Below are 144,179 nucleotides of genomic sequence, written 5' to 3' on the forward strand. Positions count from 1 at the left end.
AAATATAGAGATGAACAGTTTGTCAGCACCACTCCTCTTAAACTGTTTTACATAGTTTCGTCAACCTATGCTGATATTTAGAACATATTCCATTATTTTATCCCAAAGAGTTTTGACTATTATTCAAGAAAATTTCTCACCCCCCCCCCCCCACTTCAAATTAATGTGTGGATTTGTATATTGTCAAGAAATTTTGATTCCATTATTTATCTAGAAACTTCATTCCACATTTAAATGTCCTCATATGCAAGACATTTTGATGAGAAGATTTTTTGCAATTATTGCCCTTTTTGATCTATACTATGTATTTAAAGTGCACTGTGCCTTTCATTATGTGTTTCACCGTCAAGTTATGGGGGAGCATGGGGTATGTGAGCTAGCTCACTTTTTCTTTCATTTCCATATATTTATGCCCCTTTCGAAGAAGGGAGGGCAGATTGCTTTGCTGCGGTCTCTCTGTCGGTCGGTCTGTCGGTCCATTTAGTTTCCGTTCATTTACTTCATTGCACGTACTGAAACAATCTAATTAAAATTAGATCTTTGATCCGCTCCAGTTTGATCGCTACACAAAGCGATCAAACTGGAGCGGATCAAAGATCTAATTTTAATTAGATTGGTACTGAAATGAATTTTGGTAAGGGTATAATCAGATAAATATCTAGGTCAAGTTCTGTTCTGGGTACGATCGCCCCATTTTTGACAGAGTTTTGCCCCTTGGATTTAGAAAAATTCCAATTATTTGCAGTTTCCGTTCATTTTCTTTGGAGAGGTTGCACATATTAAAATGGAATTTAATATACAGATTAGTCAGATAAATATCAAGGTCAAACTCTGTTTTGGGTACGATCGCACCAAAATTGACATAGTTATGCCCCTTGGACGTAGAAAAATTCCAATTATTTGCAGTTTCCGCTTATTTTCTTTGGAGAGGTTGCACATATTGAAATGGAATTTAGTATGCAGATTAGTCAGATGAATATCTAGGTAAAGTTCTGTTTTGGGTACGATCACACCATAATTGACAGAGTTATGCCCCTTGAACTTAGAAATATTCCAATTATTTGCAGTTTCCGTTCATTTTCTTTGGAGAGGTTGCACATATTGAAATGGAATTTAGTATACAGATTAGTCAGATAAATATCTAGGTTAAAATTATGTTTTGGGTATGATCACACCACTTTTGAGTTATGCCCTTTTGGACGTAGAAAAATTCCAATTTGTGGGGGAGGGGCATAAGTGTTTTACAAACATTTTTTGTTTATGTATAAGCCATGCATTAAATGGTGGGAGGACATATCATGTCATATCATCTGTCATTGTATTGGTATTCAGAATAATGTAGTTAGCTCCCTATTCAAAATTGGTGGTTTGTACAAAAGCAGTAGGCGACAGTGGAAGCCGAAAGATTTTATGCGTTAGGTCAAAGAAAGCTCATCATATTGCTGCCGAAATATCGTTATTGAATAAAATTACAAATTTATAACAAAACAAAAAAAAAAAATCATTCGAGAATGTTCTTTCAATTTATTTTGTGCACACTACGCATGATAGTTCACTTTGGTCATGATAAGGTGGACATTCCAGAGACCCGCCACATTTTGCTCTGACAGCCGAGATTATCCTGCCATCCATCGACCCTCCTTGGCCACCAAAGAGAGTATCAGGATGTTCGTTTACGCAGATAAATTGCTTTGCTGAAGCCTGACCTTCATTACCTGCTGCAAGGTAGCCATGATACTGTCTAGTCCAACCAGGGTACTTCGGCCTGGAATCATCATGCTACTTACTTCCGTTCTGCTGCGACAGACGACACAGGGGCGTCTTCACCGTGATCTAGTCCCGCTTGATGGTTATCACATTGGCGTCGGAAGCAAATTGAAAGTGGGGGGGAGCTAAGTGTAAAAATTTTTTTTGGTACCTTCAAAAATACCTGACAAGCAAAAAAAAAAAAAAAGGAAATGTCCATTTACCAAATACGAAAATCCTATTTCGTGCGGGGGGGGGGGGGGGTAGGTTCGAACTTCTGTACCAAAATTTTTTTTCCAAACACCACTACTTTCCTAATTTTTAACCTATACTAAGACGTATCTGTGGAAAGTGGGGGGGCTAAACCTACGAAAATATGTTCAATGTCTATACTAAGTATATATTTCGAAAAAAAGTGGGGGCTAAGCCCCCCCCCCCCCCCTAGCCCCCCGGTTCCGACGCCTATGTATCATACTCTCCACCACGCATGTAATGATATTTTGTTGAACTGACAGATACGAAAGCAGGGTCCGGAGGAAGGCAGACATACTCCGCTGCCCCACCAGACGAATGATAATTGGATCCACCGATAAACCCTTAATAATCAAAATTAAAAAAAAAAATCTTCAATACAGTTTAGATCAAAGTTTAATTTCTCGCAAGATTAATTATATCGACGACATATTGTCGATTAGCAATAATAACTTCCATTCATACATGTATTTCAACTCGATATGTACTAGTTATAGCTTGAGATAAGGATACCACAGAGGTGACAAATTTGTTTCATATTTCGAGATTTTATTGGTAACATAACAGCAAAGCTTTATGATAAACGTGATGACTGCAACTATTTAATCGTCAAGTCCCCATACTTATGCAGCAATATAAATTTATATTACCACCGGTATATGGGTTTATGTCTCTCAGTTGATCCGATACGCAAAAACATGCTCTATGTACGAACGCTCTCTAAAACGAGGCAAGCCATTGACAAACAAGTTGATAAAACAAGGATAACAACGGTTTCGTTTGAAGTCACCGTTTCTCAAGTTTTTTGGTCAATACAATGACTTTGTCAGTATAAGAAACATATCATTCAGTCAAATGCTGAATACCATTTTCATACTAAGTGTAGCTACAGGCATGCTTAAGAGTGCCAAGCTGACAGTTAGCAGAAAACCATCTTCTGTAAGTGAATGCTATAAATCTGGGAAACCACTGACTCCCAGTAATGACTGGATGGAGACTGGGGAAGACCGGTGACACTGGAGAGACAGATGACTGCCAGGAATAGTCTGGATATGGGTACCAAGGGGCAGCTTCCCTTTGTACAGCTCCTGTTAGGGGTCACCGAAATTGGCTACGACGGAACAAAATGATAAACACCACCAGAGCCTCCCGAGAAGGGAGAGGGTGAGAGACTTGAACAGACAAATCAAACAGTTACGACGAGGAACAACCCATGGATTGTGAGAAGGATGATGCAACTAATATTAGATGGAGGAAAGGCTGAACCCAGATGTACATGTGGTTAAGTCTGCAAGAACATCCGAAGACTTAAGATACTACTATACAAAGCAAGAGGTCGATGTGTTTGTATAACAACCCAGACACAGTACACAGAATTAACTGGTGAGACGCAGGAGGATCCTGGCCAGAACACAACCCACAGAGCCAGGAACCTCTCCGTGTCTGAGTTGTCCCAGGACAGCAGCGGCGACCTGAAGGAAGAACTCGGTCTACAAAAATAGCCAGGGCCAGCAGACACAAAGAAACGGCAAGGAAAGAGGCCAAGGATATCATGGCCTAGAGGAGATAATGAGGCGGTGTGAAGTGACTTCGATGAAAATGTCAGCATGGTCCTTGATTCAAAAATGCTAGGAAATGTAGAGAGGAAGTGATTCTTCACTGTTCAAAGGAAGAATTGGAGGAGTATTTAAATGAGACACACTCTGACCCACGGAGAAGAGAACCACTGGGTCAGTGCCCTAGTGAGGTGATAATGGATCAACCAGAGGTTGAGATGGATGTTAAGGAGCTAGTTTCAGATCTGTAGCGTTAAGGTTTTATATATTTGTCTTTGACCATAACGCTTTCACTCATTAATTCTAGACACATTCTGTTGCCAGTATGTATATTTTATCCACCTCCCAACCATTTACATGATTTATAGTTGTCTCTACAGGTAATAAACTCGCTTGAAGTGAATTTTCAGAAATCAAACAAATTATTTTAATCAAGCGAGTTTATCACTTGTAGAGATGAGTATAAAGGGTTTGGAGATGGATGAAATATACAGACTAGTTAAATAATTTGCCTAGAATTAGGGAGTGAAAGGTAATTAATTGACCGATGCTGAAAAGTGGAGAAATTGTACCCAAAAGTGCGCAAAAAAAAATTGCACCGTAAATTGCACCTCTTTTGAATTACGGGATCCTTAGCGTTATGGTCAAAGACAAATACCAGGTATATAAAACCATAACGCTACAGATCTGCAGCTATTAAGGAGCCTATGGAAAAAATTGAAAGAGGTGGTCTAGAAAGCATGATCAGGCTCAGCGCCCGAACCAAATAACATATCATAATAGTGTATAAGAGGTGCCCAAAGTTACTGAGAATACTGTGACAACTGTTTGAGTAATTTGGAGGAAAAGGTCGATACCAGTATGCTGGAAAGAGGCAGAGGGATAGTTTGTATCAAAAGAGAAGAACTCGAGGACAAATCAACCAGTTAAGGACAATATCTTTGCTAAATGAGGAGGTGAAAATGTTCATATTAGTGCTAACAAAGCGAATATCAGGGTACATGGTGGAGAACAGATACTAGTACATGGATCCATCAATTCAGAAGACAGGCACATCTGGGTACTCCTGATGCGTAGAAAACACAAATGTCATAGGTCAACTCATTAAGGAGGCCAAAGACGACAAGACAAAATTTTGCAGCAGTGTGGTTAGACCTAGCCATCTAGTATTGATCTGTGTACCACAAGCTGACTGAGTTGGCGATGGAGCGGTACCATATACCAGAGAAGGTTCAAGGGATTGTAAAGAGCTACTTCAGGGGAATGTAGATCTAGTTCACTGTCGATGACTACACTACATCCTGGCAAAAGAGTAAAGAAAGGGATAGTCACAGGATGTACAATCTCTCCTATCCTGTTCGTAATGGATATGGGGATGGTTACAAGGACTGCAGAAAAAGAAACAAGAGGGCCAAGGATGGACTCGGGGATTTATTATCCACCAATCAGAGGCTTTATGGATGATCTCACTGTGACAACTATACGACCCATATACAAACAAAATGGGTTCAATCAGCATTGGAAGATAGGGTTTCCCGGGCAAGCATGCAGGCTGCGCAGAACTGTGGGAGAAGGACCAGTTTAGATCACATTCTTGCTGAGATCATGTATGACACACTCCTTTCTCCTGTAAACTTACAACAGTTGGGGCTAAGCGAAGACTAACTGCAAGCTGTGTGGAAAGGGAGGAACAATGACGCATATTCTATCAGGATGCAAAGTTGCACTGACCCAGGGAAGATATAGATGACGACATGACAAAGTCCTACGGGAGTTGGCTGATGTGCTGGAGGTGGGGAGAAGGAAACGACCAGCAGACAAGAAACAGAGATAGATACAGTTTGTGAGACAGGGTGAAGCATTAAGGGCTGACACAAGAGCAGCAAGACGGACATCAGTGCTGGATAGAGGACATTGACTAGGAGCTCATAGTCGATCTATAGATGGGAAGTTAGTTTTCCCTAACATCGTGGAAACCAACCTAAGACCAGACGCGGTTTTAGTGTCTCAGCAGTCAAAGACGAAGCTGACTGTACCATGAGAAGAAAATTGTGAGGAGGCATATGAGAGGAATAGCCTACAGTATAAAGACCTCATGGCAGACTGCAGGGATAGAGGCTGGATCGAGTGTCTGGCTGATTCCAATTGAGATCATCTGTGGAGGTTTCCTGGCGTAATCAGTGTGGAAACTGCTCACACGATTAGGTGTATCAGGAAGAGCGTGTGCAAGGCAGAAGCAAGAAATTTGGGCAAGCAGCAGAAGAGTCATCCTGCTCGATATGGCATGCACCGCTGAGATGATGTGCAGGAAGTCGGGATCCATCGAATACTGTATTGAATTAGCCACCACTGCTGACACACCAACTGAAGGAGATCATGATTTAGGGTCGAAACATTCGGGGAAGGTTGGAGACCCTCTGACGATCGGAACCGACAGGCGAGCACCAGGGGGCGGACGTTGCAGATAGCTACAGGCATGTTTAAGAGTGCGCAGCTGTCAGTCAGCAGAAAACAGTCTTCTGTAATTGAATACTACGTTAGGACATTGCTTACAAACTGAATTATCTACGGGTTAATCTGGCTTTTTTTCGATCATTACAACGAGCACACAACAGGTGTGACCGGTCAGTAGGGGATACTCACTTCTCCACTGCACCTGATCCCATATCTAAAAATAAATTGAGTACCATATATGCTTTGCTCCAAATTTTTACTCTTTCTTGGACTTTCGAGATTAAATACTGTTCGTTACCTTCATATTTCATTAGAAAAAGTTTTTTCTGCATATTTTTGATTTAAAAATTGTATGCATGCTTATGATAGACAAAGAACGATCTTTCTGCATTATAACGATTATTTATTTGAAATTATACATTAAAACATGAATACTTGGATCGAATTTTCAGTTCATTGCTAAAAAGGCTAAAAAAGATTATATTAAAGTAACAAATAAATTAGCAAATATGAAAATGTAGGCACCTGAATATATCTGCTCCGTGCCATTTGATGGACACACCTTCTTGCCCCATCGGACAAAAATGGCTCCACCTGTTAACAAAACGAAATAGTATGACAAATTAATATTATTTTCAATGTGCATCTGATATTTACTTGAACAATACTACAGAGTACAAAGTATTAACATCTGATTTACACCATTTCTCGAATACAGTGTACGAGTATATTGTTGCAAAGTATTCTTGAAGTTTCTCCTTCACTACGGTTAATATCTCATTGAGAGGTAAAGAAAGAGGCTTGGTTGAACATTTATACTGGGACCTGCTATGTAATTTATGAAGTTTCGAAATATAGATATGCCAATTTAAATTTAATTTGATTGTTTGGAATATTAAAAAATATTCCAAACTGATATATGATTTTGAAGAATTTCTTGACAAGAAAGGGACACATGAGTATAAGTTGTATCACCACTTGTAGAATTAAACCCAAGTTCTTCTCAAATGCAATTTATATAAAGAGCCTTAGAAACATGTGAGAATGTAATTACCTGCTTTGTCAGCAAGGACCAGTACGAAATGATCATGTAATCTATATACATTGTAGTTCATTTTTTTCACTTCTGGATAGATGGTTTTCATATTTCTCCTCAATCTTTTAATGCACGATTTTAACATGTGAAAGTGAAAGATAAACAGATTTAAGAGATGAATATGTACTACCTTTAACTGACCGCAATTTAGTACCAAGGTCATTGTTTGAGACCAGGAGACTCTGGTACTTGGATTTCAGGTCATTCAAGGTCGCCTGTTGTGCAATGTGCTTTGATCGCAGATCATTCAAGGCCGCCTCTTGCGCAGTGTACTTCAACATGAGATCCGTAAATCTAACCTCCAATTCATGAAGCTGCGACTGTATCAACGAAGGATCACTTAGAAGTAGCCTCTTTTCACCATTTACAAAGAAACAAAGAAGATTCATTAACAAAAACCAAGTCATATTTCCAACTCTGCACCAGGAAATGGGGTTTTAGATTATATTCTTATCAGTTTGACAGACAAATGTCATACACGTAAAATAAGATTGAAGACAAAGAGATCGAATTATTTCTGCAAGGAGGGAGATAGAGCTGCTGACCACAGATCGCATCATTATACATCCATACAGTATGAAACAGCACAGACATCTGTGAGTGTACCTTATTATTGTGCAGAAAACATGGCATGAGGATTTACATTTGATATACATGTAATAATACCTATTTTTCTCATCATTTTCACGAACATTTTTGTAAACGTATATCACGATTAACGAAAGTGCTACCTTTTCAAAATCTTGATCATATACCATTTTTTAAAAAATAAAATAAAATATGTCAGAAAGGACAATAATTTCTTAAACGAGTCTGCAAATAAATACTAAGTCGAATGTGGATTGACATTTTTTTATACAAAGTTAGGCCATTATTTTTACACTGAATTGCCCACGATTTTTTCCGTTTCCGGTCCGATCATGACCGTGGTTGTGACAGGAACGAAAAGACTTTTATTCAATTAAACCCTTAAACAAGTCAAGGGTTTTTGGTCCGAAGATTGAAGCAGACAGAAAACCCCTGGGGTGCGAAGATGGGATATTCCACGTAAACAGATTAATTTTCTTATATGCAATATTCAAGGTTATTTCTTCATTATCAGGAAAGGACACAACAATTAATATAAGTACATGTACAGGTATATTGATTAATGGACTTTTGAGCTTGAATACTGTGCGTTATTCCCACATATTTTATGTATAAGCCATGCATTAAATGGTGGGATGACATATCAATCCTCTGTCATTGGTCTTCAGAATAATGTAGTTAGCTCCCTATTCAAAATTGATGGTTTGTACAAAAGCAGTAGGCGACAGTGGAAGCCGAAGGATTCTATGCGTTAGGTCAAAGAAAGCTAATCATATTGCGGCCGAAATATCATTATTGAAAAAAAAAAACAAATTTATAGCAACAAAAAATTTATTCGAGAATGTTCTCTCAATTTATTTTGTGCACACTACGCATGATAGTTCACTTTGGTCATGATAGGGTGGACATTCCAAAGAGCCGCCACATTTTGCTCTGACAGCCGAGATTATCCTGCCATCCTTTGACGCTCGCTGGCCACCAACGAGAGTATCAGGGTGTTCGTTGATGCAGATAAATTGTGTTGCCGATGGCTGATTTTCATGACCTGCTGCAAGGTAGCCATGATACTATCTAGTCCAACCAGGGTAACAGGTACTTTTCCCTGGAATCATCATAGTACTTACTTCCGTTCTACTGCGGCAGACGACACAAGGGGCGTCTTCACCGTGATCTAGTCCCGCTTGGGGGTTATCATACTCTCCACCATGCATGTAATGAAAGTGTGTTGAACTGACAGATACGTAAGCAGGATCTGGAGGAAGACACACATACTCCGCTGCTCCACCAGACGACTGAAAACTGGATCCACCGATAAACCCTTCATAAAAAAATTCAATACAGTTAGAATCAAAATTTAATTTCTCGCAAGTTACTGAGTAAATTACATCGTCGAAGTATTATCGATTAGCATTGATTACTTCCATTCATATGTCGACTCGATATATCATAGTGAGTTTGATATAAAGATACCATAGAGTCTGCACATTTGTTTCATTTTTCGAGATTGTAGTAGAAAAATACGTTAATGGTAACCTAACAACAAAGCTTTAAGATAAACGTGATGACTTCATCTTTTTTCAATCGCTAAGTACCCTTACATAAAGGAGCATTATAAAATTATCACCTCTATATGGGGTTTATGTCTCTCAGTTGATCTGATACGCAAAAGCATGATATATGTATGAACGATTTCTAAAACGAGACAAGCTATTGACAAAGAAGTTAATAAAACACGGATAACTCCGGTTTTATTTGAAGTCTCATTTCTCAAGTTTTACGATCAATACAATGACCTTGTCAGTACATGTATATGAATCATATCATTGAGTCTAATGCTTAATGACATTTTTCATACTAATAATAGATACAGGCATGCTTAAAAGGGTCAAGCTGACAGTTAGCAGAAAACCATCTTCTGTAATTGATTACTATTAATCTAACCATGACTGCCAGGAAAGACTTGATGGAGACTGAGGAAGACGGTGAAACTGGAGAGACTGGTGACTGCTAGGAATAGTCTAGTTAGGGTACCAAGGGGCAGCTTCCCTTTGTACAGTCCCTGTGAGGGGACACTGAAATTAGCTACGAAGGAACAAACTGATCAACACCCCCAGAGCCTCCCAAGAGGGAGGGGGAGGATGAGAGTCTCGAACAGACAGATCAAACGGTTACGACAAGGAACAACCCACGACTGTTAGAAGGATGGTGCAACTATCATTAGATGGAGGAAAGGCTGAAGTCAGATGCACAAGTGGTCTGCAAGTCTGCAAGAACATCCGTAGACTGAAGATACACCAATGAAGAAGTCGATGTGGTATTGTGACAACCTAGACACAACGCACAAAACTGACTGGTGAGACGTAGGAAGATCCCGGCCAGGACACAACCCACAGAGCCAGGAACCCCTCCGTGTCTGAGTCGTCCCAGGACAGCAGCGGCGACCTGATGGAAGAACTCGGTCTACGAAAATAGCCAGGGCCAGCAGACACAAAAAAACGGCAAGGAAAAGAGGCCAAGGATATCGTGCCCGAGAAGAGATGATGACGCGGTGTTGAGTGGCTTTGATGATGATGTCAGCTTGATCATTGAGTCAACAATGCAAGGGAATGTAGAGAGGAAGATAGAGGTACTTACCAACATGGTGTATAGCATTGAGAAAGACCGGTTTGGGACGGTGGAAGGGAAGGCAAGAAACGAGAATAAAAAGCAGACCATAAATAGGCGAGGGCGAAGGATTAGAGAATGTCGAGCTGAACAAACAGTTTAGAAGAGCGAAGAAATGGGAAAAAGCAGGAATGGCACAGATGACGAATGACATCAAGTCAGAGCTATCAAATCTACGGAGAGTGGTAGAGGAAGAAGAATAGAGAGAAGAGCAGGGCAAGGCCTAGGAGAACCCACTTAAGTTTACAAAGGAGCTTCTAGGTGAAGAAAGATCAGGGACTCTATACTGTTCAAAAGAAGAAGTTGAAAAGTGTTTAAATGAGAAACACTCTGACCCACGGAGTGAAGTGGTGAAAGTGGATCCACGCGGGTATGTTAAAGAAGCATATCAGGCATTTCTCTGGAAATTTAGACTTTTTGAAGAAAATTAACTTTGAAAAATTACCATAACCGCTGATAAACGAAAAGTGTTATTAACTATTGCATACAAATGAAAGAATGTCTAACGCAAAGACGTGCACCACTGCCACGGCATCACATGACCTCTATTAATAGCGAAATTTTCCTTAATAAAAAAGCGAACAGAACAACAATACCCCGGAGTTTGATAATGTCTTTGAGTAAATAATGTAGTTGAAAAACATCTATTTTGCCGAAAAAGTGCTGCTAGAATCCCACTGTCCTGTCAGTAAAATAATTATTCCATACATTCGCACGAAACCTTACCCTAAGTTTAGAATTTTTGATATGTGAACCGAGATTTTTCGTAAAACCATGCTTAACTCGGGATTCTAGCAGCACTTTCCACGTTTGTCAGAAGGCAAACTTTCCATCTTACAAATCTTTTTGAAATATCTAGCTTATTGTTGTTCTCTTGCATTATTTTTGTCACGAATGACAGAGGAAAGGGCTACCGACAGACGTATAAATCTGACTGTTTTCGAAAGAGAATATAATCGATGAAAATAAATTAGCATACCTGTTTAATTAACTGAACTCCATATGAATCTCAAATAATATTCACGATATTTGCTTTTAAACTCCATTTTACGTATCTTAGTACATGCCGTCTTAGCCAAATTCTTTTTACAGACATGATCAATTCCCAAGTTACTTGATGTACACATATGACGTCATAGGTGGTAGATTTTAATCAAAATGACAGACACAGCATAACAAAAAAAATTTTATTTTTGTTAAAGTTTACACGTTTCTATTCATTTTCTAGAGTTAAATTACATCTCTAAATAACAATATTATTAAAACTTGTGTTCTAAAATTGACGTCATCTCGCCTACTATGACGTCATAATGTAGCACTGGTTTAGTTCAAGGTAGAATATTTTGTATGCTTCCTTATTACCGCTGCGCACTAGAGGTTGAGATGAATATTAAGGAGCCTACATGGAAGGAATTAAAAGAGGTGGTCAAGAGAGCATGATCAGACTCAGCTCCCGAACCAAATAACATGCCATACATAGTGTATAAGAGGTGCCCAAAGCTACTGAGAAGACTGTGACAACTGTTTCGAGTATTTTCGAGGTAAGAATCGATACCAGTAAGCTGGAAAGAGGCAGAAGGATGTATTGTACCAAAAAGAGAAGAACTCGAGGACAATCAACCGGTTTAGGACAATATCTTTACTAAATGTGGAAGTGAAAATGTTCATGTCAGTGCTAGCAAGCGAATATCAGGGTATAGTGAAGAACACATACATAGATCCATCTATTCAGAAGGCGTGCAGGCATACCTTTGTACTCCGGATGCGTAAAACACACAAGTTTCATTCGTCAACTTATCAAGGAGGCTATATAAAGACGGCAAGCAAAATATTGCAGCACTGTGGTTAGGCCTAGCCTATGGATCTGTGCCCCACAAGCTGATTGAGTCGGCGATGGAGCGGTACCATATACCAGAGAAGGTTCAAGGGATTGTCAAGAGCTACTTCAGGGGAATACAGATCCGGTTCACTGTCGATGACTACACCACATCCTGGCAAAGATTAGAGAAAGGGATAGTTATAGGATGTACAATGTCTCCTATCCAGTTCGTAATACGTATGAGGATGGTGACCAGGACTGCAGAAAGAGAAACAAGAGGGCAATGGATGAACTCGGTGATTTATCAGCCACCAATCAGAGGCTTTATTCATCATGTCACTGTGACAACAACGACCCACAAAAGTATACAGGCAAGATGGGTTCTATCAGCATTAGATTATAGCGCTTCCTGTTCCTGGGCATGCATCCAGTTCAAGCCAAAGAAATCCAGATGTCTCGTTTTGAAGAAGGGGCATATCAACAGGCAAGTCAAGATGCAAATTCAAGGAGAGGAGATCCCATCAATAGTAGGAAACCGGATTAAATGCTTGGGGAAGTGGTTTAATGAATCCTTCACAGATAAAGATAGCATTGAGGACACAAAGAAGAAGCTCTTTACTTCGTTTAAAAGGGTCGATGGAAGCGGAGTTCATGGAAAATATTAGGCAAGAGTCTACCAGCATGTGATCCTACCAAGACTCATATGGCTGCTCCTGATATATGAAATTGCAACTTCTATAGTCGAAGCCATGGAGAGAGAAATTAGTGGGTATCTGACATCGATTGGACTCTACAGCAACTCAACCCAGTTATACATACCAGTATCCTCTGTGGTCGAGGAATTCAAGGTAGCAAAATGCCGCTTGATGATGACGTTGCGTACCTCAGCAGACGACAGGGTCGCCGATGCAGGGATCAAGACAAGGACAGGACGAAAAAGGTCAGCAAAAAACTAGTGGATCAAGCAGAGAGTATGCTATATTTACGAGACATTATTGAAAACACAAGCACTGGGCGACAGGGCATGTCACAGTTCCAGCAGTGGTCAAAAGCATCAGCATCAGAGAGGCGCACCATGGTCCAAACTGAAGTACGCTGAAGTGCACAGAGAAAGATTGACGGAGAGCAAAATCAACAGAAATTGGAAACAGAAGGTCTGGATGAAGTGGGACTTACCGGTGCGGGAATAAACCTGGTCAGAACTGTAGAGGATGGACCAATTTTAGAATCTCACTGTTGCTGAGGTCAGTGTATGACACACTCTCATCTTCTGCAGACTTACATCAGTGGGGGCTAAGCTAAGACCATAGCTGCAAGCTGTGTGGAAAGAAAGGGACAATAGCGGATATTCTATCAGGATGCCAAGTTGCGCTTATCCAGGGAAGATATAGATGGCGACATGACAAGTCCTGTGAGAGTTGGCTGATGTGCTGGAGGTGGAAAGAAGAAGGAAGCGACCAGTAGACAAGAAACAGATGCAGTTTGTGAGACAGGGTGAAGCAAGGGCTGACACAAGAGCGGCAAGGCGGACATCAGTGTTGGATAAAGGACAAGACTAAGGGCTCAGAGTCGATCTAGACAGGAATTTAATTTTCCCTATCATCGTGGAAACCATCCTAAGACCAGACGCAGTTTTTGTAACTCAGCAATCGAAGACGAAGCTGTCTATACCTTGGGAAGAAAATTGTGAGGAGGCACATGAGAGGAAATGCCTAAAGTCTGAAGACCTCGTGGCAGACTGCAGGGATAGAGGCTAGATCGAGTGTCTGGCTGTTTCAACAGAAGTCAGCTGTGGAGGTTTCCTGGCGTAATCCGTGTGGAAACTGCTCACACGATTAGATGTATCAGGAAGAGCGTTCAAGACATAAGCAAGAAATTTGGGCAAGCAGCAGAAGAACCATCCTGCTTGATATGGCACCGCCGCGATGATCTATGCTGGAAGTCGGGATCCATCTAATACTGTAGTGGATTAGCCACCACTGCTGACCCACCAACTAAAGGATGTCATGGTTAAGGGTCGAAACATCTCGGGAAGGTTGGAGACCATCTGACGATCGGAACTGACAGGCGAACACCAGGGGCGGACGTTGCAGATAGTTACAAGCATCTTCAAGAGTGCGAAGCTGTTAGTTAGCAGAAAACAATCTTCTGTAATTGAATACAACGTTAGGACATTACTTACAAACTGAATTGTCTACGGATTAATCTGGCTTTTTTTTTTCGATCATTACAACGAGCACACAACAGGTGTGACCGGTCAGTAGGGGATACTCACTTCTACATGGCACCTGATCACATATCTAAAAATAAAATGAATACCATGTTTGCTCTGCTCCAAATTTGTACCGTTTCTGGGACTTTCGAGATTAAATACTGTTCGTTACCTTCATATTTCATTAGAAAAAGGTTTTTTTCTGCATATTTTTGATTTAAAAATTGTATGCATGCTTGTGATAAACAAAGAACAATCCTTCTGCGTTATAACGATTATTTATTTGAAATAATACATTAAGTGTAGATTTTTTAAAACATGAACACTTGGATCGAATTTTCAGTTCATTGTTAAAAATGCTAAAAAAGATTATCTTAAAGTAACAAATGAATTAGCAAATATGAAAATATAGGCACCTGAATATATCTGCTCCGTGCCATTGATGGACACACCTTCTTGCCCCATCGGACAAAAATAGCTCCACCTGTTAACAAAATGAAATAGTATGACAAATTAATATTATTATCAATGTGCGTCTGATACTTAATTGAACAATACTACAGAGTACAAAGTAAAATTCACATGTGTCTTTCCTTATATAACAATGTTAATAAAATTGAAATTCAATTTTCAATGACATGTAGTTGGTCACATGATCAGCCTTTCTTGCATATGGAAAGCAAACTGCACGAGCAATTTGGAAAGTTTCGACTGTGACGTCACATGACGTCGTAATTACGTTACGCTGCATTTCAAAATCAAAGTCTAAATAATGCCATATTTCTTTGTAACATGACTTAAAACGTAAAATATAAATATAAGAAATAAAATATCATTTTTTTTAGAGTTTCATAGGGATTTGACATGAAGTCGGTACGTGATCAAACATACTTTAACGCCCTTATAGCATTTGATCACGTGACCGACTTCATGTCATATAGGCCTACCAATGAAACTCTAAAAATGATATCTTATTTCTTAATTAACATCTGATTTACACCATTTCTCGAATACAGTGTATGTTGTTGTAAAGTATTCTTGAAGTTTCTCCTTCACTACGGTTAATATCTCATTAAGAAGTAAAGAAAGAGGCTTGGTTGAACATTTATACTGGGACCTTCTATGTAATTTATGAAGTTTCGAAATGGAATATAGATATTTTTTTAAATAATATTTTTTAATATTCCAAACTGATATATGATTTTGAAGAATTTCTTGACAAGAAAGGGACACATGAGTATAAGTTGTATCACCACTTGTAGAATTAAATCCAAGTTCTTCTCAAATGCAATTTATATAAAAAAGAGCCTTACAAACAAAGAGAATGTAATTACCTGCTTTGTCAGCAAGGACCAGTACGAAATGATCATGTAATCTATATAGTTCATTTTTTTCACTTCTGGATAGATGGTTTTCATATTTCTCCTCAATCTTTTAATGCGCGATTTTAACATGTTAAAGTGAAAGATAAACAGATTTAAAGTATATGTACTACCTTTAACTGACTGCAATTTAGTACCAAGGTCGTTGTTTGAGACCAGGAGACTTTGGTACTTGGATTTCAGGTCATTTAAGGTCGTCTGTTGCGCACTGTGCTCAGATCGCAGGTCATTCAAGGCCGCCTGTTGCTCACTGTACTTCGACATGAGGTCCTTAAATTTGACCTCCAGTTCATGAAGCTGCGACTGTAGCAACGAAGGATCACCAAGAAGCAGCCTCTTTTCTCCATTTACAAAGAAAGAAAGAAGATTCATTAACAAAAACCAAGTCATGTTTCCAACTCTGCACCAGGAAATGGGGTTGTAGATTATATTCTTATCAGTTTGACAGACAAATGTCATACACGTTACATAAGATTGAAGACAAAGAGATCGAAATATTTCTGCAAAGAGGGAGATGGTTAAAAATGACGTTTGTTTTGTTAGCTCAGCGATGGCAAGCTGAGGAAGAGTTTTGTCCTTTGTTGGGCAATTTGTTATGCCACACGATAAGATCGCGAAATTACAGCTAGGAAAAAAAGTTGTATGTCTTAACAATGAAATCATTATCAAATCCCTATAAAACACTGTATGTTTACTTTAGACATTAATCATATTAAATATGATAAAAAAAAAAGGCCCCAATACTATATATATCCATATCGGATACAATTGTAAACGGCGTTACTGAGACAGGATACTTGGATTGTGATGGTCACCATGTTCTTTCTGGGGAAGGATATCCTTATCCAACCATCTTATTTCTGATATTTGGTCATGTCTGACAAATGGACTGTTCTTATTATAAAGAAATTCTTGCATGGTAAGAAAGACAAGACTCGGGAAAACAGTTTAGCGTCTATGAACAGAATGCTTCAGAGCATGTCATAACACCAAACATTTTCTGTAGTAAAAACACAATAAAAATTTGGGACTCTCTTCTTTCTCTATCTTTTTACCAAATCCAAGGAGTGGGGGGTGCAACCCTGTAACACCCCCACCCCTTGGATCTGCCACTTTGCATGCTGTGAGACATATTGGATTCTTTAATATTTTATTCAAAGTGAGAAAAATATTTCTTTTTTAGCTTGTTTAAGTTACATTTGGCAAATTGTACTTAAACTTTTACAAAAATTTATGAGCATTTTTATTTCTTTTTTTTTTTTACGATCCGCCCATTTATTTCCTGTCAACGACCTTTACCTAGCCAAACGCTATGTAGGCCAAGGTTCTATTTTTACACATTTTTTCAATAACACGCAATCTATTTTTGGGTGTGTATTATTCAAATATTTGGTTAGTGAATTATGGTCAGGTGATCTCGAATTTTATGGCGACCTAGAAGAAACGTGATTCTCGAATGGGCAGAACAGTGACAAATATGAATTAAAGTCAGAGATGGCTCTTTTAATTAAAAAATATTGAAGACTTAAACCTCATTTCATTTGTTTTATGTAAGTTATTCAATTTGTTCGCGAACTTTTTGACCCCCCCCCCCCTTGTACATGCTTCAATTGAACTTAAGGATGTTTAGTACAATTAACAAAACATTTCCTTCCCAGAAAACTAAGTAAGCTAAAGATCAAGATATAAAGCTGATAATTATACAATGGTAACAATGTGGTCGAAATGAATATATAAATTTCATATCAAAGTCGCAACGAAAACACACGTGGAATAAGTACTATTGTAAAATCACATATTTTGGGGTTAAATTCCGAGGTTTGAGGAAAAACTAAGGGTTAGTGGCAATTTGATTTCGTGGATGAAGGATTGTTCAGTTGTGATGTATATGATATTTTAAATTTCGTGGTGGACATGAATTTGTGGATCTCTTTATACCTCGAAAACAACGGAAATTAAATACCAATTAAAATTATTAATTTCACAGTATCTTAAAAAAATTTAGTTTGCCTAAAAAATGCGGTCGATCGAGGGAAGGAGATGACTACACAGATAATTTGAAAGTATCAGTATCAATGTTTCTTATGTGCAGTACCGGTCACTGCAGCCTAATGGTAGAGTGTTTGCTTCCTGAAAGGGATGTCATCAGAGTACTTAGAGTAAGTTATAATGGTTGGAAAACAGGAGAAAAATAAAACAAATACTAACAATTTCTTCTTCAAACTTTAATACTTTCATGTATATATAGGAACCTCAGTTTATTATAATGATAACAATTATATATGCATGATATTCTAATCATTAGATTAAACACTGAAAGCAAAATTATAAATACATGGATACGTAAACAATTTTCAGGTGAATGTTAAAAAAAATTATTGACATTAATATTAATTACTTTTATAAATATATACAACTTTATCTCCATATGTTCCATTCATCTGTAAAAACATGAAAACATTTTTAAAGACAAAATGCATTTTAAGGATGTACAACACACCTACCCCAAAAAATTCCTGTCGTTTAATTTTCGTTATTTTTGTATATTTAATACATGACTATATCTACTGCATGTATGCACATTTCGGCCAAAATCGTTCGAGCGGTTTTTGGACAGGAACTTCCAAAAGTTACCCCCTTTAGTTGTTTACAAGGAGAGAAAATTTTTAATCAATGAACTACTTAAACCTCGATTTTCAAAAAAGCCAGCTTAGATATAAATGTCAAATTTCATTGACTTATTCCTTTAGCCATTTAACACAAACACATATAGTCATCTTTTTGATATACATATCATCAAAACAATTTTTAAAGACCTTAAACTGAAAAATTATGAATTATCTGAGCCTTGAAAATTGTGTATTTTTCAAATTCAATTTTTTTTGTGTGAAAAAACCTGTCGTTTAATTTTGGTAAAAAACTTTCTTTAGGAAGCTGGTAGTAAAAATAATCTTCATAATTTTTTGTATAATTTTTGTACGACCAGTTTTGATTTAATAGCGGAAAATTACCCCCTCCCCCCTTCTCAATAAATCACGTTCCCGCGCGTGTTTCAGACGGGGGTCGATCACTTTGTTATATGAATCTACAAATGCACATTAAAAAAATTGAATTAGAATATTGCTTTTGCTTCAAAAATATAGTAACTTACAAATTTAAAAGTTCTCATATGTAAAGCGTATTTAAATGTAGATTTTTTGGGCAATTTTTGAATACCCTTATCACCCCCACCCATTCCTTTTTCGCGTCGCAGACCATTAGCGTTTGACGAAACGTCGTTTACAGTGCAAATATACTGGTATTTCGTCATTTGAATCCCGGAGGTATGCTTTAGTTTTTAAATTCATGAATGCAGAATAAATATTGACTACTCTTTTTATATGTATCATGAAAAAATTACTGAAGGATTTTAGTGTTTAGTCCATATATGTTTTACGGGAACGTTTAGTTGAAAGTCTGGGTTCAACAATAAGAGGAAAGCTCACGGTTGAACCAGAATTAGTATTGACGAACTAAACGTTCCCGTAAAACTTGGTGCGAGAATCCTAAGGGTAAGGACACCCGGGACTGCTACATATACTTTGTAGAAGTCAGATCCTGGACCTCTACAAGAGCTACACAGCGAGTTTTCCCCAGATTTTGACAGATGAAGCTGACGTTTTAGGACCAGCAATGGATTATTCTTTCCGACCGCAGTGGAGACAGAGAAAGTTCAACTTTCCTTCATGTCAGCATCCAATGTGCGGAAGGTGCGGAAACGTGCATCCTAACGTTTTATGTTTTGCGTTAAGCCAGAAGTGTTACCAATGCCACAGAATTGGACATTATTCGAGGATGTGTTTTACACAGATGAAGAAAGCAGCGCCAAAACCCGAACATAAAGAACCAGTAATTCCAAGCAAAAGGAAAGCGCGAGACATGAAACGACTGAGCAAGTATCTCGAAAACAAACGAATTCTGCGAGAATTACCATTCAGTTCTCTTCGAGACAATCATTTTCGTTCAATATGTGATATATCGTGTACTCTACGAACTGAACTGAAAAATGTTAAAATCCAACTATGCATGTCAAATAAAGAGAAGAAGAATATGACGGTCAAATTATCAAAAGCGCAATGTGAAATCGAAAAACTTGGAAATCAAAATATGTTTATGAAAAAGAAGATGCAAGAACAATCAAACAATGCTAATGATAACATATTTCGTGAGAAAATTCGAAAACTGGAAGAAGACGCCCATGGTGATAAAGTGATTATGAACTTAATGCAGAGGAAATTAAACGAGATCGGAAAAGAACATAACCAGTATGTAATGAAAATTCTGGCTGAAGGTGAGAAAACGACCAAAGAGTTAAGGAACCAAAACAACGCCCTGCTGCAGACCATCGAAACATTGCAGGATGAAAGAGATCACATAGAATCGGTCCTTTTAGAAAATCAACGCCGTTGTCAATCCCGGAGATGTCAAGGATCCGAAAGACCAAGAAGAGGCCGGTTTTATTGAGAGAAAAAAAAAAATCAAAACACGAGGACGTGTTTTACGCGAAGGCGGAGCATGTGTTACGGTGTAAAATACAACATTTTTGGACTTATTTTAAATTACAGTGTAAATTAACTTTCGGACTTTGTGTAAATTGTTGTCAAAACTTTTCTTATATTTCGGCAAATGTGATAAGTTATATAAATTCCGCACAGCCTTAATCCCACCTGAGGCATCGTCAGGGATTGGACAGTTAATTCTTTAATTGACATCTGTTTATATTTATTGACACTTAACCTTTCATCTTGAATTCTATTATATAAATATTGCTAAAATGTCACCATTCGCTCAATAATTGTTTGATACTTGATTTCTATATACCTTTTGTTAATCCTTTTATTTTACTCTGACTTTGTTCAGTATTTATGTTTTTGTTGTGAAAAATTATAGTCAGTTGGAATCAGACCTTCGGTGCTGATAGTTCCCAAACTCATGTAAAAGTATATTCCTTGCCGATTCTATATAAAAGTACAAAATTAGTAACTCGTGTTTGTGTCTTGAGGTTTTAAAGAATCTGGGTTCAACAATAAGAGGAAAGCTCACGGTTGACCCAGAATCAGTAATAGACGGACGAAATCATCCCGTAAAATATGTATGCGTTATGCATTCCATATCACATGAAACCTGGATACGAATTCAAGTTTTGTTGAACTTGAATATGTTGATTTTTAATTTTATTTCTTTAATTTTATCTATTAAAAAATGGTGTATGTTCAACTCTCCTGTGATATGAATGGAATAATTGTAGTTTCTTTCATGTCATTATTTCAAACGAGACAGTATGTGGCCGTGGGGATACATCGACATTTGCATAGATTTACACCCCTCATGATATTGTACGCATTCTTTCAATGTCGTCGCTTCTAAAGTTAGAATGAAAATTCCGTATTCGTCCACATTAACTTCAAATATCAAACATTAAACTCTTCTTCTATTTCAATTCATATCAAATCGCACATTGATATTTTTAAAAATCTTATAGGCTACGTTTTGTTTTGATTCGAGGAAATGCGAACCGACATTGTTGACGCTGCAATAGGATATTCATAAATGCAGATAATTTCAGTACAAGTGAACAATTCTTTTCAATTCTATACTTACATTGTGTATATGAGGTCTACAGTATATTATTCAATTCTCGGATTTATCAGGTCTTGCTGTAAATGTATCTGATTTGGAAAACCGTGAATAAAGGGAGGAAAATAAACATCTCCTACATGTTGTTCCTCTTTGATCAGTAAGGGTCTGAGAACAACATCGATTTTACATTGTAAAAAGTTTTTTGTTTATTTATTGTTGTTTTATTTAATTAAAGAAAAAAAAAACAATATTTATATCGTAAATGCATAAATTGTATAATGAAGACCATCGGAATGTTATAGTACATAATGAGAATTTCGGCAATGTAAAATAAAATTTTCAGAATAAAAAAAAATGCTGCGCTTTGATCAAAAATACAATTCATTGTATATGAAATGAAATAAACATTAAGGGATGGTATTTTATGTCTTGCTTTTTACGGAGTTTAATCGAGTTAATTAAAAAAAATACTTATTGATCAGGGGCGTAGCCAGGGTACTTTTGATGTGGACGCCTAAATAGTAGGGGGGGGGCAATAGATCCAGGGCATTCCTCGTACAAAATGAGGATAGTCACTCAAAAGTGAGAAAGGATATGTCCTAGAGCGTTGTTTAACGAACCTACTATAAATTTTAGACATTTTTTGCTCAACAAAATACGTATGGTTAACATACGGCAGTTGGTTAGAGTGATTGACTGGTTTATACAGACCGCGTAATTGACTGATAGTCACTCAGGCTAACATAACCATTGATATTAAAATATACACCTCTAAAGATTTAAAATATTAAAGAAGAATTCTTTTCAACTAATTTTCTGGCACATTACATATGTAATGTATACATTTTCACAAATATTCACAAATCTGGCTCTCAAGACAATTACCTGAGAACAAACTTAAGTCCAAATTTGAATTTTTTAATATCTTGAAATTTATTTTGTATTTGCTCATTGATTTGCAATTTTACGTAACATGTCAATTCAAAGAAATGGTGAAAATTTTGTTTCAATATCAAATTTATATCAAAAGTTTTAATAGTTTGAAATTTTGACTTTTAAGTCTCTTTTCAGTTTATGGTCTTTGGGCCTGGTATCTTAAACTTTTTGCAACAATTATAAAAACATATCAATAAAATATACTATTGGTTTAAAGTAGTGTAGCGGATGTCAATACTTGAACATGTCTTTTAAGGTTAAATTGAGTTTTACCAATTTTTTATCGTTAATTCTACATTTTTTTTATTCTTAAAATTTTTTACTAATATTTTGCAAAAATGTTTAGTACGTTTTACAATATTATGTCCGTCTCTCTCTCTCTCTCTTCTCTCCTTCTTTCTTTTCTTTTTTCCTTTTTTTTCTTTTTCAGTTTTTTTTTTTTTGAAAATGATGTGGACGTTTGTGCGTACAAACGTACGCCTGGCTACGCGCCTGTTGATTGAGTATGGTACGCACAACCACAGCCCCATATCCCAATTTTCTTTCATGCTTGATATATATCGGGATCGTTTTACTCGTCGTTTTGACGCTTTATTTTTGACGTTAAATTATTTGCGTAAAAAAGCCGTCGATCGAGGGAAAGAGATGACTGCACAGATATTTTTAACGTATCAGCAGTCATGTTTCTTATGTGTAGTGTCGTTTACCGATTTTTTTTTTTAAATTGAAATAAGTACACAACTATATATAGATGTGTATTTATTTTAATTTTCAAATAAAAATCAATAAACGACAGTAGTACCGATCACGGTAGGATAATGGTAGAGCGTTTGCTTCGTGAAAGGGAGGTCCATATCTTCATTTCAAAAGTAGTTCAAATGGTCGGGAAAAAAGAGAGAATAAAGGAAAAAAACAGAAAAATGTTCGGAGTTTCTTCTTTAAACTTTATTACTTTCATGTGTAGGAACCTGACAGTTTTTGATAATGATAACAATCATATGCAAGACATTCTAATCATTAGACTTAACACTGAAAGCAAAATCATAAATACATAGATACGTTAACAATTTTCAGTTGATTGTTAAAAATAAAAAAAAAATGTTGAAATTAATACTATTACTTTTATGAATATATACAACTTTTCAAAATTTTAAATGGATATTTGGAAAAAATTTTTATTCAAAAATTAAAATCGACTTATCAAATCAATTCGTTTTACTAATATAACAACTAATCTGTTATTTCATAATTTATGAAGCAAACTTGTTAGTAGCATCTGTTTTTAGGGGGAAAAAGATGTAAAGGAGGACTACAGTGTACTTTGTAAGATCTGCTAACCACAGATTGCTACATTATATGTCCATACACCTAGTACATATGGCACAGCAATTTGTGGGCCTTCGTAGTTACTCTGCTGACGACTTGGTATCACGTCCCATATAATGAACTGTCAGTAATAGCAATCTTTCTCATCAGTTGTCACGAACATTTTTGCAAATGTATCATATTTAACGAAATTGTTACCTTGTCAAAATCTTAATTATATAGTCCATGCCTACCATTTTCTTCTCTTTCAGAGTATGGTAGGATTTTTATGTACAGGTTACGTATATTTTACATCTAGATGCCTCATAAAATCGCACTTTCGCAAAGGCAACATTTCTGTTCCTTCGAATATAAAAAAGGATATTTTTTCAATAATTGTGCTTTTTGGAGTTGCAGGTTTTGATTTTATAAGTACACAAAAGTGCGGTTAAAGTTTCATAATCATGTAATAAAGTAATGATCAGAGATAGCACCTCGTCATTTTCAGCTTGCTACCGTACATGACAGTGTATTTTGTCGTTACGTTGTAATTCATCCTTTTTGTACATATTTTGAAGCATGGCATCGCACTCAAAGCAAGCTCTTGAGTAGCAAATAAGTATAAAATTTTAGAGTTTGTTGCAGAATATTAAGTTTTTAAAAAACATTAAATTCAAATACATTTTATGTCGACCGTCTTGCGAAGCTGCACCATTATATACCTTTGGACCATATACCTATGTAGAGAATCCTTATGTAAACGTTAATTGTGGTTTGGACCCCAGGTTTTGAAAAGTGGGAGTGGTTAAAGTTTCATAATCATTGAAAAGTGGGAGGGTAGATAGCAACTCGTCATTGTCAGTTCGCTACCGTACATGACAGCTAGTGTATTCCGTCTGTTACGCTTTTGTAATTCATCCTTTTTGTCCGCAACTCCTCTCATACCACTGAATGGAATTTGATGAAACTTTCACAGAATCTTTATTACATATTGCCATTGTGCTCCTCCTATTTTACTTTTTGATCCGACACATATTTTTGATTTTCCAGAGCAAAAAATCATGCACACTGCCATTATATTCATATGGGATAATATATCATTTAGTGAGCTCATTGCTCACAGTACGTTTTATTATTTTTAAGTCAATTGGAACATAGCTGGCATTAAGGGATATTTTTATCAGTGTATATTTCGTTATTTTTCATACTTTGTTTTATATTTGGGCCCATTGAATTTCCTTACATGACCATATCAGCGAATTCGAACCATCATTATATCAATTGTTGTCTGGCGTTATTCAAACTTGTTGCTAAAGACAAACGCGACGTAGTTTGAACTTGACTGGCTTCCTCCCTGGAGTTGAAGAGTTCTACTAAGTGAAAGGCCCGTGTGCAATACTTTTAATGTATATATATGGTATTGCACACCTCTACTAAAACAAATTTGGATGAAAAGAAAATATGATTTAATGTTTAGTAATTTTTGTATATTTTTCTTTGAATGATGAAAAAATTCTTCATTTGATATCTATTCAAAACCCTTAGTAACGCATTCTGATGTTTTGGTCAAGATAATGTAGGGGTAATATAATTTGAAAATTATGAATATGTTGAAAATTTATCAGTAGGGTAAGGTAAGTTGCATATGTCCTACGCCATTATGTACACGTGTACACGTGGGAATGTCTACACGTTTATCGGTTTACCCGACTATTAACTGCTAGTGATCTCCATGTTTCATATTGATTTAAATACACGTAATGTATATCTGAATAAATAGCAGTATAGTTCTGCTAGATTCGTTCACAGTATTTCAGCCGGAGTTGAAACTACATGCATTCTACAAATCGTTGAAGCATATTTTGTGTAAAAACATGAACCAGCCCGGCATTTCTGGAAATCATTCCGATTCTTTTCAGGATAATGGTACCATCTTAACTTTGACCGTACAGATACTGCCTGATTATAGGATCATTCCTTTTGGAATGATTATGATGGTTGAGAATGCCGTTTCAATCGGTTTGCTGTATGTCAGTAAACGCATATGCTTCCAAATTCGAATCATGTCTCTCAATTTAGCCTTATCTGATCTTTTTGACGGGATTTTTCCTTTGCATACCATACAACTGGGTTAACGAGCGGTATCATTGTGCTATTAAGAAGTATCCAAGTATTCTCTGTTACACCGTTTCACTGTTCGTCATCACCATGATGAATGTCGACCGTTGCTGTGTCTTCGTTTTGGCAATGCGATATTACTCTTTTATAACGAAAAAAATGATCATAAAAATGTCCGTTGCATTATGGGTAATAGCAATATTCATAACTTATGGCATATTGTTCAATTGGGATGAAAAATATGGCCTCTCTTGCTTAATAGTAAGCAACATTCATTCTACATAGCTTAGCTATGTTGAAGAGAAATGCGGTGACATATACTTGCAGATGTCTACTTTCAATTCTTCTGGTTTTTAATCTCATTATGTTTCTATATCTGGTGTACCAGTTTCAAAGGTTGGTGCATTCCCACAGAAAACTTTCAGTCCATTCTACAATAGTTGGGCGGACAGAAGGACGGATCTTCAGAAAAATATCCACCATCATTGGTGTGTTCTTGATGACAACTTTCCCTTTATTGATCTTAATAACTTTTCAGTTCGATTTCGACTTAGAAAGTTTCAAACAAACATTCAATATAGTTTCAATTATTGTGTTTTCTAACAGCGTTTGTAATCCTGTTTTCTACGTTTGGAGATTCAGCGAGCCACGTTTTCATTTAAAGAGAATGTTGTGTTTCTGTAGACGGAAACAAAGGCGGGAAATGAAACAAAAGTATAATCGTAAAAATGCATCTTACTTCATGGAACTCAAGAAAAATCGAAATGAATTTTCCTATGATTCGAGCATTTCATTGAAAGTACATTCTTTATCCACAGAGCATGCCCAGTAAAACCACAAATTAACGATGATATTTAATGACATTTGGACCAGTTGACTATATAGACATACATGTAAAGGTTTGTATTACTATGTGTTTATCATTTCTAAACCTTGACATTGGGTAACAAAAACAAAGGCATGTGGACGCTAAATAAAGAACAAAGTTGAAATTGTCTTATATGAAATCATTGAAACATTAAGGGAATTCCAGTTTCCTTTTTTGAGTACCCGTAGAAAGAGGTGCATAGGGATCCGGGTCAGCGGGGTTATTTCGATCTGATGTGCATGGAATGTTTTAATGTCTAATCCGACTTGCATTATAAATTTTGTGTCGGAATAGACATGGTGTCGGATTGCGCAGTTTAAAAACATGAAAAACAGTGAAATGGGAAAGAAATTTAACGTCGGAATTCATAGTTTGACGGATTTCATAGGTGTGGGATTAGACAATACACAATTATAGACAATTATACCATCTCTCCCAACACAAAATAATCAAAGAAATGCCCTCTTCATAAAATATATGATAAAATATAACAGAATGGATATTTTGAATTTATGTACAGATGAAGTTATTTATGTGATTTAGAGGAATGATCTGTATTATAACCGAGACAGTGCAGCATTTCTGTAAATGTCATGTACGTAAAGGATTTTTAAAGGACGTTAAACAAAGAACAGACTTGAAATGGCCTTACATGGAGTCATTGAATCCTTGCATCCCTTTTGTTGAGGACCCCGTGAAAAAGAATCATCGGGTAAAGGATCAAAGAGATCCGCAGGGCTTACCTCGATGTAATGTGAATGGAATGTTTATTACATCGAAAATTATATTATAAACCCCTCTCCAACACAAGCACAAAACGCCCCCAAACAAATGCTCCCTCCATAAACTAATAATAAAAAAATTATAGAATGGATATTTTGAATTCATGTGCATCTGACGTCATATATGTAATGTTGTATCTTTAATCTTGATTTTAGAGCATTTCTATAAGTGTTTGGTACCTAAAGGATTTTTCATACCATTTTTAAAAATTACCATATATTTTTTTCTACTGAAAGTTATATATATGATGAACTTCCTTATAGCTCTTTGTACAATAATATTTTAACCTATAAGCTAATTAATGGATGATTTTTTTCGACCAAAAGAATGCAGAAATATGGAGTTAACGAACCTTATTCAAGCTCCAAAGTCTATATTGAAATTCTAAAGTCTGTTTAAATACAAATAGGGAGCACACCGAAATAAACCATCAGATGTGGGCTCAGGTGTCATGTAGGAGAGAAATCAGGTGTCATGGAGGAGTGGGATCTGGTGTCATGTAGGAGTGGGATCAGGTGTCATGTAGGAGAGGAATCAGGTGTCATAGAGGAGTGGGATCAGGTGTCATGGAGGAGTGGGATCAGGTGGCATGGAGGAGTAGGATCAGGTGTCATGTAGGAGTGGGATCAGGTGTCATGTAGGAGAGGAATCAGGTGTCATGGAGGAGTGGGATCTGGTGTCATGGAGGAGTGGAATCAGGTGTCATGGAGGAGTGGAATCAGTGTCATAGAGGAGTAGGATCAGGTGTTATGTAGGAGTGGAATTAGGTATCATGTAGGAGTGTGATCAATTGTCATGGAGGAGTGAGATTAGGTGTCATGAAGGAGTGAGATCAGGTGTCATGGAGGAGTAGGATCAGGTATCATGGAGGAGTGGGATCAGGTGTCATGGAGGAGTGAGATCAGGTGTCATGGAGGAGTGAGATCAGGTGTCATGGAGGAGTGAGATCAGGTGTCATGTAGGAGTAGGCTCAGATGTCATGTATGAGTGGAATCAGGTATCATGGAGGAGTGAGATCAGGTGTCATGGAGGAGTGAGATCAGGTGTCATGTAGGAATGGGATCAGGTGTCATGTAGGAGTGGAATCAGGTTTCATGTAGGAGTGGGATCAGGTGTCATGTAGGAGTGAGATCAGGTGTCATGTAGGAGTGAGATCAGGTGTCATGTAGGAGTGGGATCAGGTGTCATGTAGGAGTAGAATAAAGTGTCTTGGAGGAGTGGGATCAGGTGGCATGAAGGAGTGAAATAAGGTGTCATGGAGGAGTGAGATCAGGTGTCATGTAGGAGTGAGATCAGGTGTCATGGAGGAGTAGGATCAGGTGTCATGTAGGTGAGATCAGGTGTCATGTAGGAATGAGATCAGGTGTCATGTAGAAGTGGGATCAGGTGTCATAGAGGAGTGGGATCAGGTGTCATGTAGGTGATATTCAGGTGTCATGGAGGAGTGAGATTAGGTGTCTTGTAGGACAGAGATCAGGTGTCATGTAGGAGTGAGATTAGGAGTTATGTAGGAGTGGGATCAGGTGTCATCGAGAGATCAGGTGTCATGTAGGAGTAGGATCAGGTATCATGGAGGGTTCTCCTATGAACTTCAAATTTTTGACCATTTCCTCTCAAGCTATATGTGCAGGTTTCCTGTTGACTTTTGTTCAGTTTATATGATGGAATTTTTTGTGAACATGTACTTTACTCGCTTAGGGGTCATTTTTTTATTCTAATGTCAAATCGAGTAATTTTGACACAAGATTTACCTACCGTCATTCATATGCGAATTGAGTGAGAAAATTTTATGTTTTCATAGTAACAATTCTGTTTTCTTTTTATAGATGTAGTTGTTGTTTATATGAAATGAAAATGTTAATAAATCTTTCTATCGAGCGCGCTTAAATTGTATTGGTGTCATTCAATTGGACAGTGAAACCTCTCAGCAACATGTAAGCCTGTGTTGTGCAAAGAATTTGCATAATGATGCTGTTTAATAAAGATGTAAAGTATGTTATAAATCTGTATTATATTCATAGATGTTTTAAAAATTATAATTAAAATATAAAAAAAAAAGTAATGCACACTTTTATATAAACTAAACAATTTATATAAACAATTTAAGAGTCATTCTCTGTAAGTATCAAAGAATTCAGAAATATGTTGGAAATGGCACATTGCAGATTTGGCTGAAATTTTGCATGCAATGTAGAAACACCATGTATGGAGCATTTTGGGGGTCATTATTTTAGCTTGAGTTCCGGTTGCCATGGCAGCCAAAACCACCATTTTGAGGCCAAAAATACAGAGCAACCTACTGAAAGTATACCATCTTCATCATAAATTTCTATTTTCTACATATTCTTTACAGATTTAATTGTTGCCTACTCTGATAGACTATTTGTTGGAGTAACTACCACAACTGATGATATTATTCATTAGTACATGTAGGTTATGAAACAGTTGTCTTTCAGTGAAAAGTGTGAATTTTTAAAATTTTAACAAATGTGAAAAAATGCCAATTTTTGGCATTTTCTAAGCAAAGTAGCAAGAAAACGCGGGCAATCCATAACAAACAACTACCATCACTGTAAAGTTCATTCCTTACTTAACAAAATATAAAATTTCTAGAGAGGTCTTATTTCTTAAAATAAAATAAAATTAAAACGAAAATGGTTGCTATGGAGAAATTGGATTTATTTGTAGAATTCAACATTTATCTCCTTTTTGTACATTATGCTCTTAAGAAATCAAAAGTAAAACAAATCACATAAATAAACCTCGTCAATTTAATATATTATGATAAAAAATGTAAGTTCATTAATTAATTAAAAATAATGTGTTACTATAGAAACCAAAGAGGCAGGGAAAATCACTATAATTATTGACATCATCATTAGTGGCCTCAGTGCATGATTTATTTTCTTCAGTTTAATAGAATCAACAAGTACCTATATAAAACCATGACCGATCTTTTTGAAGCAACTTGCTTTATTAATTGATATATATACAAATGTTTTAAGATGCACATGCACTTCTTAGTTTAAGTAAGACAAGCACATAGTCAAGAGTGCACCCCCTCCTCCATTCAACTTGTTTTTGCTGTTGTTGAAATGATCTTTTGCTGTTCCTTTGTAGTACGGAATTATCATACCACCGCTACGAAGGAGAGGGGGGGGGGTTATAGTGATTTACCTTTGTGTGCCTGTCCGTCCGTCTGTCTATCTGTCTGTGTGTCTCTATGTAACGAATTTTTGGTCGCAGTTTTCTCAGGAACTATTCATTGATGATGCTTGAAATTTTAGCAGTCTTTGCTAAAGCATGCCATATGGTGGGTAAATTTGACTGTAAATTTGATGTCAACTTCCTGTTTATTTGTGTGTCTGTCCGTACCATACATAACAAATTTTAGTTGCAGTTTTCCCAGAACTACTCATGGCAGATGCTTGAAATTTTAGCACACTCTTTGCTGACGCATGCCATTTGGTAGGATCCATTTTTGTTCAAATCCGATGTTGACTTCCTCTTTATCCGTATGTCTGTCTGTAAGTGAACTTGTGTATATCAACATGATAGTCTATATTCACATCAGAGCGGGGATATTTTATTACTAGTGAGCATTGACTCACAGACTTGTTGTTTATTAAATGGTTGGTTGCAGGCCTTTTGATTAAGAAAACCTTTTTGTTGCAATAGCATATGTATAGTGTAAAACCCTGTCATGCAGATGTATTTTTAAAAATTCTTTTTGAAAAGATGAATTTTGACATCTCTTCCATATTATACTTTCAACCTGAAAGAATATAGTATGTCTCTCAAATTTTGCCAAAACAATATGCTAGGGGAATACGTTATTTTTCATGTGGCTCATTCTTCCATCATTTTACATTTTAGCTCAAGTACTAAGAAACTGTTGAAGAGATAATTGTCAATCATACACATTAAAACTGACAATAGAAATTCAATTTGCAATGTTTTGTGATTTTGATTTTCCTTATTTAGGCCCAGAAGTTAAACTAAGTATAAGGGGAAGTGCAATTAGGTGGAAAGCATATAATGCAGACCACCGCCACTCTTATCTGGTCCAAAACCCTATCCGTAGGGGCTATGCCCCTGGGAGTGAACACCCTATAAGCTTTTGAAATTTAGTTAGCAGACAACCTCATTTTGAGTAAAAGTGAGTGTAATATTACCTTAAGGTAGGATTCTTCTCATATTTCTTGTGTTTAAAAATTAATGAAATTTTCACAGAATCAAGAAGACAATATCAGTAAATGATAGTATCAGTGAGATCAAATTTGAGGCATATTAGAGGCAAGGTCAGGTCAAGGTCATTATCTTTTTTCCTTGACATTAAGAATAAAAAAATACTGTTGCCAATCATGTGATGCCTACTTCTATTTCAAAAGTTTAGAGATTGTTCTTTTTGCATGAAAAGATATTACTATATCGGGTCTATAGCATGATTACCAAATTTACATAAATGATTTAACTAAACTGGATATTGACTAATTTTCTCTGTTTTTCTTAATTTTTTAGCATATATTAGTTATTTTTATATGCTTCCTATATTTAAACTTTTTCTTATTTTCACATAAAATAAAGAAGTCTTATAAATGCACAAAATGATGCAAAAACAAAAAGTTTTGATCGTTTACTAAGAGAGAAAAAATACTTTTTATGGATTTTTGGCTCAAATCTGCATTTTGATAGGAAGCGTTTTAAAGTTAACATAGTTCTAGTTTGTTTGAAAATCATATTTATTTGATATATTTTGAAAGTTTAAGTCCCTTATTATTAATTTAATTTACATTTGAAAATTTCTCCGAGTCTTCGATTGTGTAAAAATTATAACTAAATTCATTGTTCTATTATAATATTGAGAGGCAGAAAAGAAGATATTTTCATACGTCACCATTCCGCCAAAAATATAGTCCCTGCTAGTTTTCAAACGCACTTTACCATTTCTGTTTAAAGTTGTACAATTGTGATGAGGAAAGAAAAATATGGTCTTTTAAATCTCTTACACCTAAATATATAATACATATAAGCAAATATTCTTTGAATGTTTCGTCTAGTCAGAAACCAGAAAAGAATCCTACATTAAGTATAGATACATACACTTATACGTATATATGTATAAGCCAACTTTTTTCAATGCAAACTTACTGTAGTACCATTTTTTTAACCTACAATATTACATTTTACATATATCACATAGTAAGATTTATTCCTTGCAAGAACTGAGATAAATTTTCTGAAAAATAGAGAAAAGAGATCGAGACAGAAAAAAGACAAAAAATGTATTTTAATTTGTTTAGGAGGTTACACTCTTTATCAAGCAAGTTCATTTTGCAAGAAATAAAAACAAGTTCATATTTCGTATATTCTATAACAAACGCCGATAATTATTCTACAAAGTTGGTGCACAAAAGTGGTTACTCAAATTCTACAGAAAAATCTTTTTTTTTTTTGTTTTGTTTTTGTTTGTTTTTTTTTTTTTACATCCATAAAAAATTAAGAATCGTTGTGGTGATTAACTGACAAACGTTATATAGGCTTACTTCAAGTAAATTAACTAAAACATTTGAAGTCCATCTGTTATATTTAAGACAACAGAAATCCGGAAGAATATTTTCTTACCCAGACTCTACTTTTACAGTGCTTTAAGCATTTCCAGTATATTAAATTCATGAATTTATTTTGATGAGTTCATAAAGAAAATTCATTCCATGCATGTAAAAGGTAATATTCTGGCAAGTAACACAGGCACCGGAATTTTTATCAATCAGTCGCTCAATATGCCAAATATCTAAAAATTCTACCTCTCTCTATAGTAGTTAGAATAATCTGTGTCTCGGGACAAGCCCTCACCACACCGGGTCCGTAGGACATTTATCATTTTAACGATAGAACGATCTATCTATTTCTATAATAAATATACCTTGTGTATATACATATATATAGAGGGGGTAGAATTTTTCGATATTTGGCATATTGAGCGATTGATTGATAAAAATACAGGTGCCTGTACAAGTACTGTATATTCTTAATAAATAACGGAAATGCATCTTGAAGTCTTAGATCATGTTATAACTAGTACTTTGTTCTTTTGATACAATGATTTAATTTGGAGCAAAGTTAACTAAAAATAATTTATCCGATGACAATTGTAGTCATTTTGAACCTAAAGAATTTTTTTTCAAACATTGAATCTGCCAGGACTTTTTCAGTTGATAAAGTACATATCGATTCTTTACCTTTCCTCCCCAGATAATGTCAAAAATCCTAAAGAAACTAAGTTATCTGGACTTCCCGGAGAACTCTCGACAAGCCCTGCAGTACGTAGCTTCATGTTATTCAGACGGCTCAACACACCATCATGGACTCTCTATACCTGGTCTGGAGTCAGCCTCGGAAAACTGGGCTTATGAAGTCTGTCACGAATACATCTACTTTAATTCATCTTCTCGGCGAGGAACACAGGTAAAACTGACTGTTCATTCAATTTTACTGTTTTACTTTGCATTTGCTCATGCACGTGCATTCTTTGAGTATGACTTTGACCAAAGGCATTTTGTTTTTAAAGAAGATATGGAAAATATTTTGGATATCCCTTACGACCACTGTAAAAATATTTCAATGGTATGCCTTATAAATTTAAGCAGTGCAGCTGTGAAGTTGTGCACATAAAAAACAGTATAAATCTGTGCTTCTTGCAAAAATGAAAATAGCCCACAACATGCACAAATTAAGAGGACCTTGTATAAAATAAAACACTCATATACTTTTGCTCAATTATAAAAATAAAGGAAATATTTTGTAATTTGCAATAATGGATATTTAGCATGTTTAGTTGAATTTTGGTTTTTTCGAACACCAATATCTTGAGCCACATGGAGATCTCAATTAAAATCCTTACAACTAATTCTTGAAGTACATGTATTTTACCTGGATATCTTGAATCCTTTGATATCTCAAAGTTTTTCCTTAGTCCCACGGATTTCGAGATGATGAGGTTTCACTAAAGTTTATTTTTATAATTCACTTGATGTGTTTCCTTATGAGCACATATAAGGCCATCTTTAAAAAAATGTTTGGTTGCCCACTCCCAACCCACTAACTAAACAAGGCCCAACTCAAAACTTTTTTAGGCCATCTTTAAAAAATTGTTTGATTGCCCTCTCCCAACGGACTGACTAAAAAAGACCTGACTCAAAACTTTTTTTAACATTCCAGGACCTATTATCCCGTCAACATACTTGTTGAAATTTTCTGGAAAACAAATTTCCCACCTACCTACCGACCCAGTAATTTTACCCTGAGTCTGGAGAGGGCAAGCAGACATTATTTAAAGATAACCTAACATTATTTTTTTTTGGGACAGAAATTGAACGCAGTGCAGGAGCTTCAGCTTCTAGAAATGTTGAGCAGTTGTCTAAGTGAGGCCAATGAGGGATCGAGATACAGTATATTTAATGCCATTTTTGGAGGTTCCCCTGAGGCGTACAAAATTATTCTACTGACCAAACTGGTGTCCATGGCCTTATCAGTCAGTGTGAGTTCTGTGTTGGATTGCGCTGCTTTGTGGATGCAGGTAATACATGTACAAGTGTTGAAACATCATCAGACACAACATTTTCATTAAGACAACTTGAAATTATTGGAACTACTTCATTGATTTGTTATTGAGGTATGCAATTTTTCAACGTTGTGTAAAATTTCTGAGACACTACAGGAAATGGAAAACCACTGGAACCAATGGAAAGTAAAATATCCCTATTCAGAAAGTTTTATTCTATCTAGTGCTGTCAGCCTGGGCTTTGCAGCATGAGTAAACAAAGTGTTTATATTGATGACACTCAAATCAAGAACTGACAAAATTTAATATATTTGTGTCTAATATTTAATTTTACTAAATGTATTGAAAAATGAGTTAGATTTAAGGCTTATATCCTAATATTTTCATCATTATGAATCATTAAACTATTAAGTTATTTTTTGTATAATGTTAAAAAAATAATTTTCTTAACAAAAAGGGAAAAAAAGGGTTAATTTTCTATAAGAAGTTTCTTTCACTGGACCTGGATGCATTAAGCCCTGATACTTGTAGCCATAAACTGATTACAGTAAACCAACTTTTATGTGAGAAATATCTGCGAGTTTCGCAACCTATTCTAACTCACAAATATTTGTCGCTACAAACCATTTATTTTGGCTTGTATTTGTAGTTGATATTGCGTAAATAAATTTTCACAGAGTGATTTCAAACTGAAGATTCGGGAATACAAGATGACATGAATAATAGTTGGTTTACAGTATGTTATTCAGATTTTGTTTAACAATGTAAAATTCTGACTTTTAGGAGCATGGATGCCACAGTAAGGCTGCCTGTGACCTTTCCCACAGCCTGGTGGAGGACTACTGCATTCTGTTCCCTGAGGTCAGCAAGACGTTCCAAAACCTCCCTAAAATCTCCCCCCTCTTCACCTGTAACTTCATCACAGCTGTGGCCACCATCTACCCGTTTGACGGGAACGGTAAGATAATGTCACTACAGGTCTGAGTTTTTCTCAGTTAATGTTTTCTGTTGTATTGCAGCAAAATATTTAAATTATGAGTGTAATTAATTAATAATTAAACTTTAATTGTTGTAGCTTTCCAGAAGCCTCCCCCCTTGTCGCTACTCCGGTACATCACTGAGTGGGTCTCCTCTGATCCCTGCCTGTGTTCAGAGTCCGTCCGTTTGTCACGTATACAGGCGAACTTCTCCTGCCCCTTTATGGGCCTCGTTCAGTGGTGCATTCTGGGACACTTATACACACAATGTCAGGTGACCAATGAATCAGAAAAGACTGAAGTTCTGGGACTGCTCTCTAAGCTCCATTTTGGAATTCTTCAGAGTCTGTTAGCTTATAAAAGCCTGGAACTGAACCAGGCTCTCTTCTATATGCCCCATATTGTGTCCCTGTCCCAGGCTTTAATGCAGCTCAATAAAGGATGCAGGAATGAAGAAACTCTGCATCTGTTGATTGAAAAGATTGGACAAGTTATTCAGGTTGCCATGGTGACAGGAAGTCTGAAAGAAGAAAAAGGTACTTAACTGATTATTGTTGATAAGAGATAGAATAACTTTCTTCAAACTTCTTATGCATTGTTATAAAGGTTTTTTTAGCATTGTCAGAAAAACCTCTTTATAAAAGGATTTTTCCTGCATAATTTATATCAACTACATGTATATGCAAACATATTTGACATTTGTTTTGTTTTCCAGGCTTTTTTGGTCTTAAACAAATTTGCAGCATATTACCACAGAATAGGTAAGCTAACAAAATAAACTTACATGTGTGTTATTTCACAGGGTCTGTTCATATTCGTATCTGGTACATCTAGGTCTTTAGTTTGTTTTTGAAAATACATGGACAATTAACATTTCAAAGAAGGTTTAAAGAAGTTTTAATTTTACTTTTTCATTTCAGCACTTCATAAATATCATTCGTAAAGCCAATATATGACAGAGCTCATGGAGGCTATACCATTTAAAAACAAAAATTGATATGTCTCACCTATTTTCAGATTACTGGAAATAATTCAAAGGCATCATCTTCCCCAGAGCATGGAGACATCTTAGTGAGGACAGACGTCGTATCTTTGTGGGGAAAGACAACATGTCATGTCAGGAACAGTCAGCATGGAAGTGAGGAAAGACAACATAACATAGTGAGGAAAGACAACTTAACATAGTGAGGACAGACAAATTAACCTAGTGACGACTGACAAATAACATAGTTAGGACAGACAACATAACATTGTGATGAATATAGCAAGAAATATTGGTGCATAAAAAATGAAGTCTTACAATTGTCAACTGTTGAGCAGGGAAAATTGTTTAATAGTACGAAAAAGGAATGTACATCTTGTTACTTTAATTTAGTGATCTGTTACAGAACTATAAATTGTATATACAAACATATATGTTCTGAGGATGTGTTTTGTCTTAACTGTTGAATGCTAAGCAATTCGTATTAAAAGTCTTTTCTTCAGTTATGTTGTAAAGTTATTCAAATATGTGAATGAGGAAAAACATTACTGATACATGCATTACATTACTGAGAATAAAACTTCAAATCATCATTGCTAATTTTACCTTTGTTGAATATTATACACTTTTCATGTACCAATAGTTTAGTTGAAGTAAAATGAAAAATGAATTCTAGACTACAACAATTGTTATAAGTTGATACATGTACACAAGGTCAAATTAATGTATTAGGTTTCGTCAAACCCTTCTCCAATCAGTTTGAATGAATCGCAAAGCATGACATTCTACTACATGTGTACATTTTTGTTGTTTTTAGTCACAATATTTTGTCACCAGAAAACCTATACACTTCTTTATTAGTTATAAGGCTGAAATTGAAAGATTATATCCCAAAGACACTGTTCCATGCTCACATTTGATATTGAAGTTGTTTTAGATTATTTATAGTTGCTTCAAATACCGAAAAAATTATTCATCAATTAACACTGGTTTTTTTCCTTCATTTGTCAACTTTACATAACCCATGTCCAGTGAATTTGAAATAAAAAATAGCACGGAGTCTGCCATATAGAAGCATGTTATTCTCTGATAAGTTTATGTTACAGTGATTTTAATAACCTAATTTAATGTCAGCGTGTTGTAGATTCTATGGTTAATTGTAATAATGACCTTGTTTTAAATATAACCTACTTTGGGTCTATTTTTGCTGACTTCTTTCATCGTAAATCAGCCCTTTCTTGACTACTCAATGTGTTACCGGTCTTGTAGAGTAGGCTTTCTCCCCTAAAATCTTTCCCCCCGGAAAACTGGCTCTAGAGTAGAATTTCCCTCCGGAAAACTGGCTATAGAGTAAGATTTCCCCCCCCCCCCAGGAAAACTGGCTCTAGAGTAGGATTTCCCCTACGGAAATCCCACACCAGAGTCAATTTTCCGAGGGGAAATCCTACTCTGTATAGTAGTTATAGAGTGTGATTTCCCCCAGAGTCAAATTTCCCCAATGAAATATAATTTAAGGAGAGATGATACAAACAAACCTTGAAAATTACTATTTAAGTCCTATTTAAATAAGTAAAATGAAAGTTAAACTTTTCATTAAAAGTTTCACAAAAGTGGGATTTGAGGAGATTTGATATTGTTTAGATTTATATGGATGGTTACAGAAAGGTGGAAATTTGAACATCATAGTAAGTTTACAATTTTTTAATATTTTAGAAAGTTTCTTATTGTAATCATTTACAACCAAAATATGTCCAAAAATATATACCAATCTAGACATCCATTTTTGTTTTGTTTCATTATATTTTGAGAATATTTACATTTCATTTGAAAGCTAAATATTTTGGTTGAGATTCTATGATTTGCCTTACAAGTTACAACATAAGTAAAAAAAAAACCCACTCATTTACCTTTTAAAAATCAGTTTGTTGTTTTTTTTTTTACAAAAAATATTGCGGCTGTGGTTTACATTGACTCTATAACGAGGGGGGAAATCCTACTCTGAGAAAGAAAGAGGGAGAAATTTAACTCTGGTGTGAGATTTCCCCTCGGGGGAACATCCTACTCTAGAGTACGATTTCCGGGGGAGAGCTGGATATGGGGGAAATCCTACTCTACAACACCGGTAACTTATAGGGTTCACGGCGGGTGTGACGGTCAACAGGGGAAGCTCACTCCTCCTAGGCATCTGATCCATCCTCTGACTTTCAGAAGGTCCATGTTTTAAACCCTTTTCACGGATATATAATGTTTGTACGCTAGATGTTTTGAGATCGATGACTGTTCCTTATCCCCATCTTTTACATCAGTGATAGCATCTATTCTAATAGGCGATATCACATCTTCACTTGAAAAGGTTATATTACCTTTTTGAATAAGCGATATTACCAAATAAAAAGTTGAATGGGTGAAATCATCTACATGTATTCGAATAGGTGATATCATTATTAAATGCATGACGTCACCTATATTGTACTTGAATATAGAGATATAGCCTACATTCGTTTAATATACAGCTCAACGCACTTTTTAAGCTCACATGGTTTTCCGCACAAATTAACGTCACACTGTTGTACTAAAAATTACCATTTTCGAACTGCAGTACAATGACATGACCCTACGTTATATTACATATATAATGTCAAGCATAAATATCTTTTAAAATTATTATTTTAAGTTTCCAAAGTGGATGTTTTAAAGGGGAATTTATAAATAAATGGTACGATGTTTCGACTATACGATTCTACCATTATACAATTATAGCCTTTCGATGAGGTCAATCCCTCGATATATAGACCTTAGAGAAAGCATATCGACCGAGCACGAAGTACGAGGTTGATATGCTTTCTCTAAGGTCTATATATCGAGGGATTGTACCGAATCAAAAGGCTACAATTGTTTTATTATTTTTTATCAGTTAATAAGAAATGTCTTAAAATTCTTCTTTCTAATACTCAGTACCTTCTCATACAAGGCATTGCTATGTCATTTGCATTATGACGTCACAGTAATGAAAACCAGCTGCAGTATCTGTTTTTAGAAACATCCAGTTTATAAAGACTATTGTGGCGTCAGCACTATTGTTGCTTCACGGAAGAACGTTTGCAATTTTAGAAACAGCAGGTTTATAAATTTTTAAGATAGAAACATCCAGTCTGTAACACTTTTTATACTTGTTCATGTGGTCCAGTTTGAGCCAATCAGATAGCTGGAACAATAAAGAAAAATAATAAAGGTTTTTACAAATTGTATAAAACGAGCTTTCCTTGACACCATGTAGTTGAAAATTTTTAATTTTCTTCTTAAAGATGAGTATTTTAAAAAATTCTTTGCTCATTCACCATATTCCACTTGGATTTGTCGAAATGTAGCGCCAAAAAGGGATTACATTGCAGAAGAAAACCACACTAAAGGGTAGGATAATGAAGTATTGTTTATGTTTTTGGAATAGTGAATTCCTTCTATGAAAAGGAAAATTCTCCAACATTTGCGGTTTGAAACGTTAAAATTTTGCAGTGGGATGAATCTCTCATGATTCTAGATTTTAGAAGTACATAAAATATATGTTACAGTAGCTAAACTGTGCCCATGTCTACGTTTCTGCCAAGAGGTATTGCTTTCAAAAGAACGGATAAAAAGGCAGCTGCAATTGGCAAGAAACCACAAAAATTCAAATGAGAATAGTTATGTTTCAGCCATGAATATATCAAAGTTCTACTACCAATTGATATGTGTGAATTTTTACTAGAATTAGTACTTTTAAAATGTATTTTGTTGTCTCGATACACAATATTACATCATAACAATGTGACCTTAATTTGTGCGAAAAACCATGTGAGCTTAAAAAGTGCGTTGAGCTGTATTTTTCTTAAAAAAGAAATTCACAAAACCATATTTGAAAATAATACACATGAACAAGCCACAAGTTTTTTCCCGACGTATTTTATCACAGACTAAGATAAAAAAAATAAGTTGTTTATCCTAATTGTATTTTAAGTTGTTTATCCTAATTGTATTTCCTTTTTACTGATAGAGTAATATAGGGAATGTAATTTCAAAGACTACATTTGTTTTATAATAATATTTATGAAAAAATAACTTTTTTCCTTATATATTCAAACATAAAGAAGATTCTTATTCAAGGCATTGTTACATACAAGCAATTATAAATACAGAACATCAATATTATAAAAAGGAATTGAATTATTTGATTTTCCAGAAACACAAAGTTATTTTAGCTAGTCAGCACTTTTGTTATGAAAAAAAGGGAAAACTAGGGAAAATTATTATACCTCTACTGATTTTTTCCTATATAAAAGTAAGGCAGTAAAATGTGAATAATTCCCTAGAAATCTCAGTGAATGGACTCATTCCCCGTGCGTTAGTTCAATGAGCTAATCCCTCCTTCGGAAGCTAATTTGCCGGTTATCCGTAATCCTCTAGATTTTACTTTTGTGTCGGTCTAATATGTTAATGGACTAATTCCCCGTGCGTTAGTCTTTAAGCTAATTCCCCGCCATTCGTAATCCTCTATTTGTATCGGTATAATAAAACAGTTAAAAAGTATATCATTGAGGGAGTTAGCAAGATTCCAGTTCCCCTCGACCAGGACTATTTCCTCGGCGCGCTGCGCCTCGGGAAACAGTCCTGGTCTTGGGGAACTGGAATCTTGCTAACTCCCTCAATGATATACTTTAATGTATTTTATTTCCTTTTTTTTGAACCTCAAGTCCATATGATTTTCAGAATCTATAAATAGTAACACAAGTTTATATGCTGTTATATACTTGATCATGTGATCAAGCTTGAGCCAATCAGAGAGCTTAGAATAATAGAGAAAATTAATATTAGGTGATATCTATGGTACCCCTATTTCACAAAAATAAGTGAAACATTAGTTTTATCAGTTGATAAACTAGGTTTATCGACTGTAAACTATAGTTTACGAACCGTGAACTTTTAGATAACGATTCGTTAACTATAGTTTCATCTGTAAAATATATTTAACGGTTGTAAACTATATTTTACGAATGCTATTCTAAGTTTATTTGTCTGTAAATTATACTTTACATTCGTGAACTATATTTAGGAGTTGTCAATCATAGTCTTACAAATCTTGAAACTATATCAAATAAACTATATTTTGCCATCTCAAATAATTGTTTTCAGTGTCAATTATAGTTTACGCTTGTAAAACATAGATTATCGCGTAAACTATAGTCTACAGATGTGAAAAATAGATTATCATCATTAACTGTAGTTTACGGACCGTAAACTATAGTTTACAGTCGATAAACCTAATGCATTGTAGTTTATCAATTGTGAAACTATGATAAGCTCATTTTTGTGACTTTGGCGTGCCGTACATGTCACTTTATGGCAGTAAATACCAAAACAGCCCCTCGTATATATATATAGTTACTTGACAATATAAAAATTATAACGCTCAGATGATGTATGTGCAACAGTCAACATTCTTCTGGTGTCGGTTAATCAAGCAATTGCAGGTTTATAAAAAAAATCGAAATCAAAAAATTATTAGTCCACAAAATCTAATTTACGAACACGAAGAATTACAGACAGAAAACACCTTTAATTCAAAGGGTGTGCCTTGTTTTACTTGATTGAAAAAAAAACAACTTATCTTTAAACTAAACATTACGAGTATGTCATCTTTCGCATGTTACGACGTCCTATTTATTTTTTTCTTATCTAGAAAGCTACCGTGCTTTTTTTTTTGCACGGATGATATATATACCGGTGTGCATCCCGCCGCTGTACGTAGTTTATGTATGTATATATTTTCATAAGATGAACATTTCTTGAATATATATTGACCAATTGTGATACTGAAACTTACTCTACATGTAAAAATGTAAAGATTACATTGTATATTTGTTTAGTTTAAAAGCAAAGTGTCCATATCATTTTTTTGTAACACAAATACGCATTAAGTTCTAGATTTTGCCCTTCCGACTGAGTTTATATATATATATAGGTAACTATGAAATCAAGAATTTTCAATAGTCAGCATAAGAATAATTAGATATAGATTACGAATTTAATCCTCAAGTTTGTATCCGCTTTATGAAATGACGAGGTAAATTGTCATTCGTGAATATATAATTTTTTTTCGTAATTATTTAGTCTGTCTGGAGCGTACATGTACGAGGGGCGTTCAATAAATAATGTCATTAGCTCGATGACATACAACATAGTAGTCATATGACATAAAGCTTGACTTTCTCTCATTATTGAATCTTTAATGAATTTATAACAGTTTATGTGACCACTTTTCATCACATAGTTTTATCGTGAGAAGCTGGGAAACAAGGGCTAATCGAGACACTGCATTATAAATGAATGGTAAAGAATCAGTAAACTAGAGTGAAAATAAAAGCTACATTAAAGCTGCTGTAAAACTTGTTAAAAATCCCAAAGAAATATTCACTGAAACATGTGACATTTACAGCAACCGATGCCTGTTTTATAGACAAATTAGCAGGTGTATTTCAAAGATAAAAAATTATATAATGGGCATCAAAAATGGGTACCCTCCTTGCCAACAAAAATTATAACAACTTGTGTACTGTTTGCCAAATTTCAACAAATAATATTTGATGTTGTATGATTTACTTTAAGACACATAGCAAATTTGATAGACATCATATCGGGAGTAGTTTACACTGTTTTTAAGAAACGTTTGACAGTAATTAAGCTTGGTACTCTAAGGTCACCCTGTATATTGAAAAATAAGTGAAAACGACAGCGTGTACAAAAGTCTTAACAATTATTCTAAAATATCAGCAATTGTAGTAATTCACGTTTGTTTTATATACAAACAGATATTGGAACATGAATCTATTGCTTAAAACCATTAAAACAAAATTTACCATAAGATGTATATAGGTCTCTCAAGAGCAAAGGTATGCAAGAGCACAAAAACATATTTATATGCAATTTTCTTAAATACTAGTGGTATTATTGTTCAAATTCGTATTCGGGGAGACAGTTTAATATCTGGAGGTGTCTAGAAAGCAGTTTTTTTTGCAAAGAAATCGAAAGGTTTATCAGAGAAAGGACCCAGAATCAGGAATCCACTACATTGAATTTCTTCATGACAGCGTTTAAACCCGCATGCCCTAAAGAGTAAAGGGGTTTACGGGATAAACAGAAAGTTAATGTTTTTTCACATTAACAATATTTGCCAGATCTTTGACCTTTTGACTTGTTTCTATTTCCAAACTTGAATAAAACACCTTTCATAAGGAAAAAACAAGTCCAGGAAATCATTGGATCTGCCATTTTCAGTATACTAAGGGTCATACCCAAAAATTAGATATAAAAACAATCTGAAATTGGATAAAAAATGTTTGGACATGTGTTTGAATAAAATAGATTAATAAGTAAAATTAAGACTAAATCATTGAATATATCGTTTTTTTGAGCCCCAATGACATTATTTATTGAACACCCCTCGTATAATAAAGATCCTTGATGCATAACGTTAATATTTGGTAAACATGTACAAAATGTACAAAGGATGTATTGATTCTTTCCTATTGTAAATATGTTTAGATTTTTAAAATTTGCATTTGAAATTTAAAATTTTGACATTTACATTGTGTACAATTAAAAGTAGAGAAAAAATTATAAACATTTCGAGATAACAATCGCCACCTTCTTTGACAACATGCTCCGTTGTTAGTGATTCTAAAAAGTTCCTATCTTTACATACTGAATTGGATGGCGCCTCGACTTATACCGAAGCTATCCTTTAAATTCTGTTCCCAACTTGTTTCGTTTGGAAGCTTATATTTCCGGATTGTTTCTTTTCAGATTATCGAGGGTCAACTGAATGTTTCAATATTCTAATCACGGTTTATATTTCAGAGTTTTTTCTCCAAGCAATGAAGCCCCTGTTGAACGAGAAAGGCGAACCGTACTCAGAGGTTCTGGAGTATGATGGGTATTACTTCCCAAACCAGTTAGGACAACAAAGGAATGTCAATGTCCCAGACTTCTTGGCCGGTCTTAATGAACTCACTTTTAAAGGTGACGAAGTGTGCATCGTTTCCTATCCAAAGTCAGGTAAGTAATATCTTCCATTTATTTTCTTTTTATATATAGAAGTTCGGCATAAGCTCAGAGTGAACACTTATATTTGAAAAAAAATAATGTTTCAGAGGACACGATGCAAGTGAACAACATTCATTCCAGTATAGCATATCAAAGGCTTTTTGCTCATTGCTGTCACATATACAGTGATGAGATCCCCTCATTGAAACTTTTTGAAATTGAATTCAATTAAAGTTTTAAAGTATAAATAAGGCCAAAATAAAATTATATGGAACATTGATTTGCCTCCTCCTGTGACCAAAAGTGAAGATTTATTTTTATTTAATTAATTTTTTTGCCCATCATCATTGCACCATACAAAACACCGAAATATAAACCTTTTAAAAAAATTAAACCTTTTTTCAAAAAATGTATTTATTAATTTTTAGTGTGTTAAAGCAATTCCAAACAAACAATTTTTTAATGATGGCCTAACTTAATGTCTTTTTCTTTCTAATAGGAACACACTGGACTTATGAGATCTGTAATATGCTTAAGAGTGGGCGCTCAGAGTTCCTAGATACCATGATAATAATCTTTGATTACAGTTCAAGGGAAGCACTGGAACTCATGCAGAGCAACACTGGTGTCTATACGTCACATTTCTATCCAAGACACCTACCAAAACAGTTTATACAGACAAGTTGCAAAATTATCCACGTATACCGGAATCCAAAAGATGTTGCTGTGTCATATTATAACTTTATTAAAAGTCTAAAGCTAAATACTCAGGACATGGGATTCTCTGAATTTCTAAGACATTTTATCAATGGAAACAGTAACAGTATTTCTGAAATTCAATTAAAACAAAATTTGTACATCAAGATGTTCTCAAATATTTTCATGTAGTCCTGTTCACAGTTCTGTTTAAAGATCTGTTATTGTTGCTTTTATTAAATACAGGTATATCAAATAATATTTAATATGCACCTTAAATTGTTTATGTTGAGACATGGTAATGTAAGTTCTAAATATATCCATGTGTTTTAAAGAAGCGGTAATGTTTTATTGGATGTTTATTGCAGTTCCTTGCGGAGGCTGGGTGAATTGGATAGAAGAATGGACGACATTTAGAAAAGAAAATCCCGACTATCCGCTTCTAGAGATATCATATGAAGATATGAAAGCAGTAAAAATAATTTATTGCAAAGTCTCTCATAATTTAATAACTTTATACCTGTACACATTGTACAACCGTTATTTATGTTTGTCTGGCAGTTTCCATGAAATCTTTGCAGTATCGAAAGACTTTAAAGAAATAAAAAATGTTTCTTTATTCAAATGAAAAAAACAACAACAACAAATATTATACATTTCCAGTAAATTTCCCAAATGATTCTTTACCCCAAAAAATGCAGTTCATTTTCTCATGAACTACATTACGGGTGTATCACGAATAAGCATGAATATCTCCATTGTTACGTCATAATACCGCTCTTGAAGTCAAAAAATATAGTACACACTGTTTTGCTTTAAAAATGACAGTTGAATGGCGTAAATTTATGGGAAGTCATCAGAAAAATAATGTAAATATAAGAAATGAATTTAATTTTTTGAAGATTCATGAGGTATATGAACTACGACTCTTCACGCCGGCATATTTATCATGAAGTGCTAACGCGCTTCATGAAATATGCCGGCGTGAAGCGTCGTAGTTCATAACCTCATGAATCTTCAAAAATTAAATTCATTTCTTAAATAAACGACAAAGAGCATATATTACAACATTTATAATAGACTATGAATAAAAATATTATGAAAACAACCTGTATGTTCATTAAAAGAACTCATTTCTCACAAAAGATATTCCTAACTTGAAAATATCGTTGATATATATAAAAAGTGTCAGTGCAAGATTCACAATTTTAGAAGTTCATAATCAAGAAATGCATATCCATAAATGTAAAAGCATAAGAATGTGATCAAAAGCAATGACTAGATGCCACCGTGAAAAGGTAACATTATCACTGCAAAGCGAAAAAAAAAAATCCTAGGCAGGTTTGTACCTGTGTAACCAATACTGAACTATATTTCTAATATAAATTACAGAATCTGAAGGAAAGTGTGGGGAGAATTTCGGATTTTCTTGGTCTTGATTCCTCACCTGATTTAATTGAGGGCATAGCAAGATAATGCGATTTCAATGTCATGTCGGCATATAAAAATGCGCATGTTCCAGACAGGGTGAAAGATATATCAGTCTTGGAAAATAAGCATATTTTCTACAGAAAAGGTAAGGTATATTTCTTTAAATGTGTTTTCCTTTTAGAAAAGTTATAATTTTTTTTTAATTTTTGACATAAGAGGAATAAGAAACACTCCTGGGGCCCATTTTACAGAAGGATTAAGAAGAAAACCTTCTCTAATTTCCCTTGATTGTAAATTTTGTCAAAATTATTAAGAATTGCTCGCATTAAAATATTTCTCATTTTTTTTCTTTTCTTTACTCTTAAATTAAGGTAGGTTTCTTCTCAGATTTCTTGTATTTAAAAATTAATGAAATTTTCACAGAATCAAGAGGACAATATCAGTAAGTGATGGTATCAGTGAGATTAAATTTGACCGTTTAATATTAGAGGCAAGGTCAGTTCAAGGTCATTACCTTTTTCCTGGACATTAAGAATAAAAAATTACTGTTTCCAATCATGCGATCCCTACTTGTAATTCAAAAGATTGAATGTTTTTCTTTTTGCATAAAAAGATACTACCATATAGGGCCTATAAGATGATATTACCAAACTGACATGGATAATTTAAATAAAATGGATATTTGTTAATTCGAATTTCCTCTACTTTTCTTAAATTTTTAGGATTTATTAGTTATTTTCATATGCTTCCTATAGTTAACTTTTTCTAATTTTCACATATAGTAAAGTTGTCACATTAAGGTTTATGATGATACAAAAACTAAAAGTTTTGATCGTTTACTTACTAGGGAGGAATAACACTTTTAACGGATTTTTGGCTCAAATCTGTACTTAGATTTGAAGCATTTAAAAGCCAACATAGTTCTAGTATGTGTGAAAAATCTTATTCATTTGATATATTTTGAAACATTAGACCCTTATTATTAATTTAACTTACATTTGAAAATTTCGTCTGGTGTTTGATTGCGTAAAAATTATAGCTGAATTCAATGTTCTATAACAATTTTGAGAGACAGAAAAGAAGATATTTTCATACGCCACCATTCCGCCAAAAATATAGTCCCTGCTAGTTTTCAAACGCAGTTTACCATTTCTATTTAAAGTTGTATAATTGTGATGAGGAAAGAAAAATATGGTCTTTTAAATCTCTTGCATCTAAATATATAAGACATATCAACAAATATACTTTGAATATTCCATCTAGTCAGAAACCAGAGAAGAATTCTACCTTAATACTATTTTAAAATTTTTCCGGAAAAGAAAGAAAGTCCAAAATTACAGTTTGGATTAAGGCATGAATTCTTTTGTAAGACGGGAGCCCAATGCAATCAGAATTTCGAGAATAACGGATTTCATAAATGCATTGATTCTCGATTGGTGGATATACCGAATGCTTTTTCTTTGATTAGGGATGGTAGGGGACTGGAAGAACCATTTCACAGTAGCTGAAAACGAGGCTTTTGATAAGTCGATGGAAGCCATACTTCCTAAACTAGGATTGAAAATGCCCAACAAACTGTGAATAAACGTACACTGAAAGCAAATATTATACGCTCTGAGTATTTGTCAGAGAATAATTTAAATGGTGCCATTTGTATAGTAAAAAGGGAAAACAGTACAAAATTTTTATATACTAGTATTGTATATGTCTTTTTCTGAAATACATGTACCAAAGTTAGCATTAAATGCTTGAAGTATGAAGAATGTATGTTGTAGATTATGCAACAAACCCTTGAACGTTTATTTGTATTAAATATTTATTCTCCAAAGATGATCTTTTGAAATGATTTATCGTATGAGAAATTTAAAGCATTATCAATCAGAATGTTCATCCATTGCGCCTTCATTAATAAATAAATTTTATGAAGATATCAAATGCAACAAAAGTAGATATGGAATATTTATATTACTGTATAAAAACTGAAATAATTACTTGATTTCTTTTATGAAAAGGATGAAGATTACAAACAGTGATCGCTCTCGAAATCTATAAACAATATAATTCTGTCAAGAAGAAAAAAGTGAAGATTATGAACAGTGATCGATCTCAATAATATAAAAACAATTCAAATCTGTAAAGAGGGAAAAATCCACGAATCTCTAGAAACTCCAGAGGTGGGATCAGATGCCAAGGAGGAGTAAGCATCCCCTGATATCCGTTCACACCCGCTGGAGGCCTGCATGTATGTAATGACCGAGTAGATGGAACAATCTGCAGTAAAATTTTGTACAAAAAGACAGGCCTAACAATGCGAATGAAACACGTCAACCAAAGAACGACCAAGTGATAGATTATATTTGCTGCTGAGGTCGTTATAATGGTCACGGAATTTTCTATGTATTTTTATTTTGCCGGATAGTTGGATGGGGAATCTGAAAGCAACTTGCATGTAATTAAAGCTGATTGAGCAGTGGACTTTTGCGAAGACAAAAGCTTTTACAGTTGACGGCTTACTTGGACATTTTAACCTGCGTCATGTACGGAGGTACGGAATTGAAAATATTATCCTCTTATTTTTTTTTTTAAAAATGTAATAAATGAAATAAAGGAAGAAGACAGATTTCGGTAGGAAAATTCGGCAGGAGTTACTGTATAGCAGGTTAAAATCGCGGTCGGAAAAGATCGCGATTTGTTCAATTTTCAGAAAGTCGCCGTCGGTTGAAATCGCGGAAAGGAAAAATCGTACATTTTTTAAAAGTACTTAATTGCAAGCATTTTCCTTTAGCTATATATGGTGTAGACTGATATTTCCCGTCTCTAACTTACGAAAGTCTGTACTTGTAAATCGCGCATATTACACAAGAAAGTCAAGTCTTTATGATTATATTGTGTCGATTTTGAGCCCGATTGAATAATTACGAATTACGGACTGATCCCGAATTGAAGTCAAAACAATGTTACGCATTCAGAATTTTTTCATTTCCGAGTCCAAATCAGAAAAAAATTGTATCGTAGTCAAAATGTTTTTTTTCCTTTTTTTTTTTTTTTTTTTTTACACTTTTAATTGTATAACTGAAATTAATTTAATTGCTTTTACCCTGATTACTACGTAAGTGTCTCGATTAAAGGTAAGGACTGAGTGATACGCACGGGTGAAATTATTGAATAATTACATTGCACGTCTAATAAATGGCAAAATTATTTGTCAGCTATAGAAATTAATTTAAAAATTAATAAATTTTAAAAACATCAACAACTAGTCTACGTGTTTGTAATTGATCCATACCCCCCGCGTAATTATAAAGACGGTCTACATCTCAATTTGAATTAGACTTAAAGAATCTATAATCACAGATAAAGATTAAAATTAAAATTTATCCTTATAAATTTTTTAAAGAATTATTCACTGTATCTTGAATTCGCGGAATTTCTTTTTTCCGCGAATATAGCGAATATTAACTCCGCGAGTTAATTTCCCGCTGTACAGTAGTCAAGACTGGAATGAAGGGTTCTGAGGGTAGTAATTTTTCCGTTTCCTTCATAGACAAAGCAATATGGTCTTTGAAATTGTCCGTTATTATCGTTTATCAATATTTTTTCACAAAAGAGCTCCCGTATATTTTCCTGGTGTAAAGGTAAGCCGTCAACTGTAAAAGTCAGTGTCTTCTCAAAAGTCCAGTGAGAGATCTTTTTCGTGCCAGAGACTGTTGTGATTTCATCAGAAGGACCGGTCTCCACGTCCCACAGTGGATACGAACCCGCGACGCAAGAATCAGCACTTTACTCCACGATTTTAGAGCAGACGTTATAACCGCTAGAATACATGGATTGTTATATTCAAATAATGAATGACAAATTGAATTTTAATTTTCTTTTTTAATTCTTAAGGTTCCTCCACACCATGGGCGACTTCGATTCGTACCCGAGTACGTACTCGAGTTACTTGAGTTTCAATCGAACGACCATAGTTACTAACCAAAATACGTCATATGACCTTATGAACTCAAGCTAACCCAGCCATACAGTAGGATTTCTAGAGTTTCGATATGGCGACGTCGAAAGAAAAACCCGAACGTAGGAATTATTTTTTACTAAATATTATGTTTAGCATCGCTTATCCTTAAAAGCAAACTTCGAAACGCACTTTCTACATGAACGCTTTATAATTTATATGAATATATTATTAATTGATTAGATTTTTCAGGCTTACTGCCCGATAACAGCAGAGACATAAATTCAAATTCGAAACCAAAAAAGTTCAGAGCTGAAAAAGAAAAACATTTCAACAGCAGCAAAAGCTATAGAAAAAATTAACTCAACAGATGATGTCAAAATGGACCTATTCGACCGCCTTTTAAAACTCATAGAGGAAATTTATTTTATTTTTTTCAAATATGAGTTCTTGAAAACCACATGTTTGAGTAAACATCCGGTCATGTGACGTCAACCAAGAGTTAATACTCGAGTATGAATCGAAGTCGCCCCATGTGACTTGTGACGTATATAGAAAAAAAAAACTTTTACTTCCGGTTTTATGTAGTTTGAGCACTGACGAATCGCCTGGCACCGCTTGTAAACAACGGTGCCGGTATGACGAGAACTTTTAGGTTTTTTATGCTTTCAGGCTAATCAACCCACTGCCACATGATCGTCAACACTCAACAGAGTCTGTGTTGAAAGTTGATATTTTTGCACACTAATTTCAATAATACAATGTGTGTTTATAAATATTAATAAAATATTATGCGTTTCTAGTTTTCCTTTATTATATCTGTCCAGTTCAGTGGCTAATAATTAGTAACTTTTGTATGGTGACGTACGCGGAGACTTGCGAAAGGTTTTGGGTCCCGGGTAACAGAAAAAATAACTCCAAAAAGGAACTCTGATACCAAAGATTTTGAAAATATTTTTTCGACATCACTCAGAGCATTTAATTAAATTCAATTTTTTGGTGTAATCTAATTCATTGACGTTTCATCTACTAGTATACAAAAGGTGTCTTCCTTGATTTTTCTCTAAATGTATTGTAGAGAAAAAGAGTTATATATATTTTCTATAAATTAGATAAATTTCTCTAAAAAATATGTCGATCTATGAAATTAAATTTTATGGATATTCTGTGAGCTTAAAAAAATATATGATAGGGTAAGACAAATTTTTCGTGCTACATGTGAAAACGCCGTGGGAAAAATATCTTGAAACTTGTGAAATTATTATTTTTAAAAAATCCGTATAGATAACCGTTTAATCCCTGACCAGTTTTTAAAGGTTGATATACTTGTTAAAAGTAATGCACAATTAAGAAATAAATTTAATTTTTGAAGATTCATGAGGTTATGAACCAGTTTTCATGAAAGGTTGATATACCTCATGAATCTTCAAAAATTAAATTCATTTCTTATATTTACATTATTTTCCTGATGACTTGCCATAAATTTACGTCATTCAACTGTCATTTTTAAAGCAAAACAGCTTGCACTATATTTTTTGACGTCAAGTGCGTTTTATTTTGTAAAGAATCATAGGGGAAATTTATTGGAAATTTTTTTAAATGTATAAATATTAATATGAGAACATAAGCTGTGTGAGTGTGGAGAACCCTTAATTAATATTGTCTATTTTCTTTTCTGGTTTTATAACCACGAAGCGGTTTACAGTATTTACCACATATTGTTGTCTTTATCTGAAAATTCCAAATTCCAAATATAAAAAGATAATTGATTATTTAATAGGGAAGAAGAGTGTGGAGAATTGATTAGTTTACAGAACAACATATGAAATGAATACGATATTCATATAAGCGTGAAACATCGGCAGGCATGTTCCCATGATAAAAAACAAATTATGATAAATACCCTCTCTTGCAGAAGTGTGTTATCTATTAAAAACTAGGATTTTATTTTTATAGATAACGTTGTGTTATTTGTAGTAGCATTGACAGGTTGTGAACTTCTTGTATGTGCTAGGTAAGTGTGCTGTTTAACTACTAATTAAAATCTCTTTTAAGTCTTAAATTTAATGTTATAAAATTTATGAAATAGTGGATATACACGCGTTTTTTGTGTTTATTTTGTATTGGTCAACGCCATTAAGTCTTACCAGTCTTGTTTAGTGTACATCATAGACATTTAAGAGAATTATATACATCAGAGACATATAAGAAAATTATATATGTCTCTGTATACAAATAGAAACGAAAAAACTTTAGGTAAATAACTTATTATCATTCATTTAAATTTACATATTATTGGAAGGGGGATTTCAAATCTCCGAAGTCGGTAAATACAAGTTCTGATTCTTGACCTCTTCACTGTACAAAAGCCCAGAAGGGTCATTTGATATCAAGATTTAAAATTCAAACTTTCGAATAAGCTAAATCAACCAACCACTAGGCGGTTTGAAGACTCGATTCCTCTCCGTTGTGCCAATGTAAAGAACCTCTCTATTCTCCGAGGAGTTAAGTTTTTTTGACTTTGAGAAAATTGATTAACGTAAAGTATATATTAAACATGTCATCTATTTATCTCGTAAAAAATGCTCTTTTTTTCTTACTAAGGTTAGGCAAATACATGCAAATTAAGTTTGTGTATTCTTTGATCAACTTGACCCAACTTGATATACATGTATATAACATTCTTTCTTCCATTGTAACCTATTTGTTGAAAATATATAATGTATTTTTTAACTTAGCAAAGGGGAAGAATGGAATAAAAAAAATCGACGTCTTGGTTGATTTAGATCTTGAATCTTTAAAATCTAAATTTTGATCTCGTGTACCTCGAACATTGTAACTCAGATGAGTCTTCTGGGCTTTCGTAACACTATGTTCTAATAATTATCATCTTATTGAATAAGATGAAAAATCTTTTCATGAAATATTACTAATTTAATGTCTGTCCATCTCAGTGTCTGTAATATTTTCTTGATTAGAAATGACGAATTTATTGAATGATAAAGGAGAATCGTTCGCAAAAGTTCTGGACTATGAGGGGTATTATTTTCCCAACCATCTTGGTGCCCAACCGGACGTTGATGTTACCGAATACCTCTCTGGCTTAAATGAGCTCACTTTTGAAGATGGTGAAATATGTATAGTTTCGTATCTTAAATCAGGTTGGTTGATTCTTAAAAGACCTATATGAAAAAAAATTAGAATCTGAGCTAAATTGATGTATCCAATTATCGTTTCCAAATTCCTATATTTTTTTGTGTTATAAAAAATATTTCAGGTACACACTGGATGTATGAGATATGTAACATGCTAAAAAATGGAAATTCGGAATATATGGACAGATTGGTTCCCATCTTCGATTACACGCCGAGGAAGGACTTGGAAGCCGCCCGCAAAATGAACGGTGTCCATACTTCACATATGTATCCGCGACACCTGCCGAAACATTTCTTAGAGAAACGTTGCAAGATCATCCACATATATCGGAACCCAAAAGATGTTGCAGTGTCATACTTTAACTTCAGCAAAAAAGTAAAGTTTTACAACACAGAAGATATGTGTTTTCCAGAATTTTTGAGACATTTCGTCAGTGGAGAAGGTATTAATCTAATATTTTTTTCAAGTTGAATGGTAGATTGAATAAAATAGGCAAAAAAGAAGCAAAAACTCTGAAGGTAGTCCGATCATAAGGTTCTGAAAATGAGGCATTTTGACTAACTGAAAATGCTCACAAAAATGTCTCTCCATGAATTCTCATTTAGAAATGTGTTTTTACCAACAATAATTCTTCAAATTTCATATTTAAAGTTTATCATTTTATAGAGAGAATTTGTAAATCTTTTTTTAAGGAATAAAAAAAACCTTCTATGCACTTTACAATTCAACTTTGATCATCAAAAACATTTTAGAAATCAAAATCATAGGTATCTAGGCTTTTGAAAAAGTATACAGTATTTATAAAGTTTTGTGAGTTTCTTCTTATGATAGTAAAATTTGAATACAGGTATAAAAACAATTTTAATGATATACATGTAAATATCAAATCTATTTTTTTTAACAGTTAATGAAATTTTTGTTTAAAACTTTACATATTTTAAAACAAATATTTAAGTCCGTCGGACGGTACGTTAAATGGTGCCCCGTGTCAAGGATAACAACCCCTCGGCACGTAAAAGATCGTTTCTCTGGAGTTCGAAAAAGGGTAGGCTCATTGGGGGCCGCCAGAGAAATAAAAAACTTCCAAAAACCGATTTAAACTAATGGTCCGCCGAAACATGGCTGAAAAATTCCCGACTCGGCGTTAAACAATAATCAATCAATCTATCTATTTACTTCGATTAATGTACAAAGCATAGTGTATAAAGGTCTTCCTATCATTGTAAAACACCAAAAATCATCTCTAATTTTATTTCATGCTCATAAACATTGGTATCTCTAGCTATTAAAAGAACCTTAATTTCTTTAAATATGTAACTTTGAAATACTTTAATGAGGTAAAAATTTCGACTTTTTAAAATACGTTTCTAATATCTTCAAAGAACCTTGAAGCACATTGAGAGATATAAAATGAAAATTGAAAAGATTCATTTTGAATTAAATTATAAATTAAAGAGTAATCCTTCTTGACTGAGGATCGGATATCCTTAAAACATTTTTTTTATTAATATAAAAACTGCTTTTTCATCATAAAAGTAGTTTTAGTTCAAGTAACAATAGACAAGAAATCTTTATTTCTAGTTCCATGTAGTGGTTGGGTCAACTGGATAAAAGAATGGAAGACATTTCAGAAAGAAAACCCTGATTATCCATTTTTTGAAATATCGTACGAAGACATGAAAAGGGTAATAATTAGTTGTTTTATATAGCATTTGAACATAAAAGAGAAACAATTATCTTAGAACAATGCTTTTTTGGACTCTAACCTCTTTTAGAATATTCTAAATGCTTTGTAATTTAGTGCTATATCAAATATCGATATCAGGTTTATTAAGTATAGATATCCTAACATTCATTCGAAAGAGATAAAAAAAAGTTCTGTCTGTTTCTAGCATGATTTCGAATTATATAATTAAATATAGAGATAAATAGCAGGATTCAAGCTCAAATATATCCATTGATAAATACAAATCACAAATTTATTTTTTCAAAAGGTTTTTTTATTTTTCAAAAATCTGAAGAAGACTGTTTTATCTATTTTATTCATCTTTCAGAATCTGAAGAAGGCTGTTCAAGAGATATCAGATTTTCTTGATCTTGGGTCTTCTCCCGAATTGATTGAAGAAATAGCCAGGAAATGCGATTTTGATAACATGTCTACTCATAAAAACTCAAATATACCCAAAAGCATGCCAAATATAACAAGGAAGGAAAATTCACATATTTTTTACAGAAAAGGTTCAAGTTTTCTTTTGTTTTTCTTCCTTTAGTGATGCTCGAGAGAGAGAGAGAGAGAGAGAGAGAGAGAGAGAGAGAGAGAGATGTATATGTATAAGTATCATTCAATTTTCATGTTGTTTTTTTTCTGCATGTAAAGAATTTTTTTGACAATATTTCATCTGATCGATCAAATGAAGTTAGAAAATGTATAATTACATTCTTTAGAATGTGTTCGTGTTTATTTCCAAGAGCAATCTATAAATTTGAAATGTATAAATGTACATTTTAGTAAGTGTAAAAAATTAAAAATTAGGGCCTCGGAAGCAGTTGATTCATTGATTTATGTTTATTTCTATACCCGTTCCATTCACATCTCAGGTATTGAATTCAAGTAACAACGAGAAAAAATAAAGGGTTTTTCAACACATGTATAATTTTTGAAGAATCACTTAGTTTCACGTTAAAAAATTAGGGAAACCATGCTAATGAACGAAACAAATATCTTGTAAATATAGTAAAGACCACACCTTAGTAAATCTGTGGTTAGGTAAGAAACTATCATTACTTTCAATTAATTGAAAAGTAGTAAAAATGTTTAAAACTTTTTTTAAAAAATGAAAGAGTGAAATAATGAATGAAATATTTATATTGACATTTAATTCTTCCATAGGTGGAGTAGGAGACTGGAAAAACCACTTCACCGTGGCTGAAAACGAGGCTTTTGATCAGACATTTGGACCCAAACTAGCAGAACTAGGATTGAATGTGACATATGAACTCTAACAAGGTCTTTAGTGATATAAACCAGGGTCACGTATTACAAAATAACTGACAATGAAATCTAACGAGTTTATTTGTTTCTTATATTCTGTAGCTGGAAGAGAACGTTCACAGGCATTAATGACAGCTGTTCAATCCATTTCATTAATTTGAATAAATACATTTTAAACAACATTTAAGGTATCCTCATTTTACAAGAAAGACTCTCTAAATATGAGTCTCAAATATTATTATAAATTGTTGATTTGTGTTTTATAAATGAATATTCAGAATACATTTCGAAAAAAAAAATGGTTTAAGCTTCCTTAATTTATTTTCAAAAGACATTATTTCTAAACAGAATGAAAATCGAACCATGTATTAAAACTGTAATTTAAATAAATCAAAATTTTAATGTCAAGAGGTTCTCAAAATTTGTTCATGTAGTCGTGTTCACAGTTTTGTTTAAGAGTTAAGTTAATGTTGCATTTATCAAATACGTGAATATCAAGTAATAATAAGTATGCACCTTGAATTGTTTATATCCATATAACATCTATAAAACATGTATAGATTACACAATATAATAATACTTACTGAAAAACAATTTATTTTTGCCAGTAGGTTTAAAAATATGCCTAAATTAAGTACTGTAATTCTAGAAAAAAATAGTGTAGATAGAATACTAGTTGAAAAGGCTATTCTTTTAAGAAATTGTAATTTTTCAGAATATGAAAAGATTTGGAAAATTATTGTGATATGCTATAATGTATTGATTTCTTCGAATTTATATTCAAATGTACAAGTATGGTAAAAAAGTGAAAAATATTCCCCCACTTCACATTTTTAAAAATGATTTCCTTCCTCCATCCCTTCTCTTTATTTACTTCTTTGTATATAAAGCTTTTCACAATAAAGATTCATAATATACATGAATGTCATATATCTTTTGCAGCTTTATAAAATGAACTTGTATTTAGCGTTTACCAAAGAGAACTTGTATTAAGTATATAATATAAATAACATGAAAGAAAAATTGAAAGTATGCATTGAATGTAAACACATCTATTGTACATAGTCTTTAAATGTGAAAGCAAAAATAAATTCTATGAATTAAAAAAAATATATATGTTTGTTGGGTAGTTTCCATGAAATCATGAAATTACAATGTTTCCTTAAATATTATGAAAACAACATGCACGCTCATTAAAATATTTGTTTACAAAAGATGCTCCTGATTTAAAAATTTCGTTGGACAAAAAAGTGCCGTATGATTTTAGAAGTTCATAATCAAGAAACCGTCATTCTAAGTTTGGAAAAATAATTATTAATCAATTTTTTTACTGATAAGGAAAATAAAAGAAACACTTCTAGAAATTAGTAGATTTTCTGAAGATTAAGAAGATTTCTATATCAGTTTATTAATTAAAATGATGGTTTGATTTCTTTGATGTAAAAAGTGAAGATTACGAACTATGATCGATCTCAATGATATATAAACAATACAAATCTGTAAAGAGGGAAAAATCCACGAATCTCTAGAAATTCCAGGGGTTGGATCAGGTGCCAAGGAGGAGTAAGCATCCCATGATAACCGATCACAAAGGTTATGAGTCCTATTTATAGACCGAGTACACGGAACAATCCGTAGACAAATTCTGTACAAAAAGACAGGCCTAACAATTGGTATCAAACATGGTAGCCACGACCAAGTGATAGATTTATATTTGCTTATGAGGTCATAACAATGGCCACAGCGTTTTGAAAATATTGGCTTTAAACGAGTTTTAAATTCCTGAAACATGAACTTTGGCGTGAGTAAGATTCTTCAGTACTGTTATAACACTAATGATCGAACTCAGAGCTATTGAGTATCGTATTAAATCAAGAGACCGAAACACACAGGTGATAGCAGAACATTACTATATACGGAAAGTTGAAATCATCTTGTTTATTATACAATTCAGGGGTAAGTTGGTCTTTATTTTCTACAGTAAGTAAAGTATCCAAATATGATTAAGATGTTGCAGATTCTACGGGTTCTTTAATTTAAATGTTGGCAAATAGTTTTGATAAAACTTTGCTAGGCAAACACTTCAAACTTAGACAGGTCGGTCTCAAAACTCTTATAATTGAGGGGAAAATGTCGTGGAATTACAGAACTGTAAGCCAACTGAGACAATCTGGATCAAATATACTGACTCATAATTAGCTTCTTCAAGCAGCCCACACCATATATACACAATGTGGTGTTTTTTCTTCTCTCCATTATTTCACATGTTTCCTTCTATGCATATGCAGGAAGCTTGTATTTTTTTTTATTTTTCAGTCTATAATGACTTAGCTTTGTGTATATGCAAATACATGTATGTATATGTTGTGAGTCCTTGTTCTATTCTGTATACTAAGTATGGCTTGTAAGTTTAAAATTATTTCCATAAATTGTAGAGGGCTACATGATCACAGTAAAAGGAAAGATGTTTTTAAATATTTAAGAGAACATAATGCAACATTTTACTATTTACAAGACACATACTGTACAGAAAATGAAAGAGATATTGTTTTTTCACAATGGGGCCTTGATTTTTAATGTGACCAAGGGATATTATAACATTTTTTAATGACAAAGTAGAAGTCAAAGTTTCAAAAGTCAAACTTGATTCCCTTTGAAATTATACTGTTTCAACTACATGTATTCTTGCTGACAACAGATATTCTATTACACTAGTAAATCCATATGGTCTAAATAAATATCATCCTGACTTTTATATTTATCTTAGAAGTATCATTGATAATTTTGAGGATGATTTTAAAATAGTATGTGGGGTCTTGAATCTTGTACAAAATTATTAACTGATTGTTATTACTACAGTGTATGTGCTTGAAAATAATATAAAAAATAAATCCAAAGCAAAAAAAAGAGCTCCAACTGGCAATCGTTATTACACTCTGTACGCTTTATACCCTTAAAAAATACCTGGGCAAAAATTAGTAAGAGCATATTACTATAAAGTTCAACTGACATTATACATAAGGAAACCCACACCCCGTCTCCGACACAGTCTCATGCGTTTGTTCGGATAACCCCTCCCACAGTTTTCAAGACAGGAATTTTGCTTTCCTTTGCTGGACAATTTTACATATATCAGAGATGCGCGTAGTACTCAGTACATAGATTTTATTATTTTGGTAATTTATGAGAAAAATACCAACCTCTGAACAAGTTATTATTTTGTTGCAAAATAGTGCATTAAGCTGATTCTATTTGTCAAGATAAGAAGTCCTGTGGTTTTAACAAAAGAAACATTTCAAGGGTCTATAACTTTGTGAAAGAGAAGCACTGAAAGCTCATACGGGGATTGTAAATGATCCAAAGTGTGTCATGACTATAACTCAAGGTCTTTTTCTGTAAATGAAAGACCAATGGGAGAAATAGTTTAAAATTCTTTTCAAGGGCAAAACTTTGACTTTGTAATGGAGAATCACTAACTAAAATCAAAGATTGCTTCAGATCCACGAATGTGTCTTGATCTTAAATCAAGGCCATATCATTAGTCCAAAGTCACTGAAAGCGAAAGTGTAATACATTCATTTCACTAATAAATAACTTAACTAAGCAAAGGAGAATCACTGGAAACTCATACATGATACAATGATTGCTAATGTCTTCTTGGTTTTTCATGACCTTGATTCAAGATCATCCTCTCAAGGATAAGGTCAAATAAAAATCGTTTGTTGGTGTATCAATACACTTAACGTAATTAGAAAAAGTGAACCCCTCACAGAAGTCGGTTAATTATTCAAACAAGAAATAATGAATAGTGATTAAGCCTTCTTTTTATCTATTTTCGCAGTGGTTTTACAATGGTTAAGCTATTTATATGTTTAAATATCTGGTTGTTTTTTATTTGAAAAACTAAAGATTCACTTGTGAGATTGTTTTAAACATATTTATTGACAACCTGTCAAAGGAATTGGACACAAGTCCCAATAACTTGGATAGTCCTCTCTTATTCATAAAATCTTAATAGCCATGCAATACTTTTATGTATTCCGATGCTTATAGGCAAGCTCACCACAGCTTGTTTTTGCTAATTTTGTATAAGTCAAATAAAACACTTTCATAGAGATGAATAATGTCATTTATTATAATAATGGTATAAATGTGAACAATTTAACAAACAAGAAGGGGATCAGATTCTCAGGCTTTGATTATCAGTTGCATAAAATATGATAATGTCTGATCCCCCAAAAATGACTAGAAAAAAGTATCTGTAAGGCAAGACAATCAAACCATCATATGAAAAGGTTAGCAAAATGATGGCACATCAAAACAAAATAGGCCAAAAGATGTGACATGCAAGTCACTTCCATGTTAGATGTGACATGCAGATCACATCCGTGCCATACTTTTCTGTGAGATGGAGCGAGTGCAGAAGTGATTAGGTGCAGATTTATCTCCACTTCAAACAACGAATGACAAACTTTATTTGTCCTCGTATAAAGATACTCTGCAATTTCCTAGTCATGTCCCACAGAAAATAGCAAGGAACACGAAATAACCTCTCTTTCAAAAGTATGCTATGTTATCTAAAAAAAATCCCCAGTAATAACAATGTAACGAATTACGTCCTTTTATATATTTGTGTTAGCATTTTACAAGTTGTAAACTTCATCTATGCTGTATATGCAAGGTCAGTATGCTCTTTGTTTATAACTTACATTATTTCTATATCTCAAATCTGATGCATAAAATTTATCTGGTTATTGATATGATGCAGTCGATATGCAAAGGGTTTCTATGTAGCAACATTTTGTATTTCACTGTCAAAACAACAACGACATACCAATTTTGATTTGATTTGAAATTAGGGATTTTCAAATCTCAAAGGTCGGTTTTCAAGTTCTGGTTTTTTTTTACTTCTACATTATACCGAAGCCCAGAAGGATCATTTAATATGCAGATTCAAAATAATCCTAACCAACCAGAAGTCAGATTTAGATCCGATTACTAGCACTCCTCTGACTCTTTATCAATGGTACCAATGTAAAGGACCACTCCACAAACTGACCAACTTTAAAAAAAACCTGAATAATGATAATAATCATTATTATAAAACATTTATGAAGTGCCCTATATATTAAAACTCTAAGGTGCTGTACAAGCATTATACGAGGGTTGTTCGAAAAGTTCGTGGACGATGTCCATTTTCGTTATATTACTCAAGCACATTATAATATGAAGTTTCATTCCATTCGATTTAACACAAATAAATTTACTTCATTTTGAATTCAACAGGTTTTGTACCCGCGGAGCACACAAAACGGCAATGTAACGTCAACGCATAGCGTTGGAAATTTACAATAGATACTATACCTATACATTTCACACAGAATATTCCAATGCCCATTCATTAAATTATTTTTCTAATACTTGACATTTATTTTTTAAGAATTGATCTCATTGTATAATTTCCTTTGTTAAGGTTTTAATTTCTTTTATAGTACTTAACTCTGCTTTCTCAGGATAAGCAACCCCGTCTTTCATTTACGCTTCAAATCTTAAAGTTTTGTTCAGATGTTTACAGTAAAACCGATGTCATCCTCACTTTGTCACTCAAACATTGCTTGTACTAATTGTACACACATGCACAACTCGCTTGTGACATATTTTCTTGATTCCTTCAACATTTTTAGAGTTTATTCAGAATTTTTCCTGAGAAAAACACAAAATTGCTTTATGCAGTTCCGTGACGTTCTAAAACGTCATCATTTTTGTCATTTTCAATGAGGACAACTTATCTTCTCAAGTTGATTTCTTTTCAACAAAGCAAAATATAAAAGCATAATTTGGTACACGTATCGATGTAACAATTCTGAATTTGAATTCCTAGGTAGTTTTTCGTTTTTCCTTCATTTTATATGACTAAATTTTGACCTGCTCCGCGATCCGATTTTTGCATTTTTAAAATCTGGATAGGTTTTTAATCAATCGTACTATTTTGTCAAAATTAACACATATCATTTGGATTTATTGTTAAAATATTTCTACTAAATTTGGATAACATATGACGTCAAATAAAAAAGATATGACAGTTGTCCACGAACTTTTCGAACAACCCTCGTATATAAAACAAATGATCGAAACTCGAAAATCGATTGAGTCTTCTTGGCTTTCGTATCGTGATGTTTCACTAATTACCATTGTCAGCAATACAATCTGTCATTAGAGCTGAATACTACTCGTAAAAAGGCATAGTCCGCCTTTTTTCCTATTCATCGACGATATCTTCTACAATCCCTACATAAGGAGCAGATTTCTTAAGAGTTTAATGTATTTCGCTGTAGAGGTCAGACGATGGTAGATGCCTTGCTACTCGGTCGCGATGAAATTATCTGATTGTACACATTGTTTCTAAAACAGGAGATAAACATCTTGAAAAATGCATGTCGATACATTATTTACAAAATGAAAATGCGCATAGAACCAAGATTAAACACAAAATATATATATATCCATGAAAGGAATACTACATGACAGCCACGAGTTTTGAGTGTGCAATCGGGTTTAACGAAATCGAAGGGTTTATATACTCGTATGACGGTGCTTATTTATGAGAAGTGTTCAGCTTTAAGTTAAACGCTGACTGACTTATTTCATACTATTTGTTAGACCATTATTTACACACAAAATTGTCCACAGATTTTACTGTTTTTTCCCAAACAAGGCGAACACGGCGGGTGTTACAGGTCGGCAGAGGATGCTCACTCCTCCATGGCACCTGATCCCACCGCTGATGTTTTTGAGGTGTGTGTTTGCTCCGCTCCTATTTTTTAATATTTATTGGACTTTTGAGCTCGAATACTGTTCGTTATCTCCACACACATCACTTTATTGCATGAGATGAAAAGTCATGACATATAGGTCTTTTAATTTATTAACTTTCTGTCTCTCTGTTATATTTTCTCGATTATCTGTTCATTAGAAATGAAGCATTTATTGAATGATAAAGGAAAATCGTTCGCAGATGTACTGGACTATGACGGATATTATTTTCCTAACTATCTTGGGGCACAACTGGATGTTGATGTTTCTAAATACCTTGCTGGCCTAAATGAGCTCACTTTTGAAGATGGCGAAATGTGCATAGTTTCGTATCCAAAATCAGGTTTGTTGACTTATAAGAGACCAGAAAGAAAAAACAAAAATCTAGTTAATCATTTAGTTATTAAGTTCTTCGTTAAGTTTATTTTTTATTATAAAATAAAGTTTGAATAGAGATATTCTAATAAATGTTCAGTTAGTTAAGATTCCTGTGAATTGCATTATATTTTAATATATACTCGTATACATTTGTGGTATCACTTTATTATAGGAATATGCAGAGCAAATATCTTCATATCTGTATGAAGTTTTTCACAGGCCATGGGTCAATACGTGACATGAAGTCACAGGCCTTAAGCAATTTATAAATTCCAAATTCCTATCAAGTTTTTGTTTAAACCACAATAAAAAAAATTCAGGTACACACTGGACGCACGAGATATGTAACATGTTAAAGAATGGAAGTTCGAAATATATGGACGATATGGTACCAATCTTTGAAAACAGCCCAAGGAAGGAAATAGAAGCCGCACACAGTAAGAAAGGTGTGTACACTTCACATATGTATCCACGACACCTGCCGAAGCATTTGTTACAGAAACGGTGCAAGATCATCCACATATACCGGAATCCAAAGGACGTTGCAGTGTCATATTTTAACTTCTCCAAAAAAAATGGCGTTTTACCATACAGAAGATATGTGTTTTCCAGAATTTTTGAAACATTTCGTCAGTGAAGAAGGTATTAATCTGAGATTTGTAAAGATAAATCGTAGATTTATATAAAACTAGGCCAAAAATAAAACACAATCTTAAAAAATTCCTTTGGTAATTCATAAAACTATTTTTTCACCATAAAAATGGCTGCAGAATTTTATACCCCTTTTTTCTAGTTCCATGTGGAGGTTGGATCAACTGGATAAAGGAATGGAAAACATTTCAGAAAGATAATCCTGATTATCCACTTTTGGAGATATCGTACGAAGGCATGAAAAGGGTATACATGTATCTATATTTAACGAGTAAAACATCATTGAAAGATGAGCGAAAAACATATCAATAAATATAAGTATCGCAAAAAAAATTCATTTCTGTGCGTTAGATTGAAAGTGTAATACTCTCCTCCCTAAAATTAATTAAAAACACACTAAAAAATATCCTAGCTATTTTTTGTTCCTGGCATAAAGAGCTAAAATATGATACGTTAAGTACTCAAATGCTTAATCTAAAATTATAATGTTCTTATAAATGCCACCAGTCAAACGAAAAACAAATATTTGCGACATTGATTTCTTTTTAACGGCCACGAAAGATCACAAATGAAAAGATAGTTATTCCTAAATTTTATTTTTTTTAAAGTATGTTTTTATTTATCTTGCAGAATCTAAAGAAGACTGTTCAAGAAGTATCAGATTTTCTTGATCTTGATTCTTCTCCAGAACTGATCGAAGAAATAGCCAGGAAGTGCAATTTTGACAGCATGTCTACACATAAAAATTCAAATATACCGAAGGGCATGCCAAAAATAACAAGGAAAGAAAATTCGCATATTTTTCTACAGTAAAGGTTTGGTTTTTTCCCTCTAATCTGATGCTCAAATAAGCATTTTATTTTTTTTTTATCACTATTCGATTTTTATTGGCTTTTTGCATGTAGATATTCTTTTCTATACATAGTTTTCAATAGACCTGAGTTTAGCAAGAGTCACTTTCCGTTGGCCACCATATTGGAGATCAGCTCGGGGATTTTTTCTCTTTTTTCTTACAAAGTTTAAGAGAATGTAGCAGATATATTTGGTAGAAAATCTTTATTAAATAACTTTATTTTAAATAAAGGAGGCTTACAAAAATTTATATACTTAAAAAAAATAATGATTCCTTATTGAAAATAGCAAATATAAAAATTTAAAATTGGTTGAGCATTGAAGGAATATGAGCATTTGGACCTCCAATATGGCGGCCAACGGGAAATAACTCATGCTAAATTTTGGTCAGTCGAAAACTATCTATAAGAACTGAGCCATTTTATTCAAATGAAGTAAAATATATTAGAATATTCATTTTTAATATGCTCGTGTTTGTCTAAAAGACAGGGTAATCTGGAATTTTGAAAGGAACAAGAACACCTTCTATTTAGAGCAAACAATGACAAGGGTTTGGAAATCATTTGTTCAAAAAAACCATTAATACATGTTTATTTTTTGTACAAATTACCATTCATAGCTGCTATGCTATATTTTATGTTCTTTTAATTCTTCCATAGGTGGGGTACGAGACTGGAAAAACCACTTCACCGTGGCTGCAAACGAGGCTTTTGATCAGACATTTGGACCTGATATAGCAGAACTTGGATTGGATATAGAATATGAACTTTAATATACTGTTAGATTTTATATACCAGGGTCACATTTTACAAAATAACTTGTAATTAAGACACATAGTTTACTGGTTGTTATCATTTGATGAACCCTATAATCTGATTTCAATTTCAAAGTTCCCAGGGTGAGTCATGATCCGCACAAATCATTCAGCAAGTTCAAGGTCATAGGTTAAAAATGTAAAATTCATAACAGATTTATTTTTTCACATAAAGACACATTTATAGCTTTTTTCAATTTGCTCTTAATATTAAGACGAAATGATTTTCTTCTTTCAAAAGGATTGTTTTTAAGTAGATCAATTATTATAAAATTCCTTAGTTAAAAAAAAAGATGAAAATAAAATGAACATTGAAAATATTAATCCAGTTACTCTTTTGTTAACAAATCCTACTACCTAGGTCACAAATAAAAGAATTTGCCAATTTTTTGTACAGGCAACATACTAACGCACTGAGTTTTTGATTATCTGCGGAAGGAGTATTCAAAGAATAAATCCATTATTTTTTTATTTAAAAAATCAACAAAGCCTTTCATCACCCCCGACCAAAGGGTCATACATTTCAATATTTTCGAAGAGGCCTCCTTGTTTGTCATAACAACGCACTTTATTCATCTGTTAAAATTAAGAATCAGCAAAACCAAAATTTACATGCTCTTAAAAGTGAATGAATACTTTTATCAAAATAAATCATATTATATCCATCTTTTAGAATGTTGACAATGCATGATTTGGTGACAGATTTTATAAGTGTTAAAAAGAAGTTCGAAATCCAAAAACAGATCACTCCACTTGCAGAAAACCCCCACAGAATCACAACTCTTTAGTATGCAGTGTAGAGATGATTCTTCTAAAAGCTAAATAAAATCAAAATTTCATTCCCGCAAGGTTCGCAAAAACGGAAGTATTGCTCAAAAGGTTTATCACTCCTCATGCAGATATTGATTGATTTAGTCAGGCAAGCTTTTTAAAAAGCTGTTACTTAATTATATAAATAATTAATTTGAATGTTTAATACATGCTTTTAATACGACAAACTCCATTGAACACAAGATACAGAATTAAAGAATAAATCCTTGATACTTTAAACAAGTAAATATCATAGGCGACCTGAGACCATTTTCGAAACTCGCAAAACATGAGGGAGAAATCTCTAGGGAGAACATAGTGGATGTCATCCTGTCGAGTAAGGAAAACACATCAGCGCTATAGAAACACCATTTACAACTCGTATTTTGAGTGGGAAATCGATATCGACTGTTCAATTTAAAACTCATGCACTCCTACATCAGAGTGATTCAGAGAGACATTTGGAGTTTAAAAGCAAAATCTGATTCTGTGACATATACAGAATCTGCTCATAATATATATTCTTTGATTAAACGGTAAAAATAGTGTATATATCCGTATCAGTAAAAATTCTCCTCAGAACAAGGCCTCTATCGGTATGTTTCCTTGTGGTCATCTCTATTGTTATCCAGACTGTGCTTTGGCCCCGAGGAAATGTCCGATATGCCGACAGTATGTCGGGGCAGTGCGAACATGGCAAGCCTAAATACATCACTAACTGTTTAATTGGATGGGCTGGGTACCTCGTAGTAAAGCATGAGCAGATATTAGACATTCCATAGGTTGTCCACAGTAGTGATAAATTCTGATTTTAAAGTTATTGATCACTCGCTTTTCAGAGAATGTAAATAGTGTTGAGTTTTTTTTTATTGATTTATCACTGCATTTGTATACTTTTATGAACTTTATAGCTTTCATTGTAAATAGAAAGTTAAAACTATTATTATACCTAAATCAATTTTGCCATGAAGTTGAATAGGCATTGCAACTTTGACGAGAGGTACCTATGGCAAGCCCTTTTGCTATTTATTCGGAAAATAAAATTTATCTTAAAATTACAGAGATATCTCTCATTTAAGAAATATCTCTTAAAAAATAGAGATATCTTCCAACTTGAAGAGATATCTTTCATTTTAAAGAGATATCTCTATGAGAAAGAGATATCTCTTAAGCTTAGAGAGATATCTCTTTTTATGAAAGAGATATCTCTTCCATTTGAACAGATATCTTTTTCTCTTTGAGAGGTATGTCTTTCGGGAAAAAAGATATCTCTGAATAGTTTATCTTATGAGATATCTCTCAAAGTGAAAGAAACATTTTTCAAAAGTGTCTTAAAGAGATATCTCTAGCAAAAAGATATATCACTATATAGCAAAGAGATATCTCTCTTACATAATTTTTATTTTAATTCCATTTGAAAAGACTTCTCTCTTTACTGGAAGTAAGCTTTTTAATTCACGGAAGTGCATTAAAGTATTTTTAGATTTCGACATATTCATGATATTCTACTTTTTAGGTTTACTAAACATGACAAGTAATTCAGTGTTGTCTAGATTCAAATTATTAATCGTTTATTATATCATAAGCTCAGAAAATTCGGTGGGTTGCTTTTGAGATTTTATGCTTACTTTCGTTTTCGTGAATATTAAACGTTTAGCATTTTTATCAACGAAGTTGTCGTTATTATTTGTTGTTTCAAACAAGGGATTTATAGCATTTTTGTCTACATTATTCTGGATGTTGCATACTCAGTCTTTTTTCTTACAACAGCAAATTTGTTACAGAGACTTTACTTTCTCTTTCACTTTCGTTTTAACGGAGAGAATTAATTATCTTATTCTATGGATTACTGGAAAGGAGATATCTCTTTAGCTTAGAAAGATATCTTTTTTTGAAAATTTTAAGAGATATCTCTCTAACCAAGAAAAATGTCTCTTTTAATCTTGTTAAAAAGATTTATTATACTTCTGAAATGTTTCCTATATAAAGTTAAGAAGGTAAAATAGCTATCTTTGATAGTCCACGCATAGCAAAGCTATACCCCTGGGTATAGTTTTTGCTATCCACCCTCGGAAAATTTTCATGCAATTTTTGCCACCAATTTTGATTTCCAGCGATAAATCTATTGACTGATGATGTCATAATGACTTCAGTAGCATTGTTACGTCATCATGATGTCAGATTATTCTTGTAGTATTATCTTACTCAAAAAAAAAAATCAAACCTCAAAAACTGTATTATACATCAGTATAATAAAACATTTATCCAATGGTTGTGAGTGGGATAGCTCTTTTATCAAACCCTTGACAGGAACTATTCCCTGTCGCGGGTTTGATAAAAGAGCTACCCCACTCACAACCATTGGATAAGTGTATAATATCTCTCTAACTTTTCGAGACATCTCTCTCCCTTCAAGAGATATCTCTCTAGCTTATAAAGATATCTCTGTAAGTAAAACGTTATAGTTATGGGTGATTTTAATGTGGACGAAAATAAAAACTCAAATCTTAAAAATATTATGAAAACTCAGGGACTGTCTCAAATAATTAAAGAGGCCACTAGAGTAACAAAAGACTCCAGCACCCTCATTGATCACATATATGTGTCCGAACCTAAGGATATATGCAAATCTGGCGTAATACATATGGGTATAAGCGATCATCATTTAATTTATGCTGTCCGAGGAAAAATAAAGAGCGGCACAAACAGTCATGTTAACATAAAATTTCGTAGTTTTCGGGATTTAGTTGAAGGCCAATTTCACGAAGATCTCGGTGAGGTTGATTGGAATGAAATTAAGAAGTGTGGTAACGTAAATCAAATGTGGGATGTTTTTAATGCAAAATTTTTCAAAGTCATTGACAAGCATTTACCTTTTAAACAACGGCGGATAAATGTTAAGTCAGAGGAATGGATAAATGATGAAATTTTAACTGAAATGCACAACCGTGATTATCTGCACGAAAAAGCACTTCAAACGAAAACAGCGGAGGACTGGGATCTTTATAAGGCCAGCCGAAACCGTGTTACTCTCAAGATCAGAGATGCGAAACGGGACTTTGTAGAAGAAGCAATGGATCAATGTACCAATCGACCAAAAGATATGTGGTCTAGAATAAAACAATTTCTACCATCAAAGCAAAATTCTTCAACATGTACACAATTACAAACGGAGAGTGGAACTTTAACATCTTTTGAATCTATGGCTAACTATTTCAATGATTTTTTCTGTAGCATTGGGTATGAAATAGTTAAACAGTTTGATTCGTCTTTACCGGAAGTAGAACAACTTAAACCGCCAGGTTCATTTAGAATTCCAGAAATCACAATTGAATTTATTGCAAATGAAATTGTTAAAATGTCATCTTCGAAAGCCACGGGTATTGATGGTTTGTCTGTAAAACTTTTAAAGATGTCTTTTAATCATATAGGTGATATATTACATTTTATTTTTAATGAATCTATATCATCGTGTACATTTGTTGATGTATGGAAAAGAGCAAGAGTAGTTCCATTGTACAAAGCGGGTGATGAAAATCTAGTAAACAATTACAGACCAGTATCTATTTTGCCAGTCGTTAGCAAAATTATTGAGCGTCATGTTTTTAATTCTTTTTATGAATATTTATCAAAGAACAAACTAATAACTGAAAATCAATTAGGTTTTAGGCCAGGTCACTCATGTGAAACAGCACTAGACAATCTAACAGATAAATGGTTTAAAAACATGGAGGACGGTAAACTTACTGGAGTTCTGTTTATTGACCTGCGTAAGGCCTTTGATACAGTCAATCATAAAGTTCTTTTACATAAGCTGAGGTCATTTGGAATCTGTGAAAATACTTTTAAATTTTTTCAATCTTATCTTTTAAATCGTAAGCAGTGTGTCAGTTGGCGAGGTGCTCTGTCTCGAGAAAAAGAAATATCTTTAGGTGTCCCTCAAGGGTCAATTTTAGGACCGTTATTTTTTATTTTATATATCAATGACTACTCAAAATGTCTTAAACACTCGTCAGTCACAATGTACGCAGACGACACCTCGCAGGATGTAAGCGATAAATGCATAGACGTTATCACTGTATACAAAGTGCTAATCGAAAATCTACTTGATTTGGATCACTTGCTATATTGCTTTGGGTACTCTGATGCATTATGGGTAAAAAAGAAAATTCTGCAGGCAAAATATGGGTAAAAGTAACTTTAAGAAATTAGAAAACTTATTAAACCTTTATAGAATCAATGTAAATTTATTTGAGAAAATTTTTAAGTTGAAACATGTTAGAAATTCGATACCATTTTCATTTACTAGGTTAAAATGGGATTTTCGCTCATTTTGAATTATTTCAATTGTTCTTAATTTTTTCAAACTATATTCTGTTGTAAAAGTTATTGTATCTTAGTTTTCGCCTCAATTCACCCACGAAACATCATCTGATTGCTATAAATTACGCTTTTTAGAGAAATTTGGCTATTCTTGTTTTGAGTGAATGCTATACTATGTTTGCAACATATTTTTGCGATGGCTATACTTTTTTCGGATCCTTTATGTGATTTGCATGAAATTAAGATTTATTGTTTTTTGATAAAATTATCGCGATTTAAACAGTTCTGAAAAAAGTATTGGCATTTATTATCACAAGAGAAACATTTATCAGTCGAAAGAAGTTAAACAGAAATAAATAAATATAGAATTTGATGAAATGTGCTATCATTGCTGGTGTTTGTGCGATACTTGATTTGCGTTTTGTCACGATTGATACAGAAATGTTATGTTTGATTTGAGTAGAATACTTCTTGAAGAATGAAGGCGTATATAGGGAGAGTATAATCCAAAGACACTGTCTCAAGTTTATGTCATTAAATAACTTATTGATAAATACACGTAATATATTTTCACTTATGTTTTAAAGGTATGTAAAACGGAAAAAAGGGCTTCACAAACTATTCGAATTTTTTCCAAAGCTCATAATAGGCGTAAGACTGAATGCGTTAACCACAATATGCTACGATGTCTTCTTGATGTTTGTGTGTCAGTTTGCTTTAAAGAAACGAATTTGTTGAGACAAATAAGGTTTTTCAACCTATCATTTATTTTATCTTGGGTCGTTTTTTTTTTTGCTTACTTCTTTCACCCAACTGTTATACCTTTGTTTTTATACTAAATTTGATCACGAAATGTTCCGTTTACTTGATCAATACACAGAGCTCACAGCGAGTGTGACCGATCAACAAGGGATGCTTACTCCTCCTAGGCACCTGGGGCCCGTTTTACAAAAGAACTTACGACTAAGATGATGAACTTCAAATTATTGCAAATTTTTGCTAAATTAATAATTCTCTTTGAAATGGTCTGTGTAAAAATATCTTACCACATTCTTTTTAAAAAGTTAAAAATAATTTTTGATAAAATGTTAATTAAAAAGTTATATGAATAATTAAACTTGGTCTTAAGTCGTAAGTCCTTTTGTAAAACGGGCCCCTGATCCCATCTCTGGTATTCCGGGGCGCGGGGGGGGGGGGATTTCCGTATTTATGCCCTGCTCACATGTTTGTATTGTTTGTATATTTTTCGACATAAATCAATGCTCATTATCCTCGATTTTTTTTTTCATTTCAGAAATATTCGACTTTTAGATAGAATGGGTTCAGACGCCAATGAAAAAAAAACACAATGCATTTACTTTTCCGTAATTTAAACAGAAGACTTCGAATAGAAACCTGATCCGTTCATATTCAAAGATGAATCTTTATAGCTAGAATCATTTAATATTTAAACGTACCCATTTTCGACTAAATAAGTCTAAAAACAATTTTCAATCAATATGTCTTTAGAACAATATATGAATCTAATATGTTGAAGATAGAGCGGGTGATTGTCCTCGCTTTGTACACTTTTTTCTCTCTTTTATAAATCTATGATAAAGAGATTATAATGCAACCTTTGTAATATTTCACCTATTTTCACACTATCATAAGACATCAGAACTTAAAACTAAGAATCTGAAACAGAATCTATGAAGATAAAAGTTTAATTAAAATTTGGCATTATATCTCCATAAACAGATCCAGAAAAGCGGCTATAGGTCAGGGGATCAAGACCTGATAATTTTTTCAAATGCACTAAAATTTAAGAATATTAAAGTAACCATATCAAAATAACTTTGCCCCCCCCCCCTTCCCAAGAAACACAAACTCTAAACAGTCAGTCTACGATAAAAGAAGTTAACTGATTTTCAGGGATATGTTATGATTTCTATAAAAAAGATCCATGCATTTTTTTGGAGAAATGTGGCAACCGTTTGTTTTCTTTTTATTACATGAACATTTTTTTTAATATTCCATGCAATCTCTTCTTAACGCTTATTTGGCTGAATTGAAATTAGTAAATGAACGAAGCGGCATTAAGATTTGAAGTTGAATGCGTTTTAATCATTATAATCAAATCAAAATTTTGTTTTTTTTTGAATGCATATATATACCACTAAATATTTACAAAACCATGTGTATATGTAAAGTCTAAGAGTTGAAATCGATCTTTAAAATTGTTTAAAATTTTACAATAGTACATGTAAATTGGTGAACGACATGAAAATTCTTAATTTGGTATGTTTTTGTTGATGAATGACTGTCATAAGTTGATAGGAAAAAATGAGAATATATATGGAAGAATGTAGCTTGTCCACCAATTAAGCCGACCCCATCCCCAACCATAAAATAGGATTTTTGTGTTGGGATCTTTTAGTGTTATGGACAGCAATGTCACCCCCTCCCGTTTCCCGAAGAAATTTATGCTTGAGCAATCCTTTATTCCGGAATGAAAAAATGGAACTAAACATATAAATTAACGAAACGAAAACGTCAATTCAGTTGCTTCCATTAGAAATTTAAAAAAAGATACTGTCAAGAAAGGTTCAAAATGTTATTAGATAGGGGTATAATTTATTTTATTAAAAGAAAAATAAGTAACGTCAGGTGCCTGTGTGTTTGTACTCTCCTTCGTACCTAAGTAACTTACCAAGAGGCCACACTACTTTTTCTATAATTTATATAAATACATATGTATCACACTCACCGATTGAGCATAAAACGCTTAAGGTGAGCATATGACACATGGACCTCCTACGGATTGGGCCATTGTTGAAATGTAAGAGGAGTCTGGGGAAGAAAATATTGTACAGTACTGTTGCAAACATAAAGTAACTTTAGTAAATTATTTTACTAACTGCACTAGGCCTAAATGCTATATGTATACTCGAAAAAAGTATAGCTGTCATGACAACAAAGATAGCTTTCTGGATATTTTCTACGCAAACCAAAAATAGCTCTGGAAAAGTTGGGTAGGTGCATATTTGATGTAATTGTCAAGTTATAAAGAAGACCTGGTGGTCGAATTTGATAGCTTACGTTTGATAAAGATTCATATTAAACATTACAATAAATGTTTTATTGAAATAATTTCAACAGTCCATTCCAGTGGATGATTAGTCGAAAAATGACCATTAGATGCGTGAAAAACGCGTGCTACAGATGTTTATGGAGGGGTAGATGAAACAAAAATATCATAATCTTTAAATATACCAAGAAGAAGTCTCATATTGTTTGAAGTAGTTTTATTAGTAGTAAGAAAACGTAAATAAAAGCACATTTTTTGTCTAAATGTGCAGATAGAGACTTCGAATGATCCAAACAAATATAGCTAGTGATGCAAATCAAGTAGATTTTCGATTAGCACTTTGTATACAGTGGTTATTGAGAGAAAACTTCAAGAAGATTTAGAGTTAGGAATTCAATGGATGATTAAAAATAAGCTCAGTATAAATCTCCAAAAAAGGCAGTGCATGCTTATTGGCACATCCAAAGAGTTACAAAAATGTAGAAATCTTATCATAAATTTTATTGATGTTCAAATTGAATTTGTGAAGCAGGCCAAATTACTTGGTGTTTATATTGATAATACTTTATCTTGGGATGTTCATATTGACTTTATTTCAAAGAAAATTTTAAGAAAACTTGCTGTGCTTAAGAGAGTGAGTCATTTTATGCCACCGAATGCTTTAATTAAGGTTTTTAATAGTATTGTATTTCCGCATTTTACTTACTGTTCCACTGTTTGGTGCAATGTGAAAAATCAAATGTTTTTAGAAAAGTTGTACAAACTTCAAAAGAGGGCAGCTAGGATACTCTTAAACATTCGAGATGTTTTAACTCCTACTACCTTTTTATTTTCCTGTTTAAACTGGATGCCAATCAAGGATTATTTTATGTTTAGACAGGTCACTTTTCTATTTAAGGTTTTAAACAATCAAATGCCAGATTATTTGAATGTGTTTCAATATACAAGAGATGTCAATTGTCGCCAAACCAGGTCGAATGATTATATGTCGAACATATTGTATTTACCACGAGCCAAAACAGAAAATTACAAACGTTCTTTTAGATATTCATCTGCTATTTTATGGAACAAACTGTCACAAAATGTTCGAAATTCTAGGTCAGTGGATATTTTTAAATCTGTGTATCTCACTGAGTATTTTAACAAACTCAATACTTAAAATGGATTTTTCCCCAATGTCTAAGTGTATAAAAGATATGCTTCTTCATGTTTATATATGTATGTGTTGTATTTTTATAGCTTGTGGTTATATTAAGATGTTAATTTTGTATATCCTTATGTGATTGTAAATATTTTTTAATGCAGGACCACAATGAAAACTAGCTTTATGCTAATTGTGTTATCCTGGATAAATAAAGGTTATTATTATTATTATTATTAAAAGAGATATCTCTCTTACAAAAAGAGATATCTCTCTTGTTTAAAGATATATCTCTCTAAGGAATAAAGATACCTCTATTAGTCAAAGAGATATGTCTATAAGCTAAAGAGATATCTCTCTTTGCTATAGAGATATCTCTCTTATTGAAAGACTTTTTTATTTCACGAATAAATAGTAAAAGGTGTCATGAAATAATGAAAGCATCGAAATTCCATTCCACTCCAAAACACTTTAATCACTGTTGTTTCTGTGTATGTCAAAATATTTTGAAGTTCAAAATATTTTGCTTTATAATGTATTCACATTTTGAAGAATTCTTTCTGAAATACATTATTTTCTGATTTCAAATGTGCCTTTCTATAGACAAATTATACTCACCGAATCTATATGCTAGTAAAATATAAGATTATGTGAGGAGGGTTTGGGGAAATATTGTATTTATATCAGTGAAAAAATAAAACACAAGAAGCAGCATCAATGTCTAATAAGAGAGAAAACTTCCTTAAATCAGGTATAGCTCACCGTTCCACTCACTTTAGCATTTGAACTGTATCGCCTCTGTACTGTTAGCTAAGTCAAAAGAAATTGACTTGAATACAATTCACACTTGACCAAGATCAAATCTCCAAGATCAACGAGTTGTGATTAAAAGGACATTTAAGCCTTAAAACAAAGTTGAGCTTAAATATGACATTAAAGCTTAGCTGCGAACAGCCTAACAATAAACGTAAAAGAAATTCGAAAAAATCTTTAAAGAATTAAGAGAATATAGATTTTTGGTTTCTCGAATATCTCCAAAATTAAATTAAACTAGGAGGGAAAAACCAACTTTTTCTTTAATATGTTTTCGATAGATGAATCTTTTATGAATCAGAATAAAATTAGTCCCTTACTGGTAGTTATTTTTTTTTATTTTTTTTTTCATGCTATTTTCATTACGTTTCTAGCTTGTACTACATTTTCTCTAACGCAACCCAGATTAACTAAGAGTACAGTATAGTTAGGGCCCCACCTTCTGCTGCATTCATGAATTGTAAAATCTGTAATCTCATTTGGCATTTTTAATAAATGCTCTATACACACACTCACACACACACCCTCTTTATTATTTAACATGCTGCAGAACAGAGCTGCAAATGTGCTTCAGGTTCATATGAACCGAATTGTTCATCAGTTTCAGTATTAAAGAGCACATAAAATTAGAATAAGCGCTAACTGTGTCTCAGAAAATGTCTGTAGGATGTTAATCGATTTTTTGTTAGAGCAATTCCCCATTTGTTTCAAGAATCTTGCAACATATTATTTCATCACAGCAGTAGCGGATCCAGGATTATTGAAAAGGAGAGACGCAACCAGTTGGAGTCTGAGGTGGGGACTTAATGGTCGAAGCACCTCGTTTTTCTCATTTTTATGTGTTTTATGAAATAGGTTTTGGTAATACCTGATGTTAGAATAATGCTATATCCCAGGTCAAAACTTTTATACTCATTGGTCACAAAAATGAGACCTGATCCACGACCTCCACGTCACCCACTAAATTTCCAGTGCACGGTATCTTATAGTCACGAAAGCATAAATAAGAACACGAGTCTTGCTTTTTATCATTTTGTATAAATTAATGAATTTATGAAGTGTTCTTCCATATTTTATGACACTCCAGCCAAAAGTGTTCAACTATCATATACAGTTTAGAGTGCAAAGAAAGGAAATCATGCTAACCTTGGAACAGATATTTTCATGATTTTTCCATTCCTATAGTATGTTTGATGTGCATCTCATGTGATGCAGGTAAATAAGAACAATAGAACATATATCTCTTGACTGCTGTATTATAATTTACAATTTACCTAAATGCAGCTTTGTTCATTATATTTCTTATACTGATGAACAATGCTACATGTACAATCTCATAAAAATAAAAACAAAAAATTACAACATGTATGTTTATTTTAAGACTGTAAAGCTATTACATTGACACAAAATGAAATAAGTTTCTATAACTTTACATCAAGAGCAATAACAAATTTTTTTTTATAAATTTCTTCCGCATCAAAATAGATATTTGTTTGTTCTTGCATATTTCTTCAAATAGGAAAATCATATTTTTGAACTGATATTGCTTTAAAACAGAGCTAACATGTCCATTCAAAACAATTTTTGTTTTTAAACATCTCTTGCTTAATAAACGTCATCCTTAAGAGAATTCTTTGATTCAAAGTTTTAAATGATTTATCAAATGTATTACATTTTATAAAATGCAAAGAAAAATATCATTGACTTTTCACTGTAAATGACAAATGCACTGTGCTTAAAAAAAATTTCAAGTAAGTACATGTACGAGGGTTGTCCCATAAAATCGTGGACAAAGCGTTTTTCTCGAAAAGTAATGGGCGCACTAAGCTGAAATTTTCAGTAAATGTTTATTCATCATATTTAAGTGAATCATAATGTTTTTTATAATATATATTCAAAAATAAAGATTTTATTCTGCTTGAATGTGCACAAGGTATTGTCCTACGGCGCACGGTAAAAATAGCAAGGTTATATTAGAGAAGACATAAGAATTAATTCGTAATAAAAGTTTTCAAAACATAAGATTAGGATGAAAATTATCCTTACTCCATTCCTTAATCAATTCTGTCATCTTTTAAAAAATTTCAAAGCATTTGGTTAATTTTTGGCAGTTTTCCGAGCATTTGAAATGGGAAAGTAATAAACACAATGCACGAAAAATGGCGACTTTTTATGACGTTACGGCGCACCGGAGAGCAGTTCAGAGAGATTAGGATGTTGTAATGACGCCTTAAGAGACTTTAAATGAATACAGAAGAAAGAAAATGTGAAAAATATCTCCAGATCTTTAGTATATAAATGAAATGAAAGTTTTCTTAGTGAAGTCTTCGTGGTCGAGTCCCCAGATAGTACAAAACATATGGACAGACTGCCATTTGTAATAGCAAAGGACGCTGTCACTGTCGACGGTCGATGTGAGATTCTCTTTTAGTTGAATGATGGTGAGAATACTGTGTGTAACTTGCTAATAAATATTCAGAAGATCGCATGAGTGTGCCACATTGGTTTCTTAACTGGTCATAGATACTCACATATGTAAATCAATAAAAATTTCTAAATTTAAGTGGGGCTTATCCAACTTTAAGTTTAGCAAAGATGAAACGTGACGCTGTTTTAGACACTTTGACGTTATCATCCGTGCGCCGTAGGGCGATACAGTACATAACATAAAATATCACAATTTGTTTACCTATGCATATATATATTTGAAATTTGCTATGTATATTCATAATTTATCTACTAAAAAGTGGTGAAAATTTCAGAACGCAGTGATGATTATTTTTCAAACTAGACAACTTGTCCACGATTTTACGGGACAACCCTCGTATATTGCTATTAATGTATTGTTCAACCAAAAATTCTTCTTGCAGTATGTTTCTTGAAATAAATACAACTCAATGATATCGAAGGCATACATGTTAAGTACTACCAGACAATTGTCATAATTTATGCTAGTCACACAGTAAAAATTTATATACATATTCTAATTACAAAACAATACAGATGAACAAAATAGTGCATGGATATCATAGATATGAAGAAACACGAGAAATTTATCATTTGAGGTTTACAATGTAAAATGCAGGAATATTGAACAATTTTGCCCATTTATCCAATCAAGTTCTCAGTAAATAATATCAAACAATCGTACCACATCATTCTTATCATCAGTTAAATAACCTTCATTAATCACCATGGCAATCTTGGACCGGTCTCTATTGACAGAGAGGACGCTTACATGTTTTGGACTCAAAAGTGACCTAAAAGTATGATCCCTAAAATCTAGAAAACTTAATCCAGAGGAAGATGTTACAAGAATTCCGGATTTTAAAAGTGCCATCCCTTCTAATAATGGATCTTGAATTTTAATTTTCCATTTTGTTTTGCCGTCGCTGAAGGCATAGGTACACTTGATTTGGTCATTGCCAAAATTCAAAACTCTGTAAAAAAGATCCTGAGTTGCTGGATCTACGGCCAGAAAGCGTTCGGCGGCCACGCTTAATTTTTTAATTTCAGAGTATTGGTCATTATAAATACGAATGCTTTCAGAGCCATTACTTTCTTGCCATATGACAAAAAGGTACTCATCAGTTGCAGTTAAACCAAAACATTTTGAGTTTGGATTTGTAACCACCTTGTTTAGAACAGGGGAAAGGTTATGTGACTTAAAAAAGCTAACTCTGTGCTCATCTGGGGATGCAACAGCAATTTCGCCTGTTGGATCTTGTGTGACGTCACAGGGTTCGGAATCAAGTTTTCTTTGCCAAAGCAGAATTTTCTTGTCATCATAAATCTTCAGTATAAGGTTTGCCTTATCAGTAATTACAATATTCCCGTTCGCTAGAAAAGTAATTCCTGATATCTTAACGTGTTCGGGTTCATCCATGCGTCTAGGACAGATGTCTAACAGAAATTTTAGCTTTTTTGGAGGTTTGCTTGAAGCTTTTTGAAAATTTTGTAAGACGGCTGGTCCCTCACTTTGTTTTACATTACTCTGTTGAAAGGGGTGATCATTAGTCTCACGACCCTTAGACAGATCTTTGTGAGGTCCACTGAAATGTTGACCATGGGAAGATGTGTTATCAGAGCCCAAACCCTGTTGCGAAGGGGGCATAGGAGGGTACACCCCACCATAATTAAGAGGAGAAGGCTTGTCTTGTCCTTGAACTGCTTCCTCGTAGGACGGAGGACTACCTGGATCAGACTGAAATGGGGCTGTCGGCTGCTTAGGCAAACTTTGTTCAAAGCCCTTCATTGATATCAGCTCCTTCTCTGAAACCTGATCACTACAATCTGCCATCTATAAATCAGAGAGAAATGACAAGAGTTCTAAATATAGATAACTGATGGAAGTGTTAATGTTTGAATATATAATGAAAGTACTGAAACATCCCTTTGTAGAGTCCTCAGGCCACGTGGCACTTTTTCTCATATGATTATTCCATTATAATTATCTTATTAACCCATGAACATTTAAACACAAAATACATAAAAAAAATAATTCAAATCCAAATATTAGAGTATTTGTTCTCTGTTTAAAGCAAGTTTTTAAAGTTATTACAATTTTTTAGGCATATTCAAGGGTTACAAAATGAATGAAAATTCTTAATATAGGACATTCAAGATCTACAATCATATCAATTTCCGTCGCAGAGTTGTCGTTCGTTCCTCTCTTTATAGAGATCTGTATGTATAATCTAGGTCACCTATACTGTTGCTGCATTGTTAGTCTTACATGAAACGTCGTTTGAGTGGGGGAAGGGGAGTTGTGTGACCTAGGCTACTGTAGGCATAAAAAGAAAGATAAAATCACAATGGCAGCTTAAATAAACATCGATTGAGTTTTACACACGAGGTTAAAGCTGAACAGGCACTGTCACACAGATATATATGAACCCTTCGCTTTCGTTACATCCGATTGCACACTTAAAGCTCGTGATCGACATGCACTATTCCTTTGGTCTTAGATTTTGTGCATTTATTCCTTGTTTGATATGCATTTTCTGTTTGCAAATAATATATTGATATATATTACATATGTCTCGGAGAAAAGTGCGTAAAATGTGATATATTATCGTTTTACAAAAAACGTGGCATTTTGCTTCATAGGGCGTGTAAAAAGTTTGTATGCTGATTATCATTTTACTCATCGATTGGATGTTTGATTTCAATGGAATCAATAATATTTTGCGTGTGAAACACAGTCACCCAGCAATACCACTGACAATACTGACCAATCTCATTGAATAAACACGTGTGAACGGACAAATCAAGTTTTACTTCCTATAATGATGATATTGATAGCTACACAGTACTAATTCCATTCTTTAAATTTTCTTATACGTATTTAAAAACCCATCCGGTCAAATCGCAACAAATATGATACATGCTCTTTTGAGGACAGAAAACGACTTTGACTGACCACGTGTTGCTGCTAACTACAAATGCCGTACTGGGAAACAATCATTCAATGTGATTGGCCAGTATTATCAAGGTATTGTCGTATTTCGAGTTTCATATGCAAATTAGAATTGATTTTATTGATCCAATCGAAGAGTAATATGATAACTAATAAGCACACAAAATATTAGCACGCCCCATCAAGCAAACTGTCACGCTGTTTGTAAAATGATAATAATTTTACAGAGACCGAATAACACGGCAATTTAAGACGTACATCTGTACTCTTCTGTCCTCAATACCTTAATTGCGAAATACACATGTACCTTAATTGAATTTTTAATTGAGGTGTGGCTTACATAGGGGTATAGGGTATAGTGCCGATGGACGAGAAATTTAATATGGCGGACAATGCCTTTTATTAGTAGTGTTCAGCTTTAAGTTGAAAACTTACATAATAGATATGGAAATGTGAACAGCTTCATCAATATCAAGCTCCACTGACACAGAAATACTTGAATGGGCTATAAAAAGAATAAACTTACCTTGGGTAGTTCCTTTGAATCGTGTCTCTCAGTTACTTTTCGTATCAAACGAAAATCTGTCAAAAAAAATAAATTGTCTGAAAGACCGACAGCACTCAAAAGTTTCAGGAAATAGACATCTATGATGCGGATAAATGAACCTGTAATATGACGAGTAAGCTGCAAGTCTCGTCACGTGGCTTGCGAGATTTTTCGATAATATTAACTCTCGGGTACAACACACATAGAGTTGTGTGTTGGACTAACATATTAATGGTCTACACAAAGCTTACGAGGAAAGGTTTAGCTGTTGTAGAAAACCGAGGGGTTCTCAGTCTTATGATGAATGAATTGCGTGTCATTTAACACTTTGGTGCGAGCGTCTACGATGTATTTTTCGATCAGGTAAACGGGTCAACAAGTAAGAGATTCTCACCTGTTCCTTATGTAAATTTGGGGAAAATTAAAGTGTCATATTGGAATTTTCGGTTGGGTGAACTTTTACAGCAATAGCGACTATGGATGAAAAAGTATTGAAACCACCCATACAGATAAAATGGACAAAATCAAATCAAACAAATACTAGTAGGTATGGATACATAAGAAACTGCATTTTTATGGCTCAATTTTTTTTCCTTAACAGTTTTATTATGTTGGTATTTTAGCAAAAACCATAAAATGGTCATACTAAATGATTGATATGATATGATATGCTCTAAATAAAAAATATGCAAGCTCCTTGTTCAATAATCATCGTAAACAGTGTATATGTAACATTAGAGCTCTTATTCATTACTCAGGGTACTTATATGTCTTAAAATTATTTATTTGTTATGACAATCATATTGTATTCAGTGTTTGTATGATAAGTTGAGGATCTATTAATTTGAAAGAAGTTGTTTCCGATCATATGTATAATACTATATATTCAAATCAGGGAGGCAATATTAACATGTATCACAATCAATCATAGCTTGGCAAATAAGTAGACTACACTTCGAAGTTACATATCTTAGTGCATAAAGTTTTGATTTTGTTGAACAGTGTTGCTATCGTTACTTAAAATAGGAATTTCGGTGAAATTCCTCTAAAACGCTAATACTTCATAATTTTTTATACTGATTTCAGTATTAAAAGGCACATAAGAAGACATAACTTAGTTCAAAAAACGCTTTTCTCCATAAATGAACTGTTTGTTATAGTCGGATTTATCTCTACCTGTGGAGAAAAAGAAAAGTTCATATGACTTTTGTATTTTTCTGGACTTAAATTTGATTTTGAAAAAGAGGTCAATTATTGACAAATAAGTTGATGAAATACGAATATTAGCACTCTCGTTTAAAGTCATTATTTTTTAAAGTTCTATGGTCGATACTATGACCTTGTCAGCAAATACAATTTATCATTGGATTAAATGCGGACTGACGTTTTTCATCCTAATTGTTAGGCCATTATCAACACACTGAATTGTTGACAGAGTTTTCCGCTATTTCCCGATCATGACAAGGAGCACACAGCGGGTGTGACCCGTCGACAGTGTATGCTCACTCCTCAATGGCACCTGTTCCCACCTCTGAAGTTTTAGAGGTCCGTGTTTGCTCTGCCTCTATTTTGTATTGCTGAAGGCGGGTCGATCCTGTGCTTTTGAGCAGATTTTGGTCTTGACAATTATTTCTAAAATCCCTCGCAATTCTTAAGTTCTAACATTAAATCTGGATTCCACAATGAAAATTGAACTATATTCAATGAAAAGCTGGGAACTATATTTCGTGGCAGGTTTGTTTTTTTTTTTTAGAAGAAAATGATCATTTTTCCATAGTGAACTATATGCACCACTGTTAATTTTAAATTTCTATTTTTCCATGTTGGTTGCACATAAAGCTGTTTTGCTGGTTCTGAAATATCTATCATATTATTTCTTATTCAATCTTTTAACGAATCGTGACACATAGAGTAAATATATTCTGATCAAAAGTCCAGGAAATAAATTGAGCCAATTTTAACATAAAATTGACATTTATTTAGCAATATTTAAAAATTCGCATCATACGCCCATATTTTGATGTTCTTTTCTAGATATTTAAGATAAATTGACCTATCTGCTTAAAAGCAGCAAAAGTTTAATCTTAAAAATAATTGTCTTGCTTATTAAATTTTCAATGCCAAAAAAATCACATTTTGTAAATGCAGAAAGTGTCTTTTTTCAACAGACGTATGATTTATTTTGTTCAATGCTTTATTTGTGTAAAAATATTGGATTGAAAATATCGAAGATGTTTTTTTTATTAAGACACAAATTTTTAGTGCAAAAATAATAATAAATGTACAATAGTGCCAAAAGAAGGATAATGGCCCTCATTTTTTATTTTATTTTTAATTAAGCTCTGTGTGTAGAAACTAAAAATATACCTGACAAAAAAATTAAGACCATAAATATCAGAAGCCAACCTCGGCAAGGGACTTTGAACCTGATTACTTTTCAATATATAATATACCACTATACAATATATATTTCATGTATTATTACCGTTCGTTTTTCTATCTTGATTTTTTTGCTGGTGTGGATTATTTTTCGATATTAAGTGAGCCATTTAAATCAAGTATATGTAAAAAAAATATTAAAATATGTATCTTTAGAATGGGCATGCCTGTTTCAAATACAGGACCATCTAGAATTTTGAAACACAATCGATAAGGACATAGAAAGCAACTCGTTTAAAAAACACTAATGCATAGTAATATTTGTACAAATTAACCTTTAAGCTAGGGTTTTTCCCATTGACAAAGGCTTGCAGTAAGATAGAAAACAAAAGTAGGATTTTTAAAATTTAATTATGAAAAAAATCAGTTTTGAAGTTTTCGTGCAACAAACAGTGCTAATGAACGACACAAAATGAAAAATAAATTAGAAAGTAAAGAACACATGTCAAGTATGTTTGTAAACCTGTGGTGCAGTGTAAAATAAATGAAGAATATCATCATTTTCTATATTTAAATTTTTGAAACTATCAAACTAATAAAAGTGAAATAATGAGTGAAATACTCATGTTGATGTTTAATGTTTAATTCTTCCATAGGCGGAGTAGGAGAATGGAAAAACCACTGCACCGTGGCTGAAAACGAGGCTTTTGATCAGAAATTTGAACGCAAACTAGCAGAACTAGGATTGAATGTGACATATGAACTCTAACAAGGTCTTACGTGATATAAACCAGGGTCACGTATTACAAAATAACTGACAATGAAGTCTAACGAGTTTATTTGTTTGTTTTATTCTGTAGCTGGAAGAGAATGTTCACAGACATTAATGACAGCTGTTCAATCTATTTCATTAATTTGAATAAATATATTTTAAATAGATATTCTTTTTTTTTAATAAGAAAGTTCTCTCTAAATGTGAGTTTCAAATATAATTAAAAAATTGCTAATATGTGTTTCATTAATGAATATTCACAATGCAAATCGCGATAAAAAGAATAAAACCTATTTTGGTTTTTAGGAGTTTAATTTATTTTCCAAATACATCATTTCTAAACAGAATGAAAATCAAACCATGTATTCTCGAAAAAAAAAACGTACTGGTACCTTATGCATAATATATTGCTAAATATTTTGTAAATTGATTAATTTTACCAATTATATGATTACATTATATCAATTCTTAAAATCAGGTATTTCTTAATTGTATGTAGATATGGATAAAAGATAAAAATAAATACCTTTTATGAAATTTCATGTTTTCTGCATCATAATTTCTTATAATCTTTTTTTAAAAGACATTTCCATTCTTATTTCCTGCCATGCGAAGTCTCGGGCATCTTTGAAACAAACAGTTCAAATAAATAAGAAACCTTTCGGTTATACTAGAATTTCAAATCATAATATTTTGTTCAGTAATAGTATTAAAGCAAAATCTAGAAATAATCTGTTGTATTATTTATTATTTTGCAATCTGATAACTGAAGTTACACAGTATAATTAGACATTACTCTCTTTGTGTAATTTACTGTCAATATACAAGAGTTTTCATAAAAAATCTTTAAAAAGGCAAACGAAAAAATCAATTTCTCAGAGAGAAATTAATTTCTACTTTCATAAAGAAACTTTATAATTTTTACGGTGATTTTCCAAGGAAAAAATACGGTTATTGAAATGGTGAAAATGGCGGGCGAGCAGGTGACAAAAGGGTACCCCTCCTACAAATTTTAAGATAGAACATTTGCTTCTTATTTATTCTTTTCTCTACGGGTTTTATCATCGCTGAGATTATATCAATTAAAGTACCTTGTTGTTTTTATTTGAAAAAAAAATATTACGATTTAATGGTAGGTGTTTTTATTTGGAAAAAATAGATTTTATGGTAGGTGACCATTTCTCGGGAAAGGAATACAGAAGTGTCTCAGCGCAGCTTTAATTTTACAGAATGCTGTATATCTTGTATATAAAGATACTGGAAATCAACAAATTCCTTGAGGTTTAATTTTCGTTGTTTTCGAAGTATGAAGAAACTCGCGAATTCATGTTCACCACAAAATGTGAAATGTTACCAACATAACAACTAAACAATGCTTCATTAACAAAATATAATCCCCACGAACCAAGAGTTTTTCCACAAAGCACAAAAATTTGACCCCACGAAAATATGTTATTGTATTGCTATATCCCTTGTATATAAAGTTTATTCCTTTAAAGCAGGCCCCTCAATACTATATAACCTCTCTTGCAAAACTGTGTTATGTTATCTATCAAAAACATAGATTACATTTGATTATATAACGTCCTGGTATTTGAAGTAGTATTTAAAACAAGTCGTAAGCTACATCTATATGCTAGGTCTGTATGCTTTTCAGTTTATAATTTACTTTGATTTTAAATTTTTCGATTTATGCTTTAAAAATTTTAACTGTTTATATGAAACAATCGAATGGAAAGGGTTTATGTTTGTTTTGTATTTAATTTTCAAAATCTCTATATCATTCCAATTTTCTTTGAATCATTAGTAGTATATATATCATAAATAAGAAAACTGACAAGCACTCATTTAAACCTTTAACATTGGGGATTTTCAAATCTTTAAAGCCGGGTGATAAAAGTTCTGATTTTTGACTTCTACATCGCAGGCTAGACCAGAAGGCTCTTTTAATATCAAGATTCAAAATTTCAAAATTAGATTTTGGAGATTCATGAACCATATAGATTCGATTGTTCCCCTTTGCTAATTAAGTTTTTAATATCTATACTTATAACATCATACCAATAATTAGGACCCACTGCAAACTGAATTTATTTTGACTTTGGGAAAATAGATTAACGTAAAAAAGGAGTACATATTTCATTTTAATGTGACCCTGTGCTCTATAAACAGGAGGGGGAGCTTGCGTATATTTTTCCCTAGAAAAAAGTTTACAGAAAAAAAGTAAAAAAAAATTAAATCTGTGAAAAGGGCATAAACTAGGAACCCCAGAAATCTCAGAAGTGGAATTGTGAGCCTAAAATGAGAAAGCATCCTTTGTTGACCAGTCAGGCCCTATGTACTGATCATGTTGATATATTACATTCCTCAGTCTAACAATAAATGAGAATGGATGAGAAGCAACTGAGAAGCCAAAATACAATATGATCGATATATTTGCTAACAAGCATAGAATTCACGAAAATTTACTGTAAACGAGATTTTTGAAATTCCTTTTACATCAGCTTATCTGTGGGTAGCCTCCTTAAAGCAGAACACGATTTGTAAAAGCGTTTTTTCCGCCATATTTGTTTGGTCCCTCGCTTAATCTTAGAGCCGCTATATATAGCCACTCACTTAGTTTCTGTTCAGTGTAATCAATCGTTACCGTTGAAGATTGATGTATCCTATACAGCACTCTGTAACGATAATAAATAAATGAATGTGTACTTCTTTTAATGCTGATTATGAATAAGAGTAACATACCAAAGAGACTTGCATCAGTTGCACAAATCAGTGATATATACAAACAAACACAAATACACGTAACTGCAATAAGATGTAAACAAAGGATTGCAAGATAACCAGCACGAACACGGGCCGCCTTTCCACGCCGATACCCATGACAATTAAAGCAATAAGATGTAACAAATGTGAAGAACATACCGAGGTGCTGATATCTTAGATAGTATTAACAAAAATGACTCTTGAGTATCGAATATGTTGAAGGACATAAACACCATAAGCATGTGATAGCGGAGTATCACTACATAAAGAAATGTGGCGGTGGGAAAGCTCATATACATGTAATTTTGTTTTTCATACTATTTAGTTTTAATTGTTCCTTGTCGTCTATAGTCAATAAAACATCCAAATATTGAAAAAAAATGTGTCAGAATCTGTGATGTCTTTCATTTCACGGTCACTGAAATATATCCAGTCGAAACATAAAACGAAATTACATTTGTTAATTGATAAATCACAAAATTATGCGAAAGAAAAAATCTTGTTTACTTACGAAGATGTTGCTTATACCTTTTATAGGTATGTTTTATAAACATAATAATACACTGTATGATATTATTATTATTTTATTGATTTAGAAATGAAAACTTTATTGAATGATAAAGGAATACCATTCGTCACAGTGTTGGACTATGACGGCTATTATTTTCCTAACTTCCTTGGGGCCAAAGCGGATGTTGATGTACCTAAATACCTGGCTGAATTAAATGATCTCACATTTAAAGATGTATTGTTTCATACCCTAAGTCAGGTTCGTTGGATTTTTAAAGATCAGATATATGTCCAATTTCAAAAAAAAAATAAAGTATATTTGTAAATATAAAATTCTTTTAACTTTAGGTTTTACATAAAAATGTACAGTTATATTAGGAATAAACAGAGGCTTTGAAATATACGTGATTTTACATTGAATCCAGGTACACGTTGGACGTATGAAATATGTTACATGCTAAAGAATGGAAATTCGGAATATATGGACAGATTGGTGCCCTGTTTTGATTTCAATCCAAGGGAGGAGATAGATATCGCTCAGAGAACGAATGGTGTCCATACCTCACATATGTATCCACGACACCTGCCAAAACATTTGTTGGAGAGACGTTGCAAGATCATCCATGTATTCCGGAACCCAAAAGATGTTGCAGTTTCATACTTTAACTTCACCAAAAAGCTACGATATTACAACACAGTGGATATGTCTTTTTCCGATTTTTTGAGACATTTTATCAGTGGAGAAGGTATCAAAATGACATTTTTCAAGCTGAACTGTATTCTAACTTTAAACGATTTATCAAAAGGTTAAGAAAAAAATCTTTTTAATATATTTCTTTTTTAGTTATTCGTTCATGAGAACTGCTTTTATTTAGCATATTAGAATAGTTTCGGTAGAAAGAATGAAGAGTAAAACCCTTTATTTATAGTTCCATGTGGGGGTTGGATCGACTGGATAAAAGAATGGAGGACATTTCAGAAAGAAAACCCCGATTATCCACTTTTGGAAATATCGTACGAAGACATGAAGAGGGTGATAATTAGTTTTTGTGAATTACAGAGTTTACAGATAAAAGAAAAATATAGCGATAAAAATAATTAAATTTCTTATTTTTGTGTGTGAGATACACTATTGTTTCAATTTATTTTTATTTATCTTGCAGAACCTTGAGCAAACTGTTCAAGCGATATCAGATTTTCTTCATCTTGATTCTTCTCCAGAGCTGATAGAAGAGATAGCCAGAAAATGCGATTTTGATATCATGTCCACTCATAAACATTCAACTATACCCAAGGGAATTTCCAGAATAACAATGAAGGAAAACTTGCATATTTTTTACAGAAAAGGTTTAATGTTTTTCTACTCTATCCTTAACTGAGAGTATTATTTCCAATCGATTTTATGGGGTTTTTTTCCACATGTATAGATGAAGCTTCTCTTTTAACTAGATAAAGCATTCCAATCATACGTAGTGAGAAAAAATGTTATTTTTTTAAAATATACATTCTTTAAAATGTTTATGCTTGTATTCAATAAAATGACAATCTTGTACAGGATTTTAAAAACGAAGAAATGCACAGTCTAGCAAAAATGATAGCATGTAGAAGAGTTTTTTTTTAAAAAAAAGCATCGAAAATTAGAAAGTAAAGACCACATGCAGTGATAAAGAATGGGGAACATGAATAAAATCAGTATTTGCTATTTTCAAAAGTATATAAAATACGAAACTTATAAAGAAGTGAAGGAATACTAGTAAATGAAATATACATTGACGTTTATATTTAATCCTTCCATAGGTGGGGTAGGAGACTGGAAGAACTTCACCGTGGCTGAAAACGAGGCTTTTGATCAGATATTGGGACCCAAACTAGCAGAACTAGGATTGAATGTGATATATGAAATCTAACAGACTGTTCGTTGTTTTAAACCAAGGTCACGTGATACAAAATATTTTAAATTTTAGAAATTGTTTGTTTCTAAGATTCTATGTAACCAATGCTTGAGATGAAAATATTCACCTGAATTTTGATTTAAAAAACCGTTTAATATAATAAATGCAGTCATTATATTATAAATTTAAAAAATACTTCAAAAAAAAAAATATTTTGACTTTTCAAAATGTCTCTTGTCTTTTTTTTCTACAAAAATAATCCTTTCTAAACGGAATGAAAATCACAATAAATCAGTTTTTGACTGTTTTAATCTACCTTATCTTATCTATATTATGTCTAGCTAGTCTATGATTACAATACATCTATTTTTATTTTCACCTATTTTGTATCTGTGTTGATACATACAAATAAATACTTCCATTATGTTTTGCTTTCGGCATTATAATTATATCTTAAATTAAGACGTTACTCAATGCTTCAGAGGTGAAAAAAAGCATTCGATAGATTATACGATAAGTAAGTTATACTCGTTCAAGCTGACAAACCAGGTAGAGCATGTCTTAACTTTGTTATTTTAAATTTTTATCAAAGGATCCGGGATTTTACACTGCAAGTGATACTCTAACTAGTAACTACGTGTATTTTCTTATTTCTGCTAAATTAAAAACATGAAAAAGAAATATATTTGAAAAAAGGGAGAACTGCTGTCCACTTATAGTCCGCAAAAAGATACATAAATGTGTTGAATTTTAACAGTCATGAATACAGCATTTTAGAAGATCGATGTACTTCTGCACCGGTAATTATGATCTACATGTACTAGTATTAATAAAATACATATGTGTACACAAGTAAAATTGTCCGGGTTATTTTTTTTTTTATTTGTGATGAGAATAAGATTTCAAGGTAGCACCATTGCAGAGAGTTTGAACGGCTTGTGAATATATGGTAATGTCAGCTACGACGCCGAATTTGGAATGAACACTGACCAGGTGATGAAATTTAGTCTGAAAATAAACAAACAATTACTTACATCGATCAAAATTAAACCATACAGTTAGTGAAATAGCAGACTATTACAACATGCACTTTGTGTTCGATAAAAGACGTCAGCACATCTGTTGCGTTTTCTTGTTGTTGTTGTTTTGTTTTTTTTTTGTTTTGTAATTTCAGATAAGCAAAATGAAGAAGATTGTCATCTTTGTTTCATCTTTCAACTTAGGTATGTAGAATATAACCTTATCACCTGGAGTGTACATCTCTCAGTTGATTCGATAAACAAAAGTCATTCTTTCCCAAGTTTTCTGGTTAATCTCTTACAAGAAAAAAACCCACTAAAGTGCACTATAGTTTACTATAGTTAGATATAGTAAATCAAAGTGTTAAAGTTATCACATCACTATAGTAAAACTTGAAAGTGATCACTATTGTAAACAAAGTTTTAAAGTGATCACTCTATTGTAATAGTTATAACTATGGGAAATCAGTTTTCAAAGTGATCACGATAGGAAATCAAAGTATTTACCAAAGTAAATCAAAGTTTTCTTAGTGATCACTATGGTAAGTCAGTTTTCAAAGTTATCACTATAGTAAACCAAAGTGTCAAAGTTATCACTATAGTACATCAAAGTTTCAAAGTTATCACTTAATTAAATCAACGTTTTCATAGTGTCAAAGTTATCAATATCTTAACTAAATTTAGCCATAGTTAAGTAAACTATAGTATGCTTTTGTTAGGGATGCATTGACCTTGAAAGCAGATGTGTTATATTTTTGAGTCAAAAGCTCAATTAATTTATTCATACTAAGTTTTAGGCCATTTCTTTTTAAAGACTGAGAAGTCTAAGGTTTTCCTCTTTTCCCGATCATAACAAGGGGCGCACGGCAGGGGATGATCACTCCTCCATGACACTTGAATCTTGCATCTTATTTATGTTGTAGAATTATAAGCAATGGTGTATCTGGGAAATGCAAAACTTACACTAATGTGATTTTTAATAGATACCTCAATTTCATTAAGTCCAGTAGGGTTTTGTACGGATTCAATTTCATGGTTATTAAGCCGCCAAAAATAACAAATGTCGCCTTGCTTCATGATAGCGGAATCCTAAAAAAATTGAAAAAAAAAACCGCCATTAGTTAAAATGCATGACAGTGGTATCCTAAAATATAAACCGCCATTAGTTAAAAATCATAAAATAAAAAACGCCATTACTTAAAATGTACGACAGTTGTATTATCCTAACATATAAACCGTCAGAGAACAGAAATAATTTTTTGTCAAAAAGAAAGAAAGAAAGGAAATAACAAAATGGATCAAATTTAAACGAGTCAATTGAAAAAATTCCACCGCATAGTTTTTCATTCTTCAATAATGGGATTTGAGGTGAAAATAATTGCATAGATGATTAAGGATGATTGCAGAAGGAAAGAATTTTGATAAAAGAAAAATTAAAACTATAATGATATTATAGAAATTCATTATTTGCATCATTCGCAACAAAAATAGAAGAAAAATATATACAATATTTTAATCATATGTTCTTAATTTAAAAAGACTACTTGAGGATTAACGTATGGCAGTAACATTGTAGGATTGAAATCGTTTTGCAATTTTCAACTTAACTATTGTAAACAGTATAATGATTGCTTCATGCCAATATCTTAGATTGATTAATTTCATATTGTTTAACGTCCCTCTCGAGAATTTTTCACTCATATGAAAATGCCACCACTTGCCGGTGGAGAGCTGCAATCTTTTTTCCTATGCTCGGCTCTCAGTACCATTTATAGTGTCATCAGAAAGATCCGGTCGTGCCAGCTTCCTATGTGGGACACTCGCGACGTAAGGATTTAAACGGTCTCGACTCTAGACGTTCTAACCACTGCGCCATGCGAGCGACCCGATAACGTAGAAGAATTTGGTTTGAAGCAGTAAAATTAATATGTAATTTGAACACTTCTTCAGATGAAGCAACAGGGATTTATTGAAAGCAATGTTACCTGAGAGAGATCCAGTACGAACTGATCGGCAGCAACTAAAGCCACAAAGACACAAAGCTAAGGAGAGAGAAATGATACGATTAAAGCAGTGAAAAAATATGGATTTCAGTTGCTAGGCCATTTTATGCTCAAGAATACTGATATGATAGTTTTTTTTCCTTTTTTAGTTATTTTACGTAAGAAATCTTCACAGAATAAGAATCAACAATCTAAAAAAAATCAAAAAGAAGTAAAAAATGAAATTAATGTATAAAAATTTATTACTTGAAATATCACTCAAAACTAGTCCTCTTGAACAGCTACAGGCACTTTTTGACCACATAAGTTTGAATTAATGTTAAGAAAACCATGACTGTACTTAATATAATATATATACTATGCTTTTAAATGTTTGATTATTTATGATTCTGTTAACAAGCTGACAATTTAGTGTATATAATAATGAGTTATTGAAACATGGACACATTTGCTAAAATATAAAAAATTGTTATCACTACTTAGTAGCTCTGGCGGAAAAATTATTTTTTTTAACTTATGATAAAAAATTTAGGACTCGAAAACTGAAAATAGCATGTTTCAATCAGATGGACACTTTGATATAGGAAAAAGTACTCAGAGTCAAAATTATTCGTTTGTCTTCGTGATAAAGGCCTACTTCTGTTTCAAAACAAATCCTTTAACATGTTTTCCAAAAAGTCTTATTACTCTCGAAGAACGACTTCTAATACTTCAGTAAAGAAAATTTATAGATACTCGTATTTTTAATTTTGCTTTAAAAAGAGAATGCATAGGGTACCGTCATATAAAATTTTAAATAAAACTTACAGAAATTAAAATTTTCATGATGAGTATTTCCTAGTAATCCAAAGATTTTGAGAAAGCCGACAAGTAATCTTGCTGCTCTTATAAATAGGTACTGACAGAGTCAAAAGGTTATCTGCATTACAGCGAGAATTACGTTGCATAGTTTCTGTCATTCTGTGCAGTGTGCCTCGTTGCAAGGACAGTTGTAAAGGATCTGCATTGTGAAATTCCTTCTATTGCTCTACATAATAAGTCATTCAAAGGAATGCAGTGGAAAATACGACATATCGTTTTGTGAATCTGCCTATAAATTTTCTTTTCATTTTTTAAAGTTTATTTTTTGGACTTTCATAGTTAATGAGATCAGATTGGATGTGTTTTTAAAAGATTCTTTATTATTACAGTAACCCTTCGCACTTGGAACAAAATATTGAAGTTATGAAGTCCACATTTAGAAATATCGACGACGTATTATCAGTTAACAGTTATTTTCATTCATTTGTCGACACAATATATCCAATTAGCTTTATATTCGGATATTTTACTAGAAAAAGACGTTTATGGTAATCTAACAACCAAGCTATATGATAAACAAATTGACTTTAACTTTTGAATCATCCACTTCTGTTACTTTTTCAGCAATATACCTTCATCACTTGCATACCGAGTTTATATCTCTCAGTTGAGATATGATTCGATAAGTTTCTAACACTATGTAAATTATTGACAAACAAGTTGATGAAACGAGATCTAGAATATATACAGTCTCCTTAATTAAAAGTTCCATTTTCATAACAATTTCATTTACACACGAAAAAGTAAATTGAGACTAATTATAATGGAAATAACAAAACAAGTTGATGAGCTGTCACACTGTCTTTTCATTTTTTTAAGTTTAGAATATAAACAGATTGGATGTGTCTTTATTATTAACCCTTAAAAGTTCCAAAATTTGAAGTTATTCCACATTTAGATATATCGATATAAAACGACCTTGTCAGCAAATAGAATATATTTAGTAATTTTAATAGTCAAATACAAGACTTTTTTATCAATTGATTGTTAAAAGGTAATGCATTTTTTTTTAACACACACTATAATTGTCGACGGATTTTTCCGTTATTTTTCGATCATGACAAGTAGTACGCGGCAAGTGTGACTGGTCAGCAGGCGATAAATTTGCAGCCCTTCACCGGCAGTGGTGACGTCTCCATATCAGTGATATATTCTGGAGAGGGACGTTAAACTTTCAATCAATCAATCAATCTTCATGACAAGTAGCAATGTGTAACTTAGCAGGATACTCACTTCTTCGTGACCTTTTCCCACTTCTAATGTTTTAGAGGTCCCTGTTTGCTCTGCTCCTGATTTGTATAATTTCAATTGATATTTGAGCTTGAATAATGTTCGTTATCTCAAAATATTCTATTTGGTTTAAACTGGTTCAGTGGTTCTTGAAAATATGAGAAGTTGACAGACGGACGGATAGACACCTAGACGGACAGGCGAATAGACGTCAGACAATGGGTGATCAGAAAAGCTCATCTGAGATGAAAGCTGATGAGAGCTTATAATAGAAATAACTCTTGCAAATTACATGTACCTACTCTGTTAACCCAAAGACACTCCGGAAAGCTGTCACACTGACAGCTTTTCAGTTGGTTTTAAAGATGAAACGTAATCAACAGAATTTTAAATGAATTTCAACGAGCAATTTCTGCTGCCCTGATATATTTTTACTATTCTAGGTAGATGTTAATATACATAAAGAAATAAACAAATGATAAAACATTTATTTTAAAAGATAAATAAGGTAGAATATGTCGATTCATTTAATGATGATGACTATACGACTTCAGCGTGGCACCAGTGCATAGAGTTTGGATGTCTTGTGAGTAAATACTGACGTCAGATATGTCCCCAAATTTGGAATGCACACTTAGAAGATGGTGGAACTTGGTCTGCAAAAATTGAAAACAAATCGATGATATGCAAATTATACGTTATTTGTTTTAGACAGAAATATAAACATATGTAAATATCTACCTCTAATTCGTAAATTCCTGTAGGACTCTGGACAGCCTCGGTTTCGTGGCTGTTTAACCGCCAAAAGTAACATGTGGTTCCTTGTTTCATGACGACTGTGCTCTGAAATAATGACATTTATAAATATTCTTATAAAATGCTCTTCTTAAAAGCTGCTATACCACGCGATTTATGATGACACAGTTACGAAATGCCGTTTTTACAACATCCAGCTTATAACAAAGAATATTTTGATGTGATGACTTCAATGCTGTTGCTTTACATGACTTTTTCATGATAATTGATCATGTGATTTTAATTTGCACAATTCAGCTACTTGCCAGAAAATAAATCATTCAAGTTATACAGATGTTCCATCGTTTTAATTGTAATATTTATTTGATGATACTAATAACAAAGTCTTTATTTTTTGTAGGTTTACCTGACTGAGGTCCAAAAGGAACTGGTCAGCCATCACAAGAGACACAAATACTGCAAGCTGCAAGAAAACATACATAATTCATTGTAATGTATATGTAATGTTGTTTTAAGGTCTTCAATGTATAACAACCACATTATTTACCAAATAAATAAAATCTGATTTTTTTTCCTTGATTGAAGATGTTACGAAGTAAAAATTCCAGCAAAGGAATTTACAAAAATTAAAATTATATTTTATTGTGAAAAGTAATATAAGTGTCATATAAAATCCCTGAAAATATAATAAACTTTAGCTCCTTTTTTTGAAATATAAGATTAAAAAAATAAACAACACAGATATTTTTTTTTCTTTTAATTAATGCGTATATTTATTTCAATTATCCCTTGTAAAATTGGAATTTCCAGTTTAAAGACCATCACTCTATGCTTAATGTAAGATGAAATTAATTTTTGCATATCTTTAATACGTTTTTTAAAAATGTTTAAATGTATACTTAAATTCTTCCAATATACCTATTGTGATTATGTCGGTAAAGACTTCATCATAAAACTTAAATTGACAACTGAAAACAAATACTTAGGATTGAAAGTTGTTGAACTACAAAGACAAAGTTGTTGTGATGTCGCAAATAAACCTGTAAAGCGTTCTATTTTTTGCCCGTACCATAAATACTTATATTATCTACTGTGCATGCTCCCAAAATCATTTTGGTTTCTCGTGTACAGGTAGATATGATAAGGTTGCTAAAGTACATCGACTTTCCTTTCATTTGTACGTGCTTTTTAACTAATTTAATCACCAGAATTGATATATATTGCTAACATCAACTATCTAAATTTATTACACCTTAATACTAGTTGTTTTTTTAACCTAGGGGTTGAGACAAAGAACATTTTGAAAAAGTTTTCATTAGTGGTGCTGAAAAATCCACCCGCATTCATAAATAAGTACTCAGGGATCTATTGTTTTCTTAATCATTAAGTTATAGTTTCTACGTTGCGTAATGTTAAAGCAATATATGAGCTGCAAATGATGTCGAAAACTTCTCTTACAAAATTAACAATTGCAATGTCAAAAAAGGAACGTTTATAAAAGACAAGGTAGAGTAACAGCCGAATCTGGCCCCTTATTTGATGTAAAATCAGAACACTGGTAACTTTAAAATTGTGATGGAATTTGATATTTCAGTTACTTTTCTCTCTGAAAAACACAGAACACAAGCTTGCCTTTCCGAGATTTTTACACATGAACTGCATCTGATACTAGGGTGTAGAATATATTTGGTAGATAGGCAAGGTTGTGCTCTGCGCATATGTTTTCCGAAACAAAATGTGGTCTAAAATTTATGAAAAATTGCATAAAAATAAGAATATTCGAAAATTGACCCATTTTCTGACCTATTTGTGACCTCTGTGAATTCCAAAACTTTGAACCAATACCCATTTTGTGGCGGTTGCATCGATCTAAAAGACACCCAAAATCAGAGGACCAATAAGGGATTTCCCCTTTTTGTCCTTTCTGATGTTCAAATTTGCGATGGGAGAATTAAGCTTTGATTGAAGCAAAATTTTTTCAAGCAAAAAACAGAAATACAGTTCTTTGAAATCAAAATCCATGCCCAAAAGTTTTTGTATGTTAAAATTTATAGTGAGAAAGCATTATTTAAAGATTAAAAAAAAAAATCAAGGGTTAGGTGTCCAAATAAAAGAATGAATAAAATTTTATATTGTTAATACAAGGTATCTTTAATTAAAATTTGATTTGCAAATCACTGTGTCAGAAAATCCTGCGTGTTGCAATAAAAGAATGAGTTTTTTTTTGGGTCATTTTTTATAATGGTTTTATTTTTTAACCTTAAGGTGAAAGTTCAGTATTGAGGTCGTAAAAGAACTTTTCGTTTTATAATCAAAGTTAAACATGACGCAGTAGCAAATGCCTCAAAGAAATTAATTTGACAGTTTTCTAGTTTGTGTAATCTGAACCGTCACTTTTTCGAACCACACTGAATATCTTTTTTTTTACATGTATTTCAAAAGTCATTTTTAAAAACGTATATTTGAATACCAGGAAAAGATCTTTAGGAAATAATAAATGTGTCTAAATCATGCTGCTAAAATATGAAATTTCTTTTTGTAATGAAATTTTTCGTTACTTACGCAGATGAAAGATTTCATGGTCTTGACTCTATAATTACTTCGATTAAGTGGAAATCCAAAGCAATCCTGGAACTCTTATCAGGTCGTACCAGGTCACGTGACCCTTTAATTTACCTTGATGGGTTAATGTCTAGAACGAGATTCCACCGTGAACATTCAGTGGTGTAGATGTATAGAGGACATAGCTATTTAATATTGCTTTAACAGCATCGATTGATCAATTGATTTTATGTTGTTGCTATAGCACCTACTGAGAATTTTTCACTCATATGAAGACACCACTACTTGCCGGTGGACAGCTGCAAATTCTGGTCTCCACGTCCCATTATCAAAATATATAAGAGGCACATGCTCTATATATTGCCCAGCATTATGATATAGCCCAAAGGGGAGATCAATAATGAATAATGAATAACAGCTATTCAAGTCCCATTATACCAAATATATACAAATGTGGACATGCTCAGACATGGACCTCTAAAAGTCAGAGGTGCATAATATTGTTATAGAGGAAGAGCATAATATAGACCAAAGGTAAACTCCCGCTGTGTGTTCCTTTTCATGATCTGGAAATAACGAAAAAATCCATCGAGAATTCGGTGTGTAAAAAATGTCCAAACACTTAGTATGAAGAATGTCAGTCAGCATTTGGCTCAATGATGAATTCTATTTGCTGACAAGGTCATTTTATCGACCATAGAACTAACAAAATGACGACTTTAAACTAGGCTCCTGATATTCTTGTTTCATCAACTTGTTTGTCAGTAATTTACCTCGTGTTAGATATCGTTCATACGTACAGCATGCTCTTGCGTATCGAAACAACTGAGAGATATACCAGGTAAACCCCATATGCAAGTGTTGAAGATATATTGCTGCATAAGTAAGGGAATTATTGAAAAATTAGTCATCATTTGAACCATACAATGTAAATTGTATATGCTGACAAGGTCATTTTATCGATCATAGAACTTACGAAATGATAATTTTAAACGAGATTGTTAATATATGTACATTTACTTGTTTCATCCGCTTGTTTGTCAATAACTTCTTTTTCAAGTAAAATATGCAAATAATATAATCCAAAGGAGTCATTATGTGTATCATAAAGCTTGGTTGTTAGATTACCATTAACGTCTTTTTCAAGTAAAATATGCAAATAATATAATCCAAAGGAGTCATTATGTGTATCATAAAGCTTGGTTGTTAGATTACCATTAACGTCTTTTTCAAGTAAAATATGCAAATAATATAGCAAAAGGGAGAGATCAATAATAATGGAATCAAGAAAAAGCTGTCATCTATGCAAACAGAAACAATAACTCCAACCATAGTTCATAGTTTTCCAAAGAAATCCAAATATGCATACATCTAAAGGAAGGACCATCATTGGTACATACAAACATTAAAATAAAATTTGCACCGGGGATAGTAAAGCAGGTTTTCTGTAAGGAAAATCCAGATGTCAGTCCTCGGGTTAAATAAGCAAAGAAAAATAAAGGAATTATGAAGAAAACGGAAGGTTTATAGGGTTTAACCATCGCTAGATCTCTTCTCAACACTGAAGAATACAATCATATAGAAAGCATTCACAAAAAATATGTTATGGGAAGTGCTATTTATTACTGTATGTTGGGCATCCCTGCATACATAAATATTTCTGGTCTGGGTACAAAACCTATGTGTCAAGTTTACTTGTCAATTACTTTAAGGGATTCAAAATATTAAGAATCTGCATTACGTATTGTTCTTGTTTATGAATTAAGTTACCCTTTTCATTACTTATTACTGATCGACCCATGTACATCTTTGGAATGAAATACGTTTTTAAAAATGTTTCGAAATAAATACCAAAGTACTTCTCCCGAAATTCACAATAACTGCATTTTTGTCATTATTATTCGTGATTGAATACTATTTTACATTTTCAGACGTAAAAAGACACATTTAATATGGGATATACAGGAATGAAGGAATAATAAGAAAACATAAAGTTTCCTCATTCATGAAAGATGTGATGATTTCAACTTTCTACCGTCAACATTCGCTCATTAATGTAGTAACATACCCGTTTCATCTGCATATGGAGTTTCCCACTTCATTTGGTACGTAAGAGCATACTATATGTTCAAATAATTTCTTAGACGAGACAAGTTATTGGCAAACAAATTGAAAAGAATATCAGCAGTCTCTTTAAAGTCTTCATTTTTGCAATAAAATATGTAGGGACTACGACCAGTATTCGAGCTCAAAGGTTTATTAAACATTACAAAATAAGAGTAGGTCAAACATGAACCTCCAAATCATCAGAGATGGGATCGGGTGCCAAGGAGGAGTGTATATCCCCTTCCGACCGGTCACACCCGCTTGTGTTCCTTGTCATGATCGGGAAATAACGGAAAATATCTGTGGACAACTCAGAGTGTCAATAATGGCCTAACACTTTCATCAACTTGTTCGTCAGTAACTTACCTCGTTTTAGACATTGTTTATACGTAGACCATGCTCTTGCGTATCGAATCAACTGAGAGATATAAGCTCCGTATTCAGGTGACAAAGGTATATTGGTGCATAGGTAAGGGAAGCTGGCGATTGAAAAATTAAATTCATCACGTTTATCATAAAGCTTTGTTGTTAAGTACCCATGAGAATTCTAGTAGATTGTTGGAAGACCTGGTCTCCAAAATCCACATAGATATTGTCAATCAGAGACTGCAGCATCTTTTCAATATTAACTTCAGAGTATCAGTGTGTACAATGACAAGGTAAGTAAATTTGCGAGTTCCATTTTTTATTGAAATAGCAGCTGTCAATGATCTCAGAAAGCCGGGCTTGAATTTATCGTAGGGAATGGTTGTGTATAAAGTTGAAAAATCGTAAGTTTTTATATTGTTGATTTTGGTAAAATTAAGTTTTATAGTCGAAACAATTAATGACTTTGTCAGCAAATACAATACATCATTAACGAATGCTGAGTGACGTTTTTCATATATTTATTGTTAAGCCATTATTTTCTCGTTAAATTATTTACAGATGTAGATTTTTTCTTTTTTCCCAATCATGAGAAGGAGCAGGTCGCACTTATAACAGTGGATAAGGGGTGTTTACTCCTCCTCCTGATCCCACCTCTGATGTTTTAGAGGTCTGTGTTTGCTCTGCTCCTGTTTTGTATTGTTACAACTGACTTTGGGCTACATTGTTGTTCCTTATCGCCATACTCAGTATTTCATTCTTCAAAATGACTTAAAGTCAATTATTTTTTCTCTCTATTTTCAAAAAATGAATGGGAGATATCATGTATGCCAGCACAGATAACAATTAGTGTAGTGATGGTTTTGATTACATTTGGCCAGTTTGCAAAAATTAATTATCCCACGTTTCCAACTATCATTGATGTCTTGGCATACCCAACAAACTAGACTGTGACTCCTAAAATATGAAATACATGTCTGAAGCCATAAACTTTTATTTAGAACATTAAAATAAACATAATTATGCTCAATTTGTATTTAATACAATTTACAAAGTTTTTTTTTTCTATACAGGGTCCGTGTAACACTTAACAATTCAAATTTCTAAAACGATTTAGAGTTTTAGAATGTTAATACATTAACTTTCAAAAACTCAAAATGGTTTGTTATATTGAAATGTAACATTTTACTTTAAAAATCTAAATGTTCAAATTTCCAAACGGGTTTTAGAATTTTAATATTTTAGATTTTTACTTTAAATGTTCAAAATTCAAACTTCCGAAAACGGTTTTTGGAATTTAAACTTTTGAGTTTTTAGTCTATATACCGTTTGTTCAGAAAGTTTACACATAACAATCTAAAGTTCGGTAATATTTTTTGTCCTTTGGTTATTTGAAATTAGTTTCAAACTTCTAAAATCCAACTTTGAAACGTTTTAAATTTTTATAAATTTGGAATTTTGATTCAAATGTTCCAATTTCTAATAACTTAACACTTTGAGTTTTTAGAATTTTACTTTAAATATCCAAAATTTAAACCAGTTATGGAATTTGATATTTTGGATATTTGAAGTAAACTTCTAAAAACTCAAATGTACAAACGTGTTTTGTTTATTTAAAAGTTGAGTTTTTTAATCAAAATTCAAATTTCTAAAAATCTAAAGCGTTTGAAAGTTGGAAGTTTGAAATAAATTTTAAATAATCAAAAGACGAAAATGTTAAAGAATTTTAGATTGTTAAGCGTAAACTTTCTAAACAAACGGTACATAAAAAACTCAAAAGTTTAAAATACAAAATTTGTTTTTGAAAATTTGATTTTTAAATATTTAAGGTACAAAAAATCTAAAAACTCAAAATGTTAAACCTGTTTGGAAATTTGACATTTTAGATTTTTGAAATAAAATATTAAATTTCAATATACCTAATCAGTTTGAGTTTTTGAAAGTTAGATATTTGAACTAATATATTAACATTCTAAATCTCTAAATCGTTTTAGAAATTTGAATTGTTAAGTGTTACACGGACCATACAGGGCTCTTCTTTTCAAAAAGTTTTGGATATGACCACCAGTCACAACCCCCCCCCCCCCCCCCACAAAAAAAAAAACAAAAACAAAACCAAAACAAAACAAAACAAAAAAAAACCAACAGTTTTATCTGTACGTTAGCTAGGTAAAATCAGGGAAAATAAAAAACAGCAACTCCGCTAGTTTGGTGTATTCATGTTTAAGCTTTTATAAAAATTGCAAACTTCTTTTTTTGAAAAATTTTGCTCCAAAATTGCAGTCCTGCTGGATTGCGTAAGAGACCAGAATTGATTTTCGTGTTCTTATCTTCAGGATTGATAGAGGCAGAAGGTTACGAACGTCATACATGTACTTCCCATTATCAATATGTCGTGACTTTTCAGGTGCGATCTTAGGTACAAAATTACATCTACAAGAACATAATGGAATACAAAAGAAGTTTTAACCTGATCACTTGAGCTGAAAACCCAATTGAGCTCTTTAATTTCTGATCGCCCGTTGTTCGGCATCTGTCCGTTTTTCTGTCTATAGCTGTTCATCCGTCCGTCTGTCTGTAAACTTCTCGCATTTTCAACTTCTAAAGAACCACAGGAAAAAAATTTAACCAAATTTGCTACAATGAATCTTTCAGGGTAAAGGGGATTCTAAATTGTTAAAACAAAGGGTCACTTCCCTTTCCAAGAGACGGGAAATTATCAAGAAAAGGCTAAAAAGAGGATGTAGTTATTAGAAAATCTCCTTCTCAAGAACCATTGGGCCAGAAAACCTGAAACTTACATGGAATCTTTCTGAGGCAGTGTGGCTTCTAAATTGTTCAAATAATGACCCATTGGTGGGATTAGGGTAGTGTAGATTCAAAATTTTCAGATCACAAGGATCAAAGTTTTACATGGAAATTTACAGGAAAATCTTTAAAAATCTTTTCTAAAGATCCATTGCAATTGGTAAAAAAGTTAAACTTACGGGGAAGCTTTATATATAATAGATTTTACATTTTATACGTTTAGGAGTATTTTTTATGTGGAATGGTTATTTTTGGGGTTTTCTGATTTTTTTTCCTATGATACACATGATAATAAGAAAAAACAAACATAATTTGTGAAAAGGGGTTGAATATCCTTGAAGGGGGAGGGGTCACAAGTATACCTGTGGTTTTATACTGAATAAAACTAAAACATACAAATGATTCAGGCGAGCACTGTGGGCCATGGGCCTCGTTGATCAAGGGAATGTAAAGGTTATCTGAAAAAAGAAAAAAAAACCCACCAACAAATATAACCTAATTCGCAATTGAAGATAATTGAATTTGATAAAACAAATGTGACATTTCTGTTTTGATATAGTTTGAATCGTGTTTAGTGTCTACTTGTATTTTAAGATACCTTATAAGAAATGGTTGAAGTCTTCAGTAGCTTACAGTTTATGTATCAATTTGTGTGCATTTAAGTAAAAACTGAAAAAAAAGGAAAAATGAAAAGACAGGTTTGCAGTCTGGTGCATTGGTCTAAGGGTAGAGTTTTAATATTTCTTTTTTTAAAAATAGATTTTATTTCTTTCGAAGGAAAGAGGCCATTAGTTTCGGTATGGTTGTCTGCATGTCTGTTAGTCTAGCTGTCTGTTCAGAGATCTTAAAAAAATATATTGTGATGATAGTCAGAGAATGGTCTGAGGTATATACAGTAGCATAAAATTAATGGAGGTCATAGAGGAAATAATGTATATTTTTGTTCAAACCCCCCCCACAAAAAAATGTAGTCTACAGTATATATATGTTAAAAAAAACTAAAAATTTTAGTTTTCGATCCCCCCCCCCTTTCTACATTGTACATACCTCTGTGAATTATCTGTAGAGAGACCATTGTAACTAAAAAGAAGACAGTGTCGGCACATTATTTTTTTTCACAACAAGATATTTTTTGCTTAAAAAGAAATAATAATACAACAATATGAGAAAGGGAAAAAAAAAAGAACAAATGCCCCATTTCACGCCCCTATAAAAAAAATCCGGAGATAAATCTGCTTTCCAAATTACTTTAACAGTTAGTTAGGATTTCGTACTTCCTATGAAAGTAAATAAAGGTAAACATTTGTATTTTCTCAATTCTAGACTTCCAATTCCACAAACATATGTTTAAGCATATATTTTTGACATTTGACATGCAAATAAATGAGCTGTAATTTCATACGATGCAATTTATACAGGTTCCATTCGTCGTGACGTCACAACATAAACATCGACTGGAAATGTAGGACATCCAAGTACTTTTCTGTTGTCATTTTTAGTTTCAGCGATTTTTCACATTTCGTCAAGATGTCAAGAGACATGACAGAATATTACACAGACAGCTTCTCCCGACAAACAGAGGAGATGTTTCGGGAGCTACTGAGTCCGATAGAACCTTTGATTATGAAGATTCAGTCGTTATTAGTTTGGGAGAAACCAAGTAAAAGTGCAGTGATGTTTCTGATGGTTCATGGAATCTTTTGGTAAGTTTTATCTTAACCTCTTGGTTCTTCGTATTTAAATACATTAATCAGAGCAACTTCACACTGACATAGTCAGAGTGAAGCATTCCAGTGGCTGTGTTAAAAAAAGATGGAAAAGATTTTATTTGCTCATTAAATGATTTGCTCAAATTATTTGTAAACGAGAGTTCAATTATACTTGAAAGTCTTTGTAAATGTTAATTTGTTAAGATTTGTATTTATTATGTATGTATCACATTGCATATGTTTATCAGATTATGAGGTTGAATCCTCTATGTTTACACAACAAAGTTCTATTTTTAGAATGACCGTGTATGTATGTGTATATATATTATGATAAACATTATGTCACAGGGCATAAACATGGAAGTATGGGCAGGCAAAGTGATGAAAAATGTGCTGTGTTGTGTCATGTGTTAAAATTATTTACAAAATATTGCATCAGTAGCATGATTCATGTGCATTCTTCTGATTACCTACCAAAACCAGAATTTCCTTTCTTTACACATGTTACAAGTTCCTGATTGTTTTAGAAGTATAAAATAATAATAATGAGAAAGATAGATAACGATATCATTTCATGTTAAATAAACCACATGCAGTCTTTTTATTGTGAAACAGTGAGATGAGTGTCTTAAATTATAGTAATGTTACAATAATGGAAATTAAAACATTTATATTTTTAACTACAAATTCATCACATTAAATTATCATACAATCATGTATATGTCTATTGTCTTTCACTCCAACTGTTAACTTTTAACATATTGTTAACCTTTTCCTAAGAACCATTATTAATTGTACAATTTCAAGCAAACTTGTCACAACACATCCTTGCTATTGGCTAAAATGTCATCTACATGTGGGATTCTTCAAGCTCTTTCAGATGAAGAGCCACAGCATCTTAATAATTGATAATAATAATAATTAAAAATTGGTGACCAAAATAAAAATCTTTTTTTATGGAAGCATTCTTAGGAAGGTATTTTCAGCTTTGATCTGATCATGACCCCCAGGGGCTGGCTACAATAAAAAGTCAGAATTTTCATTGGAATAAAAGGGGAAAATGTTTTTATAGAATATATTTTAAAGAAACAGCAAGGTCAAGATGACTCCAGTGAATGTTGTGGCCAATGGGCCTCTCCTTCAGATTCAAAAATTTATTATTTTCTTTTTAATTTCTCAGATTTAAGAAATAAATGTTTAAATTTATCCATCTTCTTTTCAGGTTTATTGCTGTCAATGGCTGTCAGTTTTATTTCTGTGTTAGTTCTATAGCTGCCATCATGTTTTTCGTTTACACTTGGAGAAAATGGATATGGCCTGAGATCAGAGGTAATTAAATCCGTAAAAAAAAAGAGAAACTAGGGTTTTCAAAAGTAGATTAAAATTTGTGTTGGTGCATCAATTTTGAACATGAAAACGACTCATAAATTAGTGAATCTTAGTCTGGATGGCAAGCATCTCAAAATTTTAATGCCAAAAATTGATCTCTGTTTCTCTTTTAGTTCCACCTGCTATACCAGAAGATCCCGACAGGTACGTACATTACACAGTAGTAACCTTGGGCAGCTTGTGTTATGCTCTGCTGTATCTTTTACGATGGTAATGTTGATCTACGATTATCACAATTGACGTTGGTGTATAATTGTTTGTAGCTGGACCCCTGTACATGTCCGACTGTTGAGCGTGCCCGAGATCTGCCAACACCTGGCCCACCTGTGGATTTTCATGTCAAACAACTTCAGCTGCTGGCTCGCATTTAGGAAAGATCACCATTTCTTGGTTTGTACAGTCATGTGATTGCAATATGTTAGGTACTGGTAGCTTAGTAAAAGGAATATTTGGGATGGGGATGTCAAAAATAAATAAGTTATTGGCTCTGAAATGGTTACCGTTGCACTCTTTTTCTCAATTAATTATTAGAGAAACTTTAATACATAGCCAAGCCTTATGCTTTGAATATGCATTTCATTTCTATTTTAAATTAAAATTTATTCAGGAGAAAAGCAGTTTTCAACTACTCTGTCATGAGACATTATGATCTTACTAACAGGCAAATCTGTAATTAAATTAGAAGTCAAGAGTTTTATAATATGGAGGGATAAAAAGTGTTAAATTAATCTGGTTTATAGTGTAAGTATGTTGGACATGTGTTGCTTTAATATTAAGAACAGCCCTCTGAATTAAAAGCTATTTTCTCCTGGATGTTTATTTAGAATTTTCTAAATAACCAAGTATTATAAAACAATTTTCATCAGTATTTAATTTGTATTTTCAGTTTACGTGTCTGAACTGCTCGTTCTTGCTTCTGTTTGCTGCATTTGGGCGACTGATTTCTGGTCTGACTCTAACATATATAATAGGTATGTATCAGGTCTATATACATAACTCATCAGGTAATGGTGTATCCATGGGGTTCGAACCCAAGCAATAAAAATCCTGAGTTGCATTTTCTAATTGAGACTAGCACGCTAACCACTACGCTACACAAGTCCTGATGAAGAATGGCATTTAAATCATGTTTGTGATATGACCATTGACTAAGTGGACTTGAAGTATTTCCGTAAAAGATACGAAAGTTATGTCATAAAATTATATTTTTAAGGTATAGTGGGTCTTTGCTCCATAATTTTGGAAACCAAGATATGTAAATTTGTATGCAGACTTTGAGGATTAACTTAAAAAAAAATGGAGTGAAGACCCACTTCTATCGAAAAATATGACTTGTTTTGCCCTCCTTCATGTGTATATAATATTTCATAGGCAAATAACTTAATCTTCATGAGATTTTTGCATGTTGTAGAGATTTGTCATAAAGTATACTTTAATGTTAGAAAAAATATTTAGGAAAATTTTGATATAATTGAGATTTAATTGTTCACCTTCATGTTTGTTGTGCTATGGGCTTATCGCTCATCATGTTCACCCATCTCCTTTATTTTCACATATGAATTTTGGTGCTTCGGGTGAGACCGTATTAAGCAATGTTCCATGTCACATTAGATGTTGGCAAGATAAAGATCCCTCACTGCTCAATGGCCTTATGCTCTGCATAGACCTGTATTATAAATTTGCAGCTTTCCACCTCCAAGTGGTAGTGTCCCCATGTTATTATGACCTTTGTTCTATGTCACTTATGTTGTGGCTCTGTGTCCTAGGGAACTTGCTTCAGTATTGACCTTTGACCTCTGTTTTGTTTCAGTATTAACCTTTGACCTCTTTTTCAGTGATGTCACTGATGTTGTGGCCCTGCGTGCTGTACAACAACTTGTTTCAGAAGATCTACATTGCCTTGGAGCCTCTGTTGATGCGGTTGGATTACAGTTTGAAAATCAGGCCCTGGATCTGGCGTCGTAAGCCATTCTATTCTCACTATTTCAATATACTTTGACTATAAACTGATTTCATCTCATTTTTGCTGCTAATTTTTATGTACTAAACATGATATGCTGTGGTGATGTACTTAGGTTACATCCTGTATGTTACATTATACAGAAAACTTTTCAGTTATTAACACTTTAATACAATAAAATTATTATGTGGAATGCTGGCTTACTTGTTTCACACTAATTGTTAGACCACTATTTACAAACTGAACTGTCAACAGATTTTGTTTGGCCAATCATGACAATGAGAACTTGTCTGGTGTGACTGCTGTACAGGGGATGTTTACTCCTCCATGACACCTGAGCCCACCTCATATGTTTTTAGGGGTCAATGTTTGCTCTGTTTCAAATTTGTGTTGCTTCAATGGACCTTTCAGCTTGATCACTGCTCATTATCTCCATATTTCATTCAATAAATTCCTGCTTATGTGCAGCACAGTGATTTTATTCCCCATAGTTTCAAAATATATATTATGAAGTTATTTTATGCATTATATTTGTAGCGTATCATGAATTTGCATTTATTGATTTCTTTCCCTTTGATAACCGTATATTTCAGACCAAGAGGCTCGGAAAACAGCAAACTTTGGCAGCATTGGTACGACGACTCGTGATTCAGATAGTGAATCAGAGGATCTCATGCCAACGCGAGACCCAAAGGTCACGGCCGCACTGGCTCGAGCGATCACAGACTCGGAGGATGAGGGTATGAGTACACCCGATATCCCCACCCCCAGGATGTCCAAGGAACCCTCGGTCAATCTCAATGATGAGCACGAAGATTTGTGTAAGGAATTCTGAAATTTATTTAAACTTGATATATTTGAGAAAAAAAAAATCGATACAGCAAAACTCGTTTAGTACGAACATGAATATTGCAAATTCACGGATATAGCGAATTTATCTTGGTTCCCCAGTTAAACAAATTTAATGAATTTCTTATATGGATATAACAAATTACAGATATAGCGAAGAACTTTAAAATGTCCCAATGGCATTGACTTTGTTATTACCAAGTTTTACTGCATCAGTGATATTGAATATAGATCAAAAGCTTTACGGAGCTTTAGTAAATGTTTTTAAAAACTGGAAAGGGGCTAAAACTTTCCAAATAGACAAGATGTCACTATCATCATGTCAGAATTCACAACATTCAAGGTTTAGAAAATTGTACTGTAATTTCATCTTTTTGTTTTCTACAGCGGAAACCTCTGACATAGAGGCAGAGTTTGCCCGAGGCTTGGGTCAGATGCCCTCGCTAGAAGACCACTTCACTGATGAAGAAGTACCTGAGCCTTCCTTGCCCCAAGAGACAAAGGGGGAGATAAAATTTGTCTCCTCTCATTTCGGTGATTCTACAGATGATGAACTAGAGGAATCACGACTCGGTAGAGGAATGAAATTCCCAGATTTACGAGACTTGTCAATGGTCGATTCTTCAACAGGAATTCGGGAAACAGCCAATCAAATTGTGTCTTCTGTGATGGGAAATGCATTATCAGGCATCACAAACCTTACTCAAAGGGCAGTAGGTACAGTCCCTAATAGCAACACTGAAGATCAAACTGATGGGAAAGAGGCTCAGGTTCAGAGTTCATTGTCACACCAACGGTCATCAGAAGGAAGTGACCTTGACATTGCTGAGGAGTTTGAGTTTTTAGATCAGTATGAAGTGGAGGAAGGCTGATAGGAAACTAGTTTATAACGTGTCTGTGATGTTAATGCTGAATGCTGGGGAATTTTCATTTTTTAATTCTCTTAAAATATATTTTTACCTGTATTTTTACTTTTATTTATTTTACATGAAATAAATTGCTTGCATTTTATTTTTAATAAAAAGCATGCATAAATACATGTGCATATACAAAAAATTATAAATTTTGTCAGACAGGCAAAGAATTTACAGAATGTTTAAAAATAATTATAATCTTATTCTTTCTCTACGAGCTTGAGCTGTTCATTAGTTTATTAACTCCAGTTCTATTTTTTATTAAAATCAAGAATTTTATTTATTTATTTCAAAAAGTATATGTAATGATATAACATATTTTTAATCTTTTACTTCAGTGACATAAACAAACTTTTACCAACACAAAAACTTAGTTTATATGTCTATGTTTGATTTTTTTCCACAATACACAAAACATATTATTTGAAGATCTTTAATTTGTAACCCAGTTTTGGAATTATTTAATGTTTATGGAAAATAATGTATCTTTCATATTCAGATATTTGGGCCTCGTACTTTTTTTATGATTTCAGTGATAAAGTTTTAGTGCTTTTTATTAAGTTTTATTTTTATGTTTAGTTTGTTATAAAAGTGCATTTGTTTATTGCTTGCATATACATGAAATCAGGAAATTTTTATTTTAATTGGAGGAATCTCAATCATGTTAATTTTTAATACAAATTAAGACAATATCATAATTCAAATGTATCATTCTTTCTTTTGTATTGTATAATGTATCATATTGTAAATACTGAGTGGTTAAATTACATATTTAATAATTAATATGATATTTATTGTAAATATAATTTTTTATTGAATATGTTAATGTTACATGTACCTGTACTTTATTTATCTTATATTAAGTATCAGTGATTTGTTATATTTTGTTAATTAATTGCACCTCCACAACTTTAACTAAAATTTTTGTATCAGTGATTTCATTATATTTTAATAATTAATTGCATTTAAAAGAAACAAAATTTAATTTCATTGTAAGCATATTCAATATAATATATCATGATATTGTTTCAAATTTTGCTATGCAGTTAACATATGATCATTAAACCTTCATATTCAAAATGGATACACAAGGAATGAACATTTTACAATATTTTTACAGACATTTGTGTACCATGATTGTGAAATGTTGATGACAAAACTTTACAACTTATTGTGTGTAAAAATAATAAATGAACTTAAGCATTTATTCACATATATTATAATTGTGATTCATATACATGTTTATTAAACACCATGTTTTGGAATTGTTTGTATGCATTTTAAGGAATACATTACATGCACAGCTGTCTAGTGCTTTAGTTTGTCTTAATATATACTAAACCAAACAAAATTACAAGGAATGAACATTTTACTTGAAATGCTTACTTTTAATGAAAGATTTACATTTACAATGATACGTTTTTTTTTGATTGTGAAAAGTGGGTGATATATTAACAAAATATTACGAGTAAGATTTTTTTAAACAGACCCCCACAAACTGTTAATACTGCAGTTGATGTAAATGAAATTAAGGGGGCTGACTATAGTTTTACTGTATGAAAACTACAATAGCGAAACTCCTCATTTTTATACCATATATAACTTACATTAAGTTCAGTGTACATGCAAAGTTTAGGGGAAATCTACCATCCAGGTATTTTTCCAATCCCATATACAATTAGTGATTATATAGGAAAATATTTTTGTGTATTAAAAACACACAAAACTGAAAAGGTTATTGGAGTCTTGTATTTTTTGTTTGAAGAGTATACAAAATTTGTAAACAGTGTATGTCATAGGTTACCTGTACTACAATGGACATTTTGTTCAAACTATAATATTTGATGAGTAATACTATATTATACAATATTTACATTTCCAATGTCTTTGTCCTGAGATAAAATTACCAAATGTAAATGTTATTTTAATGTATTGGCGCGGTCCAAAAAAAAACGTGCAGGGCGGGACAAACAGCTAGACACAAGCAGGGTTTCACCAATATTCGTTGAGCACCAATTTTCAAAGATTTTGTTGTTGAGAAGATCCATGAATTCATATGTTCATTGAATTAAGAAATATGATATTCTTTTGTATAGGCATTGCTTAAATATATTAAAGAAACACAAAATTCTATCGTCTTGTTGTGTCCAAAATGCAAAAAAATAGCAAATTTTACATTTTTATAGTTACAAAATTCCACACATTGATGCCATGAAAACAAATTGTTGAGATACCAAATTTCATGTTTTAAATTTCAAAGCATAAATTGATTTTTATTACCCCTTTCTTTAAGAGCTAGAAAATGTCAAAAACACACTGCAACGCGTCAACCTACCTATCAAATGCAAAATCGATTAAAAAATCAGTTACATCAAATGGTAATTACATTTTTTAATATGAAAAATTTTAATAAAAGCGAAAAAAGTTGCATTAAAACCGTTTACGCTTTTTTTTTTGTTTTTGCATATCAAGAAAATCTGGGTTTGAAATTTTTTTTTGAGTGGAAATTTTTCAATGCTACTTATAATGTCCAATTCCCAAAAAAGTTCAAAATTAATGTTAATTACAGTTAAACTTTGGGATCATGTATTTTAAATATGTTGAAGTGATTTTGAAGTATTTTGAAGTTCCCATCCTTTATTCTTGATTAATTGTATGTTGTTTAACGTCCCTCTCGGGAATTTTTCACTCATTTGGAGACACCCCTTTATTGTTGAATGTGTTTTACCCCGAGTTTCTTGAATCCTTATATATCTATCTCTATGTTCTCAATCCCATCTAATCAGTTAAACTTCGGGATCAAGGATTTTAATTATGTTGAAGTAATATTTTAAAGTCCCAGTCCTTTATTCCTGAAGTGTTATCCTAAATTTCGTATATCTGTGTTTTATTAATACCACTAAGAACAATGCAATAGGACTGTAATATACATGTGTGTAAATTTCAGTGTAGTAATTTTAACTTTACGGATGTTGGTCACAGAAATTACATGAATAAAACATGTACACTATAAATTCCTCGGATATTGGGACCAATCAACTGGGGCAAAAGGCAAGCACTGTGCTCCAATAATTTTAGTAATTTTCTAGGGCAAAAGGCAAGCACTGTGGTCCATTATATCGCATAATAGAAGTTGAAATAAGCTTCATTCCTTAATTATTACTTCCAGAATTCTTATATGTACAAACTGCCTCACAAATCCAAGGAACATCAACATATTAAATGTCTTTTCAGTTTTATTCTATTTGTCAACATTATAACATACAAACTGACTTGGTAAAACAAACACAATGCCAACTTGCATAGCAATACTTTCACAACAGTTAAGTTTTCCCTGCAGCTAAGTTAAATCCATCAACAATATTAAACAAGGTCTACAAACATGAAACGTAAAGCTAATTAATTTGAATGTGGACAGCAAACATATGACTATACCCTGATAAGTAATGTATAGATGAAACCATCATCAGTTACATTGTCTTTGAATAAACTGATTTCTTAAGAAGTAGGGCAAAAATTGTACATTTAATAATTATAATTATATGTAAAACCCTAAAAAGACATTGCTCATTAACCTTAAAAAAATCAAAACAGAAGGGAAGAAAGAAAAATTCATAAACAAAAGCATGCAGCTTACTTCAAAATATATTTAAAATTGAAAGGCTGCTATAATTATGAAAAAAAGTAAAATGAAAACAATGTTTTTAGAAGAACTTTTTTAAAACATGATTATATATAAGTAAGGGTTCAAGTGTTCTTCATTTTAAGCATTTCCTTTTTTTCAAAACTTATAATCAGTAAGTCCATTCCACGCAACTTGTACCATCATAAAATCCATAAATCAAAAAAATTAAAAAAAATAGTAAGCATTATTTCCCTTTCATTCAATACACAACAAAATAATTACAATTTAGGAAATGCACATATGTATCTTTCTGGTAGAAATCCAACATAAAAGCTAAAACATATTAATGAAAGAGAAAAAAAGTTCATTTCGGTCACTTATGAGATTCATTTATACAATGTAATTCATTTATAATATACATTATAAAGCTGTACATGAGAATGATGAAAAAGCCCCGCAGGAAGCAATTGTTCTGTTCAAAACATTCATGATAAAAGCTTTAAGCTGAGGATGCTAGTTATACAAACATTTCACTATTCAATTTGCTTCTTTCTCATGTATATTGAATATAATCAAATTATACTCATCCTTTTGCAAACCATTTCAAACATCATGAAAATAAACATGCATGTTTATTTATTCAAATGACATTGCATGTATAATTTATAGCACAGGCATACTGGTAAGAATGCAAACAAAAAAGTTCAGATGAACCGAAATCATTAAAAAAAATAACACTGGAATTAAAAAAAAACAAAGAAAGAAAAATCTCTTCATTGCGCATGTGAGATCAAGCCCATTCTGAACTCATTGCATTTTTCCTCGGGATTCAAAGAAGAACGATTGCTGGAGCTCCCCTAGCTTTAGTACACTGTCTATCCTTATGGCACTAGTCTATAAATTAAGACATTCTTCTTGCAGCGTGAGACAGCTTCTCCTCATAACTCGAAAAGTCGGCCATAATACTGTGTCCTTTTTGTTTTGAACCTTGATCCACCCACAAAAAACTTGCAATTCTTTTGGCAAGTTTATATTTGGATCCATTGCATTCATAATAAAAATAACTGAATCATTCATATTCTGATCCAAACAAAACTTCAGATTTTGCTGTCTATTTTGTTTGTATCTGGTAACATGTTCATCATGAATATGAGGTTCATTAAATTCCTGGATCCACCTATGTATATATTCTATGGCACCTGGGTCAAGGTCGTATTAGTGCTGTCTAGTTCGGTTAAGCTGGGCTCTGTGGGAATGGCTATATGGTCCTTACGTTTTGTTGCTGGGGACATCTTTTGAGTCATGGTCTGGATATACGTCTGTCAAAAAAAAAAAAAAAATCAAGTTTAATATGTGAATATCTTTAAACCAGACCCTTAATTATATCAAAGAAGTGAAGTATGAAATATAGCATTGCATTTGCTTACTTGTGCAATTACGTTTTCTTAAAGAATAATTAATTTGTGCTTATCAAGAACTTTAATAAATACATGTGCAGCTGATTGATAAAGCATAGCAATCAACAAATGTGTGAGGTAATTAAAGGTATAATATTTATTAAAAGCAACTGACTTGTTAACAAGAATATCTAATGATTAATCAAAATTTGTGGACAAGGTCCATTTCACATATTCTGTGGGAAATCACAGAGAAGGGTAAAAAAATTAATAACTTAGCACATCAAAAAAGTACATACTTAAAATACTTAATTTACTAGGAGACAAATCAATTTGTTCAAATTAAGAAAAGAAAAAAGACTACATTTCAAACTTTTGTATATAGAAGAAAAAAATAACTTTAGAAACATGAGGATGATGAAAAACATCATGCATCAAAGATTGCTTTCAGACAATCAAAAACAAATTTGTACCTTGGTTCATTTATAAAAGCAAAACCTGTCAGTAATTAATCAACCTCCCACTTAATGTTAGCTGTATATACACACAAGTCTACAGGTGCAGTGCTATGCTTCACCCATTACTCTCTTATGTTACAGACTCTTAACAGCTCCCAAGCCATTGATGTGTAATCCAGCATAGAGCACCGTCTAATCCCCCTCCTACTGTAATGATGTTATGTATGTATATCACATGTCTAATCATCCTTATCCCAACACTTAAATTAATACTGTGGACGAACCTTTAGCTTGCTTCAGTCTGCAGTCACTGATGAACACTTATTTAGTGTTAAGAATTTGAAATAATTCAGAAAAACACTTATCATAATGGTACAGTTGAACTTTGGTATCTCGAACAACGATATCTCAATACTACATATGGATATGTAAAATTGATTTGGGAGTTCAAACCACTTATTCTTTAAGCATGTTATGTATTTTGCTCTTGGTATCTCAAATAATTGGAGATCTCGAAGTTTTTCCTCGTTCCCATCAAGTTTGAGATAATGAGATTTTACTGTATTTATTCATCATTATTTAAATTAGTCTCCTGACCTGCCTAATGTGTATACAGGTGACCTTGAGTATGATACAGAATTTGTTCATTTAGAAAAGAAAGACTCTAAAATGTGTGTCTTGTGTTGCAGTATGTTGAATGCACTTATTGACCCCCATATTGAATCATCTTCTTCAAGTCACTACATATCACAAGTTCAATTCCTAAGTATACATTGCCTACATATAACTTAAGCTACTTAACACATCACAAAATTGTAATTATGAACCATGTTCTTAATGAAAGAATGCTTCATCTTTCAAGGAGTTTACAGAACGCAAAAGTTGAAAATGACAGGGATCGAAGTTCAATTTAGAAATAAAAATAGCTCCCTATATTGTACAAGATTGGAATCATAGGATATCCTATTTCAAATGAAGCTGACCTGAGATAGTATGTCACCAGGTGCTCATCGAGCCTGGTACAGGTACCTGTATCTCGTGTGCTGGCTGACTACTCACCTGAGATAGAACATCACCGGGAGCTCGTCGAGCCTGGTACAGGTGCCTGTATCTCGTGTGCTGGCTGTCTACTCACCTGAGATAGAACATCACCGGGAGCTCGGCGAGCCTGGTACAGGTGCCTGTATCTCGTGTGCTGGCTGTCTACTCACCTGAGATAGAACATCACCGGGAGCTCGGCGAGCCTGGTACAGGTGCCTGTATCTCGTGTGCTGACTGTCTACTCACCTGAGATAGAACATCACCGGGAGCTCGGCGAGCCTGGTACAGGTGCCTGTATCTCGTGTGCTGACTGTCTACTCACCTGAGATAGAACGTCATCGGGAGCTCTGCGAGCCTGGTACAGGTGCCTGTATCTCATGTGCTGACTGTCTACTCACCTGAGATAAAACGTCACTGGGAGCACGTCGAGCCTGGTACAGGTGCCTGTATTAAGTGTGCTGACTGTCTACTCACCTGAGATAGAACGTCACTGGGAGCTCGGCGAGCCTGGTACAGGTGCCTGTATCAAGTGTGCTGACTGTCTACTCACCTGAGATAGAACGTCATCGGGAGCTCGGCGAGCCTGGTACAGGTGCCTGTATCTCATGTGCTGACTGTCTACTCACCTGAGATAAAACGTCACCGGGAGCACGTCGAGCCTGGTACAGGTGCCTGTATCTCGTGTGCTGACTGTCTACTCACCTGAGATAGAACGTCATCGGGAGCTCTGCGAGCCTGGTACAGGTGCCTGTATCTCGTGTGCTGACTGTCTACTCACCCGAGATAGAACATCACTGGGAGCTCGTCGAGCCTGGTACAGGTTCCTGTATTAAGTGTGCTGTCTACTCACCTGAGATAGAATGTCTCTGGGAGCTCGGCGAGCCTGGTACAGGTGCCTGTATCTCGTGTGCTGGCTGTCTACTCACCTGAGATAGAACATCACCGGGAGCTCGGCGAGCCTGGTACAGGTGTCTGTATCTCGTGTGTTGACTGTCCACTCGCTCTTTTTTCCTCGCCTGGTGGAGATTGGCTTTCTTAACTCTCTTACTGGGCAGAACTGAAAAATTACACAGAACTGAAAAATTACAAAGAACTGAAAAATTACAAAGAAAGCACTGTCATATTTAAAGGAAACTTTTATAAAGAATGATCACCTTGAAAAAAAAAACATTGACATATTCAGGCTCATCTATAAGACCTGTAGCCAGGGAATTTCCCCTCCTATAATGATTTCATACCCCAGGTATTCTGGTATTTCCCCACAATCCTTTCAAGGGTAGAAACCCCAGAATTCCTATTATCCCCTGCTATCTAAATTCTTAGGAACATCCCTGAATTATATTCAAATTTTATTAATTTTAAAAAGTGAAACTGTGAAAGTACAAAAAGGTGTCAAATTATTAATGAATTGCGCCAGCAACATATGTTTATGCCTGCAGACAGTGTATTCATGTACATGTACTGAATGACTGATGTAATTTTTTAACATAATCAATAAATGATTCATTTGTTAGCAAACCACTACAGATCAATTTCTTCATCTGCTTTCAGGTAATGAAAGGAGAAAGCTGTTACACATTGTGATTGACACTTTACCTTTAAGTTCTCTTAAACTACTACCATTTAAAGCTTTTTTTACATGCTTTTCAGTCTGTTGCAAAAACATGAATTTTGATCAATCCCATTTGAAATTACAGAAATTACCAGTAGATTTACACCAAAGAAAACATATCTTCCATCTCTGTGCATTGGCTTGTAAAACTGTAAACATGTAAATAATCTACCAATGAGCATACAGTGAAATAAGTCAACAGGAGATACATACCCCTCAATGGCACCTGATTCCATCTCTGGTGTTTTTAAGAGTCCTGTACCTGCTCTGCCCCCAATGTAATTTTCAGCCTGAATATTGTTTGTTATTGTCAACTCTGCTCCCAATTTGCTTATGTCAATGGACTTTTAAGTCCGATCATTGTTCGCTATCTTCCTATTTTATGCATGTGTCTCACCCTGTCCCTTTTTCTTCCTATTTTATGTATGATGTGCCCCACTCTGACCCCCTTACCTTCATTATGGTCGTATCCCTGTCCCGTTATCCTCCACTGAGTCACGGCCCCCACCAGGAAACAGAACGGCCAGCAGCCCAGCAGCACCCACGAATACCAGCACACAAGTCCTGAGGACACCCCTGTCACCTGTCCCCATACAAACGTCACCATGGCAAACTGTTCTATAAAATAATCCAGGCAGGCCACCATCAGGGCCCCACCAAACACACTGGTCCCCAGAATCATACCCCCCTTCTGGAATTTTAGGGTCACTATTGCACACACTAGACCTAGTCCACAGATCACCCCTATCCTGATCCAGTGGATAGGGATAATGACAAAGAAGTCCACAATGATGAGACTCACGACACCTAGAGCTGCTCCCAGCTGAAATCCTGTGAAGAAAAGTCCCACATACTGCACTAACATTGTCACAAGTCCGATTAGTAGCCCCGCCCCCAGGGCCACGCCAATGTTTCCCTCCATGGGTAGTAGGGAATGCTGGGAAAGAATCAGGTATGCGAGGACGGATGTGAAGATGAAGCCGGTCAGGAACATTACGGCCTTGAAGAAACGGTACCCTGGAAAATAAAGCATTTCAAATCATTTCATAGATCAACGCAGAGTTTAAAAACATTACATGTGATTTATATTGGCAATAAATAACTATTTACCATTAGGAATATATATTTTAATATATTTCAAATTGCAAAAATGGGTATATTTTTAAGGCTAAAGTAACTTACAGAAATTTCGACTTTGACATTTGCATTAAATCAGTGAAAATAAATATGATATACACATTTTTTTCAAACAAAACCATAAAATGCCTGTAAAACAAGCATTTCAATATTCCAAGTGTGAAATCTTCTACCAGAAAAACCTGTGGGACATACTGTACATCCAATTTGTTTACAGATATGTATTTTTTCTCTGTACAAATTTCTAAGAACATTTTTCATCAATTAAAATAAAAAAAATATGACAGATTTAAGACTTTCCATGATTCACCTTTGTATATCATATATCACAAAATTTTTATGTAACAGCTTCTTCATGACTACACAAATTTTCTCTCAAGATAGTTTTATGTGAAAAAAAAAGAAAATTAAACTCACCAAAAAATGTATACACGATTCCAAAAATGAAACACATGGAACAAATCACAGCTAACGCAATGTCATACTCAGCACTAATCTCATCACAAGTTCGAGGGCGGGCGATCACTCGTTCCCCTGGAGTGGTGGTGTTGATCCCCTCCGTGGAGGGCATTATTGTCTCGTAAGTTTGACTGGGTGTAGCGGGGGGCATCGCTCGAGGGGCCCCAAAAGAATTCGTGCTCATGATGGCCGATCACAGAACTTTCATCCGATTCTTCATAGAAATGTGAATCTTCCACTGGTTATGATCTTCAGTCAAACTGAAATAAGAAAACAGGATGTAATTTTTTACGCATTTATATATGATCAATACATTAATAAAATGCTGTATTTCTCCAAAACTCAAGAACGTCTTCCATTGTCCTCATGAGACATCAAGTAAATCTCCTGACTGCCATTGTACATGTCAATTTGTTTATTAAATAAGTTAACACTCAATAACATGAGTAACATCAAACACAATTTCTGGTTATTGTTCTAAATAATCTATAAGAATAAAGATATAGACAAAAATAACATTTTTGCGAGCAGACATTCTAGTGTAATTGAGCTTAAAAAAAAAGTTCTCTTGCACAAAAAGATATTATTTCCCACCACAAGATTATTAAGTAAACAGTGATTGAACCATAAAGTATTTTAACTGTCATATCTCTGTACATGTAAATATATTTACCAATCCAGAACCAAGACAAAGTAGAAATGATACATGCATATATACTGAGCTGTACCAACTAGTGGCAGCTACAACTTCCCGAGATTGAATCAAAATAAAGTACACTGTATTGTATATACTATGCAATATACTAAACAGTGAGACAGTCATTCATGAGTACCCAATAACAAAAGTACTTGCATATATAATACATGTACACCTAGTCCAATATATCATCCTTTTCAAATGAAGAAGTGTCAGTGAACTAAACTGACCCACTTTTTATCAATTCAGTGGGAGCCAAAAACTTCCTTATTACCTAAATTACCTAAATGTCAAGTAACTTTATATCCTCTCTATTTAGAAAAATATAATGCAGCCCTTACAAAACATTACATGCCAATATACATGCACCAACTGACCCAGACAGATGTAAAATCCGCACCTCGTTTATTGATCATAACATGACAATAAAGGTACAGAGTTATTGTGCAAATCCAGACAGGGTGTATATGACTCAACAATGTACTGAAATCTCAAAATTATCACAAAAATTGATCAAACTCGAATTTTAAAAAAATTGATATCCAGTTCAAAAGCTGAAAAATTCAATATGTAACCTTATAAGGGATATCACTTGAAACATAACTTTCATATTCTCTGAGACTCATTAAAAACTAATAAAATCAAAGACATGAACCGATAAATTCATTCTGTTATATTGAAATTTTCAAATAAAATTATAATTAAAAACATTTATACATGCAAAAGCGTATATCCAAACTGAAAGTAGTCTAAATTTCTGCTTGCTAAAAATAAAATATGCTGGTACTCATTACCAATTTCTCAAGGTAATTAATAGAAATTGGAACAATTAATTCATGGTCTCTGAGAGCTAAATAATTGTCTTTTAATCTTCACAAGAGGTTAACAAGCTTTAAAAAGAATTTCTTTGAATTCAGATTTTCTTTACCATAAAAAAAGATTTACTCAAAGACAAAGATTACATGCACATTTCAATAATTAACTGACTCAACCAGAAAAATGCAAACTTCAAATTTTTGCTGGCACCAGTTTCAAGGTAATTAGACACACACAAAGTCTGATAATTTAACATCCACAAGTTTCCAAACTCACAATGGATCCAAAGCTGCAGCATTTAAAGAAAATTCTCCCAGTTCCAATATGTTCAACAGAATCACATTCAGAAAAATTCCACATCTGGGTACATAATGCCCGCAATTTTGCGTAACGTCATACACAATGTACCTGGTAGAAATGATTGCTGCACATTTTCAGAGTAACCTGAAGTCTGTGTAATAAAGATCAAAAGCATTACACATCTTTTGTACATACTTTATAAGAATATCATCAGTCTGTCAACAATGAGTCCTGTGAATTTATTGCCATTTACCTGTCCGTGTAGTAAGAGGTTTGAAATCAAGTCTGTATGACATTCCGTCTGACACAGCATCTTGGCAACAACCATTCACAGTTTAATTCATATGGATGACTGGCGTGCAGCCATATCACCATCGGGTCTTAATTGCACCAAAACATGCATCAGAGAATGTGCACCTACAGCGATTTCTTGCTTCTCGATGTCAAAACATTACGCTAGACAGACTTTAGAAAGTAGGAACCCTACTGATTGCTGATAATAGACAAATTAAAGGTTTAATTTGGAAAGATAAGGAAGGTAAAAAAAAGCACAGAAAAAAATTCTTTAGTTAACCTAAGATTTAAGCTAAATCATTACAGACCTTTGAAATTTTCAATTATTTCAATTTTAATGTTCATTTAATTAAAGCATTTACGTCCTGTCTACAATTCCAGTACATGTATTACTTTAGGATTCCATATGTCACAAATTTTACATGGGCTAGATTAAGCTGAATTTTTTTTAATTAAAGAAATAATAATAAGGTTTTATAATTTCTTCTCATAACTCTACACATCATTACATGTATAAAATGTCAAAATGAAGCAAAAGGCATTAAGGAAAAGAAGAATTATAATTGTGAGCGGACAGAAACGCACCCACCATGTGTGATTACGTAACAATTATCTGACTTCTATCTTTCAGGTTCTCTTGACTCTGATGCATCATGGCATGCAGTCTGTAAATTAAAGTCATTTTTCCAAATTGCAATTGTTGTCATTAATTCATCTGTCACTATGTGAAAAATCCATACAATATGACAACAATGACAAAAATTATATAACAGTGGAAACATCAAAAATGTCAATACAGAAGATTATGAAAAACAAATGTCTATAAGAATGCATGATTGTGTACAATTCTGCAATCTCCCACCCTTCTCCAATTACCAAACAAGATAATACTTTCTCACTTCAGTCATTCTACATGTTCTATGGTTGCATTTCTAGTTCAATGCAACATTTATGACTGTCATACATCAACCTAGGTAAGTCTCAAACACAGTATTGCATGATGTATAGTACACTTCACATGTTTTTTCTCTTTGATTGACGCTGCACAGAAATAAAAGTCACTTCCAGTTATTCTAATAGCACTAGGTACCTGTCTTATTTATGGCAAACAATGTCACAGATACTGATAATAATGACATATGCAGTATCTTATTATTTAACTTACTATGTCCTAATACACTAATGCAAAACATACACGAGATAAGTACAGTTGAACTTGACAGAACTTCAGTATCTCAAATACCATGGATATGTCATAGTCACTTTGAAGTCCTAATTACTAATTCCTTAATTTTTATTTTACCCTGGATATCTCAAACCCTCAATTTTTTCTTGGTCCCATTGATATAATGAGGTTTGACTATAATTTGTTTTTTTTTTTCAATCATCTTCCAATAAACAGATATATGCTTTTTTTTTTTTTAGAGAATTCTTTAAATATATAAATATCTCTTAAAGTTACAACAAAAAAGAAGATTGAAAAAATACATAAATTTAAAAGTCATTTAAATTTATTATTACAAATTAATACAGAAATGATTGAATGACAAAAATCTCTTTGGAAACCCTTGATATGCACATAAGTGAGATAATATTAATCAACTTGAATTTAATAGCTAGATTCAGAGATCTTTGTAAAAGAAAAAAACATTACCTTGATAGTCACACCACCTCTCTGACTGAATAACATAGGGGTCAATCAGCACTAATACTTATAAACGTATGTCTGACCAGTCATTGTAAATCACCGCATTATTGCCCATTGACCAAAAATTAACAGAGCTGTCTCCATAACACTGTACATGTAAACTTATGTACACTAATTAACTCGTACTGGACATAGGCCAATTAATAGATAATTATTCAGGTAGCTAACAGCACTGTTTATTATGAATGGATCGTACAAAAGCCATTTAATAAGTGCATAATTGATATCAACATGCCAATTAACCTTTTTAAATGGAATAACAAACATTTCAAACATGTCAATCAAAACTATATACCACGGGCACAGACTAAAACGAAAATGTTTATATAACACCTGATACTAACAAAAGATAGCAATGCAATCTATTGTGCTTTAAATAGATTTATGAAAAAATAAATCATTGGTTCAAAAAATACTGCAAAGTGTATGCAGAACTACTTCACTTACTTCTACATATAAATAAAAGAGAAAAAAAATCACAAATCATCTAGGCTTGTACAATGTATTCCAAACAAAACAAAAGGAAACAATCTAAAAAAAAAAGAAAAAAAAAAAGACTAATCTTAACAAACCATCTAACCTTAAAATCCTCTCTGAATATACAAAGGAACAAAGCAGAATTCAAGAAGCTCCATACAATACTGACTTAACACCACAAACAAAACGCGTTCAGCTCAGCCTAATATCACCAGCTTTAGAATACGCAGTGCAGGTATCATTGTCTATATATTAACTAGCCACTGTGGAGCAGTGAAAGACATACGGGCCATATATTGAGAGCTCTTGACCAATTAATCTATATCCATATTTTAAAGGTCCACCGAGGAGTGGATTAATACACCTATATTGGAATTTACTTATGCACATTAACAGCTGACCTTACCCACAGAGTAAATAGTGGAGTGTTTTTAAACGTTTCCCTGCATTATGTGCATATTACTGCACGCCTACATACAGATATATGTTACACACCTAATTTCTTCTGTGCCAAAAAAAATCCTAAATGAAATGAAAATCATAAACTGTTCCAATAAAGGTGTGTTTCATTAACAGTAAACTATATATGGAGGACAACATTTTGTACGTTGTACATGACAACTTAATTATGGTGAAGTTAATAAATTATGGAAAAAAATGACATCCTTCTCTTGATGTGAGTACATTTACAAAAAATACTACTTTTAGGAATGAAGTAAAAACCACAGTTCTGGTGGTCTCAACAGAAAGAAAATAAAATTAACTGGATGTATGTTATGAATAACAAAACATATACACATGAATATGCTAATTCTTTTTCCTACATCATTCTGAGGTCTCGAAAACTAACCGAATACATGAAAAAATTCCATGAAACAAAATATGATAAAAATAATACGTACTGTATATATGTACCAAACAAATTACATTAATTTACATAATTACGTACCTGCATCTCTATTTACACAGAATCCAACAAATAAACTTTCTTCAACAGTGTTCAATCCTCTATTATTTTTCTCTTCTGTCTTTTATTTTCTCCTTATCGTTGATCCAACACCCTGGATAAGACACATCTACACATAAATCCACAAACTGAAAAACAGTATAAAAGACAGCTTTATAGAAATAAATTGAAATGTTCTTTTTCTTACACAGAAGTCCTCCTTTACAATTTATCTCTTCTCCACCTACAGGAGAGAAACTATCAGTAGCTTTTAATCCGTTTATCTTGTAGGTGAATGAATTTCTGTGACTAACGACAGGCCGATTTCAAAAACGAAAGTCGTAATTTAAAACACCTCTACTCCTTGGTAGTAGGTGTTAATTGCGACACAGGTGTAAATGTATATTGGCTGTCAGTGGGGATCGTAACTCATGAATATTCAATAGGGAATGCCATTGACCGAATCACAAAAGAAATGGTTTTATTACATAATGTTGTCATAATGACAGTAATGAATGAATGAATCTATCAACACTCCCTCATTCAGTATAATGTATTGACAAATCTCTGCTAAAACGCTACTTTCCAAGTCCAAATAGCCTAACTGTCTGAGAACAATTTTGTTTACGTACTTTTAAGACACAATATTTGTCCTAAATTTTCTTTAGAATTAACATCCAAACATTACTTTTACATACATCAATGTCAGATTAAGATATAAATTTTTTGTCTTAGATAATATTTGTCCTGCATGGATAAAGACTTTCTACCTCGCTAGTCCAAGTTTCTCTAATCACTTTGTTTGGCCTTGTTTTAATGATAAAACAATTGTTAAGTCAGTCCTATAAATACATTATTTTGCCTATAGAATTTAAGGGCTCAGGTGTTCGAGATAAACTAGACTACTGTTGACAAACCATTAATCTAGAAAAATGAAACTCTTAAGAATTGAGGGAGGGGGGTGGGTGGGTTGAGGATCAGGGTGTTGATCAGATGACTATATCCCCCTTGTAACCCACTTAGTCTCAAACTGCACAGTAACTTACAGCTTTGAAAGATCTGATATCAAATATTACACAAACCTTATTCAATCATCTATAAATGTCAACAGTTGCACACAAAGACTAATCTTCTAAAGTCCCCCTCAGCTATCAAGAGTTCCTTTCCTGTTCTGCAATAGAAGAGAAAACAAGAAAATAGAGTAAGTCAACAGAGAGTAATGGAGAATTAATGACTTTGATCAAGTTGACAAAGATTTTCAGATTGTCATGAGATTCTGAGTCATAACCCCCTGTAATCATCTCTTCCAGTCACAAAGAAGTTGTGTAAATAATATTTTAAATCTCAAAATGCTTGAATGAAAAGCTGAGGGAAATTGGACAATTTTATCCAACAGCCTTTGACAGCTTAAATACTTTACTGTTGTGTTTTTATTTTCTTTTACCGACTATTACATTCCTATAAAACATGCATGCTCCAGTAGAAATTAAGAGCTTTAATGCAGATTCAGAAATGCATTTTTTGAGTTCATTTTCTTAATGAAACAACATTGTATAATAGCACAATTTCCAACATAAAAAGAATGTAACCTAGCTATCAAATTGCAAACATTAATATACTGTTAAAATTCTTACAGCAATTCATTTCTATAACATAAACAACCCTATGAGAATCTGACACTCTCAATTAAAGACTCTGCATAGAATTATAATATGCACAATATCATCATGTTCCTGTAATGATATTTTTAAGTCAACACTGAAGATAACTTTTAAACTTTTTTAAAAAATTAAACACAGGTGGATTTTGCCTGTTTAATTAAATGAATGATTGATTACAATTGCAGGTTTCCTATCTGATTGCATTCATGGTATACCTTTCAGTTAATCACAAAGAATTCCTTGCATTAATTTATATATTATTATCATCTCCCCTGTGTAGAGAAACTTTATAACCTTTTTGTTAATCCCACACTAAGCTATCTGGTTATCCTATCTTGATAGTCCTGATTTACTTTCAGTAAGTCATTTCCAGCATATTTCTGTCATATGATATCTTATAATTAGTCAATAATTCCTCCATCTTTTTCTGACCTCTTAGAAAATGTGAATTCTGTTATTCTCAACAAATGACTCATCCCCCAGTGATAAGGGTCTCTGTAATAAATATGATTACTAGATTTTATATCGGGAGTATACACTCAGACTATCTAAAGGAATGAAAGGATGACCTCGAATTCTGTATTTGAGAAGCAAGAAAAGCTAACCAAACACACTGTGGTAGTGTGTTCCAGTGTATATTGATTAGATATAACCTCTTGGGTGTCTGATACTATTTACCATACTGATCAAATGATAATAGGCAAATGGACAAAATTCTAGATGTATGTGCGATAAAATGATCCTCCAAATGACTATACATAAAGATCTGAATTTTACTCACTCTTGACACTTGAAAGCGTTTACAAACTGTTTGATAAGGAATCTAATCTTGTGAATTTGTGAGCATCAGTGATCATGAACCATAATAAAAATTTTAACCCAAACCCCCTCCACATGGATGCCATGCTGTCATCAGGCACTTAATTAAAGACCTAGTAGCTGAAATGTCATGAAACACTGAAGCAAATAGACTGACCTTTTTCATTAGTGTCTTTAAAAGAAATGTCATTATCTTCAAAAACAAATTAATCAACGCCTCCATTAGGGCAAAAAAATGTCCTGCTGTGCAGGCAGGTGCAGGAACTGATTGAGGAAATCTAGAGAATAAACCACACAGAAAGGATTTATTGTTCTTCATTTGAAAACTAGGATCTCTTCCTTGTCTCAACCTCACAATTAGCATACAGTTAATGAAATGACCATCATCAAGGAAGCAATTCTGGTACATATTTTTTAAGGGGACAAATTGCAAAATATCCACTGTGGTCGCACACAGGTGCATAGGCAACATATAAGTACATGCATGTACATATACTTAACAATATACTGGCAATTCCTAAAGATTTTTCCTCAAATAATTCTTAAATTAACTAAAATCATAAAACAGTGACAGATGTTCCAAGAGAAAATACAACATTTCTGGACAGATTACAAATGATGAAAATCCCTGCTTTCTTTAAGGAAAAATTAGCAAAAAAAATAATTTTCAGCTGGTGCTTCCTAAAAATTTCTTTCATACATGTATGAGCATTATATTCAGCATTACCAGGCATCATATAAAGTTGTCAAAAAGTCTTCAATTACAATTGGCAGCTAGAACTCAAAAAATTATACAGGGAATGTAAAAATAAAGTTCAAAATTATGTTGCGTGAGCCTTCATTTGATTGGACAACCCTTCATTGTCTTACTTCGTTGTTTATGATGTGTGAAGTTGCACATCAATTAAAACATGGGAACACTTTATAATTATTTCGAACTGTTGCTCTTCTTAATGACCAAAAAAAGGAACACAGTATACATTTCTTATTAATACTTACCGGGACAGTTGAAGGATCAGTGATCTTCCTGTTATTTCCTACTAGATCCTATAGACGATTCCCTGTTAGACAGGAATTGTCTTGTATGAGATGGATAATGTGGTTGATGGTTTCAGGACACCTGCAAATATTCCGACACAAACTTATCAATTTCCATCCCATTTATTGGATTTTTTTAAAACGCTGAAACCCGAGGCCTGATCTCCTCTGGTCAGGGATAAAGTATTGTATTGATCAACCTGTGATATAAGCTGTGGAAGCTTAGTTTTATACCTATTGAAAGTGTATTTACCTAAAGGCATGCATGTAAAATATCTGTTATTATTTTATATAACAAATACCATTCAACGCATTTGCAAGTATATCGAGATTTTTTTTTCTTTTATAAAATTGACCAAATATGCCTCAATAATTTTCCCAACACATATAAGCTAGGCATGAAAGTTGGGATTTTTTTTTTCACAAATATTTTGTTTTTCTTTGTGTTATGTTCAATGCAATGGCATTTAATTTAACTATAGTTATTTTCTTTCAAATTAACATCAAAATGTGATGATCTGAAACAAAATCACAATAAATATACATTTTTTAGACAGTCACACTCTGTTATCTTTCTGTTTTCTTCAATTTCATAAGCTGATGTTCAAACAGACTATATAGTCATTCTACACATTATCATGGCCTTGATTTTGAACAATGCAATTTTCAACCCATATAATTATTGCTTACATCACTCATACCCTATAACCCCCAGTAACATGCAATGAACAGTAATGCACTTCACATTTACTGACATGTTTGCAGGTGTTTACGAACCAATCAATTTTACCCTGACATGTATAAATAAGCTTTCTAAAAGCCACATACTCAAAAACAACTCCTGAGACCACTTATAATAACTGACAATGTCTGTTTGGTATTTTAAGGTGTACTCAGAAATCCATGGTCAATTTGACCGATCTGACCTCTCATTATTCATTATATGTAGATGTACGTACTACTATATTACACACTGGTTAGTCTCGACTGACGACCTCAGTATACACTCTGGTATTTGTCTGGACATCAGACATTTTACAAACAGTTAACCATATCCTCTATCATGTTTATGTTCTGAGTAATGAGTTAATTATTATACACTTGAGGTCAGGGTAATCTCCCTCTAAGAAAGTTTATCATGGATGCTATTAGCTAGGGTGCCCTCGTTTGCATATATAAATATGACCTAATATTTACCATGACTTAGGCCTAGAACTCTCAAAGAATGAATCTGAGGTATATACATTTATGTCCTGAATTAAATATCATCACATCTGGGGCCTGGTAAGGTTACATTCTCAAACATCCTGCTTGGATTCTTATTATCATGCACTAACAATCAAGGTCATTTCAGGTAAAAAAAAAAAAAAAAATGTTCCAATATTTATAGTATTTAAAGTTATATGTATTTGATGACAATGTACCTGCAGTTTTATGTTCTTATATCTATATATTAAACTGAAGATTTTTATATCGTAACATGAAGCCATGCAGCTTTTCAATCCAGGTGTATTTTACATTAAATCAGAAAAAAATTGCCATGGCATGATACAGGAATTTTTCTTCTTTTTTATCACTGCAAGAAACATCTGGCAAATTGTTGTTCTTAATGGCAAAGTTCAGACTCAAATTTATTTATTACGTAAAAACTGTAAGCTTTTAAAGCTAAAAAATTTCCTTGTTCAAATCTTACTTTCACAAGTACAGCATCAATTCAATTTTTTAAGGATTATAATTTCACGGAAACTTGGGAAATTAATTAAGATAAATGATTAATGTGTGATTTTATTAGTTTTAAACACACTAATAATAAATTTGATATGAAACATATATGAATAATCGTAAATAACTGTATATTTTCTCAGTGAAGGAAAATGACAGTGAAGTTTATTTACTACTTTTACGTCAGATCCAAGAATACAATTTAACACTGAACAGATTTGTCCCTTATAACATCTGTGCATCTTTCCATTTCAGAGATCTATTTTGTTTGAATACACAAAAAATGATTTTTATGACTCAACTTTCTGACATTTGAAGGGAAACATAAGCTATTTATGTTTTTTTAGGGTAATGCTTATTCTCACACTTTTACTTTCAAAACTTTTAAAGCCATGGATAGTCAACAGTGACACAAATATTTTAGTACTAAGACTGCATTACATATATCATGTAAATTAACATACCGCAGGTATTCATATTTTCAATGAGCATTTTTACACTGCTTCTTACCCCTAGTACACACTCACTTTATGATCTAGAAACAAATTTGGGGGGATAGAACTATAAGCTTGTAATTTGCTCCAAATTTGCTTATTTATTATCAATATTATAAACGCTAATTCAGTTGTTGAAGGGATCTGTGATAAAATTTCAAATGTACTACTTTAAAATGATTATGATTATAGTACATGGATACTTGCAGGTTATGCAAGAATGAAGTACCGTAAATCTGGAAATTTTTGCTGTAGATAAATTTTTAGCAATTTTGCGAGTTCATTGCATTCGCAAAAATATTTTTCTTGAAAATAAATTACCAATAAGTAAATGTGAACAAAGCACTGAGGTCATTCGCAAAATTTTGGTACGTAATAATTAATCAACAGCATTTTGACCCAAATTCGCAAAATAAAATCGACGTAAAAATTTCCAGATTTACGGTACTATATGCTTCTTACAGAAGTTCAAGATAAAGATTTGCTTAATGATTTTGCATGCAGGTGTCCACTTGAAGTTGAATGACAATACAGACATGAAAAACAGCAGGACATACACAGATATTGACCAAAAAATTCCTAACTTAGCCATGGTATAGATTATATATACAAGAATATTACCTATATTTGAATATATTACCAAGCAAAAATCAATAGGATTCCTGAACTTCTTTGTAATTTTTCTCCCAGTGAGAGGAGATATGAGAAACAGATGTTGTAATTCTTGTGTGCATTATGTCCCGGTGGGGATTTCAGGATCTCTCAGAATACGAGGATGCCGGCTCGAGACCCCCGGGGAGACTGTATCCTCCAAAATTACAAAAACAATGACTTAATATGCAGCTCCCTCAGTATAGACAGAGAGATAGATCAAGTCTAACAGCCAGATGGTTATAGGTAACAGATACACACATGCCTCCAGACTCTAAATGTGTTAGAAAGACAAGTATTGTATGCAAAAACTGGTATGTCACATTGAGAAAATTGTCTTGTATATCAGAGTGGTTAAGCCACAGCTCTGGATAAATCTCATAAGTATTCATTGCATTTTTGAATATCATATGTCTTGAAATTATTAAAATCTGAGAAATATGATTAGATAAGCTTTTCTGAAAGATCAATAATTAAGCAACGTTTGTAATGTCTATAATGGTCAAAGCTATTGCATGGTCTACGTTAATGTTCCACTTCAAGCTAAACCCTAGTTTCCAATTGCATTATACTAAATACTCCACCTTACAAAATTTAAGGGATAGATGTGCAGCATCATTATCATTTTTAAAACATTATATATACTCACAAAACTAATGCAAACTTCTAAAAAGTTCCAGCACAAGTTCCAGCACAGTAATCCCCTTTCTATGACAATTATTGTGCACTAAAACATCATACCAAATGCATAAGGTTCACCCTGGATTCACTTGAAATAAATTGTCTTAATTATGAAGTAGATTTCAAGTGGTACCTTCTAGCTCGAACAGACAGAAGCTACTAAAATAACTATGGGGGATTATGACAAATCATGAGGGAGCTATAGCTCTCATACAGAGGGTGACTCAGCCAGCGATAAGCCCCACAAGGTTAACAGCTAACAGTGATATGCAGCAAAGATCTTCAAAATGATTTAGAATTTCTTATCATTCATAAGTGATGGACCATGCCATCTACCTACTGTATTATAATGCTATACAGTCAAAAGACAATCAACTGATCTTTGAAAGAAAGTACCATACCACATACATTATTCCTGAGCTGTTCAGAGGCACAGTTATGCATGTATATGACATTAGATAAAAAGATACACATGTACACTTTCATTATATACACAGAAAAGATCAAATATTTTAAGATCACTGCAAAGCAAAACAAGTTTAATTTTGCTGATGAAAAAGCAAGACAAAGACACCTGATCAGTGGTAGGGCACCTAACTAGAGATGTGGGGGCCTTCGGTTCGATTCCCTGTCCAGCCATACGATTTCTCCTTTCCTAGTACACACACATCAATCAAGACAGAAATTTTCAACACCCTATCATCAAAATGGAATCTCTATACATTTAATAATTAAATTACTGTTAACGTATTACATTTGGAGGTGTATTCTTTTTAGCGGCTTTGGCGGGACGCGGCAACAGCTAAATCAAGTACAACGCTAAAATTGTCTTGCACAAACACACATGAATAAGAATATGAAGAACTGCGATAAATCAAATCTACGCTAACTTATTCAAAAGTCAATTTCCCCCAAATATCATACACGCTAAATATAATCATTTACAGTAATTGTCCTTAAACGTAGATTCACAGACTACATGCAGTGATAAAAGATGCAGCAAACTGCTTTTCAGTACATTCTCTTACCTATATTAAAAGGAGAAACTCATTTCACACTAGTAACATCATCCAATTATGAATAATGATTAAATATGAAGCCTCAGACATACCCCCACTCTAGCTCTATACAAACACACTGACAATGTCTACTCATGCAGTATCTCTGGTAATTAATGATATCACAAATTCAGTGTGTACACAAGAAATTTATCAACAAAAAGATAATAGGTCATTAACTCTAGGATGTGTAATCTTTAAGTATACCTGACTTAAAATTGTGTCATAGAAGTTCATTGTATTCTTGATAAATTTCCTGGCTGTGTTAAGGATTAAAAAATTGTCTATATGCAAAATATTGTTTACTCTGATAAAAAAAAGATACCCTCTCTTTATATTTATGTTGGGGCTGTATCGACTCATTGTATGCTATAGGACTTTAAAATACTTTTATAGATCTAAGTTATACCAGATTATCGTGGATTTTTTTTTGGGGGGGAGGGGGGGGGGGATTATAATATATTTCTTAAAGTTGAAGCTAATTGTCAACTAAAGGTGCAGAACCTGTTGTTTAATTCTTTACACTAACAATTCCATATTAAAACTAAAATGAAAATAAAGTTGGTCCAAAAAAGAGCTAAACTAGTTAATGCATTAAAATCAATTCATATAATATTAAAATCTGATAAATTCATTCATTGCTCACTTCCAGTTAATGACACTTGAAACTGCATTTCCATCGAGAGTATTTTTGTAATATATACTCATGTTATTGAGTAGAAAACACTGCGAGTGGCCCTTAAATTTTAACTGTTCATCAAACAAACAAAACAATATAGGCTTCCTTAAACCACAACTTTACTCATATCATCTATAAAAAGAATTACTGACATGGTGCGCCATAGTACCAAGTTTCATCTCCATCACCCCATTTGTAACACACTTTAAATTAGCCACGCGAACTCGTACAAGTACTTCACGATTCTCTAATGCACGATTATAAATATAAGGATGGGGTACTTGAATCTCACCCATCAGCTGATGAAACAAACAGGAATTATTACTGGCTCTTTATTGTGTCAAGATAAATTGTCAAGTACGTACTGGTACATTCATCTAGAAGCATAAATAATGTATCTGTAATTATAGTATGGTTCAAGTATGCAAGTTCATGTGTATCATAAATTAAATGTATTGACATAATAAAATGTACTCGCATAATTTAACAATAAAATAGTTCTAGTTATTCAACAAAAATATGCACCCAAATTAGTGAATATTTGTAACTGATTTATAATTTTCACTCTATGATTTATTTAGTACATGTAACACAGTCACATTTTATAGTTTTTTCATGTTCTAGCTAATGTCCAAGTTGTTTTATATATAATTATTATATCCTATCTGTTCTAGACTCAACATACACTTTTAATTGTTAAACTACAAATACTGTTTCATATATGATTTTTATTCAAGCTGATGCTTCTTTAACACGCTCAAACTACTGTAACAAATACTGTTTGAACATGTTAAAGAAGAGTCAACGTGAATAAAAATCATATATGAAACAGAACAATGAATTTTCATGCAAATCACAGAGCATCTAGATACAGAACATATTGCACTAAACCTCAACTGTCTAATCTTACGTCTTAATATAAATTCTATGTAACAAATGATTAAGAATACCCTTAAATAAACTTCCTTACTGGACATTGGAATAAAAACTACCCACTTACAAACCTAAGATATAGTTTCTCTGTCCACTTGACACATAAAATCCCCGCGGCCGTCCATTTACTCTGAGTGTGTGTCCTGGGTTGATTGGTTACGAGCTCATCTAGGACAGGAAACCAGAGGACCTTTCCCAAGCTAATTATATCCCATTATCACCTCTTTTACCTCTGTAAATGATGCCTAATGGGGCCATAAATAAGGGGGGGTTTAACCAATTGAAAAAATCTCTGTACCCTGACACGTAAATTTGTAAATGTATATCAAATTGGTTTCGAATTTCCATGATTCGGGGTAATTTTTTGACTTTTGCAGTTTCTATGGATCTCAAATTGAAATGCAAAATTTGGTTGCTTAAGGTCTGCATTTTCACATGTTAATCCTGAGAATGTTCAAATTGTGGATGCATGCTTACTTAATAAAGACTCAAGGCTTCATATGCTGTGTTTTTTCTTCACAATGTCCAGTCATTCAGCCATGCACAGATCCAAACATACTTTTACATGATGAAGATAAAACTGTCTTAAATTTTGCAAGGGAAAGTATTTTTTTTTTTTGATTTTCCACTTTATGTTTCCAACAAAGGTACTTGGATCGTAAAACCTTTGCTTTCAAAGATGCATTGAGCAAATTTTGAAGGTTTTGAAAAAAATATTTATCATCGAAAAATATACTTGACAAGCATAATATACACTATCTTAGAGTCTTAGCAGTGGAGATCTCTACAGACATTATTTCAGGGTTCAACTTTCGGGCAAAAAACTTGTTAAACATGGAATAAAGATAAAAAGCTACTGGTTTCGGAAGTATGTACTCGGGACTTGAAAGTGTTCTATCTGATGTAGCGATGGATACATGATGTGTCATGTACATGTATCAATTATCCCTCTACTGAAATATGAGATATATGATAAAGAGGAAATTGCTACTAAACCTAACAGATATTAATATGTCCATTAAGAAATCTATGAAAATATCACAATATTAAGACAAGAAAAGTTTTGCTAATTCCAGTCGAAAAACACTTCACTTTATATAAAAGTCACTTCCATAAGTACATGTACTAATGTTATCATTGACTACTTCGAGAGAACAGATTCAAAAGTTCTGTTAGTCATATTATGACAGTACTACATCATTGATCCTCAATCCTCATTGTGTAAATTCACATTTTAGCAAATGACCCCCCCTCCCCCCCCCCCCAAAAAAAAATACTTATGTGTAATATGGCAGCTTAGCACGTATTTCAGAAAATCCAAAACAATTTTTTTCTTCAACAGATAAATTTAAGTCCTTTTACACATATAATTTGTAAAAAAAAAAAAAAAAAAAAAAAAAATTCAACACCAATTTTCTTAGTTCTATCTCTATACACTCTATCTTAGATATCTTATAATGAAGTTCATTTGCAGATCTGAAAACTAGATCTCCTATACACAAAAAATACTGTACGGATTAGAACTTCTGGGCATATAGTGTTATCACCTTGTAAATCTCTCACTGGCTTGTTAAAAAAGAGAGATAACAAAACGCCACACTGGAAGACACTTAAATTTATAGAGAAATGGCAAATTAAAAAACAGAAATTATATCACAGTTTCCCATCTCCTATGTCATCATTATCTGACTTTTTGTGACAGTGCTATTATTTTTTTTGTCAAATTTAAAAATAAAATTACTTCTATCTGACTTGCTTCTTTGACTTAAACAAAATACAGAATTCATAACTTTTTGTTTGTATTTTCCTATCTAGCTTTTATTCCCAGGTCAAACATTCAAAAAGTGGGACAGCTCTAAAATAAATATGCACCATTATTTCAAAGGTTTTCAATATCCTCTCACCCTCTGCCCCCCACTTTTTTTTTCTTTCCAAAAACCAATACCTGATGACTGTTAACCAGCTATCATTCATGTCATCTTTTATTTGCAATTTGTCAGCGATGATAATGATGAGGAAACATTTCTCTATACAAATAGACAGCCAAATAAATGGTTCACGGTATAAAATTCGTGATTTAAAGTAAGTCAATAAAACTCACGATTTAATTCTTGTACGCAAATAAAAGTTGGTTTACAGTAAATTGTATATAACATGTACTGTTACATCTGATTTCATTTTCTTAGCAGTTTTCACAAATTCATTCATTGATCATTCAATGCTGAAATCAATATTATGAACACATTTTTTTTCAGTTAAAATTATACTAATACAAAACCAGAGAGAGAGAGAAAGATAGAGAAAGAGATTCTCCAACGGTTAACATATAATCAATGCTTGCATAAAAACACCACTATCACCTGAGCATTTCTGCTATCTGTCAGAAAATGAAGATCTCCCTTTCCTGGAAACCAAATATTTACAAATTGAAATCAATTTTCACCTCTGATAAGAGTGCACATAGCAGTCTAGACATTTACAGATTGTGTCAATAAAGGAACAGGTCATCTAAATGATCTTATAAACAAACAGTCACAAATCATCTACAGAAACTCTACCAGTAACCTACCAAGAGTGCATGTGAATTAAAGACTTCATTTTATAAGACAACTCCAAATGTAAGCAAGCGAACTTGATTAGGTATACGTATACAAACTAACAGCTATTAAATCTCATTGGTATACTATTAAGGTATTAATTCAATTCAACACTGTACAAAATATGTTTAAATGAGAGTACAAATGTATAACCAGCCAGGTTACAACTGTAAGACTAGGTATTAAATAGCATAATTATTTAAAAATATACATATCTAATTTCGTTAACACAATAAATGTAGTACACTGGATTTTTTACAAATGATTTTTTGTTTTAGTTGATACAGGGGATGTTTACTCCTCCTAGGCACCTGATCCCACCTCTGGAATTTCCTAGGGTCCGTGTTTTATGCCCTTGTCACAAATTTTTATTAAGAAATGAATTTAATTTCTGAAGATTCATGATGTTACGAACTACGACACTTCACGCCGGCATATTTCATGAAGCGCGTTAACGTTTCATGATAAATATGCCGGCGTGAAGCGTTGTAGTTCATATACCTCATGAATCTTCAAAAAATTAAATTCATTACTTATATTTACATTATTTTTCTGATGACTTGCCATAAATTTACGCCGTTCAACTGTCATTTTTAAAACAAAGCAATGTGCACTATATTTTTTGACTTTTTGACGTCAAGAGCGGTATTATGACGTAACAATGGAGATATTCATGCTGATTCGTGATACATACCTAATGTAGTTCACAGAAAATATACTGCATTTTATTTTGTAAAGAATCATAGGGGAAATTTATTGGAAATGTAAATATTTGTAAATAAATTCTTTTCTAGATTGTTCACTGAGAACTATGAATCACAACCACTTGTCTCTTATATCATTAATACAGGACACCCATTATTTATTTAAATATAAGTAGAGGGTATCCTGTATATGAAACAAGTGCCAATATTACATGTATCCAATTAAGCTCTTATAGATTTTCAACAATAAAAAATTACACAAAAGACAGCATAAAAACTACTTACTGATTTTCCTCAAGCATATAGATACTTCATACAATCCTTGATGCCCTTCAGACTTATCTGCAAAGAGAATTCAAATAAAGTATCGGTAGTGTCCTCTTTTCAACATGTTCAAATAATTTTTTTTTTTTACAGTACATGGCCTAATTTTGTGATGAGAACAAATGCACAAACACAACAGAAAAACAAGGTAATGCACACTAAGAGACTGCTTCCACACAATTACCCTGTGCGTGAGGATTTTAACAAATTTCGTACTGCTAGCTTACACCCCTGGAATATATTGTGCACAGTAACAACAATATCAAGTTGCGTGATCCCTGATCAAAAGTGACTGGAGCAATAAATCAACTGTAAGCAGTGGCTTCTGAGACAGGAGAAATTCCAAGACCTATAAACAACTGAATAGACTTCCTCCTAATGTCCTGGCTTAGTGTTCAAAATCAATAGTGGTTTGATATAAGCCATGACATACCCCTTCCTAATATAACAAGGTTTACTTATCAGATTAATTTACATTATAACCATGATAACTGAAAACATTTTTTTACTTGTTTAAATACTGAGATCAGACAATGCATGTATCTATGTTCAGCATACCTAGCTGTTTGGAACATAATTGCACAGTGCAAAATACGTAAACAATTTTGCTGTCAATTTGTTACATAAATAAAGGGGAAAATGTGCTCTTACCTAAAAAAATCTATGTCAACAAACACTGCAATTCCAGTATTTAGTAATGTCAATCATTTCATTATAGCGAGCGTGTGGTTTAATTAAATTTAGATATGTGCACTACCAGGGCCCCATTGTGGGGTCTGGTTTTTTCAGTTTTTGATCATGATTGAAAGGAACAACAAATACAGTACAGGTAAAACAGAGAAAAGACGGCTACCTGTCAGGCGACATCAATCAAACATCAAATGAGAAATCTGCCAATCCTTACCTGCTTACAAAACAAAAACAGGTGTCACCACTATTCATCACATCCAATGATCAGTTGTAAAGAAATCCCAAAACATATCTAGAACAGACTGAAAAAAGACAACACAACAATAAAAAGGGGTCACTTCAGGAAAAAAATTAAAATCTGGCCTGAGTTTTTGTTCAATGTTTTGCTTATTTCTCAACAGAGAGAAAGAAATGAGGTCATGCATCTCAAGGCGAGGTGTGAAAACTGATTTCACCTGGTGACCCTAGGCTTTGTGTGGCCAGACGATAACCATCTCCCACCTGTTAAACAGTTTCCTGGAGCATAAATATTGGACAAGCATTATATACACAAAAGTTTTATGTTGATTCAGCTAAACTGATTGAGACGTGGTGGAAATTCAGCAAAAAAAATTATGTGAAATTCATTTCAATAATTTACCTGTTAAATTCAATTAAGTTTCCAAACAATATAACTTTTCTCCTACAACAAATACATTTATACAAGAATTTAAATGATTCTCAATATGGCTCTTTTTCATTTTTTGTGTAATTATCATTATATAACATCATCAAACCACAATCTAATTATTATCTACTTGTGTATAAAAGGTATAAATTCTGCAAACCATTCTAAAAGTAGTTGATACACTCTTTCAGGGTGGAGGTATAGGAAATGTCTTTTGTATTGGGGCAATTGTGCTAAATTGAATACAAAGCAAGATGGATCATTGTAGAATAAGTAAAAAATCCTGGTGGGATACCTTACTAAACAATCGCTTAACCAGCCTAATCAATTTTTGAGAGGAGCTGATCCTAAAATGTTATATTTTTAACGATATTTTTAACTATGCGGACTCTTTTCATTAAATTTTCATTGAAAATCATCACATTTTAAAGCCGATAAAATATTCTATACTTTCCTTATTTGACAATTTACTATTTGGAGTTCAATCCTTTGCAATGAATTGTACCTTCTGCATAAAATTGTTTGAATCATAATTATCATTCCTTTGTCACTACTGTACACAAATTCAATGTCGTGCCCCAGAAATCTTGAAATCTTGAGAGATTTAGAGCTTTCTCGGCTCCCCTGTAAAAGAGCAGTAGTAAGTAAAATTAGTTAGATAAATGCGAGGTTCTCACAATATATTATATTATGTATTGATTCAGTATTATAGTTGAGTTTTAGAGATGGAGAGAAACTCACAGAGGAGCACATAAAAGCATTGGAAGAGCTAGGTCACCAACCTGCTACTACATTAAAACCTGTCTCATGACTCTCATCTATATAATTAACCAATTAGTTGTTGAATGTACATGATGTAAGCAGGTAGGGTATCATTACCGCTACATTAGATTGCAAAACTTTCAGAACTTTGATTAAAAAGTCTCTCAAGGAGTCGTAATTTTGTGGATGATTTTTACAGTGACATAGATCGTACTCAGAATTCAAGGTTGAATATTATCACTGTATCAAGGTGCAACTTATATCATGTATATAGCTTATAGCTAATCTAAACATGCTGAATAATGCTATAATTACTTTTTAGCCTATGACAATTTAAAACATGAAAGTTGCAAGAGCGAACAGTGTGCGAATTCGATCTATGATTTCGGACCACCCCCCAAATGTAAACTTTGTCTTTGAATTCAATAATTGTGCACAATGCACTGACAAGTTGATGAAACAAGACTTTCAGCATCCTTGTTTTAAGTCATCATTTCATATGTTCTATGGTCGATACAATGACCTTGTCAGAAAATACAATTTATTTAACACTGAGTCTAATGCTACTCAAATTAATGGATTTTGAGCTTGACTATACTGATCATTTCCACATATTAATTTCATGCACAATATTATTTTATATTTAAAAAAATAAATAAATATCCGTTTAAGTTGTTTTAAACATCATCAGAATACCATCACCGAACTGTTATTCTAGCCAGCACTTCGTTCACAGAGTTGCGATCTCTGAAATCCCAGAGAGTATGCAAGTGCTGCACAATGCATTCTATAGGCCTACCTGTGGATGTTACGGCGTCCAAGTCAGATTAGTGTATTCATGTTGAATTCCAATTGCTTTTATTAGACTATTATAAGCTTCATTTCTGCTTTTATAAAAATATTTTATCAAAACGCCTACCTTGATGTGGAGGTGTCGAATTTCTTTAAAAATAAGGATAAGGCGTTCTTGAAAAATTCGTTCCCAAAGATTTTGTTATATCGTTCACTAATTACTCCACCGATACCTTTTTTGTGCCAAAGCGATATTTTGCATCCTATTCGCTCTCAAAAAAGAAGCGTAAATGAATCTCACTGTTTGTCATATTCAGACTGTAAAGTAATAATAACATTGACTGTAGAATAGTAGTCAAACTAATCTGCAGCAAGGGACCCCCCTCCCATTCCATGCTTTGTAAAAGTTGTTTCCCTGTGAAGGGTATACCCAACATCTGTAGGATGGACAGCAATGTTCTACCAAATGTTTGGAAACACCTGATAATGATAAAATTGGGGAATGTATATGGCCCTGGATAGATTAATCGACTTTAAATAATCCATGGGCACGTTCGGTACACAACTGAAAGATATTTAGCCCATGACATTAAAGCTGCAAACCAGAAAGTTATAGAGTATTGGCATCGGAACCAGTGGAGGGTGGGGGGCTTATCCCCCCTCCCCCATTTTTTATTTGAAAAAATTGACATAATATAGGCATTGAAAATTGGGGCTTACCTTTTTTTGTTGGTTTAACCCCCCCCCCCCCCCCCCCCCCGTCAATTTGCTTCCAATGCCTATTTACAGGATAGGTATGAATTGAAAAGCATGGATTGAATGTGCGAGGCTTCACGTTTAATCCTATAATTTATATTATAACACTGGATCCAGTGGTATAATACATTGTATAAAGTAAAGGGTTAAACTTGAAGCCTCATAAACAGGGGATACATTGAGTCCATGCTTTCCTCGTTACTTATAGCTATCATCTCTGGGAGGGAGGGGGGGGGGTCTTACACTGTCCATTAATCCTTCCAAAAAATTGTGAATATTGTTCATGTTTTGAAAACTGCATAAAATACCATAAGATTACAATTCAATTAACAATGCAGCATTAATTTACTTTATTTAAATACAGGTACAAACACATAGATCATTCAAAATTGTTAATTTAAATTTCCAAAATGTTAATATATGGTGCCATTCAAAACTCAATACCTTTTAAAAGATTTGTAAAAAATGAATTCAGGAA

The 144,179-nt window shown here is 33.1% G+C and overlaps 11 protein-coding genes across 19 annotated transcripts in view; 5 read left to right on the top strand and 6 right to left on the bottom strand.

Moving 5' to 3' along the window:
• Positions 1–8,547: 8,547 nt before the first annotated feature.
• Positions 8,548–16,183, bottom strand: LOC134239269 (uncharacterized). Its single transcript, XM_062721443.1, has 3 exons — positions 15,883–16,183; positions 14,804–14,871; positions 8,548–9,010 (listed from the first exon to the last, which is right to left on the bottom strand). Exons 1-3 carry the CDS (start codon positions 16,157–16,159, stop codon positions 8,864–8,866), a joined length of 492 nt encoding a protein of 163 aa, XP_062577427.1. The 5' UTR covers positions 16,160–16,183; the 3' UTR covers positions 8,548–8,863.
• A 16,858-nt stretch (positions 16,184–33,041) lies between these two features.
• LOC134239270 (integrator complex subunit 15-like) lies at positions 33,042–37,121 on the top strand. Its single transcript, XM_062721444.1, has 7 exons — positions 33,042–33,125; positions 33,654–33,866; positions 34,768–34,977; positions 35,746–35,920; positions 36,038–36,475; positions 36,655–36,700; positions 36,957–37,121. The coding sequence occupies exons 2-7, from the start codon at positions 33,657–33,659 to the stop codon at positions 37,009–37,011; spliced, it is 1,134 nt and encodes a 377-aa protein (XP_062577428.1). The 5' UTR covers positions 33,042–33,125; positions 33,654–33,656; the 3' UTR covers positions 37,012–37,121.
• Positions 37,122–42,653: 5,532 nt separating this feature from the next.
• On the top strand, positions 42,654–48,936 carry LOC134239256 (sulfotransferase 1B1-like). The gene is given in 6 exon segments (XM_062721424.1): positions 42,654–42,708; positions 44,812–45,009; positions 45,497–45,814; positions 46,062–46,165; positions 47,086–47,269; positions 48,593–48,936. Coding segments are annotated over 5 exon segments (900 nt in total). The 5' UTR covers positions 42,654–42,708; positions 44,812–44,828; the 3' UTR covers positions 48,706–48,936.
• A 4,065-nt stretch (positions 48,937–53,001) lies between these two features.
• Positions 53,002–86,098, top strand: LOC134239263 (sulfotransferase 1E1-like). Of its 2 annotated transcripts, none has more exons than XM_062721438.1 (6): positions 53,002–53,090; positions 54,055–54,237; positions 54,354–54,674; positions 55,814–55,917; positions 56,287–56,470; positions 85,891–86,098. In XM_062721438.1, exons 2-6 carry the CDS (start codon positions 54,057–54,059, stop codon positions 86,001–86,003), a joined length of 903 nt encoding a protein of 300 aa, XP_062577422.1. In that variant the 5' UTR covers positions 53,002–53,090; positions 54,055–54,056; the 3' UTR covers positions 86,004–86,098. The 2 variants fall into 2 exon arrangements, with proteins under 2 accessions (XP_062577422.1, XP_062577421.1); XM_062721437.1 differs by lacking the exon at positions 85,891–86,098 and adding an exon at positions 57,123–57,406.
• Positions 64,173–91,203, top strand: LOC134239265 (amine sulfotransferase-like). The gene is made up of 5 exons (XM_062721439.1): positions 64,173–64,380; positions 89,708–90,028; positions 90,212–90,315; positions 90,446–90,629; positions 91,080–91,203. Exons 1-5 carry the CDS (start codon positions 64,200–64,202, stop codon positions 91,187–91,189), a joined length of 900 nt encoding a protein of 299 aa, XP_062577423.1. The 5' UTR covers positions 64,173–64,199; the 3' UTR covers positions 91,190–91,203.
• LOC134239271 (uncharacterized) lies at positions 79,604–83,054 on the bottom strand. Its single transcript, XM_062721445.1, has 2 exons — positions 82,835–83,054; positions 79,604–81,189 (listed from the first exon to the last, which is right to left on the bottom strand). Exon 2 carries the CDS (start codon positions 81,187–81,189, stop codon positions 80,014–80,016), a length of 1,176 nt encoding a protein of 391 aa, XP_062577429.1. The 5' UTR covers positions 82,835–83,054; the 3' UTR covers positions 79,604–80,013.
• An 836-nt stretch (positions 91,204–92,039) lies between the features above and the next one.
• LOC134239272 (uncharacterized) lies at positions 92,040–95,102 on the bottom strand. Its single transcript, XM_062721446.1, has 4 exons — positions 95,004–95,102; positions 94,179–94,235; positions 93,181–93,282; positions 92,040–92,182 (listed from the first exon to the last, which is right to left on the bottom strand). Exons 1-4 carry the CDS (start codon positions 95,019–95,021, stop codon positions 92,054–92,056), a joined length of 306 nt encoding a protein of 101 aa, XP_062577430.1. The 5' UTR covers positions 95,022–95,102; the 3' UTR covers positions 92,040–92,053.
• A 1,657-nt stretch (positions 95,103–96,759) lies between these two features.
• Positions 96,760–99,655, bottom strand: LOC134239273 (uncharacterized). Its single transcript, XM_062721447.1, has 4 exons — positions 99,606–99,655; positions 97,450–97,506; positions 97,029–97,130; positions 96,760–96,943 (listed from the first exon to the last, which is right to left on the bottom strand). Exons 1-4 carry the CDS (start codon positions 99,621–99,623, stop codon positions 96,815–96,817), a joined length of 306 nt encoding a protein of 101 aa, XP_062577431.1. The 5' UTR covers positions 99,624–99,655; the 3' UTR covers positions 96,760–96,814.
• A 6,631-nt stretch (positions 99,656–106,286) lies between these two features.
• On the top strand, positions 106,287–111,763 carry LOC134239258 (reticulophagy regulator 3-like). Its single transcript, XM_062721425.1, has 8 exons — positions 106,287–106,588; positions 107,817–107,923; positions 108,097–108,127; positions 108,247–108,373; positions 108,870–108,954; positions 109,819–109,944; positions 110,537–110,764; positions 111,180–111,763. Exons 1-8 carry the CDS (start codon positions 106,413–106,415, stop codon positions 111,662–111,664), a joined length of 1,365 nt encoding a protein of 454 aa, XP_062577409.1. The 5' UTR covers positions 106,287–106,412; the 3' UTR covers positions 111,665–111,763.
• A 3,161-nt stretch (positions 111,764–114,924) lies between these two features.
• LOC134239259 (transmembrane protein 198-like) lies at positions 114,925–141,022 on the bottom strand. Of its 8 annotated transcripts, none has more exons than XM_062721429.1 (9): positions 140,939–141,022; positions 139,996–140,052; positions 130,153–130,273; positions 127,756–127,844; positions 126,677–126,788; positions 121,394–121,695; positions 120,293–120,856; positions 119,154–119,284; positions 114,925–116,650 (listed from the first exon to the last, which is right to left on the bottom strand). In XM_062721429.1, exons 6-9 carry the CDS (start codon positions 121,617–121,619, stop codon positions 116,522–116,524), a joined length of 1,050 nt encoding a protein of 349 aa, XP_062577413.1. In that variant the 5' UTR covers positions 121,620–121,695; positions 126,677–126,788; positions 127,756–127,844; positions 130,153–130,273; positions 139,996–140,052; positions 140,939–141,022; the 3' UTR covers positions 114,925–116,521. The 8 variants fall into 8 exon arrangements, with proteins under 8 accessions (XP_062577413.1, XP_062577410.1, XP_062577411.1 ...); XM_062721426.1 differs by having other exon boundaries at positions 126,677–126,822; XM_062721427.1 differs by lacking the exons at positions 139,996–140,052; positions 140,939–141,022 and adding an exon at positions 133,708–133,778 and having other exon boundaries at positions 126,677–126,822.
• Positions 141,023–144,036: 3,014 nt separating this feature from the next.
• The window catches only part of LOC134239262 (corepressor interacting with RBPJ 1-like), an 8,119-nt gene continuing 7,976 nt past the window's right edge, over positions 144,037–144,179 (bottom strand). The window contains exon 11 of the mRNA XM_062721436.1: positions 144,037–144,179. This exon is cut by the window's right edge and continues 286 nt beyond it. The gene's annotated coding sequence lies outside the window, so the exon portion shown is untranslated.

The sequence above is a fragment of the Saccostrea cucullata genome, unplaced genomic scaffold, assembly GCF_032062105.1.
Source record: "Saccostrea cucullata isolate Sc308-1 unplaced genomic scaffold, CSIRO_AGI_Scuc_v1 ctg317, whole genome shotgun sequence".
NCBI lineage: Eukaryota > Metazoa > Mollusca > Bivalvia > Ostreida > Ostreidae > Saccostrea > Saccostrea cuccullata.

Coding starts and splice junctions, on each gene's coding strand:
- LOC134239265 (XM_062721439.1), top strand. CDS start 64,200: ATGAAGCATTTATTGAATGATAAAGGAAAATCGTTCGCAGATGTACTG. Junction 90,029..90,211: donor ACATTTTATCAGTGGAGAAG/GTATCAAAATGA, acceptor CTTTATTTATAG/TTCCATGTGGGGGTTGGATC. Junction 90,316..90,445: donor CGTACGAAGACATGAAGAGG/GTGATAATTAGT, acceptor TTTATCTTGCAG/AACCTTGAGCAAACTGTTCA.
- LOC134239269 (XM_062721443.1), bottom strand. CDS start 16,159: ATGACTTGGTTTTTGTTAATGAATCTTCTTTCTTTCTTTGTAAATGGA. Junction 14,872..15,882: donor TAAATTGCAGTCAGTTAAAG/GTAGTACATATA, acceptor TTTTGTTAACAG/GTGGAGCTATTTTTGTCCGA. Junction 9,011..14,803: donor CACGGAGCAGATATATTCAG/GTGCCTATATTT, acceptor TTTTTTATGAAG/GGTTTATCGGTGGATCCAGT.
- LOC134239263 (XM_062721438.1), top strand. CDS start 54,057: ATGACGAATTTATTGAATGATAAAGGAGAATCGTTCGCAAAAGTTCTG. Junction 54,238..54,353: donor AGTTTCGTATCTTAAATCAG/GTTGGTTGATTC, acceptor AAAATATTTCAG/GTACACACTGGATGTATGAG. Junction 55,918..56,286: donor CGTACGAAGACATGAAAAGG/GTAATAATTAGT, acceptor TTCATCTTTCAG/AATCTGAAGAAGGCTGTTCA.
- LOC134239270 (XM_062721444.1), top strand. CDS start 33,657: ATGTCAAAAATCCTAAAGAAACTAAGTTATCTGGACTTCCCGGAGAAC. Junction 33,867..34,767: donor CTTCTCGGCGAGGAACACAG/GTAAAACTGACT, acceptor TTTTTGGGACAG/AAATTGAACGCAGTGCAGGA. Junction 36,701..36,956: donor AGCATATTACCACAGAATAG/GTAAGCTAACAA, acceptor ACCTATTTTCAG/ATTACTGGAAATAATTCAAA.
- LOC134239258 (XM_062721425.1), top strand. CDS start 106,413: ATGTCAAGAGACATGACAGAATATTACACAGACAGCTTCTCCCGACAA. Junction 106,589..107,816: donor ATGGTTCATGGAATCTTTTG/GTAAGTTTTATC, acceptor TCTTCTTTTCAG/GTTTATTGCTGTCAATGGCT. Junction 108,128..108,246: donor ATACCAGAAGATCCCGACAG/GTACGTACATTA, acceptor AATTGTTTGTAG/CTGGACCCCTGTACATGTCC.
- LOC134239259 (XM_062721429.1), bottom strand. CDS start 121,619: ATGAGCACGAATTCTTTTGGGGCCCCTCGAGCGATGCCCCCCGCTACA. Junction 119,285..120,292: donor GGGATACGACCATAATGAAG/GTAAGGGGGTCA, acceptor GTAATTTTTCAG/TTCTGCCCAGTAAGAGAGTT. Junction 116,651..119,153: donor CCGGTGATGTTCTATCTCAG/GTGAGTAGACAG, acceptor TTTTTTTGACAG/ACGTATATCCAGACCATGAC.
- LOC134239271 (XM_062721445.1), bottom strand. CDS start 81,189: ATGGCAGATTGTAGTGATCAGGTTTCAGAGAAGGAGCTGATATCAATG.
- LOC134239273 (XM_062721447.1), bottom strand. Junction 97,131..97,449: donor TCCTTTTGGACCTCAGTCAG/GTAAACCTACAA, acceptor TCATTATTTCAG/AGCACAGTCGTCATGAAACA. Junction 96,944..97,028: donor CAGGAATTTACGAATTAGAG/GTAGATATTTAC, acceptor CAATTTTTGCAG/ACCAAGTTCCACCATCTTCT.
- LOC134239272 (XM_062721446.1), bottom strand. Junction 93,283..94,178: donor TCGTACTGGATCTCTCTCAG/GTAACATTGCTT, acceptor CAATTTTTTTAG/GATTCCGCTATCATGAAGCA. Junction 92,183..93,180: donor CTGGACTTAATGAAATTGAG/GTATCTATTAAA, acceptor GTTTATTTTCAG/ACTAAATTTCATCACCTGGT.